The following is a 129212-nucleotide window of genomic DNA, read 5'->3' as shown; positions in this document are numbered from 1 at the left end:
CTGAAGGTGTGCACTTAAAACACAATCATAGCCTGGCCAATTGTAACTTGCATCTCACAGTCAGGGTTGCACGTTGCACTAAGACGTAGTCTGTTTAATGATGATTATTTTGAATAGATAACGGCCGGAGGATACATCTTTTGCACTGTGGTGTTAACCATGTGTCAGAAATCTCAATTGCCTGAGTTCACAAAGCACACTATGATGAAAACAAGCAAACCCATCAGTGTTTAACATACTGTAGGAAGGTTGTAAAATTAAATTATGTACAGTATAGTGTATAGAATATAGCGTATAGCGTATAGGGAGAGAGCCAGCTTGGCTTGTGGTTAAGGCCCTGGGCTAGAAACCAGGAGACTGAGTTCTCGTCTTGCCTTAGGCATGAAGCCATCTGGGGGACCTCGGGCTGGTCCCTCTCTCAGCCCCAGGAAGGAGACAATGGCAGACCACCTCTAAAATTCTTGCCAAGGACTCATCCATGTAGTTGCTAGAAGTCAACATTGACTCAAAGGCACACACACACACACACAGTATAAACATATATAAAGTACGATAATCTGGCCCACTTATAATATAACAGGAGCCAGGTCACCAAGAAGGACAGAACTAATTCTTGCACCACTCTCAGAGGGTTAGGGTCCCTTTTCCAAAGATGCACAGTTTAAGCCAAGACTTTAAAACACAACCAACTTCAAGTAGCCAATCAGTCCCCAGGTGAGAAAGATAAGCAGAATTTGTTTCTAGGTCTTGGATGAGTTAAGATTGTCAGCTGCAGGGATGAAAATACCTTGGCAGAATTATTTCGGCCCCAGAGGAACAGTCTGAATGAGCAAAATTGAAAAACCCCCAAGTCCTTCCACTTGGGTGTTCCCAGTATCACCTCTGTGGTCCCTGCGCAGGATTTCTTGTTTTTGCTAAATTAGGAATGCATATTCGTTTCCCAGATGCCCTTTATGGGTGACTGAGAAAGATGTAGTTACTTTTCATGGCAGAAAAATCAATTCCTCCCAAAGTCACTTTGAAAGACAGCTAAACCCAATGCCAGTCTCTCCCTCTGGCATCCACATTCTGCTTATGACTGCACGCTGACAAAACTAAGAGAAAATCTTGTTGTGTTACAGTGAGCTGAAGAGTAGATTTAGCTATTTAACTATATAAGGCTGCCACCAAGGCACATGGTAAGTTGATTCATCATCTGCCTTTTCATCAAGTACACACCATAACTTAAATAGATGGCTATAAGTCGCAACTCAGTTGAACGAAAAAGTTGCAGTAGAGTTTCAGGATGTAGTATGTTAAGTATACTTTAACAATGGAACAGGAATTCAGATTATTTTTTTAAAAATAGTGCAGATGAAGAATACATTCTTATATCTGATAATGTCCTCTTTTCAGAAGCCTCTCCCTCTGAAGCATTATTTTCTTCAACAGCCCTACGAAGAATTCTGAATGGTTCAAACAATGTACTTACAGTTGAACCTTCCCAGGAAATGCTCTGGACTATATTCAGTAGACTGGTCAGCATCTGGCCAGCTGCAGGATTGGGATCCCACTGAGTCCTAGGCAGCTGTACAAGTGAGAAAGAGGCCAGTGGCGCTACGGATGCTGGGGTGGTATCGACCCCCGAGTGCTGCTGCAGCTTCTCAGTTGAAGCGTACGTGACACGATATGGGTTGACCCCTTCAGAGCTGCAAGGGACCGTATCATGTGACACAGATGACTCCATGCAGAATATGTTCACACAAATTCTGACCCATTTAAACACAACCAACTTCAAGTAGCCAATCAGTCCCCAGGTGAGAAAGATAAGCAGAATTTGTTTCTAGGTCTTGGACGAGTTAAGACTGCTGGTTGCAGGGATGAAAATACCTTGGCAGAACTATTTCGGCCCCAGAGGAATGGTCTGCATGAGCAAAACTGAACGCCTCCCAGGTCCTTCCGCTTGAGTGTTCCCAGTATCACTAGTCTGAAAACATGCTGGGGGAGATGGCTCCAACTTGGATGGAATGACTTATTCTTATTTGAAATGGTAATGCTATGTGTAGAGTTCTCAGGTCAATTCTTTTCCATACATTTTTTAATTACAGTCTTTCAGCTTGCCTAGAAAATTCATGGCGGAAGCAAAATTTGAGCGTCATTGAACCATTTAGATACCCTCTCCTAAAAAAGAAAGAGAAACAAGTGACAAGTGTTGAGGAGGACGTAGGGCAAAGCCAGGTAAGGTGACTAGCCAAAATCCTGGTTTAAGATGGGCTTAGCTGTCCCTTGGTGGTTCTCTCCACCAACTTCCAGTGGCCTTTAGGCACCTCTGTCCTCAGGCAAGGGAAGAATCTTTTTTCACAATTACTTTTAAGAAGAAGTAAAAAGGCCATTAAGGTTTTAGAGGGTTCCTAGTGCTTTGAAAACCTGCAGAACCTGCTTGACAAAAAAATTGCTAGAACCTATCAATATCAGAACCTATTTGTGTACATTTTTTTAAAGAAGCACAGTGCAAGAGAAGATTATTCGGTACTTTCTAGGTAAATGAAAAGTAAGAATAGTCAGGCTCCCCTGCAAAGATTGATACTGACAATATGAATCAGAGAGTTTTTATCTATAACATGCAAAGTGACTCCAACTATGAGGGGCCCCATTTTCTTTGGATTTTCATGTTGCGCGTCTGTGACCTGACTGGCTTCAGTCAGTTGGCAGAACGGTCCTTTCTTCCCTCTCTAAGAGGCTGCTCCTTTAGAAGTGCCCAACTACAGCCCCAAAGGGTTGAGAGGACCAATGGCTCGCGGAGCTCTCTCAGCAGCCAGTCCAGCCAGCAGGTCCTTTTCTCCATGACTCCCTCCGGCCAGCCTGACCTCTGAGACACGACAGAGATCCCAACCGTTGGTTTCTGGGTGCTGCTCCAGATCCTCTCTTAACACCCCAGACCAGGTTGCGCCTCCACAGCACTGCCGCACAGTAGCTAGAGCCCAGCAGAGAAAGGAGAATGGCTTCAGCTGAGCACCTTCATTAGCCAAGAAACACTGATCTAGTGGGAAAGTCCTCCAGCTGCCCAAATGGTACTTCTGTCACTGAAGTTGATGTGAAGGTGGCCTTTGCCTCAACAGCTACAGAAAGGCTGTGGGGAGCCCTGGCAGATGCAACTATCTGTTGCATGATTCGTGATATTGCATGACTACAACCACACGTGAGTCAACTTGTATCACCTCTGGACGTCTTTTCAGCTCTATTCCCATTTCAAAAGGAGGTAAAGAGGGTGCATCCTTCTATGCTGGTGTCAACTCGGTCACAAAAGTTCTGCCCCAAACTGAGTTTTACTCTCTGATGTTGGCCAACAAACTTGTTTTGAGTGTTGCAGTCAACACTCTGACTGTGTTGCAGTCAGAAGTCAGCCTTCAGCAGAGCCTGCAAGCCCTGGCAGCATTTTGGAATGCAAAAAATTGGACTTAAATTATTCAAAAGAAAAGGGTTCCTGTTCACCAACGGGATGTTAACTGCCTTCACAGTCAGAAAATAAATGGCATCCACACCCCCAAGTCAAGGACAATATCAAGGATTTCCCCCCAGTCATCTGCTGCTTGGAAAAACAACATGAAAGAAATCCCAGTGGAGGAAGAGGCACTCCCAGCATCACAATTTGATTTGCTGGCCATGCGGGCAATGATTTCGTCCCAGCTGCTGTTAGGTTATTCAGGGTGAAGGTGCTGAGTTTTCTGCTTTATAGACCTCAGCAACGTGCTTCTAAATATAAGGAAGCCTCGGGGGCCAGAGAGGCTAAGTGCTTATGAGTTAGACCCGATGCTCCTCTGTGTGTGCCTCGTGGTCTTCTACAGTCGGAACTTGCTCTTGCCTCTGTACAGGCTTGTGTGAGATCCCACTGACTAACATATTGGCTCAGATTAGCTTCCTCCGGCCCAGTTAATCTTTCCTTATGGTCATCTTGGAAGAAAAGTATTGCTGCAGAGCTAAATTACTGTAGGCTTTCAGCCCAATTTCTGATGATGTCAGGGTCTAAGAGGGCCATCCTAGAGAATAAAGAGCGAGTCTGATATAGACTTAGAGAGTTTCATGTGCACTACTGAGGCATTTTCTTCCATCAATTCATGGCACTGAATTATTGGTGCCCCTATTAACCTCCTACTTGATTGGTCTGATGAGAAGGGCCCTCTATGTTTCTTAGCACGTGACTATAAAGGTGTCAAGGACAGGAAAGCCTGGCGTGATATGGTTCATGGGGTCACGAAGAGTCGGACACGACTTAACGACTGAACAACAACAACAACAATAAAGGTGTCCAGGATGGCCCTGTTCAATTATGGTTGCTGTAAGAAGGCTCGAGGTTAGGGGGGTTGTCAAGCTCCTGGCACTTCCAGTGCATCTTTGCCAAGATCCGACTAAATTGTCTGGCTGGTTGGGATGTGAATTTCTCTCTGACTCTAAGGAGGAAAGAAGAAAAGAAAAGAGAAAAGAAAAGAAAAGAAAAGAAAAGAAAGAAGGAAGGAAGGAAAAAAGGAAGAGGAAGGAAGGAAGGAAGGAAGGAAGGAAGGAAGGAAGGAAGGAAGGAAGGAAGGAAGGAAGGAAGGAAGGAAGGAAGGAAGGAAGGAAGAGGAAGAGGAAAAGAGGCTACTAAAACTCTACTCAGGCAGGGCATCTGCAGGATGCAGTAAAAAATAGCGGGATGGTGCAAAGTTCTGCCTGCTTTTATGTGCATCACATATTGCCCACACCCTGTGGACATCCCTATCTGGGCCTCGCCTGCAAGAAGCCCCAACACCCCCTGGAGACAGGTGCCAAGGTGGGAGCCACTGCCTTGGTCATCTGGCCAGGCAGGCCTTCAGGGATGACAAAGAACGCCTGCTGTACCTTTCATTTTTGGGTGGCTTCAAGTCAGTCTTGGCTGCCTGAGGAGGTCCCTGCAGTTTTCTGGCAAGATTTCTGAAGCGGTTTGCCCTTGCCTGCTTCCTAGGGCTGAGAGGGTATGACTGGCCCAGGGCCACCCAGCTGGCTTCGTGTCTAAGGCAGGGCTGGAATTCACAGTCTCCTGGTTTCTAACCCAGTGCCTTAACCACTACACCAAACTTAAATACTTAAAAAAGGAGTATTTGTAGCCAATTTGACAACTCTGATGCGCAATTTAACCCTATCATATTAGATGAAGTCCATTTTCCTGTAAATATTAATAAAATGAAATATTCATCCACGGTCACACATCAAGGTCACTGCAGCCAGGATTTCAAGTACGGGTGAGCTTTTGGAGCAAAATGCTCATGTTCTGAAATCGGGGATCATTCTTCATCCTCACAGTCCTTGCAAGGAAGGTCCTCCAGGTCAGGGGTGTCCAAAGGGTGCAGCTTCCAGGAGGTTGATGTTCCATCAAGACACAATTAGTTTGCTTTCCGTTAAGAACAGGCACATCTCCAGCCTTCTATAGACTCTAAGACAGAAGGCAAAGTGCATATTCACCATTTCACCTTTTGGCCTTGGGAGAAGGGCCTCTGCTCCTGCTCTGCAGTGAATCTAGTCGTGGCCATGATTGGCAAACACCCTGTTTAAAGAAGAAGATCCTGATTCATTTTTCTACATAAAGATCTTTCCTAGTAGGCAATTATTTACTAACTGCATGTATTACTAAAAGATAGGAGCAAAGAGAAACTCCTTATGTGTCTAAGTTCTTACTTTCTAAAACAGAGAACGTCCGTAAGCATTTTTTAAAGAAACATCCTGCTGATACAAGTGGTTAAGCCAACTCATTTGTTTCTATTGCTTTCCAAAAAGTGGGTTTGGACTGAGTGACCGAGTCCTGCGGTGCCCATTTTGTTTAGAAGTGGGGCAAAGTGAGAGGGTAATGGGACAGCTGTCCAGCGTCATCGTGCTCTCGGCCGTTATTCCTTCTTGTTGGCCTGGACCTTCTTGTTCCAGAATGGCTGGACATTCTGATTTCGGGTTTTGTTTGCTTTGGGCTTAACACCATGGGTGAATGCAGTCATTAGGGCTTTTAAGCCACAGCTTATGGCTTAGCTTGATGTAGGAACCAAGCCATTACAGCTTGTTTAGCACAGCATGCAAAAACAGATATTTCCTCCAGGTTTTGCCTGCAATAGTAGAAAAACATTTTTGGCTCTCAGCAACCCCAGGAGGGCTATTGAGACATCCGCCAACTTCCTCCAGCCTCTTGTGGCATCCTCACTGGGGTTGGAGGCAGCTCGGCTCTGGATTCCTGTCCCTCGTTCGTGCAGAAGCACTTCCTGGGCGAGGGCTTTCTTGCCACCAGACCCTGCCGGCCCCGTGAGTCAGGGACCTGAGAGTCCCACGCCGGGCCAGCTGCCTCGGACTGCGTGGCCCGGCTGAACAAAATCGAAAGGTCGCAAGCAAGTCTTGCTCGCGTCTGTGAAATGTATTTTCTCTCTGGGACCACGAGGGGGTGCTACACCCCCACAATCGGGTTCCTCTGGTCCCCCGGGAGAAGCCTCCCTCTCTCCGCTCTCGCGGCCTTGGAGGCTGCATTTCAGGGAAGAAAAATGAGCAGGGCCCTGTCAAACCAGCACCTGCACAGCTGCCGCCGGGCATCCTCCCAGGCATGGGCAGCGACGGCGGCTGGGCAATGCAGGGGAGGAGCCCTGGAGGAGAGCGACGGGCTGCCCGGAGTGCAGGAGAAAGAGCTCCCTCCTTCCCCAGCTGGGGACAGGAATTCCCACGGGTCGGACTGCAACCCTCTCAGCACTGATGCCAGGATGCCCCCGGGCTGACTGCAGCCTGCTTCCGTGGGCCTTTTGCCCACCGCCTCTGGCCCGGCTGCCCGTAACACGCGCCGTGGCAGGTGGCAGGACGTGGTGGGGCACTTGGGTGAACTGCAAGACCAGCCAGCCTTTCCTGGCTGCGGGGTCGGAGGTTCAGTCTTAGCAGTGGGTTTGCCAAAGGAAAATAAGTGGAACAAGTGAGGAGGCGCAGCATTTCCGTGCACCCCCCAGGCAAGGGAGGGACGGAAGCAGAACAAGGAGGCCAGGAGGCAGTTGAGAGGTGCCAGTTGCCACCTCTTGGGGCTGGTTGTCTGAGGGACCGTCTGTCTCCAGTGGTTTCTGCGATAAAGCAAGGCCATCTTGCAGGACTAGGAGGCTGGCCTTCTCTGCCGTGAAACCTATCTCTGGAGCAGCATTTGCGAGGCCCCGCCATGCCGGCCTTTAAGAAAGCATTAAACGCATGGCGCTTCCCCTGGGCCTTGGGTTTTATTGCTGCTGGTGGGGGCCAGAGCTGGCGGTGGTTGCCTCTGGATGAGGTTATCTTTTGGGACTGCTTGTATGTGTTAAGTCACATGGGGTTGGGCGGCCTAGAAAGTTGATTGTTAAACAACCAGTCAATCCAAGGTATGTAAAGAGATAGTTGGGGAACATCTGGCTATCAGGAACAAAGGTAAGTCTCCAGGACCAGATCAGTTACATCCCAGAGACTTGAAGGAGCTTGGAAACAGCATATTTGGGAAATCATGGAGGATGACCATGCTATCCTAAAAGACTGGAGAAGGGCAACTGTTGGGAGGAAAAGGAGGACTTGGACAAAACTCTGGAAAAGTCTATGAAGTAGTTGGTTCATGAGCATCTGTCAAGAACAGGGGAGACCAAGCAGCCTGATCTTTTTTTGACAGACTGACCAATTTGATTGACCAGGGAATGTGGTGGACTTAGTGTACCTTGACTTTTGTAAAGTATTTGACAAAGTCTCCAATGTCCACCTACTAGAGATGATGGCAAAATGTGGGCTGGACTGCCTCACCACCTCATAGATTCAGTGTTGCTTGAAGAGTGGGAGTACCTCAGTGACTCTGCATTAAGCTGGGAGAAGAACTGAGTTGGGCTTTGCATTGTAGGTCTTGTGCTGTTCAACCTATTCATAACTGATTCAGAATATTAAGTTTGTGGACATAAAGAGAGAAAGCAATAGCAAACTTGCTAGATGACAGTATCGGGATTCAAGAGGCTCCTGACAGCTGAAATAATAGATTTCTGCGTTGGACAGGTGGTTGGACTAGTTCCCCATGGTCACTTTCAAAGCAGACATTGTATAATTCTATGAAATGGTTTTGTTCATTTATGGCTGCTTTAATTGAGCACTGCAGTTGCACATTTATAGTTATTTCCTACCGATAGATGTTCAGTGATTTATTAACTTATTGTATTAATTTGATGACATTAATGACTGCTTATGCTATTTCAATATATTGTTGCAGGAAATGGACCAAGCCTTGGAAAGGCTGTGTTCAGGCAGCCCCCCAAATTCTGCCAAGGGAAAGGTTAACTGGCCTGTTTCCCAGGGTGTGGCTGTTCCTGTTCCTGCTGGGAGGGGGGCATGGAGTTGTTTCTGATCACTGCCTGTTTATGGAGTCCACCAGCACCTTGGCAGCGAGGAGGGCTTAGAACCTCAGCCAGGAGCCAGACACCCTAACCCTAACCTGGCTGGTTGAAGGCTGAGAGTGCCACAGGCTGACTTCTCACCCCCATGCTTAGGCCACCCTACCCATGATATGGCGGTTTGGGAGACTAGCATACAGAAAACCCAGCCTTCATTAGTCACCTTCAGTGGTTGTTGCCAACCCATGGACTAATTTGGAGGTCTGATGATGAATATTTCATGAACTTTTCCAACCAACATTCTATAATTATTTTTCTGAGGACAACATGACTCAGTGATGGTTTCATGGATCTGTTTTCTCTCCTTTTTCATTTTTTTGGCAGTTACTTCTTCTTTCGATAGTTGTGTGGAATATTGTTCCAGTCTAATAGATAACATAGTTCCAATTCCAAGTCCTTTCTCACATTTCCCATTCAGATGTCCGTTTTGACCCATAAAGCCATAAATGGCTGCGGGTCATGATATCTGAAAGGTTACCTCCTCCCACACTGTATTACTTCATTCTTCAGCAGAGACTCTATTTAATGTGGCTGCATTGAGTTACACAAGACAAGGCCTTTCTGTAGTAATGCCTTAAGTATGAAACTACTTCCCAAGGAGGCCAATCAGCTCTCTTCTAAATTTTAGACATTCAGGAAAATGTGAAGATGGTTTCCTTAGGACTTTGACATACTTTTTTTTTTTTTTTATGCCTCCAAGTCAGTGTGGACTCCTAGCAACTGCCTGGACAAGTCCCTGCAGTTTTCTTTGCAAGGTTTTTCAGAAGTGTTTGCCCTGGCCTTCTTCTTCCTGGGGCTTCCTGGCCCAAGGTCACCCCACTGGCTTCATGCCGAAGGCAGGACTAGAACTCAGAGTTTCCTGGTTTCTAACCTGGTGCCTTTAACCACACCACCAATCTGATTCCTTGTTTGGTGCCTTCAAGTCAGTCTTGACTCCTTGACTACATGGACAAGTCCATGAAGTTTTCTTGGCAACATTTTTTGCCCTGGCCTCCTTCTTCCTGAGAGAGAGGGACTGGACCCAGGTCCCCCAGCTGGTTTTCATGCTTTAGGTGGGACTGGAACTCACTTGCCTGGTGCTTTAACCATTAAACCAAACTGGCTCTCTTGGTAAACATGGGACTATTTTCCATGTGTATGATGACATGAACCATGATCTGTAAGGATATATATATCATAATAAATGGATAAGTCTTTGTTGATACGAAAGAGGCTCTTTTTGCTGCTAAAGATTAACACAACTCTAATCCATATTCAACCATTTATTTATTTAATCAATCAATTGATCAGTCAACCGATCAATCACAGCCACTACCTCCCAGGCACCCAGGGTGATCTGTATACAAATTGGGACTTAGAAAAATCATGAAAAGTAGGAGCAGAAAATATACAGCAAACTTCAAAAGCAGCATGACTAAAAAGGAACAAGATTTTACAAGCATTTCTGTACCTCCTCAACAAAGGTCCTTTTTTCAAAACATGAGAAAATGCCTTCTGCATGGCCCATTTCCTAAGGCAGATGTTCATTTAACACCCTGTGTTGCTGTGAAATTTCCACCAATACGGAATGTGCTTCTTTTTCGGGTACTGTGGTCACCTTGGTGAAGGAAACACACTTTGTCCTCCAGTACCAGTTCAGTGTGGATGCACAGAATACAGCCTTTACTTGTCCACAACAGTGTCACAAAGCTGCAGCTGATTGGCAATCTAGTGCTACAACATCATGTTCCATTTATGTAGCCCAGGAACTACTGCTACATGAGAATACTTAAGGAGAGAGCCAAAATAAAAGTTAATTTTCAAAAATGGCAAAAAATGTGGGGATTCCCACATCTGTAAAATTGTTCTTCCCTTGTATTTTGCAATATTTCAGATGAGAACATCATCATTATTATTATTATTATTATTATTTTATTTTGGAGATCCATATGTGCCATTACCTATCATGGTCTCAACGGGCATAGTGTTGCCAACATTGCTTTTCATGGTGATCCTTAGAATCTTTTGATGGTGATATTGTAGTCTGTGAAATGGAAAGGATTGGAAAAAGCTGCACTACACAATTCTTGACTGGCTGGGTTTTGTAGTGAAGAAACTGCATTAAAGTTGTCAAGAGACTTTCTTTGGAAATCAAAGCACTGACTAAATTTGAAATAAATGGGTGTAAAAACATTGGGCCATCTACTAGGTAATATGTAGGTGAACGCAGGGACAATATTTTAACAATCTGAGGTACAAAATACAGAGTTCATATTCTTTCTCCTACTAAAGTTCTAAAATTTAAATAAAAAGCCTCTACATTTTAGGGTTTTAAAAATAAAAAAATAAAAAAAGATTATTAAAAATTCAGAATCCCAAAACTGGAAAAATTTTACTTGAATTTTAAACATCAAGCTAGTATACAAAAACAACTTGTGAGTGGTAGTGTGCACTTCGGAAGATAAAGCACCCACAGATCTCCTTGCTTAGCAGAATACAGTTCTCCCTACAGGCTGGCGCTGGGCAGTCTCTCTGAAATGGGCACCTTCGGCAACTCAATGGCTTCACACTTTGCTTTGGCCAATGGCAGCCTCAACCTCGTTCTCCTCTTCTTTGTCATGGACTGGGATGTAACCACCTTCTCGAGGCAAGCACCAGCACCAGCCAGCCCCCGTGAGGTCCAGAGCGGCAAAATTGAAGTTACTCCACTCGAGTTGCTTGAAATCCACAGTGTCCATCTGGGAATGAATCTCGTTGAGCTTCTGCCAATGTAGCCAGGCCATCACCAAGCCTATGACCTGCAAGAAGAAAGGGGAGTCATGTAAGTGATCTTAGACATCTTAGAATGCGGCTGTCTTGCCTACAGGCTGGCTGCATTTTCCTTGTCTTGGCCAAACTTGTGGGGAAACCAACTGCAACACCTCCACCACTGCCAGGTTTACCTCCGTGGTGCAGCAGAACGGAAGGCAATCTGGTGCTCAGTGGCTCCATTTTTGGGCGTACTTAGAAGCTGATTTTCCTAGTCTCAGTGGGTAATAAAGATCTAACATTCCCGTTGCGCAAATGACTCTTTGTCATTTCAAGTCATGGTGACACCACAGAAACGGAGGTCCTGCCCATATTTGAGAATTGCATCCCCTGGTAATTAAGGCCATACCTTGGGGTCCTTTCTCTCTTGTGGCTCTTTTTTTTTTTTTAATAATAACTTTATAGTTATTATAAAACTTTATAAAAGAAACACAGTAAAAACTAACAAGAACTAATATTGAAAGAGAAAATAAGAGAAAGAAAAAAGAAAACTAGAAAAAAGAGATGGTAGAGATTGAAAGTGCAGAAAGCAAAGAAAGAAAAAGAAAAAAGAAAAGAAAAAGAACTGACTTCTGACCCTTCTTGCAACAGATACGTAACAATATACATAACTCTTGTTCTAAATTCACAAATCACTTCCATTATTTCTATTAATCCATATTATTTCTAATCATCAATTCCATACAACACAGTTTCATTTTTGCCTGTTTCCTGCAAGGTCCAAAAAAGGTTATAAAAACCTTACAGTTGTTAGTATAAGAACAAACAACAAATATATTTTAACTGTAATCAAAAATAGATCCATGTTATGATCCAACTTATTTTCTCTAAAAAAAAAAAAAAGCCCATTATACACAAATCGTTAAAACCCCATCATTCAATCCCGGTCACAAGAAAATGCCATTAATAGCTACCAAAAGCCTCAACATATATATTAACCATAGTCAAATAAGTTTACTTTTTAAACTTTTTTTTTTACTTGGAAAAAGCTAGATCTTTAATCATTTCCAATAATATCCCCCGAACTGATGTCTGATCACTTTCTGTTTGTCTCTCAAATACAGATTTCCCGATGTCACACCTTCCCTTTGAAAATCCAGGATAAACAGTCTGGATTTCCACGCTCCTGTTTCATTATTTTTATGTCCCCTTGCATCATTATATCATCAGCTGGTTTTAGTCGTGTCCCTTTTGGCTTCTTTTTCCATGTCAAGCTTCTTGTGTCTCAGCTCCGGCAAGGCCACATTTTCTAACCCTTTCTCCAGTTCAGGGTCTCTGCTCTCTGCTTTGCTCTCCACCACTTCCACGCCTTCAGTGACCTGCTTCCCTTCTCCAGCTATTTGCGTCACATCCTGTCTGCTCTTTCTTCCATTTTCCCCCAAAGTTGCAAATCTGGCCCCTAATTCATCAAACCTTTGTTTAAGCAAATTTAAAGTGACCATTTCGTTTAGTGTTTTCCACATGCCGTACTCTCTTTATTTTTTCTTCCCCTTTACATCAAATATATTAAACGTACGTGAAAGTAAGCAGGCAGTTCGCGCTAGAATTGCAGGCAAACATCGAGGGAAGCGCAGAGGGAGCGGGTTACGGCCTTCCCTTTTAAAAACCCAGCCAATCCAAAACATCATCTAAAAAACAGAAGACTTTCTTGTGGAAAAATCAAATGGATTTCTGTACAAAATCTTTCTTACAAATGGAACTTTGTATAGAAAAGAAAAAAAAGCAAATAAATCTTCTCTGTGCACTGTAAATCTTTCAAAATCCAACTTTCATCCAGCTTTTTGCGAACTGTTCAAAGTCAAATAAAACTCAGCCTCTACTTTTAAAAATATAGCCCCAAAAATAAGGATAAACCCCAAGAGATCCACTTATCTGTGGCAAAGGAAGGTCTCAGACTGAAAAATAATCAGAGTCCAAAGCGTTCAGAAAGGGGGTTGGGCGGCTCTAGTGCCCATAAGACGGCCGCGCTGCAGCTCCGGGCGAGGATGGACCCGCCGCCTGCCGGCTGCTTACCCGGAAAGCGACCGGCTTTTGAGGAGCGGCCGTCGCTCTCGCGGCTCTCTCGGCTACAGCTCCGGGCCCGCTTTTAATGCCACGATACATGCGGGTCTGCTTTCCCCATTGTTTGGGGTTTGCGCAATTACATCAAGGTACACAATGGGAGAGAACAGTGGCAGAGGCAGGAAGGAGCCAGAGAGAGAAGGGAAAACGTGGACAGGTGACCTTCCTCCCCGCCCCCCCCAGGCGATCCTCAGACAATGCACATAAAGCTTCTCATAGATATTGTGTGAGACTGGGACCAGACAGTGCAGTGAGCTTCATGAACGTGCTCCAAAGCCAGGCCGCTCCTCCACTGGTTATGCATTTATTTGACGTCTTTTTCTCCAAGAGTTTTAGTAGGTTTGCAGCGGGATCTCCCTTCTTGTTATCCCCCTTCATCACAAAGTATAAACAATTTTAGTAACTGATCACCTCCTCTTAAGATACAACAAATAATCTCTTCTTTCCATATCCCATCTCTTATCTATAAGCAAATCCTTAAAGCCTCATCATTTCAGTCCTGGTGCCAGCAAAAGTTCATTAAGGGTTACCAGAGATAACAACATATCTATTTTAATCTTAATCAAATAAACCAACTTTATATTCCTTCCTTTTACTTCTAATAATCTTGATCTTTAATCCCTTCAAATAATGTCCTAGCACTTGATTTCTTTTCAGTTTTTCTTTTTCTCTTCTTGCAAAATTCTTCAAAACAGGTCGCTTTTGTAAATCCAATATAGGAAAGTTATCCAGGTTGCTGTTTTGGTTTATTTGAATATCAGCTGGTTTGTATATCCAATGTAGCATCTTTTTCCATATCATTCTTGTAGCCTGACATTTTTAAATCCACTTTCAAGTCAGTTGTGTCCTGTATAACTTGTTCCTCTTCTATAACATCTTTTAAATACAGTCTTATATATAGAGAGAGAGACAGTCTTAAAATTAACTTCTGGGTCCATTGTTCACAAATACTTATTTATGCAATTTCTATAGCCACCCAACTCAATCCAAGTGACAATCCATTGGACAAATACGTCTAATGTTAAAGTATTTTGCTTCATTCTGTATTAGTAAGTCAAATTTAGGTATTATTCCCCTTGAAATGTAATCTTTAGTTCCTTCTGGTTCCCTCTAGTGTCCAACCTTCAAAGTCCCATCCTATCATGTTTTTTTTTAAAGAATTCAAAACAACAACATTTTCCCATGGGAAGGTTTCTTATAACTAATTTCAAAATCTTATATCAAATACATCTGGACTCTTAGTCTTTTACACTTTTCAAAATCAGCAGCTCCTGTGCAGTGGAACACCTGGACCAAAGTTAGCAGAAGCTCTGGAAGCTGCACTCATGATTGTCCTGCAAGTGTCCTATGACACAAAATTCTGCAATGCCCAACTAGAACACTGAGCCATAAATGACGCATTTGCACGAGGGATGGGGCTGGAAGACCAACCAACAACTTGCCCTAATTTGGAGCCATCCAGATGCAGAGGGACTGTGAGTTGTAGAGTTTCAAGGCAGATGGTAGTGTAGCCACACACACACACATACCCCAGGCTAGGCAAAGCAAGACTTCTGCTGCCCTCTCCAGGGATGGTGGCTTTGGGTGATGGACAGGAGAAGAAAACTTCCTGGGACCAGTTTAATATCTATGGACTGAGAAAGATAAGCAAACCAATTGCAGGAGAGAACTTACTGGTTGGAAGGAGTGTATTGATTTTCATCAAACCTGAATTGAAGATGCATGGCTCAGAGAAACAGAAAGGGATAATTACAGAGAGTCTCCATTCCAGCTGAAGACTCCATCTGGAACCCTCTCATGCTGCACATAAGTGAAAGCCCCATTCCTTGCCATGAGCCTTTCAATGGAGGGAGGGAGGGTGGCCCACCAGAGAGTCTGGAAGGAGTCCTGGAGTGAACCACATTATGCACAGGAGGATTTTGAGCATGGCAAGCCATGGACTAGGAAGTTAAGGCTACTAATTTGGTCTACAAAACTCTGGATGACCCTTAGGAAGCAGCCAAGAAATAGACAACTCTAACCCATTTCTGCAATCTACTGATTTGCAATTTGTTCTGGCAAACCCACCAGAAAAGACCAAGGTTTGATTGACAGAGATCTTTCTCACTATGACATGACTGATTAAATGTACAGAAATTGATATATGAATGATTTCATCTATGAATGAATGAAAGAAAACTTAACTCATATTTCATCCCTTTCAGAGGATGCACTGAAGAGGTGACATTCAGAGAAAGGCATCTCCTTCCTTCAGCAGGAAAGAAGGAACTGTCAGCTGCTGTTTTTGGAAGCACTTGCATGGAAAGCGTTTAGAAATTGTTTTCTAGTTAATGAGACCAACCTTTTTATTCCAGTCAAAAACTTTTAATTCAATTAATCTAATGGGCAGAAGTCAGATGGGGTATCTTCTGTTCTAGCACAGAATCTGTGTTCTCCAGGTTCTTTGGCTGATCCTGGGAAGCATCCAGTGAGTCAGGGCCCTCCTCTCCCGGGCAGTTGCTAGGGCATAGGCAGGGTGGCAATTATTGGGCACTGATTGTAAGGGGAGTCTTGGAAGAAGACAAAATATTTACTGCCAGTCTGGGAGGGGAGTGATGTCTAAGGCCATTTCCACACTAGTAGCTTAGAGCATCTTCACAGCATCATTTGGCCATCATTGAAGTGATATAAAACCTGTCCTTGTTATTGTTAGAAGACAATCTAGAAGACGCCAGACGTTGCTGGTGGGCAAAGGGCCAAAGTCTGTTCCTCTCCTTCATACCAGCTACAGCATTTGGAAAGATCCCACCCCAGGGATCTAAACTGTCAAAACAGTCATGTTTATTTTTTAAAGGATGACGTTATTCAGTCTTTTCATACATAGCCAGAAGAACCCAGGAGACCAACGTAGGCTGGAATCCCAAGGCTTCCTACGCCTTCCAGATCTTGCTCAAGCACAGCCCCCCTGCCCCCCATGCCCCGTAAGACCAACCTCCCGCATTGACTGTGCCAGTGGCCTCCCTTTGTTAGGACTGATCTCCTCCCCCCACTTACAATAGGGTGGTTGGTGACAGAGGCTGCCTCTCCTCTTCTTTAATTTGGGCCACGCTGGGATGAAGATTATGGACATGCTAAAGAAGTCCAGTGCTTCCTGTTAGAGCATTTTGCTCAGTTTTCTGCTGTGGGCTATTACACTACGTGCCTGGTTCTTGTAACTAAAAGTGACGTGAAAAGATCAAAATGTATTTTTATCTTTATGTAACGGTAATCAAGCATCAGAAACACACTTTTCTGTAAAGCTAGAAGAGATCCTGGCCAATGTAACAGAGTTATTACTGCGATCTGTGGACCACGTATTTAGCAGATATACAGTAACATTCGGAAAAGGAAATTTCAAGTCTGTGTGTCCTGGCAAAACATGCTCTCTTTTTATACAGTGTGAATAATATGTTTATGTTTATCAAAGGGCAGTTTTCAGATTTATGAGGTCTCTAAGGCATCCTTTAAAAACACTTTGTTCTTGTAAATGAACTGTGAACTAAGCATTTTCCTGTCACTTAGCAATTTTCACAGCTGTCAGAAAGTCTTCTATAAAAGTAAATGTCAATCACAGAAGCCTCCCAGACACACTGATGAGAGTTCAAAACTGAGAAAACAGCTGTTCACCAGGTAAGGAGAGAAGGCCCAGGACAGGCATCACAGATCCCTGTACCACGTGCAGCGAAGGGACAAGTTTTTGCCCTCCGGGAGCTGTTTCTCTCCTCAGCCCCACAGCAGAGTCAAAAGGAAGGTGGAACAGCCCCACAATTCTCATCATCTGGAAAAACTGGACATTTCTTTAAGCAGCTAACAGGGAACATCTGCTCCTTTTGACTGAAATATTGGGCGTGTGTATAGCTTTTTCCTGACATACAACACTTCAGTTACCATTGCACTAAAAACTGGTTATCAATGGAGCTCCTCTTTTTTAAAGTAAAGCTCTGAATGTGTGAGGTTGGAGGGATTTGGGAAGGAAGCAGATGGGGTTGGCTTACTGTCCTAAACCCAAAGCTGATAGTCCCAATCTGATTTGGGTCCCTCTGTACCGTTTAGAGTTAACAGATGGCATGTATTAAGTATGATGGTTGCTTATTATAACCACTGACTTTGCTCTTCTAATGTCCTGTCAGTTTCCTCCTTTCTTAACATTAGACCTAATGAAGCATTGTCCAGAAGTTGCTCACTCTTTAATGACATTCTGGTTGAGCTTACTGCAGATATATGAACCCAGTCCTTCCTTACACTCAAAACTCCTTCAAGTGACCTGCAATGTGGTAGTTTTGAAGTAAGACCATTGAGGAAGCAGGTCCGGGGCCATGTGCCACCTCCCGGATGGATGAACACAACTGAAGAGTATGGTGTTGCCTTTATGGGCTTCCTAGAGATGTGTTTGATGGTGATGGCAAAGAAGAAGCTGCTTTCAGTGGGCTTCAGGCTGAATCAGCTCCACAGTTCAATTGGGCTTTCTTCAGACACAGCTTGTAATGCCTTCCCTCTTTACAGTAGTTATGTGCTCCAAAATGGAGAATGGCATTTTTGCCATGAAAAAGAAGCCATGGGGCTGGGCATGTCTTAAATGCCTAAAAACGCCACAACAACCAGTCCTTAAATTAGAAATAACCAATTAAAAGAGCTGGCAGTAACTATTCCAGATGTTCTACAGACAACCAGGAGAGTCCCAAAAGTGAAGAGGGGACAACTGCACAAAGCCCTGCCCGTTTTTGTAACCATCTTGTGCATAAAAAGGGGCAGGGCTGTGATCAAATGTTGTGGCCTCTATCTTGACTTTTTTGACTCCCCCCCTCCCCCCCATGGATGCCCATGAACCTTCTTCATTCATTATTAATCTTCCTTATATAAGCTCATGAGTTTGAGAAGCCTTGGGGTTTAAGATGGAAAGGTGGGTTGTGGTATTTCTGACCAAGGTGTGTTTTGGTCTACAAACATTGGTACCAGAGTCATTTCAACTTAATTCCAGAAGGTTGAAGAGGCCCAAGGAACGACAAGCCATTGTTCATCTGAGGCTGCCTTCTGCCATGGCCTCCTCTGGTCTTGCATACTGTGGTGGGAGGGAGGAACCCCACATCTCTCATCAGTTAATACAATCCACACACAAACAAGAAGCAAAATGTCTTAGACCTTAACCTTTTTTCTGTCTCTAGAATGACAGAGAAAGAAAGACAAGCCTCACAGTGCTACCAGCTTGTTTCGATAAAAAGTCTTCCACAGGGCACTTTCATTACAAATAAATTTTATTTATGCTGTTCTTTGATGGCTTTGAGCCAAACTTTCCAGAGGAAAGAGGAACTGCTAGATATAAAGATATCAAAATAGCTTGTTCCCAAGGATAAGCAAGACATTGGGCTTTTAATCTTCTTCAGGCTCCTTTCCTCATAGCATTTTTTATGTTCTTGCATTTCTCATCCTTCTGATTTGGGGGGCAAGGGGGGATGCAAGAGAGCATTTAGCCCAGTATCACTTGCAAACGGGACAGCAGGACATGAAGCAGCAAGCAAGGGAAGCAATGCTCCTGATAGAGCTATTTTGGTGGGAAAATAATGAATGCTGAGAAAGAAAGAATAAAAATAAGCCATGTTGGTACAGGAAGCAGGCTTAAACCTGGCCAGCAAAACAGGAAAAAGATGGAGTCATGAGAAAGTTTGCAGGAAGCCTGCCAGCGTAAGAGGAAGTGGGAACAATTAAACTCCGGAGGCCAGTGGGACTGAAGGAAGGCCATTTCTGAATGCCAGTTGCCAAGCCTTCTAAGGCCTAATTTTGCAGACCGCCAGTAAAATGTCCAAGATAAACTGATGGGAACATCTGTATTTCAACAGAAGAGTAAAGTGGAACAAAGCTTTCAACAGAGACTTTTAAAACATATTTGCTTCTATCACTTCATCACGAAGGAGCTTAACCTGAAAGGTCACACTCACCCCAGTCCCAGTAACTGTCTTTCTCTGAAAAGTCCTTAGTGTCCTCTTCGGATGACAGAAGAGATGCTGGCTCCTGTGATGTGGTCAGCAAGGACCCCCAGATCCTTTTCCCATATGTTCCTACCAAGCTAGATTTCCCCATCCTAGACTTGTACCTTTAATTTTTCTTACTCTGAAAAGTTTTACATTCTATGTTTCTCCCTGTTCAGTTCCTTCCATTTCTGACCATTGCTCAAGCCTGCCTGGAACTTTTTGAATGTCCTCTTCCTCTTCTGAAGTATTAGCCGCTCTTCGTCATTTTGTGTCACCTGCAAAGCTGATAACCATTCCTCAACCCCTTCATCCAGCTCATTAATAAAAACGTTGTGGCACTCCACTCAATACTTCCTCCAAGCTGATATGGAGCCATTTTAGAAGAGATTAAAAAGAAATGTAAGCATATCCCTTCACCCATGCCCCACTGTGGTAATGAAATGTCCCATGCTTGATAAATGGGTACTCAGGACAGGACTGTGCAAAAGCAAGACCATTATGCACCACAGGATGCCTCAAGGCCCACCAGGTTGCCTACCCCAGCTGACTTTCATTTACATTTCATTCTGTATTTTAGGAGAAGCTAGAGTGCCACAGAGCAAAGCTAGAGTGCCACAGAGCAAAGCTTCTAGCATCCTCATCTGTGTTTACAACAAGGACATCTGAGCTCACATTGTCTGTTTAGCCTTCCCAAAAAGGAAAATGCAGAGCAGGAGCCCTTCCAATTATGATCCCCATCCAGGTAATAAACAAAGCTCTGCTGGGATGGCTGGATGGGAACTTTCTAGGCTGCAGAAGGGAATAACTGGCCATTTGGCTGGAACACCAAGGAGATACACACACATGCCCATCATGCTCTTCCCATTGTTCACAATGCAGGAAGGGAGTAAGAAATTGGAAGTCAAAGAAGTTAAAGACATGCATTAAAAAAAAGGAAAAGGAAACCTAGTTAACTCATTTATATCAACACTAATCACTACATGTCTCGGTATCTTTCTGTCCTTGCAAATCACCCTTATTTCCATACCTCTTCGTACACTGCCTTCTGTTCCTCAAAGTTCTCACTTCCATTCTTCAGAGGATCTTCAAACTCCATCCAACCATAACTTTCTCACTTTCCCACTTTCTTTCAGCTCTTTCACTCTTCCCTCATATATTTGTTTCAGGATTCATTCCTCATAAATATTTTCTGCATGACCAAACCACCTCCATGCATTTTTTCCCATATTGTCACTGTTTCTTGCACCCAGTCCATCTTCAGTCCTGATCCCATCTCTGCTTACTTTACTCCACACACAAGTAGTCTAATCTCACTGCATTCAACTTCGCTTTGTTTCTCCTGACATACTCCTGTCTTCCATACAACCCAGTGGGCAGAAGCAACTTTTATTCATTCGGTAAACCCTCATTCTGTGCTGTTGAGGCTCAGTCACATGTGTCACCTTTCTCATTGGACCAACCAGGTCCCCAGAAAGCCAGCCCTAGAAAGTCAGATCTGGGCTGAAAAAGTACAAAGGACCACAAGATGGCAGCAACGAGTTGAGAGTTTCCTGGATCCTAGATCTGCTATTGAGGATATGGACTGGATTTAGGGGCAAGGGTTCCTCGTCCCCCAATTCAGAAAGCTAAGGTGCAGACCCAGAAGCTGCCTATCAAGCATGACTGATGGTGGGAGCTAATGCTTTGCAGGACTGGAGTGTAGCAAAATAAGCAGAGTTCCATACTGCACCTGAATGGGCCTATAGGGGACTCCTCTGGAGGCCACCACTTCCTGGAACGGCTTTCTTCAACTGTCTTAGCGGTTTGCTGTGTTTTGTCATTCCTTCCAGACCAGACCATGCTCCATGCCTCACCTCTTGCAACCCTGTGTGTTGCTTCTGTCTTGCCTTTGCAGCACCAGCGAAGGTGTATGGACTGTTTTATGGCTTTATAACTTAGCTCAGTGACAATTTAATGTTATATGGCTGTCCTGCTCAATTCCTTGCCAATGTCCTGCAAGACTATAAAACAGCCATATGCATTTCTATAGGCATTTGCATTTCTTATGGTTTTTCCACCTTAAATACATACTGTATTCTGTCAAGGTACATAAATTGTTCTAAATGTTCTAATTTGGTCATTTCTGTATAGTGTACAATCAAGATTTTTCCTTGTAAAATAAAAACTAACATTGTCTTTCTGACATTAATTTTCAAATCCATGTTCTTCATTGTATCATAGTTTTTTTCAGTCTTGGTAACTTTAAGATGTGTGGACCACAACTCCCAGAAATCCCCAGCCAGCCAAACACTGATATAACCTATCCAACATTTGTTGCAAATCATTTGGATTCTCAGCCAACATGGCATTGTCTGCACACAAAAGTAAATCTGCATCCACATGCCTGCCTAAAACCCCTCTGATGCTACCGCCAGCATGCCTTCTAGAAAGAGCCCATAAATATATTCAGCTACCAAGGGATATAACCCATTCTTGTTTTATTCCTGGCTCTACATTGAACCATTCAGTAACTTTCTCTTCATTCTCCTACATGTTTCCTTCTATCATATTCTGCTCTTCCTGCATCCTGAAAGCAGCCTTCAATTCCACATGATCCCAGATGGTAGAAGGAAGGTCCATGCCACATGCTCCAATCAAGGCAGCCCCTTAAGTGACCTGCTGAGTGACCAGGAGGGCAGAAGAACTCCATATGGACAGAGGAGTATGGGCAGTGAGCCTCCTATGGTGAACTGTTGGTGCCCCAGATGGCGGAAGGGCTATGCAGATGGAGATTAAAGCTCTCTTGCCAGTATAGTGAACAGGACCTTGGTCCTTGACCTAGACAATGAAAAGATCAAGGAGCATGATGTGCCCCCAACCAAGTCAATCTGAGCCAAGAGATATGGGGAGAGACCCCTTTACAGGTGGACCATGGGTGGCTGTGCAACTGAAGATGGTGAGGTGAAAATCCTTCTACTCTTCCAACTCTTCCATGCTGAACCCAGGTGCAGGAGGGTTCATCTGTACCCGGGGAAGGGGTGGGCGTAAGTGCAGCTACTGGAGGCATGGGATTCAGGTTGTAAACTGTATGCTCAGTTCCTTGTCCTTCTTTCTCCTCTTCCGTGCTGGGAAACTGTGGGGCTTTGCTGGTCTGAAGACTGATGCTTGGTGGCAGCGGCAGCGACAGCAGACTTGCTCCGGGGTTGACTATGCTGCAGGCCAATAGCCACAGGAGTGTTCAAGCTACGGGTGGCGCGTTCAGACCCCGCAAGTCTGAGGCTTGCAGGGGCACTGCTGGCACTTGCAGAAAGGAACCCGAGGGCAACCGAGAGAAGAGGGAACCATGATGAAACGCCAGCTCTGGATACTCTAAAAATGCAGCTACTGAAAGAGAACGCTGGGGAATGGCAGAACTTGGCTTTTGCAGGGATGCTGAGGCCAGCCTGTTTCTTCCAATCGTCCCAGCAGCTCCCTCTGCAGGGACAGCAACCAGGCTGGGATGCCCAGGGACCCTGATTCACAGGGAAGATGGCAATTGTAGAGGAAACACTAATTATCCTGGCTAACTTGGCAATGGCCCAACAAAGACAGTAACTGGATGTTTTATGGATCCTGGTTCTTTTTCATTAGGACCTGCGGGGGCTCGTGGGGTGGTCAGAACGTCAAGGCTGGCACCACCATCAGATGGTTGCCACCACCATTTCTACTATTTTGATCTTTCCCCCAGCAGATGTCCCCGAGTACACACTGATCTGCTGCCTCTGGAATAAAGTTTCCCTATGTGCCAGTTAAACAAAGATTCTGCTTCTGTGCTGCCCTTTCATGGGCAAAATGCATACACCCCCAAATAACATCAGAGAACAAAAGTGGTTTTTACCTGAGGAAGGAGCAAAGAGCAAACAATCCCAAAAGTGGCTTCAAAATGGTCTTTGAACCAAAAGCTCACTGCGTGGATGCAGCCGCGCACGTGAATTGTGTTCACCAGCTCCAGTCGCTACAAAAAGAACAAATCTCGAATCAGTGACATGATTCTGCCTCCTCCCGTCACAGGTCACAGGCGCCTAGAACTCCAGGATCTGCTACTACGTTTGACTGACGGAAACGTTAAAGAAATACTGAGATCCAGCAGGTACCCCAAAATTTACCCAACATGCTGGTTTGCACACCACCAAAAACGCTAATCAAGTTAGCATGGTGGACAAACAAATCTTTATCAGATATGACTGAGTTGCGCAAACCTGGCCGGTTAGCTTACACTCTGCTAAGGGGCTAACTCAGTAATCAGATTAAGTGTGTTAAGTGAATCCTCCAGTTGTGGAGGCTTTTTCCCAGGGGAGTTCCCCTGGGTCTCTGGCTTGGCTGGCTATTCACACAACTCTCAGAGCAATTTTGAGGAGGGTGGCTCGAAAATCATGACCGCAGCTCCCCACCCCCCCTTTGGGGTACAGTGACCGAGACCGTGCAGGAGATTCCTGCGGCTCCAGCAAAGATTGCGATTGAGACCCAGATACGCTGGCATTCTCATCTTCAGTCCTGCTCCCAGAGGTCTTCACCTGGAATTGGCAGATCTTCCCAAATGGTCTAATCCTTTTTATTCTTTCCAACTCAGGAGAATGATGGAAAGAAATAAAGCAAAGGGGACCAGGGTAATTGATCGCCAGGATAACTCTAAAAAAGCTGACCAGAACAGGATCAAATTTCATAGGCTGGCTGGGAATTCTGGGAGTTGAAGCCGACACATCTTAAAGTTGCTGAGGTTGAGAAATACTATTCTAAGGCATCCTGGGGGAGGGGCAGCTAGGCAGCAGCTCGGAATGTTGGAGGTTGCTCCATTCTAAGCCCCACCCTCTGGTCACACGACCCAAAGCAGACTGTATACTGGTAGTCCTCGCTTACCAACCGCCTTGTTTAGTGACCATTTGAAGTTACTACTGTGCTGAAAAAGTAACTTTACAACTCGTCCTTGCATTTATAACCATTGTAGCATCCCGCTGTCATGTGATCGCCATTTGTGTGCTTCGCAACTGGCTTACAACAAGCTGAGTCAATGGAGAAGGCAGCACTAAAATCAGAAGTTGTGGTCATGTGATGTCTCACTTAACAACCGTGGGTGATTCACTTAATGACTCAATGGGAAGTGAGATTGTAAGCCGTTGCAGTCACATGATGTTTTGCTTAGCACCCGTGGTGCTTAGCAATGGAATTGCTGGTCCCAATTGTGGTTGCTAAGCGAGGACTATCGGTACTGTATGGTCCCCGCTTCCTGGCACATGCACGCACACCATCACACATACTATAGGTGCCTCACAAGGTGGAGAGCAGAAACACACACCCACTTTTTGTTACACAGAAGAAAATACAGGTGCCTTCCATAGAAAGGGGCCAGAAAGAATTCCAAAGCTGAGTTCTGCTGTGTTCTTATATATGGAAATGTTGCAAGGGTTTGTGGCAAGGCTAATTTCAAACCCAAACAGTTTCTTACACTTAGTCCCTTTAACATCACTGAAATGCCTTCTCTTGTGGCTTTCCTTGCGAAGTTTAATGGCAGAAGAATGTCTGAAAGACCAATCCCAGATTTAGCAAGACATTTTATTTCTTTCTGCGAACATGGGTTTGGCATCTCACACTGCTTATATCCAGTATTTGAAATACTGCACTTGCTCAATAGAAGGGGAATGACATTTTGGCTCTGAATTTGACATTAACTCTTTAATTATTTCTGAATAAACATGGGGGGGGTGTTAAATGAAAAATAAAGCAGGTTCTCTTTCTAAACAGTGCCAAGGAACATGGGATGAGACTTTCATTGGCAGGTTTTGAAGTTCCAACTTTTATTCCCTTCTCCAAAAGAAAGGAGGACAAAACCCACCCCGCCATTAAAGGGCAGATGAGACTAGCTCTACAGGCAGTGCCTGTTCAGAAGGCTTGGCACAGGGCCCGGCCTTGCCCAGGGCCTGCCATCTCTGGGCGCACCCTCGGACTTTCAGATCTTCATCCGCAGCGTCCGCAGTGACCAAGGCGGTCTGACCTCAGAAGCTGCCCCAAGCCAGGGTCGGTTCTCCTCTGCGGAGGAGATCAGCAGCAACACTCCCCAAAGCACTGGTTCCCCCCTGCCTGCCCACGCGGTTTGGCATCCAACAGCCTGGTGAACTGGAGTTTGCTACCTGTTGATTTAGAGTCCGGTATCCACAGAGTGTGTTGATGACTTCTCCCGGGGCCTATGAAGACAAAAGAAAGAGTGGTTCCAAACTTAATAACAGCACACAGAGAAAAGTGTGAGTGATTTTTCTTAAGCCACCGGGAAGACAAAAAGTAAAACTGTCTAGCTCATTTCTTGGATTTTTCATCAGCCACAAATCAAGTCGTAAAGCTGTGATGACCCACTGTGGCTTTTGGCTCGCTTCTGAGTCAGGATGAAGGAGATGGCTGCCTCGAGAACAGCGCCTGTAAGTTTCAAAGAAGACTTGAGGATGGCTGGACGCAGCCCATCTCTCTGCAGCCCTTCAGATTTAATTTCTTTTGCCTTCTTCTTGTAACAGCGCTGTTATAAGAAGTGGATTCAGTTCGCAGCCAACGTTTTCTGGACAGATGGTTCCCCACTGATACCCTACTGAGAAGGAGTCGCACCAACTTGCCCCACTAATACAGAAACATCTGGCAGCTGAAAGCAGATCGCCAGGTAATCCACCAAATTGAAATAGTAGATTTAACATATTAGAGAGTCTTACTTTTTCAAAGAAATTAAAATAAAAAAAACAAGAGTGTGGGACCACCCTTGTTCCCAGGGATGTCTGGGGGAGGGATCAAGAACCCCAGATGACGGCTGTAACCGTGTGATCAAACCCCTGCCCCTGTTTTTGTGTGCCACAGATGTGACTCCTCTAAAAGAGGGGCAGGCTTTGACGGCAGCCCATCATCTTGACTGTTTTGACCACCCCCTGCTGACACTGTTTCTGGCTCCCCATCATCCTGTTGGCATGAAAATCATTGTTAAACAGCACAACTGTCATATAAAATATTTTTAACAACACTGACTTATGATTTGTTTACATTCCTTTTGACACACAAAACACAATCACTTTCTGCTGAAAATTCAATTTATTTAAAAGGAAACAAGGGGAAACTTTATTTCCCTTCCTCAAGTACCTTATTTACAGTGGAGCCAAAGGGAACAGAAACATCATTGCTCCTGGCAGCATTTTGAAATGGAGGCATTTTGAAAACCGACAATCCCAACTGATCCTCGTGAAGCATGACTGAGCCGCCTTGGGAGGAATAAGGAAATGTGAAGTGACTGTCCGCAGTGCGTTGTGTAAGGTCACAGGTGTTGCAATGTTGTCATGCCAATGACAAAATTACTGGCACTGTGATGTCATGGTGCAATTCACATCATTTTTGCAATAATGTCATGATGCACAGAACATCATTCTGACATCATCATGGCTTCTACTTGTTTCCTGTGCTCCAGCACAGATGCCACACTGAATTTTCTAATCAAATTTGGCTTGAAGATAAGTTGGTTCCAGTTCTTAGAAGTGTACTGCTGGATGGGGCCAATGAGCACCCCCAAGCCCCACCTCTTGCTCCAAACGAAAGCCTGCCCCAGAGATGGCCGCTCACTCCAATTTCTGCTTAGGTGCATCCAAGGAAGAGAAGTCACCATCTCCCTGGGCCGCTGGTTCCATAACTGAACTGCTCTTACCAGTAGGGAATGTCCCCTCAGGGAAACTTCCAGCTACAGTGCAAGCAGGACATTAGCTGGAGTAACTGAAATGCAGCAGTACTTACACAGCTCATAATTTATAGGAAGGATCAGAGGTGACAATCTTTTCATTAAAGAGATAACTGTCCATAACAAATATATAATCTCACTGTACAACTGACTTACGTGAGCAACCAGTAAGGGAGGTCCAGTGCATCTCCAGAAGCGCTGAGATGCTGCCATTCCAACCAAGGGGGTGTTTGCAGTCAGTGGGAACCCGGTTAGGGTTCAGCTGGCAGAGGAGCGGTACAGCTGGGCAGAAGCCCGGGCCTACATGAAACTGCCACAGGCACAGGCCAGTAGTTTCCAATAAAATATGGGGGAAGCGGCACTTCTCTGCCAAGTTTAATATGATTTATTCATTTAAAATAATTATCAACCACCCAAAACATCTAATGGTGAGTTACAAACCACAGAAACAAGGTAAAATTATAAAAAAACAAATAAAATAATTTAATCTGAAACACGCAGTAATGAACAAATGACACTAGCAAAGAAGCAATTATGGACTGAGGGCTTGCTCGGGCAAAAATAAGCATGCCTACCGTCAAATCCTGGGGTTTCTTAGCAGCATTTCAGAAGTAATTTGCCACTCCCTCCTTCTGGAATGTTTTCCGAAGTCCAGACCTGGAATTCCCTCATAGTCCCCCATCCAAGAACTAACCAGATCTGACCCTGCTTAGCTTTATGAGATTGATGCCAGAAGCTATTGACTTTACAGATTACAGGTGTTGGGAGGGAAAAGCCACCTTGTCTCCTGGCTCCGAAAGCCACCAGCCGGCATCCAACGAGATGCATTCCCATGTCAAGTGCCCAACAGAAAAGCCTTTCTGTTGATTCAGCTTGATCCAGTGTAAGGGAGATAAGGATAAGGGTTACGGGGTTTACTCCTGCCTCAGCTCCATGTGAGACGTAGCTTTCGTACCAAGCTGAATCGCCCCTATCAGCTGAGTAAATTATTTGAAGAAGTGTCAAATTGTGTTGCATGTTTGTGTGAATAGTTTTCAGGATTCAAAATGCAGCATTTTTTAATTACTACAGCATTGTTTAATTACCACTGCCCATCTTTCATGACACAAAACCTTCAGAGGAAGTTTACAAGAAATACCAGCAGTCATTAAAAAATATTTTTTAAATGGGCTGTACGCTCTCTAATGTATCCGAAGGGAGAGGGGCCAGTCAAACTGGAGCAAGTTGTGACGTGGCCTTTAACTTTCTGCCTCCCTTGCTTTTCTCAATAAATCATCTGCTTCTTCATTTCAGGCCTTGGCCAGATCAGAACTACAGAACCCAGAAACCTTCCAGCCCTCATATTGGATTGCCTGCGCCTGTCTTTGAATTACAACAGAGATGGCTGCTAACTTTCTTTTTAAGGTAACATGTAATTTACACTTCAGGGCACCATTCATTGAAAAGATGGAAGGCAAATGTTCCAAAACTGGAAAAAAGGCAAAATGCCGCTAAGGAAGGGCTCCAAGGCATCTTCCTGCGGGGACCCAGAGAAAGGATCCACCCGGCGCCTCTGTTCAATAAGGGTCTCTTTCAAGAAACCGACTGCTGACAATCATGCTGCCACAGCCAGGTGGCTTCAGCTAACAATATTTTTTCCTCACCAAAGCAGATACAGACATAGCTCATAAAAACCTTTCAAGCTGTGAGCGGAGGAGAGCCTGGTGGATAAAGCAGGGTTTTTGGCATCAATTCTGATGGGTTTCTCTTGAAAGGCAACGTATTGGCAAGTTGAAAATCATGGGCCTCCATGTACAGGAATTCCTGGCTACTTCTATGCTCGGGCCTGTACTTTAGCCCATTCCAGTGACCACTTGGCATCCCTTATGTCTTCATTAAAAGGAGCAATCCCCATCCTCAGAAGGACACCTGTTGGGTGTGCAAACGTTCTCCGTAGGTTAAGGGAGAAGTCTCTGTCATGAAGCAATTCCATTTTGCATCAGATCAGCCCTCAGTTCACATTCACGGCACAGCAGAGCCTTGTGTTGCTTTGATCAGATTTCTCTGCCCCCAAGTCACTTCAGACTGCTTAAAATAAGACCCTACGGTCCTAACGCATCATGCTGGGAAGGCCGGGTGTCCCTCACCTCAAGTCCTCTGTTGCCTCGTGGGCTGGCTAAGGCTTAGGGGACTTGAGATCGTCTGCCCTGTTGTCTCCTGATGGCCTGGAGAACCTTTTCTGTGCTTCCAGGTACAAATCTCAATGGCCAGTCCTAACTTCTGGAATGAAACACTTCAGAACGGAAACTCTGCTTATTACAAATCTTTGTCCACCTACAGTTACCCAATCAGAGTTTCTTACTGATCCAATTCAGAGCCTCAAGAATATGTGATTTGCTCCACAGAAATGCCATTTCCAAGTCTATTTTACAAAATGAAACCTGTTTTTTAAAATATTTTCATGGAAATGTTAACCTTTATGTTGTCACATAGCATACACTGCTATTAATAACTGAATTAACAATGTACTCATTTTCAAAATAGACCTATTAAGCAAAATAGGTGCAGATGTCACTTTGCTCAAAATGCAACCAAAGCTGTACAGCTTAGCATTTCCAATTTGACAAAATATGCATTTTAGGAACTTGCTTTGGTGTGTTTTGAATATGCTGCTCATTTTGCTGACAATTCCCTTGCAAGTATTATGGGGTGCCTGAGGGCTCACTCTTCTCCCCAGTTATATCTATGTGAACCACCCAAAGGGGTCATCTGCAGGGCCAGGATGAGATATCATCTGTATGCAGATTACCCAGTTAGACATCTCTATCCTGGGTGAAATGAGGGCCGTCTTCACATTTAGAGGCTGCCAGGGTCTAGATGGGGAGGGACACATAACAGAAGCTAGACAGTGGCAATTCATTCAGAAAATTTCCAATGGGTTGGAAACTCCAGAACACAGAGTGAAGATATCTGGATGCACACTTTTGTAAATAAAAGGTACCGCATTCATGCTTTTTCCTCCAGACAGATTCTCCCTTGCCTTCCCTGCTTGAGGTAATCCTCTGGACTGATTAATGTCCTCCCGCTCCATTTTCTCATAGTATCAAAGAGTTGGAAGAGACCTCACCAATTTGCAGCAGCATTTCAGACACATGGCTATCCAGCCTGTTTGAAGATCTTCAGAGAAAAGGAACATGTTCTTTATGGGCAGCCTGTTCCACTGGTTGACAGCTTTTGCCTTCAAGCAAAATATGTCTCCGCATAACTAGCCTGAATCTACTTCCCTGATGTCAACCCACTGATTCCAGTCTTGAAACAGAGTACAGAGAGCAAGTCAACTCCTCGTCTGAGCAAGACAAACTCCTATGGCAGCTCTTCTGCTCTTTATCCCCAACAAATCCTCTTACTGTTGCTCACAGGGCATCCTTGGAATCATTCCAGGATCAACTTGGGAGATCTACACATAGGGCTGCTTCACAAGAGCAGCTTTCTCCCTCCGCTTTAGGGGTGGGGGAAGAAACACCCTAGTTGATGGTCTAAAAGTGATTTTGTGAACAAAGAAGCAAGTAAAAATGCTGCATTAATTAATTGCTTTTCCAGTGCGATTTCAACCTCTGGCCTTTAGGATGCAGTTTTAGAAAGGGAGCAGGAAAGGGGAAGATAAGAGATGGTTTGAGAGATTGGCTCAGGTGTCTAAGAGCTGTGTGCAAAAGTAGACATGGGTCTTCTGAGCAAAGATAATTTCCTCCAGTCCGGAGCTGGTAAATGGTATCTGCTCCTAGAGAGCAAGTTTTCTATTAAACGTGTTTGAAGTATTCCACAAATTCTCCTGCAGCTAAAGCTAGCGATCATCATCTTTTTTCTGTTTCTCTCCTGTGATGATTTATTAATGCTTTCAGATGTTTTAAGCACAGTGAGCAGCATTTGAAGGAGGCAATGGGACTTGAGATCCCCAGAGCAGCAAAACAGCCTTTCTCTTTGCCAAGACTTAATCTGTATCCAAGCTGGGTCTCAGACCATGGGGGAATCTTTCAAAACTGAACGTTTCTTTTTGTTGGTTTGCTCCACAAGTAAACAAGCACAAAATGATGGTACCTCAGGGAAAAGGGCGCAGTAGACCCCTTCTCCTTAACACATTTGATTTCTTTTTTGCGCGTGCATGTGTAGAGGAGGGCTGGAAGAAAAAGCATTCAATCATTAGACCATCTACCTGCACTTCAGGCACAGCCGGATCAGGGAGTGAGGGAAAATTAAGACAGACGGTCAGATAAAGGACAAGCCTACCCCAGACAAGCATTCAAACGCTCTCACAAAATAGCTGTTTTTTAACCTCCATGGCAACCTCTATGCTAGCCCTAGAACACGGACATCTATGGGAGTGGTGGTAATGTCCCATATATATCATGGCACCACTGAATAAACTGTATGATTTACTAATTACTTGTGATGTCATAACGGTTTGTATCAGACGCAGACAGCCCTAGAGCGGGTACAGTTTGTCCAACACAAATTGCTTGTTTGGCTAGAGAGAATCTTGAAGTCCACCATCTGGACTTGGGGGTAAAAGAATTCGGAGTGCAGAAGTTGCCAGAGCTAAGTAGTCCCTGCCCCAAATTGCTCCATTTCACCATTTTATTCAAGTGGTTCACACGACATGCTAACCCATAATCTGGCATGTTGGGTGCACCCAGCAGTAGGGTTTGAAAAACAGAGTGTATGGCTTAATTGTCTTCTATTATATGTCCAATTATATCGTTCATTTAAGTGTGATGAAGCAAACCATGTCTTGGGAAGTCATCTCAGTCACTGTGTTGCTATACCTGTTGGACAACTGGGAACCATTAAGTTTTGCAAGTGGCTATGAGTCATTCAGAGGTCTATCAGTGGTTCCTCATTAATATTAGTCCTTTCCTTGCTCTGTTGTTCTTGAGGCAACTTATTTTCAATTGTTCTGTTAACAAAGAGGTTGGCCATTATTAGAGCTATCCAGGCTTTCTTGGTTAACTTAAGGTCTAAAACAGGATTGTGTGGTTTTAGGGCTGAACTCAGTGGAAGCACATACAGTACTTTGTACCTGAGCAAGGTCAGGTATAATCCCTCACTCCTCCACATTAGTCTAAAATTGTTCCTAGCTCCTAGATTAGAGCTAGGATTTAGTACTCTGACTAAGAATGAGATGGGTTTTGATATTCCAGTTTGGAAAGGATGGGTGGGCTCCCCTCAGCTTCATTTGGCATTGGAGTAGGTGATTCACCTTTCAGAAGAGAAGAAACCGTTCTCCCTTTCTCTCTCCTCTCTCTTTCTCTTGAGGGTTCTAAAAAGATGTAGCCATAAAATAATAGCAAGCAGTAATTTCTGACTGTTCTTGAAGAACAATGGGAGAGAGCCTCCTCTTCCTCAGTCTGCTTTGATAATATGGCAAACAATTTCCTTAAGGTTAGTAACTGTCCTTTATCCCTTAAGAACAGGGATCCAGAGCAAGTACCCCAGCCTCGCTCTTTGGACCTAACACAGAAGCACAGGATGGAACCAGGGTGAACAGATTTGGTCAGCGCCATCGGCCATCCAACAGTACCCAAAACAGCCCCTGCTGAGATGAAGGGATTACAGACGGTGCCCTGCATGCTTTCTCCGAGGATCATCTTCCTGTGAAAACTGCCTCAGCTCCACAACCTTCAGGGATGTCCTTGCGGGAACCCCTGCTAAGGGGTGTGTAAGCTCTGTGCGGTGTCCCTAGTTTGTCCTGAGAATCTCCATTCCTCCTCAGCAATTGGTCCAGCTGAGGCAGGACTGAGTCTTCTCCGGGACTTCCTGAAGGGGTCCCTCTCCCTTCCCATCTTCTTCTCTCTCCTTGCCATCCCACTTGCAGGGTGGAAAGGATTCTCCAGTCCCTGGCCAGGTTTAGTTCTCAGAGTTCCCTTTTCACATTGCCAGCATTGCTCTTTCTAGTTTCTCCATGCTCTTTTGGGAACAGCCAGCCAGACGTTCAAACACTGCTTAGACAGAGCTACAGCAGAGTGTCCTTTTCAGGTCCCTCATTTACCTTCTTTTTTGTGGCACCATTTACACGGAGGTCCTCCCTGTGGCCCCAGAGCAGAGCTGCCCCTGTAGGCCCCATCAAAGAGTGCAAGGTGCATAGGACTGGCTGTCCCCTTAGGCAACCGCAGCCCAGGTGCAAGGAAGGAGCTCTTCTTATTCATTAACCATCAAGCCTCTACAATGTTTAGAAGTCCACAGAAATGACACACTTCTCTTTCTTTCTGCTGGACAGACCATCAAGCACAGGGTGCTGGCACAAATTATCTTTAAGACCTCGTTGTTTTCCGTTCTTAGCCTGATCTGAAGCAGCCGTCCCTGCATGGCCCACAAAAAAAACCAGCAGGACTCTCCATGCCGCTGGTACAAACGGTGCAGTTTTAGTGCTGATTCGAACAAGGTTTTTCTGGATCAAATGGGCTAGAGGATGCTACTGCTAGAGAGGCTCCCAGTTGGCTGAATGACCACCCCAAACAATGCCGGTCAGGGGGCCAAAGCAAAGAGGGGGTGAAGGAGCTGGGTATGTTTTGATGATCCAGGGAAATATGAGAGGCCTCTTCAAATATATAGAAGGATGTCGTATACGAGGCTAAGACCCGCTCTTAGCAGCTGCAGAGTGCTGGGCGTGGAATACTGAGTTTAAGTTCCAAGAAAGCAGAATCCAACTGAATGTTAGAAAGCCTAAGCGCCGTTTGACAGAGAGCCCCTGGCCGGACTCCCCTTCGCTGGAGGTGTTCAGCTAAAGGCATCTCTTGGGATGCTTGAATTTGGATTCTTGCACTGAACAGCAGGTGGGATTTGAAAGGTTTAACTGGCCTCTTCCTATTCTAAGATATTCAGGATTGCATTATTATTTCCCTTACACTAATTTAGTCCATTTTAAAAAAGATACTCTGTATTTCTTGCGTAACTCAAATGCTCATTATGGTGAGAAAGTAGAAGCTGCAATAATACTTTACAGATGTTGCAATCTGACAGAAATACTGGCTTGGTTATTTCAGAGATATCAAGCTGATCATCCTGAGCAAACAAGCTTCCACACTTTTGCAATAAAAATTCAGAGAGAAGGCCATCTGCTGAGCACTCTGTTAAAAATCATGGTTTTTTCCTGCTCTGACAAACAGCCAGTTTTGAAGGTTCATCCGTAAAAATGGCTGCTCATGTTTCAGAAACATTCTCTCAGACCATCTGTGGAAGGACGTTACACTGTTATTCGTATCTGCTCAGAAAGGAATCTCAACAAGTTCGGTGGGGCTCCCACATCTGTGGTCCTGGTGCAGCTGGTTTGACGGCTGCCATTTCAAGACAGCCTGGCCAAGTCTAGCTCATTGCAGGAGCTGCCTTATGAATTTGGCAAATTGTGTTTTGATGGTCTCTCTCATTGCTGTTACAAATGCCAACATGCTCAACCATCCCTGCTGAGCTGGAGAAGAAGGCACAAGGAAACTGCGAAGCACCAAGCTCCTCATTCTCCTTCTTGACAATTTGAAAACTGAGTGGAATGAAAAGCTGAAATGCAATTCACTGCCTTATCGAATGCTGCGATTTGCTACCATCAGCGGTGGGTCAACAATTTTGATGGCTTTTAAAGGGAATGGGACAAATCTAGGAAGGCTCCGAGGGACTAATCATTCTGAAAGCCATTTACTGCCTCTGGAATCATAAGCAACGTGCTTTAAATGCCAGCTGCTGTGGAGCAACAGTCACTGCTATCCATGTTTGTAAGCCTCCTGAAGGCACTTGGTTGGCATAAAACGGGTTGTTGATCTAATCCAGCCAGGTTTGTCTTATATCAGCAATGTAAGTCCCCAGCCTCCGTAGCCCAGGTTTCCTTGGATGGAGAAACCTCTCAGAATCTAAGGTTCTCCTCCTTCCCTGATTTCCTTGCATTTTACCCTGTCATACTCCATACCACTTAGTGGACACGGCAACCTCAATGAACTGCACACAATAATTGCGAACCAAGGATCCCAGGCACCTACCAAGTTGCACATGGAGTGCATGGACAACAATATTTCAGACCTCATCAGCACCTCCCCACAGGAGCTTTTCAGGCACCAACCTGACCCCCCACAGCCCTTCCAATGTTAGAAACAAAGACCCCAAGCAGTTTAAAGGCAGCAGCGGAGCTCTGCAGTTCCCACACAGAGGTGACAAACTGCACCTTTTGAAAAGCTTGATTGTGAAAGTTCTTGCCACTGCAAATCTCCTCCTCAGGACTCGATCTTAAGCATGAGCCTGTGGCGTTTCCATTCTATGCCAAAATGCCACCAAGGCAATTCTTGGGAGCACAGCATGCAACGGATTTGAAGATCATTCTGACAAGGTCACAAGGAATGTCAGACAGAGGCAGGGCCACATCCATTTATCATTCGGATGCACAAGATGAATACTGGTGAGAAAAGACTGATATTTGCAGCCACATGCAACTGCTAACAAACGAAGTGAATTTTGAGCAGATAGTTTGAGCTATAAAAGAGAAGAAAAATGCAGAGGATGGGGAAGTATTCCCATGTCTTCAGGGACACCTCAGACCCAGGGCATACGAGGTTAGCAGTAAAAAGCTAGTTCCTTTTTTGGAAAAATTATTTCTACTTTATTGAGGCATTGTCTATATGGAAGCTGTAAAAGAGGACCAATTCACATGCTTTAAGTTGCATTCATATTAAAAAGCTTTTAATATGGCACTCAGTTTTTTAAAATAATGCTGTTCCTATAATGTTACTATATGATATACCTTACATTGATATCAGTCATATCAGTTAACCTAAACAACAATTAAACTTTAGACTTTGGATGAAACTTTTTGGATGAAACAAAAGAATTTTGTATTTATCCTAAATCTTTCCTCAGTGAAGAGTGCCTTGCATCTCAAAAGCCGTTTCCTTTTCATAAAAAAACAGCTATGCTCTGTCTGATGGGAGAGGATTTGAACAGAGGCCATGGGAATGGGCTGATTTGGTGACAAAAGCATACAGATTGGATTAAATTAAATTACAGACTGAGATTAAATAAAATTAGCTTTCACTGAATTCAGTGGCACAAATTGAGTCCCATCAGTTTGAATGTGAGCAGAGTTCAGTTAGTTTGGAACAAACTCTACCAGTTGCCTCTTGCATTAGACAGACTGATTTTCCAAGAGTACCTGCCAAAGGAATTTGCAGGTTTTCTTGGACAAATGAATTTTAACATTTATGCCAACATCAGCCATCAGAAAAAGCAGTCTAGCTTTGACTTTGCACTAGCAAATGGGCTGAAAAATGTGAATAAAAATAGCTCTCATGGTGTAAGAAGGTAGGTTCACTCAATAAAACAAAATGTGGGAATTTCAGCCTGAAAAAAGAACGTGCTTCTTTACACAACACAGTTAAAACTGTGGCTCACTGCCACCATATGTAGTGATGACATCTAACTTAGACAGATTTAAAAGGAGATGGGGCAAATTAATGGAAGACAGTCGTTAGTCTTGATGGCTGTTTGCTACCTCAGGAAGCAGAACCTGCTGAAATATCAGTATGGAGAGCAATAGTGGAAAGGGACAATGCTCTTAAATTTCTCAGATGCACCAGGCTGGCCCTTGTGTGACCCAGATGGCTGGCCCAGAGGAACCATCCAGCAAGGCTGCTATGTTTTTACTATGACATGCTGTAAATTCCAGATGTTGTGCAGAGATATTAACCACACTGACCAAAGAAGACATACCTGAAAGTTTATGAGTCACGGAGAAGCAAAAGGACAGTTAATTAATCTGCTTGTGTGTATTTCATTGTCTCTCCAGATAAGTTCAGAACTAAGAATTAAAAAAAAAACAACCTAGAGTCATGTTACTATTTGTTCCACTACAGACAGTAGAAAGAATCAACTTCTAATGGGATGCTTCTCCAACAGTTGAAAAATTCCACTGTAGAGTATATTGGCTATGGCAAAATGTTAAGATCGCTTGGTGGCAGTCGCTCAGAGAAGGCTCATTGGCACAAGTAAAGCAGCAACAAATGAACCATCTTGCCAAGCCTGAAGACATGTTGCACTAAAACATGTCTTCTTCAGAATGCTGTGCTTTATGTTGCAATATTTGGACTCAGCCCAGAAAGCTTGCCCTGGTGAGTCAACTAACCCTGCCAGATTTTACACTGAAAGGACTCTTAATGTCCAGAGTGGACCGTCTCTCTTCTGAGACTCAGAATAGGGAGAGCGCCTTTTGTTTCTGCAAAGCAACATCAGCAGCGTGTAACTAAAGACTTTGAACCTTAACATTTCCCAGGAGCATGCTGTGTGGCCTTCCCTCTTGCAAGCAGAGGCTTCTCTCAATTAATTTTTAAGACTGCTGAACATGCTGTCTGAGATGATGTGAATCCTAATTAAGACACCAATGGATACTCCATTTTAATCATGCCTGCTCTAATCGTCAATGGTACTAAGGCTTAGCCTGGGGTTGGCAACATGGATGGTGCCCCTTTTCTCTCTCTAAATTAGAAAACTATTTAAATATGTGTAAGTAGCCTTGTATGAGATCTTTCAAGGTTTTAGCATATTCACATATATCCAAATACAAATGGTCAGTTGGTATGAATTGAGCCTGACTCTTGATGACCACATAGATTTATCCATATTGGCAACAATATGAAAGAGGTTTCCTGTTTTTTCACCTTCTCAGTCTAGGAAAGAGATTTCCTGGGGATTTCCCATTCATGTACTAACCAGGGCTGACCCTGCTTAGCTTTTAGATCAGTGATGTCAGCTATGGGCCAAATATAACATCTGTGCAATTGCGCCTACTCTCTGAAAAATTACAGCTGAAACCCTGCTGAAGACCATCGATGAAAGATAAATGTAAACTGGATCTGGATGAATATTAAGGGGGGGAAAAAAAAGCAATAATGAGATTTTTGTGGTGTGTACCTTAGACCACTCTACCAAGCAGAAGGTATAGATGAAATCTTCACAAATCAGCCAAGGTATCTAGGAAACACACCATTGTGGTAATAGAGGATTTCAACTACTCCAAAATCAACTGGAATCAAATCAAACTCTGTGGAAAATAAGAGATCCAACAGGCTCTTGACATGTCGTGCAGACAATTTCATTATCCAAAAAGTGAAGGAGGGGACTAAAGAATTGGCTATATTGGACTTGGTACTTTCTAACAGGGAAGAAATAGTTGAGGAAGGAACCTTGGGAGAGAGTGACTATGTCATCCTAGAATTCACCATACTGCATAGTGAAGATAGCCAGACAATTAAGGCCCAAGCACAAACAATACCAACAATACACAATTTGGTGGTGAGATGTGTAAGCTTCTGCAGTTAGGAAAGAAAAAACAGATCCACAGGTACAAGATAGGTGGTACTTAGCTTGGCAGCAGTACTTGTTAGAAGGACCTGGATGCCCTGGTAGACCACAAATTAAACATGAGCCAGCAGTGTGCTGCAGCTGCTAAAAGAACCAATGCAGTTTTGGGCTGCATCAACAGAAGTAGACACCAGTCAAGATCATAGGAAGTTATAGTACTGCTCTACACTGTACTGATCAGATGGCATGTGGAATACCGTGTCCAGTTCTGGTTGCCACAATGCAGTGCAAGAAGAATGGAAAGAGTGCAGAGAAGAGCAGCGAAGATGGCAAGGGGCCTGGAGGCTGAGTCCTATGGAGAACAGTCAGAAGAACTGGGCGTTTTCTTAGCCAAAGGGAAAGAAGGCTGCGGGGAGTCATGGTCACAGTCTTCCAATACTCAAAGGACTGTCACAGGGAAGATGGTTGGATTTATTCTCCATAGTTCCTGAGGATAGGACAAGAACCAATGGATGGAAGCTTTGCAGAGGGAGATCCAAACTTGAAATAAGGAGGAATTTCCTGACTGTGAGAGCTGTTCAACAAGGGCTGCCCACTGGAGCCATGGGGGCTCCATCTCTGGAGGTATTCAAGCAAGTTTGGATGGCCATTTTTCTGCGATGGTAGGAGGGTTCCTGCCTGGGGAAGGAAGTTGGACCAGAAGACCCCAAGGTTCCTTCCAACCCAGGATCCTATGATTTCATGATTCTATGAAATTTCTGGCTTTTAGATTACACCCCTAAATGCCTTATTTTTTACCTGTCTTATAGGAACAAGCAAGACTTTAGAGATTATCGTATTTAAATACCGATGATCTTTGCTATATACGTTTCCATTTAAATCTAATCACACTTACCAGTGATAAGAGTCCTGAACTAAGAATATAAACTAATAGGGGGAGAGGAGGGAAGAGGAGGCACTTTAACAGCAATGAAGAACTTTAGATTTTACGTGTATCAGGTGAAGTTCATGTTAGTTGGCTTAATGGGTGTAATTCTTGTCTCCAGTGCTAATCGGTGGTGGCAGGTAAATCCACATCCAGTCAGTACACTGGACCTGTTCTGACAAAGGTACAGCATATCACAGTGTTAGGAGGCTTATTCTTCAGACAGTGAAGGAAGTGTGACAGTTTATTCTTCTAACAGTGAGAGCAGTTTGACAGTGAGACCAATGGCCCAGAGAGATGACGGGCTCCCCTTTGCTGGAGGTGTTCAAGGAGAAGTCTGAACATCTGCCTGGAATGCTTGAATTTGGGTTCCTTCACCCACCAGAGAGCTGGATCTGATGGCTTCAACAGGCTCTTCCATCTCTAGGGTTCTATGGATGTTCCTATCAGGTGAATTCTCAAGAGCTTTTATAGGGGATGTACACTTTCTGGGAAAAGTGTGGGGATCTGGTCCTCTCCTGCACCACGGCAAATGTGCTGTTTTTTTTGCAGGATTTTAAATTCAGCCTTCTCTGACCTGGACACCTTACAGATCTATGTCCTTCAACTCCCTAAACTGTTTCGTTAGAAGCTGAACTCCGTACATGTGGAAGGTGCACTAGGTGAGGAAGGCTGTAGCAACTGAACCTGAGTTGGGACCTGAAGAGAAGCACATCACAAAACCACATGCCATTTGAACAGAAGGAGACTGTGATCCCTGCCAAGGAGCAATCCAAAGGGATACCAATGCAAGGAGCATCGAGCCACCCTCCCTCCTTCTGGAAGATACCTGTTCAAACCTCTCCCCTCACCTTCCTGACACAGCACGTGTAGGGTACTCCGCAGGCCAGAGGGCCACTGCCGTTGCATGAATGATATGGGTTCACATGCCAGTCTCTGAATTCATCTCCTCCACAGCAGGAAAACTACAAAACAGAGAGAAGAGCTTAATTCATAGCTTCGTCTTTCAATCCTTAAAAGGTAAAATTACATGGTCATTCCAGGAAGTTCCAGAACAGAGGTCTCTAACTCTTTCAAGAGACTGCAACTGCTCTAAGCATGCAAGGCTATGTATTTATTTGAAGAGACCCATGGCCACTTTGTAAAGCCGAGGGAGAACGTGTGCTACAGCAGTGGTGGTTTTGCCCGGGGAAAGGAGGAACCCTAGCCATCTCTGCCTAACAGACAGTGCTTCCTTCTGTTCTGCAAATGTCTCTGTTGCTCCCTTGGGTTCTTCTATGGGACCGAGGGCTAGTGAGTGCAACAGGATGTCACAATGGCTGAATCTTTTTCATTTTCCTGCTGAAATATCAAGCGACAGAAATGGAAGCCCACTTTTAGCAGAATCATCAAGAGATTGGAATGAATTAGTTTTGGGCAAAACTTTGTCTGAGGTCAGAGCAGTATAGCTGGGATTTTAGCAAGACCACCAAAGGTCACCTCCCTCCGAGAGTGGGGCAAGATGCCAAAGTGACAGTATATCCTGTAAGGGCTCCAGCAATTCCTTCAGATAGTTCTATTGAACTCACTGCAGAAGATAAACAGTGGGTTATCTGTTTGTTAATTACTGTTCAAATCCAAACTTCCCTGCCAGCGGCTGTCAGACGGGGAACAGCTCTAACAACAGATTTCCCCAAAAAACCAATAACAGATAAAAAGAAGGCAGATACATCAACATCCCAAAACCAAAACTCTCTGGACTAAGAAAGATCACTGATCCTAATCAAACTTACAGCTGAGAAATTTCTACCCATCAGTGCTTCTGTAGGTAAATCAAATCCTTATGTTTTGCCATCCATCACCTTGTTAGATTGGGAACATGAGGAACAGACTCCGTGAGGAAAGAGGGCAATTTGAGACCAGGGAGGAAAAATGATCTGAACCCCTCCACTGAAACTGATGTGGAACTGCTAGCTAAGAGCTGCTTCTTAACAGCTCAGACTGTAATCTCAGTCTATGACCAGCTGCTGACAGCTAACAACAAATAAGCTAAAACGTCTCCTGGACTAGTATATCTTGGGCCAGAGAAGTTGGTCACGTAAAGACTGGCCATCTGATAGCACTAAGATCCCGCTATATAAAGATGTTCGGGGGAGCAGAAAAGCAGGGCTGCTGTGGATGAATCCTCTGACATTAAGACTTCCACTTCTACCAGCTCAAGCAACCTATGTTCCTTACAACGGCACAGACTCATGCTTTTGATTTTGATTGCTAATAACCAATTTAATTCCGGCATGTAGTGGATGAAGAGACCTGTAACACCTTCTCTCTCAGATTCTTCGCTGACCGGTGCGCCATTGTGACTTACTGGATTTGGACTGGCTCCCCTCTCCAGCCAAATATATTAAATTGGTGTTTACCTTTAATTCTATATCGTTTCATGTTAATCAGAATGAAGGACTTTCTGAACAAATTTGAAATAATCCCAATTAGAGTTTTTAAAGATGCCTTTATTCTTCCACTATTAGAGCTCAAGATTCAGCCTCCATCCGGGGGAGTTGGTAAAAATGCCAACTCACAACACTTCAACGCTGACTCTCTGCAACTGTTAAGGAGGACTGATCAGCCAGAATCAAAGCCAGCTGCAATCAGGCACTCTTCTCTGACTCAGAAGACAGATGAGTTACTCCCTTCCTCCATATCCAAGAATGGACTTGTTTCCAGCTTAAATGAAGTCCAAAACTCTTTGACATTTGCCATATCCTCACAAGGGACACTTAAAACTTTTGCCGTGGTCTCTGGCAGAGAGACTCAACCGACTGTGCCTCAGTCTCACATAAACAAAGTTTCAGCTGTCCCTAGTAGAAAAAAGAGGAGGTGTAAACAGCCCACTAGTAACGTTTGATGTTACTGATGAATCTGACCCTGCTACGTCCTATGCTGTGGCTCACTCTGTTCCTTCATTCGTGGAAGTGAAGAGACACTCCTCTTTTCTCATTGACTTGACACCCCAAGAGCCAGACACAGGCAGGAAGTCTCAGTCTTCTAAGTCAGACCTTCCTGCTCCATTCAACAGTTGTTTACCATCAGACTCTTGCCCCACAGACCATACGCCAAAGTCTCAGCAGATACCCATTTGGGGCTCTCTGCTAAAACTAGCCCCCCTTGTACTGTGCCCCATTTAAATGTCAACAACACCCTGATTTGGCATGAACTTACATATCTTCAGATTGCTGATTCACAGGATGACACAGTAAGCTCTTATGACCCAAAGCACCCATATTCTGCCTCTCAGCCGGAAATGAATGCTGGCTGTCCCTCTATTGCTCCAGGAACAACCCTAGCATGTGATCCCCACTTTTTTGATTTCACTGAACTATGCGCACCTGGCTGTACGGACAAACTACTAAAGTGCAAGGCCCCAGAAGAATTCGATGCCTCTTCAAGGACAGATTCCACTGATGATGACAAAATAGCTGCCCTCCGCCCCAAGGTCAGACACAAACTTTGTGTCCCTGTCTTCCCCTGAAAGATCCAGCGGACTTAGAATTCTACCAGGATCTCTGTTGTTGCTTTCCTGGAACATTGCTGGATGGGAAGTTAGACTGGAGGCCCTGCTTTCACAAGCTATATGTCCCAACTCAACACTATTTTGCTTCAAGAGATTTGGTCAGCCACCAATTTGTTTATTGAGGGATACAAATCCCTGTCCCTCCCAGCAACCCCTGGTTTTGGATGAGGGAGTCATTGAGCTGGCTTGAGCATTCATATTTCAATTGCCCTCAATACTAAGACCATTTCATTAGATTCATTTGAGAACTTTGCACAAGCAGCCGTTCTTAACTTTTCTCATGAGAAATTGCTCCTCATTAATTTTTATATACTGCCCAACATCACTCAACTCTGCATTGCAGAAATCTTGTCAAAGCAGAACTTTACATTATCAATCTTCAGCTGTGCTTTCCGACTGCCCATATTGTCATAGCGGGGGATTTTAATGCTAGATTAGGTCTAAATGATAATTAGCCTTTATACCAAGTACCAGCAAATTCTACCTACCTAGCAGACTGTCCTCCCCCTTTTAACTAGAGAATCTAAGAACCATGTTGGAGACTTTAGGGGTCTACATATGTTGCAGACATTTTACAAGTTAGATCTCCAGATCATGGATGAACCACCATCACCGACTATCCAGTAGAATGTTCACACTGACACTGCCATTTCAAGAAACCTATCTTCTTCACTTCTTAGATTTTGTATTGACAATCATCCCAAAGGTGAACTGTCCCAATATGCTGTATTGAAACCTCTTGGTGCTCCTTTCCTGGAAACAAAGCCTATTCCATCTGAAGACATCCTCAGGGGCCCAATATGCATGAAATGGACAGTCCATGTGAAGGATTTGTTGTTGTTGTTGTTTAGTCGTTAAGTCGTGTCCAACTCTTCGTGACCCCATGAACCATATTGCGCCAGGCCTTCCTGCCCTTCACTGCCTCCCGGAGTTTGCTCAGTTTCATGCTCATTGCTTCAGTGATGCTATCTAACCATCTCATCCTCTGCCGTCCTCTTCTCCTTTTGCCTTCAATCTTTCCCAGCATCAGGGTCTTCTCCAAAGAGATCTCTCTTCGCATTAGGTGACCAAAATATCTGAGCTTGAGCTTCATTATCGATCCTTCCAATGAGCAATCAGGGTTGATTTCCTTTAAGATTGACTGGTTTGACCTCCTAGCAGTCCAGGGGACTCTCAAGAGTCTTCTTCAGCACCACAGTTCAAAGGCATCAATTCTTCGGCGCTCGGCCTTTTTTATGGTCCAGCTCTCACAGCCATACATTACTACTGGAAAAACCATAGCTTTGACTATGCGGATCTTTGTCGGCAAGGTGACGTCTCTGCTTTTTAATATGCTATCTAGGCTTGCCATAGCTTTCCTCCCAAGGAGCAAGCGTCTTTTAATTTCATGGCTGCAGTCTCCGTCTGCAGTGATCTTGGAGCCCAAATAAATGAAGTCTGTTACTGCTTCCATTTCTACCCCTTCTATTTGCCAGGAATTGATGGGTCCAGATGCCATGATCTTAGTTTTTTTAATGTTGAGTTTCAAGCCAGCTTTCGCACTCTCCTCCTTCACCCTCATCAAGAGGCCCTTTAGTTCTTCTTCACTTTCTGCCATGAGGGTGGTATCGTCTGCATATCTGAGGTTATTGATGATCCTCCCTGGAATCTTAATTCCGGCTTGTGATTCTTCCAACCTGGCATTTCTCATGATGTACTCTGCATATAGGTTAAATAAGCAGGGTGACAGTATACAGCCTTGTCGTACTCCTTTCCCTATTTTGAACCAATCGGTTGTTCCGTGACCGGTTCTAACTGTTGCTTCTTGGCCCGCATACAGATTTCTCAGGAGACAAGTAAGGTGGTCTGGTATTCCCATCTCTTTAAGAATTTGCCACAGTTTGTTGTGATCCACACAATCAAAGGCTTTTGCATAGTCAATGAAGCAGAAGTAGATATTTTTCTGGAACTCTCGTGCTTTCTCCATGATCCAGCGAATGTTGGCAATTTGATCTCTAGTTCCTCTGCCTCTTCGAAACCCAGCTTGTACATCTGGTAGTTCTCGGTTCATGTATTGCTGAAGCCTAGCTTGTAAGATTTTGAGCATAACCTTGCTAGCATGTGAAATGAGTGCAATTGTGCGATAGTTTGAGCATTCTTTGGCGTTGCCCTTCTTTGGAATTGGAACATAAACTGACCTTTTCCAATCCCGTGGCCACTGTTGCGTTTTCCAAACTTGCTGGCATATTGAGTGCAGCACTTTAACACCATCGTCTTTTAGTATTTTAAATAACTCAGCTGGAATACTGTCATCTCCACTAGCTTTGTTGTTAGCAATGCTTCCTAAGGCCCACTTGACTTCACTCTCTAGGATGTCTGGCTCAAAGTCAGTGATCACACCAGGGTGGACATCAGGGACATTAAGATCTTTCTTGTATAGTTCTTCTGTGTATTCTTGCCACCTCTTCTTAATCTCTTCTGCTTCTGTTAGGTCCCTGCCTTTTTTGTCCTTTATCATGCCCATCTTTGCACTAAACGTTCCTTTCATATCTCCAATTTTCTTGAAGAGATCTCTAGTCTTCCCTATTCTATTGCTTTCCTCGATTTCTTTGCATTGTTCATTTAAGAAGGCCTTCTTATCTCTCCTTGCTATTCTCTGGAAATCTGCATTCAGTTGCTTATATCTTTCCCTTTCACCCTTGCTTTTCGCATTCCTTCTTTCCACAGCTATTTGTAAAGCCTCATCAGACAGCCATTTTGCTTTCTTGCATTTCTTTTTCTTTGGGATGGTTTTAGTTGCTGCCTCCTGTACATGTGAAGGATAAACTAACCCAAATGCTCTCCACCGAAGAGGCACTTCAACTATGCACAGACATACTAGACGCAAGGTCTTCTGACCCAATTTTGTCATCTTACACCCAGCTAATTCAGCTCCTCCAGCCAATTTTATTTATCCATCTGGTGTTAACGGGAACCAGTTCTCCTTTAACTAACCTTGGTTTGACAATGAATGCCATGCAGCCAAGAAACAACTGATCATCTGCTTTAACGAATACAAAAATAATCCCCTTTCCCATTCAGCTCAAGATTTGTTGCTTCTCAAGAATCAGTACAAACAGCTATTACAGTTAAAGAAGAGGCAGGCCTTGATAAAGTCATGGAACTGTCTCTTGCTCCAAGAATTCAGCTTTATTTTGGAAACTTGTAACTCCTCAACCAGCTTCCTCCTGTCTTCAAATCCCATCTCTTATTCCTGCTTCAGCCTGGGAAGACCACTCTGGATTGGTGTACACACCTGAGGAGCCATCCCACCCAGAGAGGGGATTAGGCTATGAAGAACACTTGCTCCCCTCCTGGCTCCCCCGTGTCAGGCTCTGAGATTACTAAACTAATCAAGCAACTGAAATTGACCAAAGCTCCAGGCTATGACTTCATCTCAGCAGAGATTTTCCACGGTAATCTAGATTGGTAGGTACCTGTTCTGGCTTTTCTATTCATCTTTATAGATAACAGTGCTAAGATCCTCAATGATTGAGGTCTAGCCTTGGTGATTCCAATCTACCAAAAAAGATGTAGAGATTGACCTGCCAAGTACCATCCCATCAGCCTTCTCAGCATGGTCAGTAAATTATATGCTAGACACCTGTATAATAAGCTTCTGGACTGGATCATAACCGAGAACATCCTGGCTGATGAGCAGGCAGGCGTCAGAGAAGGCTGCCCACTCCTTGGCCACGCTTTAACTCTTCAACATCTAGTTGAGAAACATTCCTCCACTCAGCATTCTATGACCTTAGACGTGCCTCCAGTTTCATCTCCAGATCTAACTTATGGGAGAAACTGTACTCTTCCTCAATGGATAGGAGTATTTGGGCTCATCTACAAACTCCATGAAAATTCTTGGATGATGTGATCTAACACGCATGGACATTGCACCAAGGAAATCCCAGTCAAAAGAGGTGTGAGCCAAGGGTCCATTCCAGCTCCCCTCCTTTTTAATCTATTCATCAACCCCTCGTAGACAAAACGAACAGTCCATAGCTCTATCTACCAAAATTGGGAAACTGACACATCTCTATTGTTCTAGACACCAATGATGCTCTGCTGCTCTCCCAGACGCAGATTGGCCTGAAACTTACACACTTGCTGAGTGCTGTCACCTCCCTCCTACTCCCACTAATTTGCTCAGGGCATCAGTTTCTGGGAAATTCTCCCAAACCGCTTTTACTAAAAGAACAGGAGTTGATAGAGAATTTTTTGTTTGGCTTCCCCTTGACCCATGGGATTTACACTTGGCCAGTTTTTTTTTTTTAATTATTAAAAGGGTAAATTATAAGACACAAAGCCAGCTGGGTGACCTTGGGCTCTCTCTCAGCCCTAGGAAGAGGGAAATGGCAAGCCACTTCCAAAAGTCTTGCCAAGGTAACTGCAGGGACTTGCCCAGGTAGTTGCCAGGAGTCAACACTGACTTGAAGGTACACACAAAAAAAATAAGATGAGGGAGGGAGGGAGGGACAGGTGTATTGCCTGCCAATTCCAAAGTAATGGCTTTTATAGATCCCCAAACTCCATAGTCATCAGATAGATGACATATACCAGTGTTGTCCAAACTTGGCCACTTTAAGATGAGTGGATTTCAACTCCCAGAATTCCCCAGCCAGCCCTAACACTGACATATACTGTAGGAGGATTATCACTTCTCAGCACTGGGTGATCTTCATTAATGTAAATTTTAATTCTTTTGATTAAAATGTTCTTGGGGCAAAGTGATTGCTTTAGTTATCACTTTTCTTTTGATTAGCACTAGTTATATAGGTTGGGGTAGCCCTGCTTCTCAATACCTGACTGAGGTGGTGCATTAAAGGTCCCCTGCTATTTCATGTGACTCAGCCAGTTGCAAGCTTTGGGGAGGACCTCAGGGTGCAGGCTGGGCTCCAGCAGGGTCTAGTAGGGTCCTGATCTAGCAGGGTCCCTCAGTGGTGGATGGGGAGTGACGAAGCGAGCAAGCAGGGAAGGCTGGTGCATGGCAGACAAGGCCCACAGCCAGGGAGGTCTCAAGAATGCGTCACCCAGATTGCTTCCCTCCAATCCTATGTCACGACTTGACCTTCCAGTTGATTTGGCACCCAGCGACCTTGATTGTCTTGCTGCAGCAGAAAAAAGGTGAAGGACAGGCTCACAACTTGTGTCCTGATCCAGACTCAGCTCTCAGCATGACAGTCTTATCAGCCACAGGAAAGGACCCATTTACTTTTCATCTCACTCCACAGCCTGGCAGTGAATACATGCAGGCAATTGTCATGCAAAATGCTTCACACTATACCGACTCTCCAATTTACAGGACTCTAATTCACCCTGCTTCATTTGCTTTAAGAATATATTATTTCTGCAGGTAATCAAGGCATTTCAGTCCTGGTTACAGGGATGTGGCCCCTCCGGCCCAGCACTTAGAGAGGGATAAACTCTCCTCTGGGCTGCATTTACACTTCAGCAACTGGATTTTATAGAGTTCATGGCTGCTGAGGAAGAACACTAATCAACTCCATTGGGCCACAAGGACACACAAAGGAAGTGAGCAGATGCTCACACACTCAGTCCGTGGTGGGCAATTTGCCTCCTCCAGAACTCCCACCATCCCTTGCCAGTGGTCACGCTGCACAGGGCCGCTGTGAAGGTGGTTCAGCAACCTCAGGAAGCACATATTGTGATCTGGCATTCCTTGTGCGCTGCATCCAGTTGTCGGTCGATTCACAAAACCCAGTATCGCTACAGCAGGCCTCATCTGTAATACCCTCTCCACACACCTATGAAGAAGGCGACTTATTTTGTGGGGGGAACTGATGAAGTCCTCCCTCCCAGTTCACACACCCCTTGTTATTTCAGTGGACATGATTCAGAGTGAAATGGCTCAGGAGAGAAGCCCACTCGGACTGGCACTGGGGGAGAGCCATCCTTTTTCTTCCCTCCCTCCTCCATAGGACACCAGGGCATCCCAGAAGGCTTCTTAACACCTTTCTGAATGAATGAATCGGGAAAGGTTGGTTTAAAGAGTTCACCATGCCCTACATTCCCCATTTTCCTGCGGCAGCTTCTTCTCATTGTGGATATGCTTGCAAGTGCACCCTCAACCCTCCCAAGGACACTGAGTCTCATGTTCTTCCTTGAGTGATGGGATCTCTCAATGGCTGTGCCACAGAATAACTTTTCTGGAGAGCTGCCCTCTCTCCCCATCCCTGTTCTCTCTCTTACCTTTTCAGAACGGTAATTGTACTACCGTAAACCACCTTGAAGGATGGAAAACCCTTTTCATTAACTAGGGGAGGCTCATGTTGGATACCAGGGGTTTGTTCTTAACTGCAGAATACAACTAAGGGTTCTTGGTCTCACAGGACATCCTTCACTCTGCTTCTGAGAGACGCCTCTGAACTGCAGAGCATGGATGAGCAAAGCATCTCAAGAAGGATTATCGGGGTGATAAGAGAGATGAGTATGCTGACATTCGCTGAGAAGGCGAGCCATTTGAAATTTAGCTGCTGGTCCCCCCTGTGAGGCCTGCTTGATATGCAAATAATAGAGCAGCCATTAAGTGAGAACTCTCCCAGAAATGCAGTCATTAAGCTGTTTGAATAAAAATAAGCAGAAATCAAGAAGATATATGGATGCAGGACAACGTTCTCACTTTGGATCATAATTTGTACTATAAATTGCTTGGCAATCAGGCTTCTTCTGCCTTTTTTTTTTTTTTAAAAACAAACCATTTAAGATTTTTGGTGAAGTAAGGATGTGAAGCTAGAAGTGTTAGCTGCAATGATTTGCAAGATTTAGCAGCTTACAAATTAAATAGCCCCTATTTACTTTTCTCATAGAATTACGTGTAAGAACATTTAGTCCAATCCCCTGCCCAGGGTCGCCACTTAGCTTCTATTTAAAAACCTCCAGTGAAGGAGACTTCACCACCTCCCAAGAAAGTCTGTTCTCTTGGTGAACAGCAGAAGTTCTTTCTGATGTCCAACTGATGTCTGCTTCCTTGGGATATAATCCCATTTTTCCTTGTCCTGCATTCTGGAACAACTCTGAACAATTCAGCTGTGTTTTCTACGCCACAGCCTTTCAGATGCTTAAAGACAGCTATATTTCCCCCTACAATCTTCTCTTTTCCAGGCTAAACATGCCCCCAACATTTCCAACCATCCATTCCAGGCCCCTTATTATTTTGGTTGCTCTCCCCTGGACATATTTCAGTTTGCCAATATCCTTCCTAAAATACAGTACACAAAACCAGTTGCAGTTTTAGGTGAAAAAACCAACAAGAATAATTTCAACAGGGACAAATGCAGAGTCCTTCATTTGGGTAAGAAAACTCAAAAGGCATGACTAGAATTGGGGAGGCCAGACTGGGCAAGCAGGATGCGTGAAAAGGATCTGGCTGTTCTGCTGAAACAAAAGCCAGATATGAACCAACGAAGTGATGCAGCTTCAAAACAGCAAATCCGACCTTAGGCAGCATCAGCTGAAGCAGAGCATCAAGATCAAGAAAAGTCATTGCTCCTCACTATTCTGACACCTAAAATATTGTACTTTGTGCCAAAGCATGTCTGAAGGTGCCATGATTTTCTCTGGTGAGTTCAGATCTGAAGAAGAAGAAAAAAAGGAGAGCATCACACGGACTCTTGCAAATAAGGGAGAGAAGCAGCAGCTGCAATCTTGCTGGGGCTCCCTTAGATTTAAGGAAGTGCCCAGGAATGGTGGTAGGGCAGATGTTCTCAAACTCTGGCTTGCTGTCACATTTGAAGTTGGGAGGGGGGCTACTCATTCCCATTCTGCCCTTCCCATTCTAGAAAGGGGATGTTCAGCAAACTGCTGGGGTTGACCCAGGCCAGGCACAGGACCAGGCACCAGGGTTCTCCTTTGCTTGCAGTGACAGCTCCAACCGACTCCTGAAATGCTGCCCAAGACCAGGGTCGAGGTATCCAGGTCTAGCCTCACTTCTTCAAGGGTGTCTCTTCCTGGGTTGCTTCTCGGAGGGGGTCCTGGGGCTGGGCCTGCAGGTACATTCCAGGAAGCCCCAGTACGACGTCTCTCACAGGAGGTCTCATGGCAGGAGGTCTCATGTTCCAGCTTTTCCTTTCTTTTTTCCCCAGACTTTCCAGATCTTTCTGGAACACATCCTGGGCTGCTTTCGAGGTATGGCGGCAGTGCTACCCCTGGCAGCTGTTTCTCACTGAAGGGGTACATCTGCCTCCAAGGGTGCCCATCAGATGGGTTTCTTCCTTCATGACCTGGGCACTTAGTTTTTCAAAAGGTTTTTACTTTTAGTTTTCAGGTAGTCTTCCAAGGGATTCAAGCCAAGCTACCCATCGGGCCCTAATTGTGTCTCCTGCTTCAGGATTGCCATATATCCTAAGAATCCCAACCTTCTCCCCTCTCATGAAGGGATTTAAACTTAATTTAAACGTTTACATCATTACTTTGTGTACTGGAAAGCTTGTAGGCTTGCATTGTATATAATCTGGTATAGGTTAGGAAGATTAAAAGCTTCCAACAAATCCCCTTATTTTTGCACATTCTCTGAATTTGAATGAGAAACTCCACTTTGTCCCTGGATTTCTACATTGCTCCTTTTATTCTCTCGCATGTGGTAGCAAAACTGATCTGGCGCCCTATCATTAATTCCTAATGTTCCCTCCACTTCTGTAGTTCCAATCAGAAATCCTAGGTATCCAGTAGCCCACAAGACTTCCTAATTGCAATTAACCCAATATATAACTTGCATAAATTTCAACAGCAAGGGTTCTGCCTGCTGCTGCAGGACACTACATTTCTCCTTTCTGGAAGAGAAGGAAGAGATTGGGAAGGTCTATCTGCAGATTTCCTCCTGGTAAGAAGAGCTGCTACTTAGAGGGGAGATTCTGGGCAGGGAAGCCCAATGCCAAAGGTACAGACTTCCTTAACGTGGTTCTCAGTCTCCCCAGTAGGCTGCTTTGGCCAGCTGAATCCCTCACTCATGTGCAGACTCTCCAAATCACGTAGCTCAGAGCTTCCTGAACCAGAGCACATGTGAGGCTTTCACATGAAGGACATATGAATTGCCTGGACACCACTGCGTCCTTAGCTGCCCAGCCTTCTTCAGTGGGAAGCCTTGAATGTGCTGCTTGAGTAGCTAATCTTGGCTCTTTTCTTGTGTTTACGAGGTTTTTCAGGGAGAGATCCCAGAGAGAGGATACAGTGGAGGACACAGCAGGACCCCTGAGCAGAAGAAGCTGCCTTATCAAGACGAGGCCCACATCAGTTGGCATTACCCGCAGGAGCTGGGAGAAGTTCTCCGAGTTCCAGGCGAGCCTCTCCCAATGTGAGTTGCAGATGCCGGGAACACAGCTGGGCTACCTGCATCTAAACCAGCATTCCAACATTGGGCTCCCAATTAATTCAGACATGGCTATACAGAAGAGGGTGTTTGTTCTGGGCAGCCCAGGTTGCACAGGGGCGAGAGATGCAGCGGCTGCCACAATCTCTTCCACAAGCAGACTTCACAAGGAACAGCCCAGCTTTCCCTTTTGCACCCAGTCAGCTGTGCCCATTAATCCAAATCTCTCCCAAATCTGCAAGGTATTTTTCATTGGCATCTAAGAGACATATTTGTCAAGAACATCCTTATGAGGAATAAAGAAAGAAAAGAAAATCTTGTAACGTACTTAATGATACACACATGAGCATAACTATGTGTGATGCTTGCTTATCATCAGAAGCTGGTTTTGTACACACTGGCAATTAGCAGTTGCAAAAATGCCAGCAAAGGTAATTTGGATGATTTCCAAAAAATAAAATAAAAAAAAAAGCAATTGATTGGCTGAGCAATTTCTGAAAGAGAGCTGAGCAGATGCTGGAGTGTATATTCCCCAAACCACTTCCACTTCCCCTCCCCCAGAAGAACTGATTCGGCTTGTTATTGTTTTAGCCATATTGTAATTTACTTTATTTTTTAAATCTATTATCCTGTTCTTTTTGTAACACATAATACAACTTCATTAAAATTACTAACATTTAAAAACCAATCATGAGCAAGAGGCTGCTTTAAAAACAATGCAGTTCCAAGTATATGAGGATCTAAAAGCCAGATGGCGTGGGGGGCAGCAGAACAGACCTGGTGAAAAGGGTCTCACGCTCACAAGAATGCAGACTTCCCTCTTCTTTTGGGGGGACAGATTTCCTGTTGTTTGATCATTTGTACAGGCTCCATCCTTAAAAATTCTTGGAGATCTTTCATTTACTAAATATTACAGAAATGGTTAAATTATCCGGATTGCCCCGTGTTAGTTGGAGAAGGTTTTAGTTTCAGCTCCCTCATTGAAATTGACTAAAAGTCTTTGTGGATCTGGAAATGTTAAATGGAAGTTGGAGACAAGCACTATTTGAAGGGCTCTTCAGCTCAAGTCTAGGTTAAAGGTTGTCTTCAGAGGACAGAAGAGCTAAAGCCTCTGATTAGGCACACACATCATTTTGCCTTCCTCACACTAGTGATATGTTTTAAAAATATTGTATAAATTGTTTCTAATTTTTCATGTATATGAATCTACACATATATGTTTCATGCAGACTTCCCTCTTCTTTTGGGGGGGGGGGATAGATTTCCTGTTGTTTGATAATCTGTACAGGCTCCATCCTTAAAAATTCCTGGAGATCTTTCATTTGCTAAATATTACAGAAATTGTTAAATTGTCCAGATTGCCCCCCGTTAGTTGGGGCATAACCAATTTCCAAAGGGAATTGACCTGTGGATTTTGGATGCAACATGATTTTGGACGCAGCCAGACGCAGCCTTGCATCAGCCTAGAGAAGTCTCCAGAACATCTAAGGCCAACCTAAGCTGTCATAAAACTTTTGGGTCATGTTTGTCTACTTCAATTTTACTGAGTCTCTAAAAGTCAGAAGGAGTCTGGCAGCAGCTTTTCAGACCAACAAACGTTATTAAAGGCATAACCGTTTGTGAAGGACAGCTCACTTCATCAGATGCATCATGCCTCACAAAAGCGTATGCTTTTTAATAAAACTTGTTAGTCTAAAAAAGTGCTACTAGACTCCTCTACCATAGACCAACATGGCTCTCCTGCAGTGTCTACTATGAGAGGCACAGGAGAGCCTGTGAAGTCCTGGGGATATTCCTCGCTTCAGATGATGTTCTCCAGGAATTCTGTTTTGTCCATGATGTTTGATGTTACCACTTTGTGGCTGGGCTGGAGATTCCCTTGTTTGCAAAGAGGCCATTCGGAACCCAAAACGAATGGGAGAATCAATCCTAGATTGCACACACATTTATTAGCAGAACAAGACATTCTAGATTAAAGTCTAGCCGTCTAAATTTTCTCCAATAATATTTGCCGTCCTTATAGCAAAATTACAATTTCCCCAAAACTACAGTGTTACCTTTTGCTGAACATAGTCCAAAATATTTTTGAAATCCAGGTCATCGTAATAGTGCCTTATCCCATCCTGAATGGTGGAATGGAACACGGCATTCATCTGCAAGAAAAAAGGGTCCCACGCATGAGAGGAGTTTCCTCAAACCCTCAGAAGAGGCCATCCAGGTTGGGGGCCATCTGCAACGCCAGGACCTTTCACCTCTGTGGCAGCCACTAATGTCAAAACAGCATATGCTAAATAACAGAAGACACTATTTGCTTTAGAAGAAAGATATTTTGAGACAGTCATGGTCCATTTCCTTTGGAATCCTAGCATCAAAGATTGACAGTAATTAGCATTACAGTAAATGTATCTGGGACCTCTAATCTGCTTGCTTCTTTTGCAGATGGCCACATGGTGACATGAGTCCACCGAGAGGGCCAGGTCCTTCCTGCCCCGGATTGGCTTTGAGTCTGTGCGGTGTGGAGCAAGGTAGGAAGGGAGCCCAAGTGGGGCGGGAAGCAATGAAAGCCAAGTGTTTAGATGAGAATGAAAAGATCAGGGCTAAGGTGGTTGGGTGGCGCTCTGCTGCACCCAACTCGAGCACACTGGGTGGTTCAGCAAGAAGGGAGAGAGTAGTTGGGAGAAATACAGGTTTAGTGTGCAAATTTGGCCAAAAAGTGGGAGAGAATGGGCGTGAGATACCTCCTGTGGAAGGAGCCCTGCAGCGCTCAACACCAGCCCTCCCTGCCCCTTTTGGGATTTCAAGGCACCTGGATTAGTGGACCACACCTGTGTTCCTGCTAAAAAAGGAGACTGCCTTCTGCATGTGTGTGTGTGAGTGTGTGTATGTTGAAGGAGAAATTGATTTGTGTGTGGGAGAGCAGGAAAAAAAGAAGGTGGCAAGGGAGAGAGGAGGAAAACAGGAAACCCCAAAACAAAATTGGCTTGCGGTGTGCAGTGGGAAATTGGCAGCACAGAAAAAGCTGAGCAGTGCAGCAGACCCCGGCCACCACAACATCTCCAGAAGCTGGGGGTGATGGCTGGGCAACGGCTGATAACAGTCTCATCCCCTCCAGCCAAAGACTGAGATGCTAAATTCTCTGCAGCTACTCAGGAGAAAGGCAACCACCTCTTGGCTGGAAAGCTGAAAAAGACCAGCCAGCTGCAAAGCCAGCCCAAGCTAGGATGGTTAAAGGAAGGTTAAAGGATGGCTAGATCTCAGGCTAAGGAGTTCCCCACAGTCCATAGCTGGAGACCAGCCAAGGACAGGGAGAGGCAACTCAAACCTGCCTACCAGAAAAATGGGGAAAAAGGAAAAGGAGTTTATCAAAACTCAGAAACCGTTAATAAGAAATGTCGAAGACTTAGATGCAGAACACCTATAGAAATTCATAGAATCTACAAGTATAGGCACTCTGAACCAGTTATAGTGATAAGATTTAGAGAAAAAGGGTTAATTTTGTTTAAAGAGTGTTATTTTTGTATAATCGTTTCTCCCCTGCAACAAAAGGAGAAGAAACCTCCACTTTGTACCCTCCCCCAAAGGACTTCAGATGGTGCTTCAAACCTTCTGGCTCCTTCAGCTGAGACCTGGTCCAGGAGCGGTGAAACTGCCTTTCTTCTCAGAGCAGAGGGGCCCACTGGACACTGAACATGACATTTCTCCTCAGCAGGAGAGTGCTAGGAAGAGCCAGTTTGGTGTCGTGGTTGAAGGTGCTGGGCTGGAAACAGGACACTGAGTTCTTGCCCCGCTATAGGCACAGAGCCAACTGGGTGACTCTGGGCCAGTCCCTCTCTCTCAGCCCTAGGAAGGAGGCAGTGGCAAACTACTTCCGAAATCTTGCCAGAAAAACTGCAGGGATTTGTCCAGGCAGTCTCTAGGAGTCAACACTAACTTGAAGGCGTGCACACACACAAAGGAAAGCATTAAATAAGCAAAACCACCAGTATCCTGAGCCCATGCAAAGTACTCATGGGAAGGTCACTTACTCCCCACTTTTTAAAAATGGCACTTTTTACATAGGGATAGCTCCTTTTTCAGGACTGGTGGCTGAAATCTTACAAAGTCACCAAATATTTCAGCATGTGATCTTGATATGTCAAGAAATCTAGTGGAAGAAGGAGATTCTGATCCATTTTAAAATTACTGAGTTTGAGAGCAATACTAGGCACCATGTGGGGATATAAAGTCCTGCCTTGCCAACTATCTTAGACGTAAAGAAAGAATAAAGGTACTGAGCAAGGAGCTAATCCTAATTTACTGCCAATCAAAAACATCTGCTTGTTTACACATCTAGGAAGACTTTGTGTGAAACCAAGCATGGAAAAATAAATAATCAAAGAGAGACACACATGGAGAATCAGAGCTTTTGGAAAAATGTGCCACTCTGGGTGGAACATTACTGTCAGCAGTTTCCCATTTTTACAAAGCTTCTGTGATAATTTAATTATGCACGTAATTATATTGACAGAGAAAGGCAGAGTGGGAGGAGATGAAACTTCCTGCTATGGCTAGGTATGTTGGCCCTCCAGACACTTAACATGAAGCAGCAACTGAATCCAAAATGGGTTTTATGGATGCTTCTGAAACTCCTTGCCTCTGCCTTTCAGAAGCATCCATAAAACCCATTTTGGATTCAGCTGCTGCTTCATGTTAAGCGTCTGAAACTAATCGTGGATGAGAGGGGCTCACGCAAAGAACCTGGATGGGTGACTCTTGGGAGACCCAATGAAAGAAACGATCAGGTTTGGGGCTTGAGCCTAGGCAAACAGATTCATTCTGATGCAAAAATTAGGGAGGCTTAGTTATTAGGAGAAGAGGAATGAATAAAATGGCAGACTCTTAAGGGATAATGGACTTTCAAATCGGAAAGCATCTCATCAGAATTACTCAATACATGATTACCGCAGCAAGACTTTTGTATGCACAATTTTGGAAAACCCAGACACTACCAACAATACGAGAATGGTTGCTAAAACTGATGGAAATGGCAGAAAATGATAAACTGACTTGTTTATTAAAAGAAAAATCAAATAATTATTACCTTAAGGAATGGGAACCATTGATGGACTATTTGCAAAATGCAGGCGGGGCGAAGCTTACATGGGGATTTGAAGATTAGATTATAAATTAATGGGATATGTTTTGACAAAGAATTATTCCTATTTAATGCATTAAAAACTAGCACCTATGACATTCTTACTATTCTCAAGACCAGAGATAGATTGGAAGCTATCTATTTTTCATGCCTTTCTTCTTTTCCTTTACTTTATCTCACGTTTTCTTTTCCTTTTTCTTATAATTTGTATTTTTCATTTTCTTTTTCATTTCTGACTTTTAACCTTGTAATTTTAAAATTTCAATAAAATATTGTTATAAAAAAAAAAAAGAAACAAAGGGAGGCCCCAAGGAGGTATGGGTCCACTGTGAAGAGACAGTGGCGAACCAGTAACGGGTGATGGCAGGGGTGCATGCAGGCTATGGTCAAAAAGGTCAAGATCGAAGTTCCACCTTTTTGTAATGTGTGTCACATGCAGTACACCCAAGAAACTGGCAGAAGTCTGCATTGTTGTGGCTGATATCTTGACTTCTTTGACCACACTCTTTGGCCGTCTTTGACCATCCACCCGAGTGATGATGGGAAGGCAGAACTGCCTCTTACCCCCAGTTCTGCGTCTGCCTTCTCTCTGAAGGAACATGGTGTCGGCTGGTCATTATCTCCCTGGGGAAGGAGGCAGCTGCACTTCAGAACAGGCAAGGAAAGGAGGAGGGAGAATGTAGGAAACCGAAAGAAAGTCGGCTCTTCAGGGCCAGAGGGACTGTATTCCAAGGGACCGCAGAGACCAGCACAGGTGCCTCCTGGTAGCTTCTGAGAATTTGTGGAGGACTGATGAGTTCCCTACGCCTGGAGGAGAGCAGATGTCATCCCCCCTTCAGAAAGGAGGAGAAAGAAGACCAGGGACACTACAGACCTGTCAGCTTGAAGCGTATACTGGGCAAGATCTTCAAAGGGTTATCAAGAAGCAACTTTGGAGCTTTACAGGTAACAGGAGCTTGTTATGGGATTGTTGCAAATAAATTGTGCCAGAGTAATTTTTTTTTTACAGTACAAGCAACTGACCAAACCCAACTTCTGCTTCAGCAAACAAGTGCACCAAGCAGGAATCTGGAGATGATTCAGTCTTTTTGCCTCCCCTGGGCTGACAACTATTGGTGGTGCGCCCCCCACCCCCAGCCACCTCCAGGCACAGGAGTGACTGACCCAGGGGGCTTACCTGCTTCTCGAAGATGATTTCAACCAGCAGCAGCAGCAACTCAGTGACGAAGATGGCCAGGAGGACCCAGAAGAACTAGACAGGAGAGAGAAAGGTGGGAGGGGAACACGTGCCTTAGCAACGGATCACTTATTCTTTAGCATTGCTGAGGCATTAGAGCAATGCTGGTCACCTTCCTGAAATACAAACGAGATGCAGAAAGAACTTTTTTCCTCATCCAATGAGCGGGAGGTGCTACAGAAGCAAAGTAGGGCAAAGCCAGATCCTTTCAGTTTGTTTAAGAGCACCAGACTCTGGGTCCAGAGGATTTCTTCCTTTTCCCCTTGGACAAGTGGGCTCCATAAGCTTTTGGACAAACAATCTTGAGACGGAACAGCATGTATTGAAAGAGAAACCAAGTTCCCCCCACCCCCAAAAGCACGTGGAGCTAGAGCTTTAGTCTCCTAGCCCACCACAATGAATTATCCTTAACAAAGTATAACAGTAAGTGCAATAGAGTATATCAAGTGCTTTAATATTATATACTTCCTATTTCCCTGAGTGGAATAACCTATTTCTATTTGGTGGTGGTTGTTTAACTGTTAGGAGCTGTCCAGAGTCACTTAGGTGAGATGGGTGGCTATACAAGTAACAAACAAACAAACAAACGGGTTTCAATTATTGTGGCTTTGGTGGAAAAGTTATTGGAGATTGCTGCATTTTGCAATATTTGAATTTATACATTATGGCATCAAAGCAAAAGCTAAAGACTTTAACCAGCAGGACCTCTGCTGGTGGAAATTGTAAGGAGACCTGGAATCTGCAGGACGTCCTGAAGCCAGAAAGAGGTCAGTATCCAGGACCCCCTGAAATGATGTCCATCAAAGTGAGACCGCTAAGTCTAACAACATTTTGCCATGTAAATTGTTTATTTTGGGTATGCCTGAAATAATCATGCAAGATCCTGCAGTGGCGCCTGCTGTCTCAAAACCCCGCCTGTAGGTCTTGAGGAAGAGAAAAGTTCTGGGCAGCTAAGCCCCCAGCACAGAGTGGCTCCTGAGGAGCGCACCTTGGCACAGGACCCAGCATGGGAGGGAGACCATCTCAGGATGTTACAAACAGAACCCCAGAAGTATCTTCGGGTCTTTCTTGTCAGACAGCTTCTAGAGCATCCTCATAGCTGTTCTCTGGAGTCTCTGAATCCTTCTGAAAGGTGGGGCTCAGCATTAGACGTTGGACTTAAGATGGGCCCGTTCAACGCAAAATACTTTCCCTGACTGGAAACTGTCAATGCAGCCCAACATTCTCCTTACACTTTTTACAGCCACTTTGCACTGTGAACTTGGCTACAGAAGTCGGACTCCTGCACAGTTTTACCTACTTATCAAAAGAAGCTACTTTGCTTTATGTTAAAACTTTCACTCTTAGGTAAGCGTTAGCACTGGTTCATCTGTTCATCTCCTTTACCCAACCAGACTGTGAACTAGCAACTGCCACCTGGCTGTTTCAGGACTGTATCCCCAAATGTTGTATCTATCCTGTGATCTCCATAAGCAGTTCTATCGTTTTTGCTTTTTCATTTGTCTTATTCCTGAGACCATCAACATGGGGTGCAGTTTCTTTTTGTCTTTTAACGTTTTCACAAAATGCATCTTCCTTCTTCCAATATTCTCAAGAGTAATGAAGGGCAGTTATTACATTTACAACGTTTCCTGGGCTGGATCTTTGCTACCCTAAAGAAATGTACTCACTCTGAAGCCTGAACTGAACCTGGGGCAAAATCCTTCTGCAAAGAGACTTGGCAGACTTCACTGCACCCAAAAAAGGCCTGAGGTGAGTTTTCAGATTTCTAGTTTTCCTTTAAACTACCCCATCTGAATTCTCCCACTTTCTTTAATGTTACATACTTTGGGCAAGCATTTTTATTCTCTGCTTTACTCCCTTTCTTTGTACAAATGGCTTCAGCTAATTTCTTTATTTATTACATAAGCTATTTATTTCCCCAGAAATTGGTGAATTTTCAAAAAATACTTTAACTCTGTTGTAAATGTCTTTCTCCCTATTATTTTTCAAGTTCTCTGTTTTTCAACAAAATATTGCTTCCTTGTTTTACTTCTGGAAACTACAATCCTTCATCATTTTTTTTACTGTTTCTCTTCTTTTACTTATCTACAGAAAGTTCAAAGCTTTCATTAAAGATACAGTACTGTGCAAAAGTTTTAGGCAGGTGTGAAAAAATGCTATAAAGTAAGAATGCTTTTAAAAATATATATTGTAATTGTTTATGTTTATCAATTTACAAAATGCAAAGTGAGCAAACAGAAGAGAAATCTAAAATCAATATTTGGTGTGACCACCCTTTGCCTTCAAAACAGCATCAATTCTTACACTTGCACACTTTGTACACTTGCACAAAGTCAGGGATCTTGTAGGATTAGAGTCAGATGTATGATTAACCAATTATACCAAGCAGGTGCTAATGATCATCAACTTCATATGTAGGTTGAAACAGCCATTAACTGAAACAGAAACAGCTGTGTAGGAGGCTTAAAACTGGGTGAGGAACAGCCAAACTCTGCTACTAAGGTGAGGTTGTGGAGGACAGTTTCATGTCACAGGTCATGCACCATGGCAAGACTGAGCACAGCAACAAGACACAAGGTGTCTTACTGCATCAGCAAGGTCTTCCCAGGCAAAAATTTCAAAGCAGACTGGGGTTTCAAGATGTGCTGTTCAAGCTCTTTTGAAGAAGCACAAAGAAACGGGCAAGGTTGAGGACCACAGATGCGGTGGTCGGCCAAGGAAACTTAATACAGCAGATGGAAGACATGTCATGCTTACTTCCCTTTGACATCAGAAGATGTCCAGCAGTGCCACCAGCACAGAACTGGCAGTGCACCCAGGTGCACCCATCTACTATCTGGAGACATCTGGCCAGAAGTGGTCTTCATGGAAGAATTGCAGCCAAAAAGCCATACCTTTGATGTGGAAACAAGGCTAAGTGACTCAACTGTGCATGAAAACATAGGAACTGGGGTGCAGAAAAATGGCAGCAGGTGCTCTGGACTGGTGAGTCAAAATCTGAAATATTTGGCTGTAGCAGGAGGCAGTTGGTTTGCCGAAGGGCTGGAGAGTGGTACAATAATGAGTGTCTGCAGGCAACAGTGAAGCATGGTGGAGGTTCCTTGCAAGTTTGGGGGTGCATTTCTGCTAGTGGAGTTGGAGATTTGGTCAGGATCAATGGAGTCCTCAATGCTGAGAAATACGAGCAGATACATATCCATCATGCCATACCATCAGGGAGGCGTGTGATTGGCCCCACATTTTTTCTGCAGCAGGAAAATGACCCCAAACATACAGCCAATGTCATTAAGAACTATCTTCAGTATAAAGAAGAACAAGGAGTTCTGGAAGTGATGGTTTGGCCCCCACAGAGCCCTGATCTCAACATCATCGAGTCTGTCTGGGATTATGTGAAGAGACAGAAGGATTTGAGGCAGCCTACATCCACAGGAGATCTGTGGTTAGTTGTCCAAGATGTTCAGAACAGCCTACCTGCCATGTTCCTTCAAAAACTGTGTGCAAGTGTACCTAGAAGAATTGATGCTGTTTTGAAGGCAAAGGGTGGTCACACCAAATATTGATTTGATTTGGGTTTTTCTTCTGTTTGCTTACTTTGCATTTTGTAAATTGTTAAACATAAACAAATACAATACATATTTTTGAAAGCATTCTTACTTTACAGCACTTTTTCACACCTGCCTAAAACTTTTGCACTGAACACTTCACTTCCATCTTGCATTCACTATACTGACTTTCCGCTTTCTCTCTGTTCCGCTACGAGTAGAGATCGACAGGACCACCATTGCTTTACCCAAGGCAAATGGCAAAAGAGAAGGAAGCATGCCACCACCCTCTGCGCCTGCTTTGCTTTACTCCCTGTGCAAAAGACCTTCCTTGCAGGAGCAGGCCTTAGACACAGAAACCCTTTGCCCAGGATTCCAGTAGCTGCCTTGGGCTTGAAAGGAGAGTTGAAGTAGCCCCTGGCAGGCTTGCCATGAAGAGGCAACTCGCAAAAAAAAGGACTCTTAGACCTTCACTCTTGGGGAACCTCACTTTTATTTCCTACATGGATGTGGGTTGTTTAGGGTTAAGAACTGCTGTTAAGAGATGCATCAGAGAAGTAGGGAAGGGGAGATAGGATGAGAGGCTGCACCTAAGGAAAAGAAAGGGTACAACTGGTGGGTGGCCTCCCACCAAGAGAGTCAAGCTGGCAGCAATGGTGGTGGCCCTTTCAAACCTCAAATGCCCTGTTCTTCCATGACCCCTTGGAAGCTGGTAACACTTCTATGAAGCAGAATGAAAGTGCTGGCCTGGTATTTATCACAGAGACCTGAGTGGCAGCAATGGAGGACTTCATCTATCCCAGCTTTGTTCCCCAGGATGCTCTGTAGTAGAGCAGAGTAGGACCAGAGGGAGGGGAGGTAGGATAGCCATAGCTTACACAGATTCCATCTCACTGACCAGAGGCCTGCAACATCCACAAAGCCTCCCCAGTCAGGAGTGGCATGGGACTTCATGTCCTCAATGATGACTGTGGATCTGTGACCCAGCTGATATCTGGCTGTACCCTGGTTGTATTTGGTTTTCCCCTTGTTGGTGATCTGAAAGTAGAGGAGCTCTTTGTGACTTTATGGTCATGAACAGATCATTCCCTGGTTTGTTTGGGAATGACAGCCAGCATGAACCTCTGAATGGGTGGAAGACTGGTTAAAATAATCAGTATTATTGTTTCAGATAGATCCTGAAGAGTGCCAGGAAAATTCCCCATGGAGGGGACTTCTGGGGGAGGTATGGTGAACCAAAGACAGCTCTGTGAAAGCGGAGCCAACAACCATGGCAAAGACCACGGAACCGCTGAGTAGACCGGTTCCATGGAACCTCTCTGGCTAAGGAGAGGACAGGAGATTGCCCAGGTGTGGTCTGGACAGCTGCTATTTGTGAGGAGACTGCAGGACAGTGGTTTTCCATGGGTTTGAGCACTGGGAGACAACAGGATCAACCATCTTGCTTGCAACCGTGGTGGAGCATTTTAATGGACAAACCACACTTTCTAGTCACTTTCGGAAATTGCCTATTAACCATCTTAAAGCTATTAGAGACCTTTGGAATGACAAGTTGGAAAAGTCTTCATCTCGTGAGCTTTGAACATTCCGCTTTGAACAAAAGAAAAATTTATTATAAGCTTAAGAACTTAACGAATTTGAAATAAACAGCCAAAAGCTAAATAAGATTTTGATCTAAGAAAGTTATAACTAGATTAAATCAGATAAATTTGGAATATTGACTTTTACTATAAGATTTTGGAATTAACTATAAAAAATAAACAGCTTCTTGTGGGAAGCAGACTTATTTTGACTTTCCTGGCGTTGCAAGTCATAACAAAGATAAGTGATGACTTTAGAAATTGGACACAAAAGGACACCAAAGATTCTAAGCAGAAGAAAAAAAAATACAAGGCTGTTCTTCTTGTCACTTAATACAGGGACATAAAAAATGACACAAAATGTTATAACATTGGAAATATTAAAGGAGATCTTTGAAGAATAGAGCCAGAAATTAGTAACTACAATATCAACACTGTCAGTAATGATGTCTGCTTCTATGGATAGACTATGTCCAAAAAATGTTAATGAAGGAATGACAGCTGTGGAACAAATTTTCTCTGACAAGATAGAGAAAGTAGAACTATAAATGACAGACCAAGTGGAACTATAAATGACAGACCAAGAAAATGATTTGGAAAAGGATGCTTTACTGGATATACAAAACAAAGTGGCTCAAGTTTTAAAAATTAAAAGGGAAATACAAATGATAAACCAAGAGAATGACCTGGAAAATATTTTCTTATTGGATCTACAAAAGAGGCTTTTTAAAGCCTTGAAGAAATCTGTGCGATGGGATAAAGAATTGAATAGAAATCAAATCCAACAACAATATTTGATTGAATTAAAGATTAAGACTTTTAAAAGCGAAAGGAAGGAATATAAAGTTGGTTTATTTGATCAAGGTTAAAATAAGACTTTTTTTCCCCCATGTTCTGGTAACCCTTTATGGCTTTTTGCTGACACCAGGATTGAAAAGTTGATGTTTTATGGATTCGCTTGTAGATAAAGGATGGGATATGGGATGAAGAGATATCTGTTTAACCTTATAGGGAGGCAAAGTTACTAAATTTGTTTATATGTTGTGATGAAGGTTGAAAGTTACTTTTTTGTATATTTCTTTTCTTATTATATTCTTTCTTTTCTTTTTCCTTTCTTTTTCTTTTTTCCTGCACTTTTCTTTCTTTCCATTCTCTTCTCTTTTTCTAAGTTTAGTTTGTATTAGTTTTTACTATTGTAATTAAAATTGTTAATAAAAATTATATTCAAGAAAATTCCCCATGGATAAAATCTTAGTTTCCTCTCCTGCTTTCTTCATGTTATTCACTTGCCAAGTCCTTACATATGTTCTCAATTAAATTCATCAGTTTTTTCAGTAATTCTTTGCCTTTACTCTCTGCCCTCTGTGTTTGGGTAAACTTTAAAAGGTAGTATCCATCTTGACTCACTACTAGCCTACTATATGCACATCATTTCCCTGATTTACCAGGCTAGTGGCAGAGTTACTACTCTGGGTGATCAGAGAAATGCCATGGATATAGTACATCTTGATTTCAACAAGACTTATCAACAAAATAGTCGGGTATGGCTTTGACAACTCAACCATTAGGTGGATCCACAATTGCTCAAGGATTGTCCTCAAAGAGTAATTTATAAATGGTGTTAAATCTACCTGGAGAGATAAGTGGGGGCTGTAGGGCTCTGTCCTGGACCAGGTGCTGTTCAACGTTTTTATAAATGATATGGATGAGGGAGTTGAGGGAATGCTTACCAAATATGCAGATGACACAAAGCTAGGAGGAGTGGCTATTACTTGGGAGGAGAGGGGAAAAATTCAAAAAGACTTAGGCTAGAAGAGTGGGTGGAAACAAACAGAGAAAAATTTAACAGGAAGAAATGTAAAGTCATGCTTCTAGGTAAGAAAAATGAAAAACATGTACAAGATGGAGAAAATCTGGCTCAAGAGCAGCACATGTGAGAAGGACTTGGGTGTACTAGTGGATCAGAAGCTCAAAATGTCCCAGCAGTGTAATGCAGCTGCAAAAAAGACCAAGATATCTTGAGGAGCATCAAATCCAGATTGTGGGAAGTCATTTCCCTGCTCTACTTTGCCTCAGTTGGAGTATCATGTTCAATTCTGCACACCCCAGTTCAAAAAGGACATCGATCCACTGGAGCAAGTCCAGAGAAGGGCTACCAAGATGGGGAAAAGACTGGAAACCAAGATATGCAAGGAACGGTTAAAAGACCTAGATATGTTTAACTTGCAAAGAGAAGGTTGAGTGGGAACATGATAGCTGTCTTCAGATATCTGAAGGGCTGTCACATTGTAGAGAGTTTATTCCCACTTGCTCCAGAGGGCAAGCCTAGAACTCATGGGATGAAGCTTCAAGGATGTAGATACAGATGAGACATTAGGAGGAACTTCTTGACAGTAAGAGCTGTCTATCCGTGGAACAGGTTACCGCGTGGAGGGGTTTCTTCCCCTTCTCTGGAGGTTTTCAAGGAGAGGCTGGACAGTCCTCTATCAGGGACGGTGTAGTGAATCCTGCAGGGTGCAGGGTCCCTTGCTTGACTTGCTTCAGGTCCCTTCCCACTCTACAATTCTTGTTCTCACATAGCTGCTGGAAACTTCAGGAAATCTCCTCCCCTTCCCCTCTTCCTTTAAAGTGACATAGCCTGCTTCCCTCAAAGCAGCTCAGAAACCATGGGCTGCAGCATCCTAGAGGCTCACAGGGCCCCACCTTCTAGGCTTGAACCAAGGGATGCAACTTGGAAAAGTATCAATGATTCTTGGCATGGAAACAGATTAAATGAATTTCACTGTCACCTGGAAGGAATTTACTTGCTCTCTTGCTGTTGTTCTCTCCCCCACTCCCAATTTCTGTTATTCCTGTATGGCACCCTGAAGAATTTTCCAGAAGTTTGGGGAAGGTGTGAGGTTCTGCTGATCAGCCAAGGAAAGAGCCCGGTGGTAGAGACGGGTGGCTCCCAAAGAAAGCAAGCAGCGAGAAGCACAGGGGCTGCAGAACCCCAGCGAGAGAAATCAGAGATTTTCCTGGTATTCGTCTGCATCAGTTGGGAGAAGGCTATACAGCCCTCTGGAGAGGACGCAACTGCCACACCAGCCCAGCCAGCTAGCAGCATCCCCACATTTTCTATGTTGAGTTCCAGAGTTTCAGGCTACAAAGGTCCTCTGTGCAGAAAATCAGACATATTATTCATAATTAACAATGGATAGTAATCCTAACAGTACCTCAAAGAATAAAACAATAAATAATAAAATAGAATAAAAGGAGAGTGCTCTCTTCACATAAAACTATGAAATGCCGGCTGAGCCATTGCATCCTGCACTGCCTTCCTTTGGCCCTAGTGCTAAGCATTATTGTGGTAAATCAGAGAGGGGTAAAAGAATTCCTGTGCATGGGAGGTCACACTTTCCAACAGCCCCCTCAAGCCGCGCCACTGGACACCTCCTTCCCTGCAAATCAGATCTTGCAACCCCTCCCCTGCCCGCCCGAGAATCAAGTAAGTCCCTTCACACCTGCAAGGATAGAACCCTGGGTTCCCTTGTGCAGAAGCCGTAACTCCAAGTGAGTGTACAAACAATGCTTCTGAAGGGTCTGACAGCTTGCACTAACACAAAGGGTTGCCATGTGACCCACAGTTTGGACAGCTTGCTGTTCAGGGACTGGCTTCAAATGCACCCACCGTGCTTAGCCCAAGGGCCCTGCACTAGAACAAAGTCTCCTTGGACATGGGGTCTCATCCTACTATGAATCAAGGGATCCAACTGAGCAGAGTCTTTTGCTGGATTGATTTAGCACGAATACCGACAATTACATCACCTTGTAGGCAAGGAAATAAAGATGGTTCAAGATCAAAGTAGATAAGACAGCTAATGAAAAGTTTCAGTTACCCATTTATCATGTTCTCCAGATGACAGGAACAACAGGAGCAAACCCTTCACCCCGATTAAATTAAATGACATGACAGGAGCAAACTCCATCAGCCACCCTTAAGAAGTTCATCAAAAAGCAGGGAAACATACTGTACTGTTCCAAATCCAAGGTCAAAGTTAATAACTTCACAGTGGCCCAAAGAGAATTCAGCTACGTGTCTTTGATTTCACTGAACCTGTACGGGCTTAATCACAGTGACAACGAGCTGGCCAAGTGCTCCCAAATAAATTTGTTTTTAAAATTTTATGGGATGCAAATGTTGTATGCTCTATGTTGAGAGAAATTATAGTTTGCCAGGGTAAAGTTTCAGAGGGAAGATACATAATATGCTTGTTGCTTTCACAGTGTCCCTGAAGAAAAGACAACAATTCAGTACGTGACAGGGCCCATCTCACATTTCTTTCCTGCACTTTGGAAGCCCTATCCCCTCCCCGTTTCTACCTTTTGATTCATCCTCCTGTTGTGCAAATTACAAGTGGCCTCAAAAAAATGTGTGAGAGCAAATGAACAATTCACCCTCTTGGAGACGACAAATTGTGCGTTGAGGAGAAAAGGCACGCCCAACAGGGCAGAAACATTGCTTGGCATTCCACGGCTCACTCAGGAAATGGGGCTTCCAATATCCATGTTTTGCTCTGCAGGAGACTGAAAAGAGGGAGGTGTTTTTCATCCCCAAGCAATCTCACAAAAGGTTATTAATTTTAAAAAGGAAAAAGTATCTGACATTTCTAATTCGTAGGGGAGATGAATTCCTGATATACAGATGAAAAATAGCGTCAGGCAGGAACAAATTGTGATATTTATTTAACAAAAGTAGCCTCCATTTGTGAAGCAAACATGAAGGCAAATAAAATCTCACTTGTGGGAGAGGTTCTTGTAAAAAGTTGATTATTTGGAACTCTAGTTAATTTTCTCTCTTTGCTGCAGTTCCTCAAGCTTCTTCTGGTGCACAGTAAAGCAGTGGGAACTCTGTGGACCTTCTGAGGTTGCTGAACTCAACCCCGGTCTCGCTCTGCGCAGGGCCAGGGCTGGTGGGACAGTGGACGGACATACGTTCCTAACCTCTGCTGGACACAGAGGTCAGCAGAGCAAAAATGCAGCAGCGAAGGGGGCAGCTCTAAGAGAGTTTCTAGTTTAGCCAATTCTATCACAGACCCTGGTGGTTCTCTTCTAGCAGACTATCTTGCATTTCCCTTCTTGGCTACACATTTTACTTCTGAGGGGGACTCTGGCCCACAGAAGGGGTCAGCTGTACTTTCTCCTCCTCGCTGAGGAGGTCAAGAACATCCCAATTCTACATTCCTTTATCGCAAAGCCAAGTCAGCAGAGATCTGAACAGGACATGGGCAATTGGAAAGGAGGACAAATGGAGGGGGAGGGGAAAGGAGGACACACTAACGGTTTAATTTTCTTGGCCTCCGCAGCAAAAATTACAGCAAAAAGCTGCAAAAGAGGAAAAAAGTACTTAGGTTACATGTAATGCATATAAATGAAACCCGTGCCAGTCAGCTTCTGCACATCTGTGTGAGTCGCCCAGTGTTCCCCCATTGGGGGGAGATGGGCGGGGGAGAAATTTAATAAAATAAATAAATAAATAAATAAATAAATTTGTCTTACACCCCCCCCCCCCACCCCAGAATTGTGACACAGCCCCAGTGCTGCTGTTCTTCTCTGGACCTTTAGTGCAGAAGTAGGTAACTCAGCACGATCCCCCACCAGGAAGGTGGGTTTTTAAACCCAGTGATCTAAAAACCTGACTAGGGGACCAACTGCAACTTGGGTTTTATGCCACGCCACTGCTAGCAAACAGGGCCTGCGGGGAGATTTTCGCGATGCCCCAGTAGCTGCTGCCGCCAGCTGGGGCAAAATCTTTCCACTGCACTATGGATTTGCTCCAGGGGGCTCACGGAAGACATCTGCACAAGAGAGGAGCCAACTGCTGGGCATCTGACGGTAGGGTTTTCCACCCGGGAAGGCTGAAGACAGCTTCTCCTTCATTCTGTGTTTACTGTCTGAGTTTCACAAATCTCATGTGCAAAAATACAACTGGTGTGACAACCATGCGAAGTAGCTTTAATTGATCAACGAAACACCAGGGAAGCTACAGGAGAAGCCAAAACATTTCTATACAAGACACAAAATCCCACTCTTTCGCAAGTATCAGCTTTCAGGGGTTTAATTTTTTCCCCGTTTTTACTGTTTTCTGCTTGGTATGATATTGTTTTTATATTATGGTTCTGAGCCATCCTGAGTTCTGGTTTTAAGTTGGGTGGCCTTACAACTATAATAAATAACTCAATCTCTATAAATAAATGAATATTTTTTAATTTTAAAAAATCGGATGTCTGTGTTTTTCAGGTTTCAGTTATTTTGATGGGAGAGGTTTGTTGACTTGAAAGGTTGCCAACATTACTAGAGCTGGAAAAGATACTGGAAACTGTAGGATTTAGTGGGTTAACAATGGGTTAAAATACACAGTTTGAGAGAAAGCGGATAGAAAGAATCTTACTTGCTTCTTCTTGCAGGAAAGATCAACCAAAGAAACTGAGTGGCAATACAGGTGAGACAGTAAAGGAAATCCTCCAGACCAAAAGAAATATTGGCCAAGATTGGGGGGGGGGGGGCGGGGGAGACAAAGATTTCTATGACTTTAAAGGGAGATTAGTTGTGAGCCACCCAGAGTCAAGCACTGAGATGGGCGGCTATATAAATTTAATAAATAAATATGTTGTCGATGTCTGTTAGTCATGGCAGCTAAATAGAACTTCTATGTTCCGAGGCAGTGTACTTTGAAAATGTCAGCTGCTGGGAAAAGCTGTGGCCTCAAACGAAAGAGGCGCCTGCCCCACTGCATTCAGCATGACTTCGTGCGCAGCCATCTCCCCTCTCGCAGCCATCCCACCCTCATTCTCCAGCACTTGGTCAACTGGGTGCAGATCTCTGCAGGGCTTGGCCATCCCGGGGACCTCTGCTGGAAGATGTGATGGCCAGGCATTCGCAGAGAGGCTGAAAATCACAGTCTTTTCTGTCCCTTCCCTTCCCTCCCCTCCCTCCCCGCGTCCTGCCGTCTCCCTGGTCCTCCTCGTTCTCAGCCCCCAGCATGTGTTTCGGACGGGTCTTCGTTTCTCTTTCTACTCTATGTGCCTCTAGCTTCCCCTTGCTATAAAACAATAAACCTGTAAGAAAACACCAGGGTAATAAGCTGCTTATTAAAAATCTATATATTTCCACTCAAATCTATATATTTCCACTCAAGAGAAGAGACAGAGCCATCTGCCAGCAGGGCTCAAAAAAGTCAAGATGGTGTCCACAACTGCACGATCAAAGCCCTGCCCAAATATAAATTGATGTGCGTTAGTTCGGGCTGCCTGTTGATTTAGTATCTTTAGCTGTTTTTAATGTCTATTTTAGTTTTGTGTGCCGCCCAGAGTCCGCTGGAGTTAGGCGACCAATAAATTTAAATAAATAAAAATAAATAGATAGGTAAATAAACAAACATACAAATACACAAATGTAGTTGCAGATGCCATCTTGAGTTTTTTGACGACCCGCCCCGATGCCCCCGAGAACAGACTGGCCCCCCGTGCAGAGAGTGCTCCCGATCCGTTGAAACAGCACGACATCTCCCTGGGTGAGGGGTTCCAAGAGGAAGGGGCTCCAACGGCCATCAGTCCAAAGACTTCCTGCAGCTCCTCTGCCTTTCCCTTGAAATGGCCTTTTTTTCTGGTAAAGGAAAACAGCAGCAGAACAAAAGAGTGCCACGGTCAGCCCCTCTTGGCTGCCAGGTCAGGAAAGAGACTCGGCGGGCACTGCTGGCCTCTGCTTTATTGTTGCAGGGATAATAACAGAATCGTGAAAGCCAGCCACCGCTTCTCTCTGCAGGACTATTCTGAGTTTCTTTCTAACACCTGTCCTTTTCTCAAGACTGAATTGTTGTTTATTTTGCCTTAACAGCTCCTGCAGAGCTTTGTCAAGGTGCTCCGTGTTCCTCTACAGCCACAGCCACAGACAAAGCTCACGGGAACATTACAACGGGGAGGCACCAATGCCGATTACCTGGAGGACGGAAGGACCAAAGCAGGTTTCTTTGGCAGCTGTCAAGCCACGAGGAGTCATCTTACTCTAAATGGCCTTCCAGCCTGGGATGGGACCAGGACTCCCACACATGACGGGAAAAAGTTGCTGCCAACTGACAGTCCTTGGCTAGAGCCATCAGCTTCCTGTCCCGTGGGGAAGGCATGTTTTCCTTTGACACCTCCTTAAAAAGCTCCATCGTTTTCTTATTGGGAACCTATTGAGTGCAAAGTAAAGATCCAACTTCTAGCATGATCCTGATTTCCCGGGATGCCTTTGGGCTCCTCTGTTGCCTTCTGATGTATTACTGCATTTAACTAACTGAGAGATATTTTAACGGAAGAAAAACACGATTATCAAGCAAGCACGCCAGGGCAAGACTGCCTAACCACTAATAAGGTAAACTTAGGTTCTAAAGCAGTGTTGTCCAAACTTGGCCACTTTAAGATGAGTGGACTTCAACTCCCAGAATTCCCCAGCCAGCATGTCCACTCATCTTAAAGTGGCCAAGTTTGGACAACACTGTTCTAAAGCCTGCGAGCAGCTAAGTAACTGAAGCGATTCCACTGACAACCATTTCCAAACCGCCACAAACATGCCTGGCTCCCCCTTAGCTGCCAAGCTGTGTCGTGTCAGAGACGTGGGAACAAAACCCAGCTTGGAAATCTTGGTTCTGTCAACGCAACGAAAACAACACAACTCTGCAGAGGCTGATTTTGGTGGTACAGGATTTGAATGGAACGAAACCCTTGCAAAAGGATGAATATTTTTAGGCAAAAATGTCACTATCTAAAAAAGAAAATGTAGGAATCGCAAAGCTAGGGGAAAATAGATGAACCAAAGCAACCCTTTTTCAGGATTATAAACTTTGTAAGAATATCCCTAATTCAAGATGGATTTAAGACCCAAATATTTCTTAAAGGAATTGCAATGATCTGATTTAAATCAGCGCTAATTAAAAATGACTCTAGCTGGAATAAGTGAAACCTTTTACTCTGTCTAAAAGGGCAAAGGCAAATAAGGTCAAGCTGAAGCCCTGGGGAATAATGTTCAGGTTGGGAGCGATGCCCCTTTCCTGGGTTTGATGCCCACCAAGGAGCAAGAACGGCAGCAGACTGGAGAAGACACACTGCTTGGGAAAGTTCCAGGTCCTACGAGACAGCTATGGGTGAAACACCTTCCATTGTTCTAAAAATGAAAGGATCTCTGCATTTTGAGGAACGTACAGTAAATCTGCATTATATCAAGATTCCACCTGACTCGAAAATTTTAATTTACTGAATTCTTCTAAGATTGAAATCAAATTCATCTTGTCACATCCCTCTGGTTTATTGCACAATTTAGCATAAATCACGGAGGAGAAAGGCATAACCACATAAAGAAAGCAAGCATACAGGTTTCACACAGCACTGCCCACCATACCCTACCAAGAGCAAACTGCTGGATCAGCTTAAGTTTGCGTGCCTTTGTCTTTCTGTAGATGCTTTGCCACAGGCCGGAGCCAGCCACTTTATTTGAGCTTTGGAAAAACTGCTGTGCCTAGAAAGATCACACGGGGGAAGAAAACGCAGCCAAGCATCTCCTTGGGGGGAAAAGTCTACTGTTTCCTGCAAAGGATGATCTAAGTTCTTTTGAAGACCACAATCTGACTTGTAGAGACCTTGCAGGAGAGCTGTGTTGGTCTATGTTTGCAAAAAAAGGCAGGAGTACCTTTTCTGGCTAACAAATTTTATTAAAGGGTATTGTTTTTTGTATGCACTTTAATAAAATTTCTTAGCTGGAAAAGAAATTTCCTTCTGATTCATTGTAGAGATAAAATCTCAGGATTGGAATAGGACTTGGTACATCTGCAGAAACCTCCCTGACAGCTGGCCGATCTGTCTTTTGTTGTATCGGGGGGAAGGGGGATAATTTTATTTAGAAAAAAAACAGTAAGCTTTTTTTATCTAGCAGCCACTCTTCCACGTCTAACCTGGTGCTCACCATAAGCTAAGGCTGTCTCCTTCAAAACTGTCAAGGACACCCTCTCCATGATGCAAGTTGGCATTTGTGATCTGAGACCCCTCCTCTTACAGAAGGGCAAAAGCAGCATGCCATCCAGATACATGGCCTCTGCTGAGTAAAAGACCATGGAAGATGGGAATGAGAAAAAGAAAAGCCAGCCACCTTGGATAACATCATCCACCTACAAGAGTTTGCAGCAAGAAAGAGGGGCCTGCTTACCTCCCTCCATTCTCAGAATGAAGATCCGTAGGTGGCTTATGTCTTGAGTCATTCTTGCTCCAACAACCCCACTCCAGGGAGTAAAAGCTGTGAGAGCGCTTGGTTTTTCTGGTGCGTTTTCAGCTGAGAAAATAGTGGGCAGCTGACCGCTCACACTATACTTGTACCTCAGTAGGGTCTGAAACAAAGGACAAGCTCAGCTCCTGGGCCTGAGTCTCACTCCGGATTAAGAAAGAAGAGGCGCCTTTGTTCCCATACAGAACAGCCCTGGGGGCTTAGTCCTGTCGGAAATGTCAACTCGGGCCCCTTGCTTTTTTATTTTTTTACCAGGCACTCCTGAAGGACAACAAAAGGATCCAGGAATTCTGGGCTGTCCTTGGTAAAAGGGAACAAGTGGAGCCCTCCCCACCTTCCATGCCCCCCACCCCCGGGCTTGCTTTTAGGGTGATGCCTGCAGACTGAGGGACAGAGCAGAATACAAAAGAGGTCTTCAGCACAAGACGTGGGATTGCTCTGCCAAACCACTTATATTTTCTGGGTTATTGTAATAAACTGACATTTGCACTTCTCAAGAACTTATTAAAAATAATGTTCCTTTTTATTTTAACATAACAGACATAACAGTGCTGTGGAAAATTCAGCTAGGGAGTTCAGTTTCAGAATGTCAGAGGAGATCTTGCAAAGCTGAATAGAATGAAAGCAACTCCAGCAAAATCACAGTTCAGCATTTCATTTTGAGCTTTGAGCTAAAAGTGATTTCAGTCACACTGTCTTCTTGGGAAAATGACATCAATAACTTCACTCATTACAGTACTCCCGAACAGTTCAAAGAGACACCTCCTGGTAGCGAGGAGGCCTTTACGTGAGGATAGGACGGGAGGCAGACCTTGCCACAGACCACTCTTCCAGGGAACCCTCTTGCTCACAATTGTCCCTCTGAGAGGTCTTACTTATTTGGTTTGCACTGCGCCTTTCCTTCAGGAAATCAGCGTTGTGAGATAATCTTATCTCATTTTTTGTGTGAATAACTTCCTTAATGGACTGTGGGAAAGTGGCTGAGCTATCTTGTTTCAGCAAAGTCGAAGAGTGTCGTTTTTAAGCCTGTGCTACCTTTCTAATCATATTTTTTGGCAAAAATACATCCCGTGATTAGAAAGATAGCTTAGGCTTAAAAACGATACTCTTTCTGAATCACTGCATTGGTAGCGCCACCAGGATCACCTCCAATCTCTCTTCAATAATTGTGGTGGTCTCGCTCACCGCCAGCTTTGCCACCAGCTTATTGTGGCAATGGAGAATGGCACGGAATGCCCTCCCATCAGCTTCCTTCACCAGGTTATTCAGCTGGCACGTTAGCTACACTAGTAGTATATAAAACACTCACCGGGCAAACAAAATGTTCATTAAAAATCCAACTTGTTTCCATTTTAAAAGAAAAGCAGCTTTTAAAAAAACTTTAATAAAACAACAAAGGAAAATGAAACAGCAGTGAAAGAAAAAAAGGAAGGGAAAAAGAGACAGCAATACACAGACATGCCTGAGAAGCAGAGAGAGGGAAATGGACTGACAGACAGATGTGGTAAATCAGCTGCCAGAGGCTGCAATTAGACGTGGAGGAGCGAAGGGGACGGGAAGCACAGCTTCTGGGCACCGAAGAGCTCCAAAACCACCTTGCTGCCCTTTGGCTCCAAATGCAACTTCTGAAGCTGCTTCTCATTGGGAAGAAAGTCTGCCCGGGCCCTTTCCTTAAACCGATGGGCATTTCTGCCTGAAGACGATGCGGAGGGGAGGGCGGGGGGCGCATCAAGCGGCAAAGGGGCCTCACGGAGATGCCACAGAACTGCCCTCTTTCAGAGGAGGCTGCTCTGGCTGGGAGTTACCGGACCAGGAGAGGCACTTTCATTCTACCACGCAGGTAGCAGCGTTAAAACCTTTTGCAGCAATTTGCAGACTCACAGAAAAGGCGAGTGGGGGGCTTCTTCTCCACTAACCTTCTCTGCCACAAAAGCGAAGCACGCTTGGGGTGGGGCAAGCTGCCTCGGCCTTTCCCCTGGGCCAACGGAGGAGCGCGCACAGTAGCCAAAGCGTTGCAGCGGCTCCCTGAAAGCGGGCCGCGCAGCTGCGCCTCCTCCTCCTCCTCCCGGAGGGCCTCTTGGCTCGCCGGGGCTCCTTCGCGCACTCTGCCGTGTTCCTCCGCACAAAGCGGACGAGCCCCAGGAGACGGCCAGGTGCTCGGGCTGCCTGAACGCGGAACAGACAAAGGGCCCTGATGGGCGCGGGGGGGGGAGCAGGGGCTCTCTTCCAGCCGCCGCCGCCGCCGCCTTTTGTCTGCCCTCTAATTCAGAGAGCGGCAGGGAGAACAATGCGGGGGGAGCGTTCATTTCGTGGCAGCGCTGTTTGCTGGCTGCCAAATCGGGGGGATTTCAGTTTCCTTCTCAGGAAAGCCAGGCGCAATGGGGCTGTTTTGGGCGGGGGGCGGCGGCGGCGGCGCTGGCTGGTTCTCCCAAACGCCCGGGCTGGGCCAGCAGCTGCAATCTGACATGACGGAGACCCATTCCAATAGGAGTTATGGGGAGGAATTGTGCAGTCTGCCCCACTGCCAGTTCCATGTTGCTGCAAAGGATGGGCTGGAAGAGGATAAACGTGACCGCGCAGGCAGACTGGCGCTAAGTTCCTCGCAGCAGCTGCAGGGCCACGCACACGTGGGAACTTGCTGACGTCTCCCGTATGTCGATACACACACATGGACACACGGAGAGGTGTCATCTTCACAGTTAAACCTAAAACTAAAATGTGCTATGGAAACATGCTTTAGCCTCCTGCGTAAGTGGTACGTTCTGGCCACATGTTCTGCCCGTGCTTATTTATTCTTCATGAGTCACTCTGCTGGATCCCAGCTCCTCTGCCCGGCGGGTGCTCCGTTAGGCAGTCCACAGGTTTTGTAAGGGTATTCCCTGGTAGCTGGCACAGAAGAAGGCTTCGTGGCCTGATAAATAAGTCCCAGCTGATTTTCCACACCAGGGAAACTCTCCCTGCACAGGACAAATCAGAGGGGGGCACAAAATAGCGGTCATGCAACTGGAAGGACTGGAAGGAGGGCACAGAGCCCTCTCTGTCTGTGCAACAGCGTGCGTCGTTCTCCTCTGTCACCTGTTGCGCACCCCCCTTCCCCCTGCCCCTCCAGGCTGAGCGCCAGGCCCGAGGTCAGAGAGGCGGGAGCGGCCCACGGGAGGGGCAGAGCCTCCCCGTCATTTGGCAATCGCATCCCCAGCTTGGCTTCTCCGCTGTGGAACGAAATTTAGGGACAGACGCTTGCCAGAAGCACCCCTTCCCAGCCTTCTGCCAGCTGTTAAAAACTGGAGGTATGACTGATTATTGTGGGAGTATTTGTTTTTATAGTCTTTTACTCTGGATGTTATATTCCATTTCTCCTGATGTACTTAAACCAAGTCTTTTTGATTATAGTAGAGTTCAAATCTGATTAGTACATGAATAATAAAGAAGAGCGAAGAAAAGTGGGAGACCCAAATCCAGTCTGCCAACTGCGAAGGACCACTTCTTACAGTTGCACTGAACTACAATTTTCATGGGACCAAAGGGGAGAAAATTAACCTATATTTAATGAATTTTAGACAACACTGAATTTAGTTTTCTTTCTGGTATCACCATTTTTTTTCTCCTGGCATTGCCTACCTTTTGAAGCATAGTTCCTGTCCCCCAACTCAAAGACCACCTGTACCCCAGGCCCCCCAAAAAACTCAGACATGGCCTCCGGGGTGTCCGGACATGGTCAAAAACAGTGAACGTGTGACTCAAAGGAAAAATGGGGAGAGGATGACCCGCCACATTCATTTTGTCGTCTGCCTCCCCCCCTGTAGAATCCCCTTCTGGGCCTTACTGGGAAGGCAGCACTGCTGCCCAGGTGAGCCAACGCCAGCCTGCTTCTTGTCCATCTCAGGGGATCCCACTAACTTACCCTAGAGAAACTTCACCAGGAGAGGTAGCAGAATCAGGGCATGGCCCAAAATGGCTTGTGACGACGAGACTCTAGCCCCATTTTGAAGCAAATACAGACAGGTAAACCTTTCTTGTGGATACACCATTCCAATAAATGGTAATGTTTATGATTGGAATTTGTGTGTTTTAAAATGCTGGTTTTGAATTTTACCAGAGTTTCTCAGTGGGATTCTACGTGAAATTCAAGATAATGACCGCAGGAGCTGTTCTGAATGCTTATCAGCTCCAGCACATTTATCCAGACGTTCTGTATGGAAGATTTAGATTCTAGGACATGGAATCACCAAATTCCAGACACATCTGTTGAGAAACGGCTAAAATAGTGCAGGTCAACCTTGTGGTTGGTTGTTTTCTATTGACAGCAGAGTTTCTGCTCCCAAATGTTCTCCCAAATGGTGCATCACTTCACCAACAAAGGCCTTCTGGCATTTTCAAGACTCCTACCCTTGCTGTTTTTTGAAGTTCAGGGATGGGCAAGTATCTACACAAAGTACCTAGCGCCCCCGTGTCAACCTGCCTAGCTTGGCCCTGTGCTCATTGGTGGTCGCAAAATGGAATTAGCAAGCACTGGAGGCCTGCATTGTGTTTCCCAGTGTGCTCAGCTGTGCACTATGAATGCCGTTTAAAAACTGGAGGGGGGAGGGGAGGCAGAAGAACAGCTGCAGAGAATAATGGAGGGCCTGGAGTAACGGAGAACGATGGGCTGATGGGAGGCAGTGGTGGGGCTGGGGGAGTATGAGGCAGAGCCAGTGAGGGGGCTGCTGGGGAGCAAGGTGGGGGGTGTAGGGGATGAGTGGAGAGATGCTGCTCGAACCGTGGAAAGAGCGTTGGGCACCTGCTTGCTAGAAAGAGATGGGATGGATTGGATGGTCTTGGATGATCCACCGAGATGGGGGTGGGGGGTGAACGTAGGTGGCAGCTTAGGAGAGAAGGGGGTCAGGAGGAGCTGGCTTTGGAGAAATTAATGGGGTGAAACGGACGCTCTACTATGAGGTCAAATAACAGGGTTTTTACTCTGAGGCTCAGATTTAACCTCCAACCCGGGCAAATTCCTTCTCTTAGATAACACTAGTTCCATACTGGTGGAAACAATACTGCCTTGGCTATGTCCGCCACAGTCTCTCACATTTCCAAAGGAACCTCCGTAAGAGATTTTTCAAGATTCAGAGGGAAGGGGAGCCCAGCGGGTAGCAGAGTGGCATCATAATGGTAAGAGGAGGGGCTGAATCTTCTTATTTTGTCCTGCCTCCCTCCTCCAGTTGGCTCTGATCCCCCTGAGCTGGAAATGATTTCAAACAGACAGAGGAAAAATATGTCAGCTCCCAGACATGGCTTCTTTTCAGACGCTCTTTCATTTAGCGTTCTGCCAAACCCTACAGTCCTGATTTTGACAAATGCTTGTTATATTAAGAGGATATTCTCTGTCCTTCTCGAATAAAAGCAATTCCAGAGATTGTTCCAAAGATCAAAACTTGTAGGAAAAAGCAAAGGGAGGCCTTTCTGCAAGGAGGGCAGCTGAGAAACTTTTAGAGCATTTCTCTTGTGGGCAATTTAACTGCGTGTTTTGGGCTCTACCAGCACACACACACCCAGCCCACTGATCACATCAGGCGGACTATAAGCCTTGGTTCCTGCAAAGGACCCCACTTGCACTCCCTGATCATAACAAGCCAACTGCCTGCGCACAGTTTATCCAACAACAACGTATTGCGGAAGTGACCAGGACACGCAGCCATGGCTTTGATCTCCAGCTTGTTCTGATTAGGACTCACTCGAGCCTGACAATCTTCCAAACCCTAAATTTGCCACACTGCTGGGGTGGGGGCCTATACATGGGGCCAGCAGGGTTCACACTGACCAAGTCTTATGATTTGGTGGGCAGAGATGGGCAAACTTTTGGTCACTAGGGCCACACATTCTTTTTTTGAGGGCCTGTGACCACAACAGACAGGCAATGGTGCAAAATAGGGAGGATCACGCTACATGTGTGGTCAGGGTTGACATATTTGGGGTTTCCCTCTTTTTTTAAGGAAAAAACAAAGTTCAAGGTTTTTATTAAAAAAATGTTTTACATCTACTCGCCTTGGGACTTATCTCCCAGCTTTCAAATGTTTCTTGTCTGGAAATGGCAGGAAGCTCTGATGCAGATTTTCAGCAGTTGTGTGGAAAAACTCAGAGGGGTCTAAGGAGTTACCCATACCTGGTTTAAGATGGATCCCTGACTTCCCTTGCAGGGAAGAAGACACGGTGATGCCCAAAATTAGGGAACTTCTCCATTATTTCCAACAAGTTTTGATCTGTGGAACAAGCTTTGGAACTGGACCAGGATCTTTCACCACAGAGGAGTTCCTAAAGGGCTACAGGTGCAGATGTTATTGAGGAGAACCGAGGAGCAAAAGGCACATCTTCAGGCTTCAAAGGGACTACCTCCAGTTCCTGGCCATCAGCAGAAATCAATAAGAGCAGCTGTTCTAGGAAGCCTTACAGGTCCTAGAACCATAGGCAGGATGGGAGAATTCCACTGGTGCTCCAGGCTGGGCCCCAAAACAGACCCCAGCCGAAAGTGTAAATGAGATTATAAGTCACTCACATAAGAGCACTTTTAAAGCTTTTTGCTCTAATTACCTGCAACCTCAGCATCACATAAGCAAAGCTAAAAGCTGGAAGCCCCATAGATTCTGTAAAGACGACAAGTGTGGGAGGGTTTAGCTAACAGTGGGAAGGAAAACCCTGCAGGGCGCCGAAGAGCCCCAGAAACCTTATGTGCCTCAGCATTTGGAAGTGTGATTGTACTTAGAGCTTTCAAGCAGTCTTTGCAGCTGTGAAGACAAACATTATAAGGTGAATTTAATTGGGAACTGTTTTCCAAACCATGGTTGTTTTTTCAAAATTGTGTCCTAGTTCTACAGTTCATGTGTTTTTGAGCAGGTATGTGGTGTTTCAAGAAATAGAGACCTACTAGGATTGCAGTGCCCAATGAGGAGGCTTTGGGGGGCATGTGATGGGTGGCATCTCAGCACCTGAGAATTCGTGCTCAGGTAGCTCTACGAAAAGGGGTAGCGGTCCTCTTCCAGTGCCTCAAAACTCTGGGGTTTCTGGGAAGGAGAGGGGAAGCCATGACTGTCAGACTACTCTCAATCAGGTATCATTTATGGCAAAGTGGAGGTGCAGGAAGGAGGCAAGGGGCATAAAAAGAACCAAATGTTGCAGAAAAGAGCCTTACGGTTTTCAGCAGCGTCCGGTTGTCTCGGAGGGAGCCCACCATGCCAATAAAAGAAACGGCAAAGATCGTGATGCCCAGGAGGATGAGAATGACAGCTGGGGCAAGGAAAAGCCCTTCCAGCGTCCGGTGCTTCTGTCTTTCCACTTCAGCATAAATGCCCACACAGAAGATTACGAGGCCTATAATCTGCAGAGAAGGGCAACAGAGAAAAGCAACTTAGACCCAGCCAAGCGCCCATTTCCAAGCCAAGTGGAGACTGTACAGCATCGGGCACTTTTGCTCTGCCTGCCATCCAGGCCACCTCTCCAGGAACCAACCCAGAGGGGCTGCTGGGGAGGGAGATGACAAGGAAGGGGGTGCAGAGGTGACCGATCAAGCTTTCCTGCCCCAGATTTTGCATCAGGGGCTCCAGAAGAATACTTTCAATATACAAGCAGCACTCACAATGTTATTTCACAACTTAAAATCAATACATGAATATCAGACAAAGCAAGGGCTATAGCTTTGTGTGTGTGTATTTTACAATGTCTTCCACAATTTTTATGATGAGATGTAGGTGGCTGATTGCTGTTTTCATTATTAAAGTATTTTATAAAGCCATACGATACAGTAAAAGTACTCTTCTTCCTTTTCTTTAAGTGGTTTCAATTTACATGTTCATTTTTCCATTAAGGCAACAGACCATACTTTGTCACACCAGTTTTTCTTAGATGTTCCCAATATTTTACTAATCTAGCAGCCATTAATTAAATATCCAATAGAGGTATTGCTTTTCAAATTTACATTCTTACCAGAAAATAATGACGAAATGTGAAATTTTTAATATGCTTTGATCAGAAATTAATGCAATTTCCTGAAATACCCTGTCCCAAATAACTAGCTTTGGGCATAACCACTAAATATAGGTAAAAAAGTAATTTAGTTCTGGCAACTCCTCCAGCATCAAATTCTGCTTGCTTTAATTATAAATTAAATTTTATCTGGGGTATGCTGCTAATACTATAAAATCTTTCAGCATGATTCCTGCAAATTTGTGGAGGAGAAGTTAGGAACATGTTTTCCCATACTCCACTTACAATCTACTTGCCATAACTTCTTCAAAAGTTTCGTATCTTCATTTTCTGATTTCTGATTGTATTAACAATTTATACATTTTTGAAAAAATCCACTTGCATTTTATATTTCTCTTTAAGTATATCTACATCTATATAACTTACATGTTTCAATTCTGTAAATAGTCTGTTGGCGTGAATAAAAATCTCCTGATTTTTCAAGAAAGTTTCTGGATTAAGAGCTAAATTTTAAAAAATCCAACCTTATATTTTTTCCATAGACCTCCTGATATCCAAACATTGTTTTCTATATCAATAGAAATATCCACTAATAGAAATATCCACATATAGAAGCTTTCATTACTGAGGTATACAGATAACAAAGAGCATTAATAAACCTTGTCAAAAGTAGTCATCCCTTCAGAAAACAATGGTCCAAAGCATGACCAGATGGCCTCAACTCAACTGAATTGCTTTGGGTTAAGCATGCAGCTATTAAAGTGTCTGCCTTTCTAAAGCTGCTATTTTTATTTCAAATCCTTCTCTTTAATTTATTTGATAAACAATTAAAACCTTGGCAACACAACACTGAATGTTCTGTTTTGGTTCAAAATGGCCTTGAATAAAAAGAAGTTTGCTCTATTTACATCTTAATAAAGAAGGATGGGATGTTCCACATTTGAAACTGTGTGTCAGATCGTAAAGCTTTCTAATGCTGAGAGTCAGGAATGGGAAGTGGAAAGTTTGCTCTGCTGGAGAGCTAGAGCGAAGGGGGTCCCTTTCCCCAAAGCCACCAGACTCAGGTGCCGGAAGGCCCTTGGAGGGAATGCTGCAGGGCAGGGTTCCTCAACCTCAGCAACCTTAAGATTTTTTTCACTGTGCTTTGATAAGAATAAAAATTATTTGTAAATCACATTGAAAAAGGACCACCTGTAAAATGGCAAGGCATGTTGTCATTTGTGTAGTAGCTGATTGTCCCCGGCAGAGCGACCACAGCCGGAGGTTGTGGCTCCAATTGCCCGCACTGCTGGTTTGGACGTCACTCAGCCTGGGGTCATGTTGGGGAGAGTTTCGTCAGCACCTTCATTTTGGATGCGCCCTCTTAGATGAAGGAAACCCCTCATTCAATGCAGGCCAGAGGAGGGGGCTCTGGGCAACCCCTCCCGTCATGCCCCTCTGAGCCCTTGTGGAGTTTACGTGGGAAATCTGACATGTGTTCAAGCTGGCTTTGTAAGTGAATGGACTGTTCCATCTGCAACTGTGGAAGAATTTAAGCAGTTTGAATATTAATACATGTTTTTGCATGGAGCTCCTGAGCATAGTAAGAGTTTAAATTGCAGCAGCAAATATTTAGCAAGCACCAGAAGCAAGCAGGTACCTGAGAATAGTTTCCACTATATGTGTGGTTCAAGAGGAAGTTGGTCAGAGCAATAGTACTAGCTGAAGCTGGGGTTTGACATTTAGCAGGTACAGCTTAGCAGCCGGAGTCTATTTTAAAACTTTGTCTTTTTATAATTAATTTGTAAGCAATCACATTTATAATCTTGCACGTCCTCCTTCTTTAAATACACCCTGTTTCCTGCATATTGGGGTCCGTCCCATGGAACGGAAGATGTCCACGGGTGCTTGGCCTGGCTTTGCCATAGTGTTTTGAGACTCTTGGGTCCTGCTTGAGTAGACAAAACGAGGCTCATCTTGAGAAGGGAGAGAAAACTGGTGAGTTGAGGCTCTTTCTTAACAGATTTCCTCCAACACTATCGAGCCAGCACAAGCAGAATCTGCCTCGCTTGCAGCAACATTGGGGGGCCAAGAGGACTGGTGGATTTACACAGAGACAGTGACAGTTGAGCTGTCCTTCTTCCGTACACATAGATGCCTTATTCTGGCTGAACTTCAGAGCAGGGGCTGCTGTGAGAAATGTTCATTAACAAGAAACCCCAAGTAAGATCTTTCAGAAGTTCAAATGGCTGAGTTAAAAGCTGCTGGGATCACACACGTCATGCTGTTCTTTGAGAAACTCTCTTTTTGTTATCAGAATTACCCTCAAAGCAGTGGCTGTGGTGCAATAACAGAACATGGTTGATTAAAAAAAAAAGACATGGGATTTATTAAAATCTGACAGGCTGGTTTCATATTTACCACGTCTATTTAATACACCACAACTTCAAGTGTCAAATGTAGGTGCTGAATTGAATCTATCAGACTCCAGTGAAGCTGAAAAAACTTCAAGAGAAGAAACCAGCCCCAAGTGAATTTCCAAGTCATCAGGTTACAGAAACCAGAGCCAGACCAAGACCGGATAGGTTGAGGCATACGGTGGAGAGCAGACAACCCCCATTGCTAACTAATAGCATAAAGGTGGTATAAAGATGCTTTGGCACTGAAAAACACCACCACGTTAATGATCCAGTGAATTGGAAGGCTTTCAATGACACTCCAACTGAGGTGCCTCTCTACCGAAAGGAAGGACTGGCCCTGGCTTAGCCTAACTGGCACTTAAAGACAACGTGATGCCCTGCGCTGCCATTGGCAAGGCTCTCCTTGGCCGAGAGGCAGCCACCAGAAATGCATTCTGCAGACAAGCTCAGGATGCAAGCCAGTCCCTGCCTGGCTATAGGGAGGCTATTCTCTGAGATAATTAATCCGGAGAAGGCAACCCTCCTGTTAACGGGAAAGCTGATCCAATCCAGCCACTGGCACATTTCTGGGCTGACTGCTGTCTTGGAGAGCATGAACGGTGCCACGGGGCATGGGTATCTTTAACAGCCAAGGCTGACATACCAGCTACAACCAACCTATTCTGGCTTTGGTTGCCCATGAGTTATTTCCAAGCTAAGGCTGCTTTTCAACATTGAACAGTTTGAACATTCAGTTAGTGCAAAATGCAACCACCAGATGTGGGGTGGTGGCGGTGGTGGCGATGGTAGCAGAACATTAAGAAAAACAAAAAACAAAAACCCAACCCTGGAAGTGATGCTTCATGACGGGGGCTCAGCTAAAAAGTTCGGTTTGGAAGCAGAGAGTCTGGGGTTAGGTTATTCTTCCCACATATGATCCTTTTTGTAATCTGAGCCCCATCTTCTTCACAAGTTCAATCACGCCCACCGAGGGGTCAAATAAACCAAGGGGCCAAATTCCCCTAGATTCAGTTTCCCAGTTTGGCTGAGAAAAGATAGTGAAGGAGCAGGAGGATCTGCCAAGGGGGAGGCTCCAAGATTCCCTGTGTTGGGGAAAGGGGCACCAAAACCACCTTAAAGATGGTTAAAGATGGTTACTTGCTTGTTCTACTCTTGACAACTCAGCTGTCTGGGATCCAATGCTTAGAAATAAACTGATCTTCTATGAGGAAGACTTGGAAGTACAGAATTGTACTTGGCCACAGTCTTATTGCTGGGATTCAAAACTGTCTTCTACCCTTTCTACCTCAACTCTGCCTCCCTTTTGAGGAATGCAACCTGAAATTTACCTTAAATGCTTTGTTTTCACACCAGCATATCTTGGCAGAGAAAAACCAGCTCAGAACTACTGGACCACAAAATAGTTGTTTTCAGCCCAACCGAGGGTTTCAACGGGTCTCTGAAGCATTTATGCAAATATTTTCATTTCAGATTGGACTTGTGCAAACTGTTAAATGAGGTATTTGATATTAAATCCTTTAACGCATCTCAGTCCAATGGAGTGTTGCTTCGGGGACCTTCTCCATTTTGATAGAGGATGAAACTCAACCCCAAGGGAGCCCGGAAGGGCGGAACTATCTGAAGCCTTTTTCCCTGCCCAGCCCTCTGTCTTGACTGAGCTGGGCTGGGTGACAAAGGGAGAGACTCTCTCTCACAAGCCACCTTTTTTATGCCAGAAGAAAAAGGTTCTCTAACTTACCTGAGAGGGCCTAAAAACAGATGGCTGCGTCTTCACTGCTATTTTGGCCCCTAATAAATGACCACCACTTTCTGCAAACGTCTGTCCCTGCCCTGTCCCTGCTTGTCAACCTCTTCCACACACACGCAGAAGGGGAGATAACCCGAAAGCCCCAGCGCAGCTCCTCCCTGGCCAAGGCCTCTTTTGAGTTTCTCCTAGACTCACCCGGGTGCTTTTCTTGGCACAATCTCAGTCTGCCCCTGCTGACTTCTGGACGCTCCTTCTGACTTTCCAGGGCAGCCCACCTCCCTGGGACTCTCCAGTCCAGCCCTGCGCAGCTTTCTGAACTCAGCCGAGTTGGAGCAGCAACTTCTCCCCTGTTGTCATTGAAAAGCTAACAGAGCTCATGTAGAAACGGCCATTTTTCACACACTTGTTAGTACAATCAAGGCGCATTTCTTCCCACAGTATCTCCGTGTGGGTGGGAAATAGAATACGTGCCGCTGCCCTTACACTGCTTTCCTCTCTGATATGTTCTGTCTACTCTCCAGGCAGCTGTTATGTCAGCTCTGGTAGCTTCTGGAGCAAAATTAGACCGCCTACGGTGTGTCCACCCCTCACAATTCATTCAAGCTACTTTACCCAAGTTTGAAAGATAAAAGTAAAAAATATATACTTCAAGTCCAACCACTGAGATGAAGTGCAATGCTGTCTGAACACAAGAGCAATACTTTCATTACTCAGGAGATTTTAAAGGGCATTGTTATTAAGTTCAGCCTTCATGTCAGTTGCAGGCAAAAGTTTAGGGTCCCCCCATCAAATTTTATGTTTCAGTGAATCTGTAAATGAACAGAAGAAAACACAATCTCTGCATGAGACAAAGGTAAACACAACATCTTTCTGCAAGCGCAAAGGCTTTCTTACTAGCTGGACACGGCTCTCGACAATTTCAGAATAAGAAGGTGATGAATATGGCAGGTGCAGCTGTTTGGCCACCTTTTCAGTATCTCCTCTGGCAGGAATAATCGTTTCCAAACATTTCCTATTTCAACTAAGAGTTTTGTGGACTTTTTCCCAGTCTTTCATGTGGAACTCTTCTAGACCAGAAATATTCCTAGGTCTCACTGCAGGCCCCGCGTGCTTGTTTGCTCTTGTTTTATTTTATAAAAGCAGCACTGAATCAACAGGAAGGTGTCCAAATTTGGTACCATGTAGAGGTGACATCAGCTTCTGTTCATCTAGGGATTCACAGAAACATACAGTCTGACCCAGCTCTGCCTGCAACTGTACCTACACGCACACATATCCATCATGTTATTCCCCTTCTGGGAAAGCAGTATTCGGCAAGGCTCAGGAAAGGAGTGGGAAGCCACCAGCTGGGCCCCTAGAAATCAAACTGGGAGGAAGCCGAGAGCAGGTGAACCAGCACGGCCAGTCGGACGGAGGAAGAGAGGGTTTATTAGGACCAGTGGGAGCGAGCTGAGCAGCAGTGGCCAAACAGAAGAGCTTCCAGCAGCAATAGCAGCAATAGCAGCAGCATTCCATGCTGGATCACATCACATCTGGCTCCAGAAAAGGAAAACAAAGGCACGGGGAGAGCAAGGAAAAGGGCTTGCCTCCACTCACTTCTGCAGGATGGGATGGGCCAAACGCGCATGAGTGAACCCAATTCTCCCATGACCACAACGTGTCTTTGCTCGCAGCCAGAAGCTTCTGGACAAGGTGGCAATGGAAGCATTCACCCGTGTGCATGAAAATGAGCTGCGCTCTTATCCCCAGCAACAGCAACAACTAACACTCCCTAACCCCCAAAGAAACCATCTGCCAACATGAATGTGATGCTGGTTTAATACTGGTACCTTCAAATCCAGCATTCAGCACGTACATTGGGCAAACCAGTATTGGAAAGAGAAGCTTCCTCCCTTCTTAGTTTAGGAAGGGCTTCAAACATTTCTCTTCACAGACCTTTGAGGCTGTGCCTATCAGGGAGTGGGCAGGATGTACACTTATAAACAAATATTACCCACTCCCCGCCTTCTAATCCAAAACAGCAAGGCCACCATAGCTATCCATTCTTCACACAACAGATCACAGGAAATGACAGCAATTTAATTCCGTTTTAAAGGTCAGTTATTTCAAACCAAGCAGCAGCAAATGCCTTATTAAAAACAGCACCAGAGACCCTGTAAATGCCATCCATCTCTCACCAGCTTTGCTCTGACAAAAGCAGCCTGGGGGTTGCATTCCCTCAGCCCCATCAGCCCACACCAAAGACAGCGGTTCCAGGGGCTGCTGCTATATTAGTCCTCCTCCTTTTCCTCCTCCTCCTCACAGCAGCTTTCAACCACATATTAAATGTTGTAAGACTTTCAAACAGAATAACAATCATACAACTCAGAACAAAAGCAACACCTAATAAATAATAATATCAAAGTAAGAACAGCAGCTAACCTCTCCCAGAAAAGTTCACTCTTCAAGAGTCTCACTTCTGGGGAAGGCTGTGCCACAACATCAGTGCTATGGTAGGAAAGTGCTGCTTTCTAGCACACACACACACACACCATACCTCACAACAGTGAGGGCTCCCAAGAGGACCACAGGCCGGTTGACTCTGGTAGGAGTAGATGGTCCTGCAAGTATCTAGACACCAAGCTTTATTAGGCTTTTATAAGCCAAACCTAGCATTTAATTGCACCTGGTAGCCAGTGCAGGATAAGAGCATCATGACTTGCCATTCAGTGAGAGGCCTGTGCCCAAGTGGTCTTCAGAGGCAGCCCTACGTAGAGCCACTCCTGGAGCTCTGAGCTGCACAGATGACACCGAGGTGGTGAACCAGGACAGATGCCAAAGAGGCAGTTCTGAACTTAAATAAGCAGGATAAAATACACCCCTTTAAAGCAGCACATTCCATAACAGAACCTAGCTTTCCACCTGCATGTTCCATTCAGTCACCCACCTCCTTTCCCGCTGTATGCCAGACTGGTCTGGAGACATCTAAGAATTATCACAGAGGACACTCCGGTTTCCAGAGCATTCCCATCCTGCAAAGGTAGGGAGGAGCAGGCTTGTGCTACAGGGCACATACTTTGCAGGATACAGTTCAAACTCTCATTAAGGGAATCTCTGCAGCTGATATTCAGAAGAGACACCAGGAGCCTTGGTAGAGCAACTGTAAGGCTTTGTGCAAGGGAGTTCCATAACATTTCCAGAGTGGTTCTGTAGCCTCCTCCTTGCATGCACACCGTGGACTGGGTTGCTCTTAGTGAAATAAGGAGACAGCTTTGGTAAAACAAAATCAACTCTACATTTCGGCTTATGTTCTACTCCCATGGAACCACCTTCCAATTCCAAGGAAGCAGTGCAGCCAAGTCCGAGCTGGAAAAAAGCAAATAGGTGTATGACTTAAAAAAGATCTGAAGCTTTACCCAGCTGAGGTTCTGATGATTTTGAAGAACGTGTTCTTCCAATGACAGCTGAGGAGCCAGGGGCTGCTCCAGGACCAGGCTCTGCTCTTAGATGCCACCAGAATGCCGACTTTTGCCAGCATTTCTGGAGTACGCCTGGCATGGACCATTCCTGCTTTCATCACTTCCAGATAGGATTATAGCGGGGTGCTGTACATTAGGGCTGTGCGAATATTCAGTTTGGAGATTGAACCCAATTCCCACTCAGATTGGGTTTTTGAATCAAAGCAGCAATTTGATTTGAACCATCGAATCAAACCAGTCACCTCCGGGTTGATTTGGAGATCTTTTTTGTTTGCACACATGTATTTTTAGCAACCAAATTGGTCTGAATTGGATTGGCCTGCCAACTGGAATCAAACTGAATCAGACAGGACCCAGCTTGAACAAGCCTGCTGCCACGTATGCACGGCTGCCCAGCTCAGATAGTTCATATACAGCCCTGACTGGAACTTAACCTGGCAGAGTGAATTGTGCCATTTTTTACACTCAGCTGTGGCTGGATATGATGGTAATCAAAACGTTGGGTTTTGCCCTTCAAGCTCAAAGCAGGCTGGGGCCAGATAGTCCCAGGAACGGCTTCTCCTCACAGGCGCATGCTGAAAAGCACTATCTTTCCAGTTTCTCGTGGTTCCTGCCCCTCCCGAAAGGTTCTCCCAGGCTTGGAAGTCCTGCGTCTATTCTGGAGCACTTCTGACAAGCAGCTATACTGGTTTTCAGAACATTCTTGGGAGCACAGAGCTGAAAGAGACCCCAAACCTCATCTAGTCCAGCCTTCTGCAATGTGTAGGAAAGCCTACCCTTGAGAAGTGGCCGCCCAGTCTCTTCTCAAAAACCTCCAGAGATGGAGAGCCCACAGCCTCCACCGGTAGACAGCTCCACTACAGGACGGACCTTACCGTCACGATGTTTTTCCTTATATTCGAACAAAAAGGCAACCCCCCTTTTAAATATAAAACCATGTTAATTATTTTAGAAATGTTAATAGTAGATTGGACTATTGAAAAAAAATCACCTTATGTACTGCAAACAGAGTATGTAGCCACTTTGCTAAGAGCCAAACACGTAATGTCAGCCTGGAGCAAAGTAACAATTCTTCCTGTAAAAATTTCCTTCCACAGAATATGAATCAGTGTTGAATAGCTCAGAAAGGCATTTTCTCGAGCCTGTAGCAGCAAAGCTTCATAAAGGCTTGAGGAGGCTGTCCTGTGTCTGACCGCCTCATTTGCCTCTTTGTTTCCTCCCTTTCCCCCTTCACAGAATTTCCCCTTTGCAGAGGGGAGATTGCTTAAACAAGCCCTCCCTTCTTGGTTGCGCAGCGCTTCTCTACAGAGCACCAGCCGCAGGTTAATTAGCCTCCCCAGCCGGCTTGCGCCGCTACTGAAGTTGGCAAAGGCCTGACTCAGCTGCACCCTGAAGGCTTTCTTGCGGACCGCAGCTGCCAGGGCGCCAAGGCGTTCCTTTCAATGGGTATTCCCCATGGTGTGCGTGCTTACTCTTGTGTAATCTTTTCCTTTTCAATGAATGCAAATGCAGACATTAACTTCCCCTGCTAATTGTCCCAGAACAAGAGGTGAGAATTCCAAGGGGTGGGAGAGCCGGGAAAAGGGCCTGCAAGATTTACCCTCTTTTCCCAGCCTCCTCATGAGTCGAGTTCCAGAACGTAACCTTTCCCATGCCGTTAGAGCTCACCCGCCTGTTTTGGGGTCCTCCTGACGCTGTGAGTATTCAGGGGCGATTTCTTAATAAACCTTTTTCAAGATTTATTAACGTCCTGGGGTCACCCATAGTTTTCTCGTTCTTTGTTATCATCAGCCCTGCAAATTCTAAATTAAGCGTTGACACGCAGATCAATGGAAACAGAGGCAAACAGCAGGTCTGCCCAAGTTTTAATTGCCCCACCTCCACCCTCTCTTGGAGTGCCAAGATAAGCCTGAATATTGCTTAGGTCCTCGAGACAAAACTGAACTCTATTTACAGTATCTAACAAGCGAACAGTTGGGATGGACAGGGAGAACAGCAGAAGGAACCCAGCAGTGACTTTTATTTTTTCCATCAGGGTTCTCTGGGTCTTCAGCTGCTCAGTTCTTAGTTGAACCTTTGCTGAAAAGTGTGGGGAACACGGGCACTTGCTCTGGGCACACCGAGGACCAGAAACAACACTGGAAAGGAAGAGGTGGCAATCCCAGAGGGCAGCTAGCAGCGTGTCCTCTACTTCTATCAGCAGCCCAATATCATTCATTGCTCATGCAATGAATTGCATTCCATTAACAGAGAGAAATTAACTGGCGAAGGATCCACAATGTTGCAGCACACACTTTCCATTTATTTTCTCGTGGCTGACTTTCTCTCAGAGCTTCTTTATTCTTACTGGATAAAAATACAGTAAGTGGATAATCACTGACTTTGTTCATAAATGACACTAAGCCATGATATTTTTAGTCATGGTTTATTAAAACCACAAATGGCAAAGTTTATGCACACACTAAGCCAGGGCCCTTGTTTGACAAATCTCAATTGCTGGGTTCAGATAACAAGTTTACTTGGCATTAAATAAGTTGGCACTTCCATTATTATGAAGATGGTCAATGAACCACATAAAAACACATAAACCAAAAGCAGGTGACAATTTAGGACAATATTTAAACCAAGACTTCCACTTAGTGAACCGGCATTAAATTAAAGCAATGAAGGAGAAACAAAGCTCCCAACTCAATATAAAATTCTTGCGCAAAGCAGAAGAGAGACACTGACTCAGGAGTATCCCAAGAACAAAGCAGGAGATGCTGCAGGCTGGACCTACAAAATTGCACCCTCAACCAGTTCCGCACTTTCACAAGCCAAAGACCCAGATCAAAGCCGTGAGACCCAAGCGATTAAAGAAAACCTAAGGATGTCTTCTCCAAGCAGATGTGACCGATCCTGTTCAAATAGTCTTCCAGCCTCCTGCCAGCCCTTCACGGCAGATCAGGTCAGGAACGGGTACCACAAAGAAGCCTAGAGCTTAATTCTACTGATAGAGGCTAAGCAGCAGAATCTTGAAAGCCTGACAGTGTTTCCCCTTCTCTCCTTCTGAAGCCAAAGAGAGTCAAGACAGGGAAGTCTCTTTCCCACACTGCCTTGTGTCCCTGGAATGAGCTCTGGTCTCACTGAGAGTCTCTACAGGCCTTCTCCAAGGCCACTCTGGGCTCTCCCACACCCCCTTTGAACTGCTGGGCCTTCACAAGGAAAGGATACTTCTGTGTCTGGCAAGTCCCTTGGACAGGAACGTTTGCAGTGATTTGGTCTGATTCAGCAGTATACGAGTACAATAAACAATTAAATAAATAAAAGTACATCACAATTCTCTGGTGATATCTTTTTATTCTGCCTGGAGGAAAAGCCATTAACCGAAGCAAACAACGAGCTCCATCCTGAATTGTATATAAACTGACCTTCTTAATCTACGCTGTTCCTCTTTCATAGTTTTCATACTTTTAATTTGGAACTAGAATATGATGCTGTATCTGATGTCCCCTGGATTTGCTCTCTCTCTCAAAAGCCATACTTACAGGAGGAGCGACTTAAATGGAAAAATTAGGAATCGAGGAAATAGCAGAACCCATCACATTCTAGCCAAAATGGACTACCGCAAAATGGTTCTCAGCTCCTTGGGAGATACTTCCTGAGTCTCTACTGAACTTCTCCCGTTGTGGTCATATTTGGTCATGGTGGTGATCACAGGAGGTGGGAACACTCTGGGCTGCTGGACATTGTCGTGGGACCCTGACAGGGAACCGTCAGAGGCTCTTTCACGTTTTGGTAAAGAAAGCCTGCAGTTCAAAGCACAGGATCCATCCCGGTTTGGCAAGAAGCAAAGTTACGCAAGAGCTTCTGCAAGCGTCCAGCTCCCCAGGGGACGCCCCTAACGCTCCCCCCTGTAAAACGGCAGGCTTCGCTTAAAGGCAAGAACAGTCACCACTAAGCTCTACAGGCCTTTGAGCCCCAAGGGAGGAAAGGCTGTGACAACCTTAAAATGTTGGATACTCTCTCACGTTTGTGTCATGATCACTTCATCCAGGCACCTTCCTGACAGATTTCCCTAATCCCGACATGAGAATTTGATTTTGAGTCTTCTGATGTCTAAATCCCCCAAGGAAAGGATAAAATGGCCCTCGGGCATTCAGCAAATCACAGGAGGCCACGGCCACCACTCCTTCTCTGTCCTTTTGATTGCTTTTCTGTATGCAACAGAAGCGAAACACTTTCCAGTATACCCAAATCAGCACACAAGTAACTCCTTCTCTTTTCCTTTTCCTAAAGGATCCAGCAAATAAGTAACCCCCTCCCGCTTCTTTGTCTCAAACTTGCCTTATTCCCTTGCTTTTCTTATTTTTGCTACAGCTGATGGCACTGACCATGGTGGTCTTCAAATTAACTGCTGAAAAGGTAGATGAATCCTAGAATCCCTTCCCAGGGACCCTGAAGGTCTTCCGGCCCAACCCTGCCCAGGGCAGGAATCCTCCGACCATCCCGGACAAGCAGCCGCCCAGCCTTTGTCCGGAGACCGCTAGCGATGGAGCCCCCGTGACTTCAGGAGGCAGGACGTTCCCCTGCTGAGCAGGTCTCACGGTCAGGAAATTATTTCAGGCCCGGATCTCCCTCTGCAAAGCTTCCCCCCGCTGGTTCTTTCCTACCCTCGGGAGCTGCGGAGAAGGAATCCACCCGTCTTCCCTGTGACAGTCCTTTGAGTATTGGAAGACTGTGACCATGACTCCCTGCAGCCTCCTTTCCCCTGGGCCAAGAAAACGCCAGTTCCTTTGACCGATCTCCATGGGATTCAGCCTCCGAGCCCCTCGCCATCTTCGCTGCTCTTCGCCCTCCTTCCAGATCCTCAACGTCCTTCCTGCATTGTGGCGACCAGAACTGGACCCTGAATTCCAGGCATGGTCTGACCAGGGCAGTGTAGAGCAGAACTATCGCTTCCTGGGATCTGGACATTATACCTCTGTCAACGCAGCCCAGGATTGCACTGGTTTTTGTTAACAATTTTAACCCTCACTCCTTACTTGCTTGGCAAAAATCTTCATATTAACTCGCTCTTCTTTCCCTTATTTAATTGAATGTATTCAATTCCCCACAGACTGAACTCAATAATAGGCTGTAGATTATTAATGGAAACTATTGAACACTGAGTGATTATTTGTTGCCCTGTAAGCTATTAGCCTCAAATATTATTTAATAAATTGCACTTAGTGGTTATTATAGTTTCATTTCTGGAGTTCTAGAATTCACAGGCCTGTTTAATCACCCACAGGGTTCATGGCCCCACAGAACTGGTGCTGTAGCATTCCTGACGTGCTACAGCATGAAGGCCTGTTTGGCAGCAAATGGCACGTACTTTGCACGGAGCCTAGTCAACTAAGAATAGCCTAAAACAGTGTGCCTACAAGCATGTGCAGAGTACACTTTTGTCTTGTATCTGCAACAAGGTTTTCCTTCAGATTCCCAAAAAGTTCCAGGAAAAAAAGGGCTCCAGAGATGCAGGGCTAGACCAGAGATCTCTAGAAATTTTGAAATGAAAAGTCCACATTTTTTTCCAGGATATTGTTGTTGGGTTAAAAAAAAAATGGAATGGGGGGAACCGATACATGCAGTGCCCAATTTTTAACATTCCTTACAGATGTTAGGATGTCTGTAAAATACTTTACTGTTTTATAGAATGCATTTTATAGCATGCCTTGGCTATCTTATCCAATATACATGTGCTATATAATACCAAAAAGTATTTTTTATTCAAATGATTGAAAGTAAATTCAGTCAACATATTTATAATATTTTTAATTTTGGTTGTAAATGGAACTAAATGTAAAGCATAGCACCTCTTCATTTTGGTCTGTTCAGAAGAAGACAGGCAACCCCAGTCCACCCAAAAAATCCAAAAATCAAAGAAAATCATACACACGTATGCATGCGCACACATTACAGATATAAAAGAGTACTAATTTTCAGAAAGAAACTGAGAAAAAGAACTGAAAAAGTCACGGAATCTACAATTTGCCACACAAAACTTTCCCCAAACCCGAATTTCCGAATCTGTATTAATACCAGCAACTTCTACTCTTTCGCTGCTCCTGTATTTGTTATTTTCATGGCTTTATGAAAACGAAATTTGCCTGCAAACCACTTTGAGATTGAACCATTTCAAATGTATAAATGCCCTGATTTGAAATGGCCTGTTCTGATTATTTTGAAGTTTTTCAAGCAGGAAACAGAGGTTTTTGAGCTCAAAACAGTTATTTTTTGCTCAAAGCACTTCAACCTAATCAAAACTTGGCTTGAACATAAAACAGGACATTTCAAATGTGCAATCTTTCAAATTTGAAGCATTTTGCACACTGCTATTTGCCTGGGCTGAGACACGCCTCTCTATCTTGTTCAGAATGTGTCTACTTCACCACTTGCTATGCGTAATTGGAAACATAGATCAATTTCTTTGACATCTTAACCTTTCTGTGTATCATTTCAAAATAAAGGATCAGGAAACATCCCCCAGCCTTTCCACTACTGGCTCCAGCCCTTCCCACAGCCACCTGTGACTCCCCTCCAGCCTGTCCAGTGTGGCCCAGCTGGACCCAAGGGGAGCCCCACTACAATAGGGTACCACCCCTTAAGGCCACCTTAAAAGTCCCACTGTTGGGACTGCTGTTAGCAAAAGCCAAGGCTGAAGAGCGCTATGCTGACGGAGGAGGGAGAGGAGAGTCCAGGGAGGCGTCTGGTAGCCCCCTTTCCAACTAACAAATTGCATTAAGTTTTAATAAATGTTATTAAAAGGCATGTGGACTGCAGCGCATGTCATCAGATGCACGGAATGGCTAAATTGATGTAGGAGTTTAGCCACTCCATGCATCCAGGGAAGCAAAGCTGCCGCTCACAAAACTTACGTATTTTAATAAAATGTGTGGCTTGGAAAAGGGGTTATCAGGCTCCTTTTGACTTTTGGCACTGGCAAAGAGATGGGTGTGGCAGCTTCCTAATCCTTTGCTCTTCCGTTCGATGAATCTGGCTGCACGCTCTCTTGCACACACAGCGTGCTCTCCAGCAACCTCAAGGATTTCAGTGCCTTTCCTCTCCCACTCTGGGACTCTTGGAGGCAGCTGTAATCCACGCAAGGGGCAGGCCTCAGCCCCAGACACTTGCACATGCTGTGGGAGATGCTGGGCCACTGCCAGGAACCTCCTCCTGCTACAACAGGGGTGGGGAGCCTGTAGCCCTCCAGAGAGACTGACGGATGTGTCTCCAGGCTGGGAAGAATCAGTTGGGCCAAAAACTCTCCACTCCATGCTACAGCCTTGAACCAAAGCAAGTTCCTCAGTAGAGGCACTCTTGAATATCCCCTCCTACCATCATACTGCAAACTCCTATGATGCGTAACCCAATCTGGTTCCCTCCAAATGTGTTCGACTGCAAAACGCAGGGTGGGAATTAGAGGAAATGCAGTCTAGTTTATCCAGAAGCTACCAGGTTAGAGAAGATCAGTGCATCCTTTCATCCTCATTTGCCACTTCCAAACACTGGACTTCTGAGCTACAAGGAATGAGTTTCCACAGTCCAGCCAATGCTCTGGAAATACCAGAGTTGCTTCTTCAGCCCCACCCCCAATGTCCAAGTGCTGCACAGAAGAGTGGTCACAACCAGTCTCTTCTGGCTTTCTACCAGGTGAGTAGAAGAAAAACAATATGCTCTTCTTATATATTGATCCAAAATAACCTTATGACATTGTGTATTTAAAATGCTGACAACATGACTGCAATAAGACAATGGTGGTTGAAAACAAAGTTCCTGAATTCTAACAGCTGTTCTATGAAGATCCCACTCATGGTGAAAACAGATGCCCACAGGTGTGTAGGGCAGCAAGCAAACCACGCGGAGGTAACGGCTCCTGACGACTTTCATCTCCATCTCTCCCACAATACTGGTTCTCTTTGATGATGTCTTATCAGTGGGCAGATGCACACATTGCAGAAATGTTGATGCCCCCACACTGATGTGACACTGAAAATAAACTACTGGTCTGATCCAATGGGCACGTGGGCTTATTGCACACCAATACAAAGAAAATATCAGTGCACTGTTTTACTCCGTTTGGAGTAAAGAAGAATAAGAATCTGAACACAGAGCACGTGTCCCAAATTCAACATCAGTTTCAGGAATGCTTCTAGCTAATCTGGAAATCTGCAGAAGAGGACTATGTTTCAAGCACAGGAAGAAAGTGCAGAAACCCACATTAAAGCTTCCCTGGCCGGTGGCTGCAGAGCTTCTGCTTGTACGGTACATGCTTGGCAAAGAAGAGGAAGTCTCTCTGGGGAATTGTCCTCACTGTCTGGAGGCTTGCAACGCAGTTCCAAGCTGCATAGTGGCACTTGCTGATGTTTATTCCTAGTTAGCTTCTTTCTTTTCTTTTCTTTTCCTTCCCAACCCAGAAATTCAAGTCGCAAGGCATTTCTACTTTTGCTGTAGCACTAATTTGGGGGATGTCAGAAAGAAACACCAAGATGGATTGACAAGACCTAACAACTCTCACGTCTTTCAGTCCCAGAAGACGCAACCAAGCAGCAGCAACAGTGGTATCTGGTGATGACAAACCGAGCCATCTGTGACATTTCTGCCAGTCAGAAAGATCTGTCAAATTCAGTAGATAGCAACGTTTTCACCCAAAATTAAAATTAAATGTGGCTCTATTTAGTACAATTGGCATGAAAAGAGGGTGTCCCCCATTTTACGACCCCCACCAAAGAAGGGATGATAAGGCCTGCTTTCTATTTATTTGCCGTGATCCCATCCATATGACTGGGGGGAGGAAGTTTCCCAAATGCTAACACAGAGGGAGGGCCAGTGTTTGGTGTTCAGGAAGCCAGGTGCTCGGGCACCGCTGAAGCAGGGATACGGACAGCGTCCCTCCTCCTGGGGTTCCGGAAAGCTCTTCAGATCTGGCTTTGGTCCCAGGCCTGGGGATACCGTATTAATGTATTTCTGGGGGCCCTGTTGCAATTTGCGTTGCTTTTAAGATTGTTTTAGTCTGGGCTGTCAGTGTGGTTTTATGTTTTCATTGCTTTTATGGGGGGGGGGGTTGTTTTGTACGCTGCCCAGAGTCTGTGCAGCTATAACAAATTTGAATGAATGAATGAATGAATGAATGAATGCATGCATGCATGCATGCAAGCAGCAGGAAGCCACCCCCAGCCTTTTCTCACTTGAAGCCCACCAGACAGGTTGGACCTTGGCAGGGTTCTTCAAACCGTGTTCGGTGAGAACATGATGGGGTTCCGTGGAACGCCAAGGGCACAAAGGCAAATGTTTACTCAAACCTAGCCAACTTTCTACCACTAGAGCTTTGCCTCCTGTTCAGGGGTTTTGGGTTTTTTTTTTTTCAACTAATAGGTTCCAAGAGCCTGAAAAAGCTTGAAAACCTCTGGCAACACCCACATCTGGAGGGCCCAAGGGTGACTGGTTGAGGCTTATGGGTGTGGTAGTCCACCACATGTAGCGGGTGCCCAGCTAGATGGTCATCGGCTGACCTCAAAAAACCGAGCAGGGTGGAGCCTGGGTAGTGCCTGGGTGGGTGATCAGCTAGGCCAGACGGGGAAGTTAAAAGGGCACCTGGGAAGAAAGCAAGTCGAGCCCTTTTGCACGGCGGCCAAGAAAACTGCCCTCGGAGCCCCTCTGGAGATCGAAGCAAATGAATGACGTCGCCAGGGCTCGAGGTGCCCCGGGGGGGTCTCGGGGCTGGGAAGGTCGCCGGGTCTGGAAACCCCCTGCCAGGACCCTTCCCTTGGTCGGCCAGCCCGGGCCGAGCCCTCGCACGCGCCGGGGCTCGCTCCACCGGCACAGGCGCCGCGCGAAGCTCACCCGGCTACAAAGCAGCGCTGCGAGGCGCAGGAGCAGGCCGCCGGCGCCCGGCAACGGCGCGCGGGCACTCAGCGCGGAGGCGGCCCTGCCGCGGAGAGCGCCTGGCGAGCGCGCGCGCGCGAGGGCAAGGCCGGCCGCGCCGCTCCGCTCCGCTCCGCTTGCCGCCGGCTCGCGCGTGTGGAGGGGTCGCCTACCGAGAAGAGGGTGGAGGACGCCGAGAGCGCGAACTTGACGCAGTAGTAGTAGGGCAGCGAGTCCCGCCAGGCCGGCCCCTCGCCCCCGCCGCCCATGGCTCCGGAGGGCCGGGCCGGGCCAGGGCGTCGCTCTCCCACGCCGCCGGGGGGCCGGGCCGGGCACCTGCGCGGGGAGGCGTCGCCGTCGCCGGCTGTGCCCGCTGGGCGCGGCGCGTTCTCTCTCCGCCGCGCTCGCCGTGGGCTTCGTCCACTTCCGCCCCGGGAAGCGAAAGCATTTAAAGGGGCGGCCGGTGGGGAGGGTCGCCCCCCGGAGCGGGGCGCCGGCGGAGAAGCCCGGCCGAGGCCGCCGGTTTGGCGGAGCGGCGTTGATCGCTGTCCTCCGGAGCCGGGAGGGCGGTGCGCGGGGGCGCCTCGCTTGGCCCACCGCGGCCGCGTGAGGGAGTGACCGGCACGGGACCCCCCGAATTGGGGGGCGCCGAGCCCGAGCGGAACCCCCCTCCCGGCCTCCGGTGGGGCAGCGGGTGGGCCGCTCCCCTGTGTCCTGGGGTCTGCTGGGGCGGGGAGGGCCAACATCTCAAGAGGGCAGGTGGGCACCACGGCCGCCACACAGACCAGAGCGGCCGAGGCTCCGTCGCCGTCACCGTCACCGTCCGGCAGATGTTGACACTGCCCCCGCCCCAAAGACGCCCATGCTCACACGGCCCTCGCAGAACGTCCTGCCAAGGACCCTTCAGGATGTAAGCAGGGAAGTAAGTAAATAACGCAGCCTTGGTCCCTGAGGCAGCGACCCTCGCCCAACGGTAGGGCCGAGCTTCTTGGCCAACCTCTGGGATCAAAACAAGATCTAGGCCACAGAAGCGGTGCTGGAATGGGCCCTGCGGCTTTGGTCGCAACTCCCCACTTGTCGGGAACCCATTCACGCCTCCCTAAAAGATGTGGGTCCAGCCTCTGGTTGAACAAACCTTCATAATTCGTTCCACTTCAACAGCTCTTTCCATTGCAAAGCTTTTGTTAATATTCTACCTTCCTGCAATTTAGGACTTTATTCTGTGTTCTACAATCGGGGACAATACAGGAGATGGGCTGGCCCTTCGCTGGCCCCCTTCTCTCTAAAGCCCAGCACGGTCTCCTCTGTTTGTGGGGTTTGGTTTCAAGTCTCCTGAACTGAACTCCTCTCCTCTTGTTCCCAATTTACTAAATCTTTCTTAAAAGATGGCATTTAAATCTGGATGCAGAACAGGTAGTGGGAATCTGACCGGTGGAGAACAGAATTGAACAATTTCTTCCTCTGATTTGGAAACTGAATCTCTCGGTGCTGCTGAAAATTGCCTTATTAGCAGTCATGTTGCTCAGCTAGTGATTAACTTCAGTTTCTGGGTCTTTTTCACATTCCTTATTGCCAGCCTTCTCTCCCAAGAGAAGGACTTTGCATCTGTCTCTGCTAAATTTCACTCGGTGCTCCACGCATTAGGCTGGTCTGTGGCTCTGAGCTTGTGGCATAGCGTGGTGGTGGTGGGGAGACAACAGCTCTGCCCCGTCACAGATGGATCTCTTCCTGGTCAGGGTCACTAATCTCTGCCAGGAGGTTCGGCCTATTCTGACGGACCAGTCCAGCAGGTTTCCACAGAGCCCATGGGGAGTTCCCCAGCACCCTGGGGGCAGGCAGGAGTCTTGCCAACGCCTGGAGTGCAGAGGCCTATAACGTGACCCTGACGGAAGAAAAGAGCGCACCTGGCTAGCTGTGGGTACCAGCCAAGTTCAGTAAGGGAGGTGAAGCATAATCCCTCCTTGGAACTTACTGCACACACTCCCCCCCCCCCCCCGTGCCTCCTGCAGCCCTTTTTAAAATGACCCCCTCCTTTTAGGTCCTTTTAGGGAGGAATGGGCTAGAAGGATTGGGCACAGGTTGCAGGGGTATCTTGGCAGAGCACTTTGCAAATAAAATCTCTTGCTTGCACTCCGAGATAGAAGCCAGTTAGCCGGAAGAGGCACCAAGGACTCCGTTTCACGATATCATCTGAGAAGGAAGACTTTGATCCTGCTGATTCTGAGGAGTTGAACAGAGTCCCTCGTGAGATGAGCCCTGCCTACTCACTGTGGACTAGACCTGCCCATCTGGCTGTAGACGTGTTGCGTCCAGCCATGGCTCTTTATCCTTCAACCTCTGACTTTGCTTTGCTTTCACATGCAGAATCACAGAACCCGAGAGTTGGAAGGGACCACCAAGACCGTTGAGCCTAACCCTGCCATGCCCAGGGCCAGAATCCAAGTGCAACATGGCAAATTGACAGTTGTCTTACTTGTGGCCCAGCAACGTCGCATCCTCCTAATTTGCTTGGGGTTTTACTGCAAAGGCCCCTTGGGGTCTGCCTCAGGAAGCTGCTTGATGGGATTCAGCCAGGCTTCCACACCGCGGTCTCCCTCCGCTTGTCCCAAACCCAATAGTTGCCACAGCAGCTATGACGTTTGGCTGCACAGTCGCCTCATTTTGTGTGCTGGGGGTGGGGGTACGTGGAGCTACCAAACTGCGGTTTAATCCTCAACCTCTTGCCGAGCCCTCTTAATTTTGGGAATCCAGTGTTTTTCATTGATGAAAGGAGGGCTGTTCCTTGCAATGAAAACCTGAGGATTTCTGGCATTATCTAAAGCAAATTAACATAGAAAGGAATTGGCTGGGAAGTTATCAGCTGGAGTGTGTGCAGTTACTTCCAAACCCCTTTTCCCCATCTTTTTCTGTTGCTGCTAGGTAGAGATGGGGAAGCAGTCCAGGTTGTACTGCTGAAATTGGGCATCAAACCCGCCAATTTTTAGCAGCACCATTTTGTCCTTGCACCCTCCACATGCCTAAAAAGGTGAAAACATTCAGCTCACCTCCTGTTTGGTGATGTGTGTGTTGCCAAATAGCCCCCCTTTGGCCCTCAGAGGCCTTGGCATGGTTTCAGAAAGAGTGAGCCCTGATGGAAAGCAGTTGCCTGGCCTCGCCATTAAGCCTATGCTGCAATTTTGTTAAGAACTAGCGATTGAAGGAAAATAACATAAAAACAGGCACTTTGAGAAGCAGACCAGCTCCAGAGGCGAGAGAAACACTTCTGAGGGCAGGGCTTGAGGCTGGCTTAGAAACGTTGCTCCAGTCCTGGACTGCTCTCCAGGGAACATTTCTATGCTCTGCCCTCCTCACAGACATAGGCTAACTAGGGAAAAACAGGGACTTACTCCTGAGTATACCTCTTTCTCCTGAAGAGCCATTCCGTTTAGAAGCTTCAGGGTTGTTCTCTTGGGCCCTGGTGCTGATAAGGGGGGTCCCCCTGCCTGCCCTGAGGGTCCAGATCATTTTCAGAGGACCCTTCCAGCTCACAACAGCTTTTTCTCCCTAATAATCCCCCCCCCCATTTCTTGATAGGCCAACTGTGTATACATGGGGGGGTGGAATAATAATGACCATGTGATACATCATGATGGAAGTACACAATTGCATCATCCGCGTGATGATGTCATGGCACATATCACCATTTTGACTTCAGGGTGGCTTGTTATGAACACTGATGCCATAGGCTCTTTATTCCTTCTCCAGCTGATGGCTGTGTGAGAGCTAGTCGTGAAATGAGACTAATGGAGGGCCATAACAAGTGACAGTTTTGAAACCTTTCCTCTTATTCAGATACCAGAAGCCTTGACCTTGCTGTACAGTGTGGGTGAGAGGAAAAGGCACAAGCGACTGAGCCCTGAATTCACTATAAATAGGGCTTGCATTTTATACTTGGCACTCATTGGAATCCTTTCCAGTTCTTGCAATTCACTTAGTTATCAGAAATCTGTGTCCTTGAATACGCAGCCTGTGCAGCTTCCAGTTCTAGAGAACCTGGCCAAGCCCATTCGTCTTGTGCACCTTGAGACCTTTGCCCCTCACCCTCTGGGTAGCCCTGGGAGTTATCAAGCTCCCTCACCCCTGAGCCGCACTCGTCTGTTTCCTCTAGGGCAAACTGATATCCTTTGGAGCTGCTGTGGCAAAGGGCAGAGTCACCATTGGCACAGACTCAGTACAGACTTCTTCCACCCATCCTCCCACAAATGCCACAAGGACGTAAAGCTGTGAACTCTGAGAAAAAGACAAGACTCGGCAACCTTGCTGAGAAGCCCATCTTAACAGGAGGAATTGCACTGAGTTTCTCTCTTCTGCATGCAGGAACTCAGCAGGGAGGGGTCTTCTCCCAGGCTCAGTGCAGGAGGCATCTCTTCGCTAGAATGTGGTTCCTCAAGTCTTGTTTTCACTAGGGTCCAATATAGTCTCTGAGGGCTTCATTTTCCCCCCTGATCATACAGCAGTAGGTAGGGTGGTTTTTTTCTTTTTACTTCCTTAGTGTTTAAATATTTTATTTATTTATTTCTTGGATTTCAAGGCTGTCCAACTCCTCCTCCTAGTCTACAGAAAACAGGAAAGAATTATAATTTCCGAGGTACTTTGAAGTAGTTTTCCCTTTCCCACATTTATGCCTTTGCACTTCAGCTTGCAGAAGTAGGCACTAGTTTTGTGGTACCTAAGTTTGGTAAAGAGATCTTGCACTCGTAGTTTTAAAAGATAATAGGCATAGCGATTAAATATTAGCAAAGCTTTAGCACTATGGATGGCACATTTTGGTTGACACCACATGGAATTTTGGAATTCAGAATCTGGATTGGAACCCCGTTGGAAGACTATTTTATTGTTTTAAATCGGGAGACAGTAACAGTCCTCTGAATTGAACGGCATGTATTGAGGTCTTGAAACTCTCTAGTGGACAGACAGCAGATTTTCCCAGGAGTAGGAAAATGGTCTTTTGAAAACCTTGCCATTTGTGGCCAGAGGGATGGGAGGAAAGACTATTCACCACATTTATTTGGGGGGAGGGGGAGAGAAATTCAGAAGGCAGTCCTTGGGGTCCATTTCAACATTAACTGTGGTAGTGTGAGACTAGGCTGAAGCTGCCATAACCTAAAGATGAAGCAGACAGGTAAGCAGAGGACAAAAAGCTAGGAATCTTGTCTAGGAGGTCCCTTCAGGGAGGTAGATAAGAAGGAAGCAAATCATTAAGGAAACAAAGGACCTGAACCAGACAAAAGAAGTTGGGCCTGAGCACATGGAAACCCTCAGCCCAATTCCATCCACTTGTAAATCAACCCAGCAAGGACTTTTGGGGATAAAAGGGGTCCCAAAGCCCGCCCACTCTGAATCGTCTGAGTCACCTTTGGATCCAGACCTGGCGGCTTTGTCCCTCTAGCTAGTGCCTGGCAGTCTAGTTGGGAAGGACATGGGTAAGTGTGTGTGTGTGTATGAGGAAGAGCAAATGTACCTTGCAACCAGTAAAGTTTTGCTGTTACTTTAAATTCACTGGGTCTCCATGTATTACAAAGAACCTCTTGTGCCTCAGAGTTTGGTTGGAAGTGATTTGTATGTGTCCCTAATTATTTCCCAGCTGTTGACCATGGCTGTGTGTCTGTCTGCTCCAGCCGCACCTATCTGGAAACCCAGGTAGAAAGCAAGGGGGGCTGGCTGACAAGATCCGCGTGCCTCAACAGGCTGTGAGTGTGTGAGTGAGTGATCATAAGCTGAACCTGGGAGTAGCGTGTGTAACATTTTTATCGGTGTCAGCAGCGGGATACATGGTTTGGACCCTTTGAATTTATTATTTGCGTGATTAGTTATGCCTTTGTGGAAATTTGGAGACGCCCAACAAAAGGGTGCTTTGTCACCGCCTGCCTGCCAGGCGACAGGTCCCCTGGAGAATCCTGCAGAGGGGGAAGCGGGTTTGGTATATGGTGAAGTGATGGAGAAACTCGTTAAGAAGTTGGGTTTGCCTCTTGGTGACTTGCAGGAGAAAATGAAATCGGTGTCTTCAGGGAGGGACGTTAGGATAGAATTTGGAAGGCTGTACAAATTAAGAGGAGGGAAGAAACAGAAAGATTTACCTGGAGTGTTGGCAGTGATATTGGGAGTTGGCTTGTCCCCGATGGACCAGCTCCTCACACAGTTGCAGTCAGAGAACTGCTCTTTAGAAGGAGACTTGGAACAACTCAAAAATACCCACCATGTTTTGCAGGCTGATTACCAGCTGCAAAAGAGCCAAACGGTGGAACTAAGAGAGATCTTGGCTCAGCTGAAGGATAGTGTAGAAAGGGAAGAGGAATGGCAACAAAAGCAGGCTGCGCAAGAACTAAAAATGGAAGCGTTAAGGGACCTTGTGCAGACCTCTCCTAAGAATAAGCGCAGAGTATGTGGAGAATGTAGTAAGGCAGAGGAACTACGCAGACAAGTTAGGCAACGGTCTTGCCAAATTGCCTGCTTAACAGGCTCAGACCTCAATGAAACCCCGGACTTTCCCTTCGATGGGAAGGAGCCTTTTGAGGAGCTAAGCCACAACCTCCCTGGGGCTTCAATAGCGGTCATGGAAACCCGAGCACAAATGAGGGGCAGAAATGCCCAAAACCAGCAATGGGAAGAGTCCCTCATACCCCTTTATCGGGAGGAGAGCTGACACAGATTGTTACAGATCTGGGGGCCTCGAGCCCTGACCCCCTCAAATGGACCTGGAGGCTCCATCAACTCAGCGTCCAGTACAATTTGTCTGACCAAGAGATTGAGCGGGTCATATTAACCTACCCTGAAGTTTGCACCAAGTGGCACACGTACTGGCGACATCCTAATCCCCGCAGCCCCATTACCTAGGATTCACGCACCTTACCGGCCCAGAACAAAAGTGCACTCCATGCGGGAAGGCCCGTGCGGCTGCTGTGTGGGCACTGCAAACCTTTGAGTCTTTTACAGGCACACCGCCTATAATTTTGCAGGGGTGCCATTCTCCTCTTCAAAGCATCTTGCAAGCAAGCCGTAGGCCCACAGCATCCACCAAAAACTTGCTCAATGGACAGGTCACTTAACAAAGAGGGGTATCTCCAGGGGAAGTATCCAAGCCCGATTTGCTTTCTGCCTCCGCTCCGGAACAAAGCACGCAGCAGGACTGCTTGCTCAGAGACTGGGCTGACCCAAACCCTGTGCCCCCTTTAGCCTCTCTCACTCCAGACCGGGGAATCCGGTTTACTGATGGGGCTTCATGGCGGGAGGAAGGGACCAGATATACCTCTTGGGCAGCCATTTCTACCACAGGCTGAAAATTAGGGGCTCTTTTACCAAATTCTTACAGTGCACAAGAGGCAGAACTAGTGGCTGTTCAACAGGTACTGCAAAACGTGATAGATAAAGTGGGGGAAAGCGTCTGCATAGTCACAGATAGTCTGTTATGAAAGAGATTACCCACTACGTGCAATACTGGGCAAGGGATCAATGGGTGTCAGCTTCTGGCAAATTGCTAAAACACGCAGAGATATGGCAAGATATATATCATATATCTATATAATATATCTATAATAATAACAATAATGGCAGCGTCTGAATGGCTCCATATATTGGATTAAGGCTCACACTAGCTTAGACACTTGGTTCTTCTCCAAAAATGCAGAAGCAGATGCCTATACGAAAGAGGTTGCCCAACAAGTGCGTGCCTTGGCAGTGATAAGTAAGTTGGGGGAAAAGGAACAGGTGATTTTGGACTTGCACAGCACGGCCCATGAGGGAGTAGAGAGAACCCTGGCAAAGGTACGTCAAGTTGCAACATGGCCCAATTGGCGACAAACGGTTCAGCACATCGTCGCTAATTGCCTGGAATGCCAAGTCCAGAAACAGGACTACTGTTGGTTGCAACTCCCCCTTTATGGTCAGAGACAGATTGGTCCATGGCACACAATTTTCCTGGACCACACTGAGGGATTACCAAGAACTGGGGATGGTTGTACACATCTCTTAGTAGTAGTAGATGGATTTTCTGGCTGGGTGGAAGCCTTCCCCCCACGCAACAATACTGCAGACGCCACTGCAAGGCTGTTGTACCAACAGGTCTTTTGTCGCTGGGGCCTGCCATTCCAGATTTCGACAGATGGGGCGCATCTTTTGTTAGTCAACTCTTCGAAGCCTTCGCCTCACAGTTAGGAATCCAGCGGAAACTACGCGTGGCTTGCCGGCCCCAGAGCAGTGGGAAATGTGGACGCAGGAATGGGACCATTAAGACTGCATTAGGGAAACTCTGTCTCCAACACCCACAGGTACGGGCAGACTTTCTGCCAACTGTTCTGGCAGCCATCGGAAGCTCCACCTCCAGCTCAGCTGGATCCAGCCCCCCTGAAATCCTGTTTGGCTTCTCCATGCACCTTGGGGTATGTGGATTGGAATCCCAAATGGCCTAAAAGCCTAGCAGAAGTAAGAACAGGCATGGCTGAAGCCTCAGAACAAGCTGATGCTGCTTCCAGAGAACCCAAAATTATCCCAAGTGACATTAAACCAGGGGATCAAGTTATGGTGAAGAAAGGAAAACCAGGAGGAGCCCTGGGGCCACACACAGTCCATTTCACCCCGTCTAGTGTACCTGGACACAAACAGGTGGTGGCACCACTCCCAAGTTAAGCCTGTGTAGCCTGTGTAAATAGGCTAGGTTACTTTTGTCTTCCACTCCCTCTTTTGTCCCCCCCCCCACTCCTTTTGATTTTCTCCACAGGATCCAGGCATGAAGACCTACATCCAAATTCTCCTCCGGGACAATGCCTAGAAGCCCTGCAGCACAGTCCTAACAACTGTTTTTTGTAGAACTGGCACAAACAGCTATGAACAGTCTCATTTCTTTTCTTTTTCCTGGATGACTTATTTGCTGCAGTTTCATGCTAGCAACCAGGATATCGGTTGCACCCTCCTTTTAAGCTCAGCCCAGCTATCCTTCTAGGAAAAGTCTGATTGCTGCCACAGTGACCTAAAGGATATTGAGAGAAAATGCTGCAAAATGTCTTTCATTGCATATGTTTGCAGGCGCGTGTAAAAAGCATTCTTTTTTAAGTCTCCTGAGACATTTTGGCCCAGGTGTCCTGGATCCTTGGAGACAAAAGGTGAGGTGAACCAGGCAGGTGTTTTGGAGCTGGTTGGGAATGTTGCTGGATCTGACCCTCCAATTAACAGGAGTGTTGAGCTGAAATCTTTTGTGCTTCTAGGTGTGATCACAGAGTATTGATGAGCAGGAAATCACAGATTACACTTTACACAGAAAAATGCGGCTGGATGAAACAGGTTCCACTGAAAGAGAGGGAGCAACTGTGGAGGGTCAGCGGTTAACCTCCCCCTCAGTCAGACCCCGAGTCAGCACAGACCGTGGTAATGTGGCAGATCTGAAGGCAGTCGTGATGTGACTGCAGGCCCCGGAGGGCTTGTGAGGGTCTTCTGCATCCTGCCAGGTACAAAAGGAAGGAGAAGACGGTGCGCGCGGGCAGAGTGTAGCAGGGTTGGTTCCATGCCGAGCTCATTGCGCTGCCAGCTTGGAGCCCTGGTCTGATCTCAGAAGCAATTAGCAGCTGAGCACAAAACATGAACGTAGTTTAGAAAAGCCATTGCTCCGTAGCCTTTCTGGAAATGGTGCATTGCTCCGAAAATTGGTGATAGCATAAGGGGCAGCCCAGACGTGCTGCTCACTGAGAGTGGAGAAATTTGGAGCCTGACGTCCAGTGGCCGTGGGGGTCAAGCTATACCCAAGTATCAATCCAGTCACTCTTTGGCTGGATTTACCCAACTGGCTTTGTTTGATTGCTGAATTTATCTTTCTGTTTGATTACTGAATCATCATCTTGTACAATACCCTGAGCTATAAAGATATCACATATCTATAGATATTATATATCTATATCTATAAGATATACCAGGCTTATACAACACCTAAGCCGGAAAAAACAACTGAAGCCCTGAAAAGTCACCAGGGGATGATACGAGTGACACCAGCTTCTTTTTGAAATAATTTTTTCAGACCTGTCTAAGAACAGGAAAGGGGGGGCCCGTCGGGGTGACCCAGAGAATGCCTCCCTGGGGCAACACGGAAGAGTCCCTGGAACACGCTAATGCCTGACGAACGGGCAGGCGGCAGCAGAGCCCCTGAAGGCGCGGCTGCCGAAGGACCACTGGCCTCATGGCCCTCAGCTCCAGGTGCGCCAAGGAGCTGGTCTGTTGCTGTTGCGAGGGAGAGACAGCGCAGGCTCGGTACGGTCGGTTGCCCAGGTCAGCGCCATATCCTGTAGAGCAGCGTTTCTCAACCCTGGCAACCTTAAGATGTGTGACTCCAACTCCCAGAATTCCCAGCCACCCTGGGCATTTGTTCGCAGTGCTGCTGGGGGGCGGGATTTGTACCATATTCTAAACTCTTTGGACAAGCTCAAATGTCAAAATATTCAGAATAGCTATTCTTACATTTTTACAGTATATTCAGATTCCCATGGTGACTGTTACTGTGCTTTTATTTTGGGTTTAGCTGCGTTTTCTTTGCTTAAATGTTGTCAGCCTGAAGAACCTTCAGGAGTCACCGTGCAAAGCGCTCTCAGCGTTCATGCTGGCCAATCACCTTTTCTGGCAGAGGGGTTTCTGGGCCCTGCTCACACAGCATATTTACCATAGCAACCTCAAGCATGGACTATTCAATTAACCCTGTTTCCTCGGTCTGCAGGATTCCCTGAATCGTAAAATAACCACAGGGCTCGGTTCACATTGCCTGCAAAAATAAAAGCGGGCTGGCTAGTGTGCGACTCGGTGTTCCTTTGCACACAACCTGGGTGAAGGTGTTGAAATCAAAGCTGGGGCTACCGTGGTTTGCTATCCTCATTATAGCAATATATTGTAAAATTAAACATTTTTAGTATGATTTAGTATAATGTTCATTTTGCAGTGACCAGCTGTACCTTCATTTCGTCTTCTAGCTTGTAAGGAATAGAAATTACCTTTTAACAAAACTTCCTGGTGTTCAACACTTAACAAAGCTTTCTTAAACTTAATGTTTAAAGTGATTAGGTTTGGAATTTGGATGTGCTTACAAAAAGGAAGGGGCCATACCAAGGTGAGACATGGGAATGAAAGATAATGAAACAAGTGTTGCCTTTTGTTAGTGAGAATGTGTGAATCAGGGAAGGAAGGAAGATAACAACACAAAGGGCAGTGATGTAGTGGAGACAGGATGGCCCTGGGCCTTGACACTTATCTCAAGAAAATTATAAACTGTGAATAAGAAAAGGGGGTTTGGGAATCGTTGTATAAAAGAAATAATGTATTTGTTTTAGGTGTCTCGGATAGGTTGTGAACTCGGATTTGCCCCCCAGGCAAAAACGAGGCAGGACCAACGCTTGAAGGGGTGCATAAAAACCTTGCTGAAATCTGTAATGACACGCTTCCTGCAGCCTGCGAGCTGAGTAGCATCAGCCTTTGCAAACGCTTGGGAATAAACTTTGCCTTTCCAAATCCAAAAAGGATTACAGTAATACCTCGGTTCACGAACGCTTCTGTTCACGAACAATTCGGTTCACGACCAGCAGCATTCGCAAATTTTTGCTTCCGTTCACGAACTCCGCATCGGGTGATGAACACGACCCGTGGCCATCTTCCCTGCTCTGACACGTGGTCGTGGCTTCCTCTAGGCGAGACCACGGTCGCAGACAGACACTTGCTGTGAAGCTTTTTGGTGTCACCTCAAGCAAGGTTAGTGTTCTCTCTCTTCCTACTGTACTGTACTTTGTTTCATATTTTTGTGGTTAAAAAAAAATACATATGGGTCAGAACGGATTAACCTTCTTTACATGGAACCTTTTGGGGAAATTTGATTCGGTTGGCGACCAATTCAGTTGGCGACCAGAATTGTGGAACAAATTAAGTTCGTGAACCGAGGTACCACTGTATTTGTGCAGCTTTGTTTCTCACAAGTTCTTCTTATGCTCCAGACAATGTTGGGAAAGAGAACAGCGTCTTTGCTTTTAGTCACTGTCATGGCAAAATGAAAGAGCACAACAGGGCCTCACAGCTATTCAGCCTAAAATGTGGGCAAAAAATACTGTATAGTATTTTATTTTGAGCAAAGCACAGGCAACCCACACTTCTGGAAGGAAGCCCCAGCTGATCAGAGGCAGATTTTAGGAAAGCAAGCCACTGGCAGTTCTGTGGGCCATCAAATGATTGATCCGCTTCAGGACAGAGACCAAGAGATCTCTCTGCAGGAAGGGACCACGTTCCCTCCTGGCTCCTGGGACAAGCAGCCTGGGCCTATTTAGCCCCACCCTGAGCTTTTGTACGCATCTGCCAGCTAATCCCACTCCCCTCCAACCCCCCCCCCCCCCAGTTTGGTGTCAGAGGCTGCCTGCAGGCATTGGCAGCAATTCTTTCTCCGGAGGATCCGGTTTCTCATGGAAGGCAAGGGCTTGGCTTGAGTAGCTAAGATACTTGTTTACAGATCCAGACAAGTTAGAATGAACAGCAGCTTTTCACAGAAGCTAAGAATCTGGTTGTATGTATTGGCTTGCCCCAAGGTGTACATGCCCAGCCTCTTTCTTCCACCCTTTCATAGCAGACTGTTTGTTGTCCATTTCTCACCTTTCCTGGCTTCGCAAAACAGCCCCGTCTGGTGCCAAGGCCCTCATTTCCAACCTTGGTGGCTCCTGCCCTCTCACTTGGAGCTGTGGCTTCTTCCCACAGATTGTTTGCACCCAAAACAAGCCCTTGTGGGTCCAAGGGCAGAGGCTCAGTCCTGTGAAGTAATGAGGAGGAGGGAATTGTCCAGGGCCAGATCAAGGCCACCGATGCCCAAAGCACAGCCCAAGAATGGTGCCCCTCGGCCGCTCCATTGCTCAATGAGCAATGAGAAGACATTAAGACTCAAACTTTTAAACTTTAGTCACTCACTATGCCAAAGATAGCATCTGGGCCAAGAGAGACCTCTCAGAATAGGAAAGATGGCTTCCTTCCTCATTCCAAGTCAGAGCTGGAATGAGACCCTCCAGGAGCAGCCTCCCTGCCCTGGAAAGCTCCAGCATTATGAGAAGAGACTTGGCAGTGCACCAAAACCGTTAGGAGATGAAAATGAGCACAACTTGTATTTAGCGCTACCTTATTCTTACCAGCAAGGTTTCCAGCAGCAACAAAGCAAAAGTGCTTATAGACAATCTTGGCCTAAATAACACTCATGGAGGTGGGAAGAAGTTCAGATAACATTATCATTTCTATCCTTTTCATGTTCTCCTAACACTTCTGAGATTTTTATGCTTACATATTGTCTGTTAATGAGGCTAGGACAGAATAACGACATCAGAGGCCTTATCAGAAAGCTCTTCTGATACCAATCAGGACTTGGAATAGACCATTCAAAGACAACTGCTATTCATAAAGCACTATTGAAATAGGTGACCTTGAAGTTGAACCTGAAACAGATGGTGGTTTACTACTAGTATCTTGGACGTAACCTGCAGTTCTGAAGAGTTTTAATTGTTGTAAATCTATTTGGAAATTATCTTTTCTCAAGTATTTCTGTAACTGAATCAGAAGTTTAGAAACAGATGGAGCTCTCCTACAACCGGGTTTACCAGGTTAAAAGTCTTTGGTCTTCCATATGTTGCTAAGCCACAGCTCCCAAAATTCTGAGTCTGATCAATATTTTCAAAGGGATTGAAAATAAAACTGCCCACATTGTAGTGCTCTTATGCCCTATAGTATGTCCACTTCTGGAATATCGTGTACAAAATTTGAAAAAGGACATAACAGCGTTGGAAAAAGTACAGAAGAGAGCAGCTGAAATGATGGGGGGTCTTGAACACTTTTCCTCTGAAAGAGCTAGAAAGTCTGGGGTTCTTCAGCTTGGACAAAAGGTGGCTGGAGGGGAGGGGATTGAGGTGAAAGAGCATCCTAAGCAAATCATGGTGGAAAAATGGTGCCGTGCACATGAGGTGTCTGAGTCAGGCACACAAGTCGTGTGAACAGTAGTGGGAGGGAAGTGGGTTGTCCCAGCTTTCACCCATACAATATCGCTGGGGAAACCGTGGCTTCGACAATAGGGACCTTTGTTGTCAGCTTGATGCTTCTGCACTTTTGTACTTTGTCTAGATTTGTCATAGTGTTTCTCCGAAGAAATTTATGTTCACAGATGATCAAATAGTTCATTTCATCCGTTATCAGAGTGCATGTATTCCTTGGCTGCACATGTGTTTGGGCTAGGCTATTTTAGGTGAAGCTGGCAATGATGATGAAGCTCCTTCTCAGCGCTGAGGATGAACCAGACATTTTTCTTTAGCAGGAAAGGAGGGCAACATGTGGGCAGGGCAGCAGTGTGCTGGGTGCCCCCTTCTTGCTCCAGCATCCTCTCCTTTCCTTGTTCGACTCTAGAGCAAAGGCATTCAGCACATGATCTCTGGCTACATGTGGCACCCCATGCCCTTTCATGCCCCCCAGTGTCTTTTGGGGGGGGCAAGCCCTTCATTTTCTACTGTTTTATTTAAGGCATTTAGAGGGATTGACACTAGCAAAATGGGAGCTTTAAGCCTTGCTTTAAGACTCTCACCCCTTGAATTCCCCCATTGGGGCAGCTGATGAGAGAAAATGGGTCCCTTTGCTCTGCCCCAACCTGAATCCTGCTCTCTATTTTTTAAGGCATCCCAAAAAGGACTGAAATTTGTGGTTCACTCACTGATTTTTCCCTGCCCCCTTTTTCCATTGAAAACCATCCCAATCCTTCATGTCTCCACCGCTCCTGGAGATACGGCTGCAACCTCTGCTGTGCTCTTGAGGGGGTACATGGGACTTACTTGGAACAGATGCCCCTCTACGAGGGCCATTGCTTGACACACCGAGGTCCCTTCATGCCATCTGGTGGAGAGTCCTGGAGGGCAGAGAAGGCTGGAGCAGGGCCCACGTCCAATCTGTCTTTGGACCTTTACGCTCTTTGAGAAGGTGTTTGTCAGCCAGGCGTGCAATGGGAAGAACAAGTTCTCTTGGCCAGGCAGAGGGAGAAACCCCTTCCCAGTCCACCAGAGTACTTCCGCTGTCTTCTGGGGGCAAGGGTTGGTGTCCTCACAACTTGCCTCTCCCCTTCGCCTAATGTGGCGGGGATCCAAAGCCAGACCACCCCACCCAACTCAAGGCAGGTGCTAAAGATGAGAGGCCTTTCTTTGTGGACGTCTGGATAAAAATGGGCTCAGCAGACCATTCCTATCTCACCCATTCATGGCCATCAGCCCATGTGCATTGTCATAACTGTAAAGGAGAATTCACAAGGGCGTAGTGGGGCTGGTGAGGTGAGTTTTTTCATCAGCTGTGCCTGGGACCTGGAAGTCAGTCTGCGGGATTAAGGACTCATCTTACCACATGGGCGTTAAAAGATGAAGTGACTTGCTACTGCACTCACCAGGAGCTAGATGTCTAAGGCAAGGGATCCACAGCTGCTCAGCCGAAGCCCTGCTCCCCCTTTTAACACGGGTTGCAGCATACATAAAAAGGGGCAGAGCTTGGGTTGCTCAATCACAGCCACCACCCTGGCTTTTTTTATCCCTCTGGCAGCCAATCTGCACAGTATTCCAGGCAACATGTAAAACTGGATGTTCGATATATTAAAAGGTTATCTGAGTGTAATTAACTATTTGTGATCTCCAACAAGCAGAAGTGGTGAATTTATGCCCCTTTTCAAGTAGATCCAAAAATGCTCCCTGGCATTTCAAAAGTGCAGCTTTTTGTTCCAAGATCCCAGGATGGATTCCAGATCAGTTTGCCCGAGGGAAATGTTGGCTTGGTTTTCCTCTGGTTAGTGGGTCGGGGGCCCCCATCCCACATACTGTCCCTTCAAATGGTGTGACGAAAAAGGATTTGCTACCACAAACTCAAATATGTTGAAGTCCTTCCACGCACCTGCCCGCTCTGATCCCGAGAGACGGTCCGGATCTGTGGAAGCGCTGCAGCTCCAGCACGTATGAGCACGACCGCATTTGGGGGCGAGGAGAGGGAGGGGACCCGTCACAGAGCACAAGGGGAGGAATTCAATTATGGCTGCTATTTTGGGTGGAAATTTGATTTCAAATTGATCTGCCCTTTACCCTCAGGGCATATGGAACAAGGCCAAGCATTTCTGACACCCACCACATTCTTCCAGTTTTCTCTTCAAAAATACAGGAGCGCTGCAGAGGTTCCTAAGCACTCATTTTGCCCAGTCAGACTCATACCTATTGGATTTTCAAGCAGAGACTTTTTGGAATACAGCCTCTACATAAAATTTAAAAAGTGACAAATGATGAAGAGATAAATATCATCTATCAGATGTAACCCAATGGCAATATTTACAGCTACAACATTTATGAACAACATTGTTTGGATCAGCAGCATTTTCAGCTTCCAAGGCACCTGAGATACTAGAACAACTTGTTAAACCCTTTAGAACTACAAAACGCCTACTATTAGCTTTTATAGATATTTGTTATCAATAAATCAATTTGGTATGCAGATGTTAAGGGGTGAGTGGAATAAAGAATTAGAGGTTTCTATATTGCCTAGACAATGGGAGAGTGTCTTAACTTCTATAACAAGAGTGTCAATGGACCTCAAACTACGACTTATACAACAAAAATAGTATTTAGAATTTATTATGTTTGAATAGAAAAGGAGTGTCAAAAACAGCATTTTGCTGGAGATGTAATAAGGACAATGCCTCTTTAAAGCGTATGTTTCTACCACGTCCTGTACTTACCAAGTTTTGGGAGAAAGTAGTGGACTATGTAAACGTGATTGCACAACAAAAGCTAAAATTTTCAGAGGATAATATTCTTTTGAACTATATACCTAGTACGTGTAACTTGACAACCGGACAACGTAAATGGATTCTGCGTGCCCTTACTACGGCCGAAAGGCTGATATTGCGACACTGGAAAGATAAACGTACGGCCCCATTTGTTCAATGGACTGAAGACCTAATTGCGCTTGCCGCCTATGAGCGGATTGCCTATAGGCGTAGACTTGGTATGGACCAATATAATGAAATATGGGACTCATTTATACAAAATACAGTAGGTTAAAAAAATGATAGTTATATAACTCGATTAGAAATATATATGTACTTGAATAATAGTTGTATTAAACAAATATATATAGATTTGTAACTATTTACTGTTATAATGGTATACTACACTAAGGGTTTTTTTTGTTGCATTTCTGTCACATTTTTGTAATAGCACCTTTTAATGTTTTCTTTCTTCTTCTTGTGCATTATTATTTTTGTGCTTTTTTCTTTTTTGTGGTTAATTAAAAAGCAATAAAAATTTATTTTAAAAAGTGACAAATGAAGAAAAGCCCACCAGCGGGCAGGTGCAGCAGGGTGCCTCTGTGAACCCAATATTCTGCCTGATCTTCTCCCGTGAACACTTTTTTATCACCTTTCTTCCATGAAGGGGAAATAAGGCAGAAATAAGCTGATGTTGTTTAACAGAAAGGACCTAGTTATAAAAATCAAGAATCCCCTCTCCCAGATAATTTTCTGGGAAGATTTGGGCCAGTTTGATGTAACAGTAATGCCAGTTCTGTTTTTTTCCTCTTCCAACTAGATAGTCATTTCTAATTGATCCTGGCTAATCTAGGAAGCTAAGTGGGCTTAGTCTTGGTTAGTTTTTGGAAGGAGACCATCCAGGAAGTCCAGAACCATAGGATAAAGTGGAAAGTTGGAAAATACTGTGGAAGAAGGCACTGGCAAACCATTTCTGTGTTGCTGCTAACGGAGAAGGAGGACAGCCATGAGTTTTGTTTCTTTTTATTAATGATACCATGATAAGATTGCATGAGATTCTTGTATTTACTTATTATATTTATTTAAGCAATTTATATGGCTGCCCAACTCACTCACGGTGACTCTGGGCAGCTTACAAAAATAAAAGTATATACCCAGAACTGTGAGATCGGAGTGGTATTATCTCAGTCCAGGTAAGTCACTAGGTGACTTTTCACCTACAGACATAGCCCTTTAAATTCTAAATGTTTAATTCTATATATCAGATAACTAATCTCTTGCAATGCTTATATCATGGATCATGCTGCAGATAATCTTTTTATACAAGTTAGCAAAAAAGTAAAAGCCATCAAATAATTATTGATTTTTTTTTTAAATAGCAGCATTCAAAACTTGCTCTGTTTATACATTCTAAAGATGCAATTAACTGATTGTAAACAGAGAAGGCTCACAAAAATGAGTATAAAAAATGGATATTTATCCAGTTGGACCTTCTATTCCTGCACACTCAATCCTCAGGAATCAAGACATTGGTAATATTGCAGCTGTGTGGTTAAAAATACAAGATGTGAACAGTTTGTCATCTCAGGAAAACATGCAAATCTTACTGTAACTCATTTTGGTTACATGAACTTTTCAGAGATGTGTATTTAAAGAAAGATCTTACAACTTTCCTGTCAAAGTTTTTAATGAAGCCAATTCATTCTCATGTGCTCCTCCTTTTGTCTTAGCAGGTGAAACTAATCAGAAAACACATCTAGGCTTCAAATTTCTTGCCACCCAAGCAGGCCATGATTTGTAAGGGGGAGACCAAAGTGGGACTGTCCAATTAGCAGGCACCGGGATGCGGATGTTCATAATAAACTGGAACTAACCAGGCAACCGAGTTCATCGTGAACATGGCCTGTGTGCTGGGTATTCTCATCTGCAAGATCAGCTTCCCCACCTATAATGAGACAGTGAATTTCTGCTTGTGTAAAGGTGATTGCAGAGTCAAGTACCAGCCAGTGAATAATATGAGAGATGGGAGAGTTTGCTCTTAGAGGAAAATGACCTGATATCAGATCTGGCTTTCATCAGAACAAGAGGCAGATAGAAATTGGAACTTGTACCCAAGAGAAAGGGCTGTCTAGCCTGTTGTGTAGTGTCAGGTTCGGTCAGCACGAGGCTTCAGGGAAGCACGGGGCTGCAGGGAAGCTCGCAACCAGACCACGCGGAATCCACCGGCGGTAGCTAGCGGGGAAAAGAGGAACCGAAAGCGCCGCTAATTAACGAGCCACCTGCGGCCAGCTAAACAGGAAAACCGCAGCGGAAGCTTTTAATTACGAACTGATAACGGCGCGAGCAAGCAAGGAACAGGGCCGCAGGCAGCGAAACAAGATCGCAACGCAGCACAGAACCTGCGGTCTGCACGTAGCAGGGAGGGGCCAACCCAGCCGGAGGGGGACTGGCAATCAAGGACAATGGACTCTGACCGACCCTGCCATCATGAACGATCAGGGGGGACATTGGGGGGCCTAATAGCCCACAGCCGCAACGCGATCACGAGGCGGGAAAAAGCGCGGGAAGGGGGAATATAACAAGTGATGCAATTGTACCAAGCCAGTCCTGGCTTTGCTTGTGACTACTACGTTACGCATGAGTAAACCTTCTTTGTGAACCACACGTGTCACGAGAGTTTCTCTGTCGAACGGGGCAAATCTCACATAAAGCCAGGACTCACCGTCAGCGCTACCCGGTACCACCGAGGAGCGTTTTCTTTCTCAATACAGGCATGACCAGCGACGAGGAATCCGTGGGTCAGCTGGAGCGCGAGGGATCCAGGCTCGCGGAAGGGCGGTCGGAGCCGCCCGGGAGCGACGGGGCAGCGGCCAGGGCCGGGCGCACTCCATCCGAGCGGTGGTCGATGGGCGTGAATCAAGGACCAGACGATTCGGGCGTTACGATGACCCGGGGTTCGGGGTTCCGGAACCGTGAGTGGAGCGAGAAATTCGCCCGACTAGAGGAGAGAGTCGAGCGACGCCTAGACGCCGTGGAGGCGATGCTCCAGACCCTACTACAGAGAGTGGGGCCACCGGCGGTGAACGAGGAGGCGAGCGACAGGGGGGCGGTCCGACACCCCCGCCGGCACCACCCACGGCGCCCCGGTCGGAGGACCAACGGGCGGCAGACGCCCTGAGACTTCGAGGTATCACTGGGAAGTTCTCAGGGGACCCCGAACAGCTGCCGCACTTTCTGACGCACGTCAGGGGGTTCATGCAGAGGGGTGGTCACCTATTCGCTAGAGACGAGGACAGGGTATCCTACGTGGCCGAGCTGCTAGATGGCCAAGCCGCCAGCTGGGTGATCGGGCTGTACGATGCCAACGCGGCGGAACTACGGAGTTTCCCGGACTTCATGCAGGCGCTCCGGGACAGATTCGAGGACACATTGAGCGCCAAGCGGGCGGAGGACGACATCCTACAATTCAGGCAGCGGGGCAAATCGGTATCGGAATATGCCCTGGAGTTCCGGAGGTTGGCCGAGAAGCTCGCGGACTGGCCGGAGTCCCTGAAGGTGAAGTATTTTAAGAGGGGACTCAACCCAGAGATCCTGGAACGGGCACTGGGGCGGGACGACCCGGCCACAGTGAAGGATTGGATCTGGCTGGCCGGAACGGCGGAATCGGCGTGGCGGCAGATCCAACAGAGCACAAGACGACGGGACCAGACGAGGGACCGGCCGAGGGAGAGGACCCCCGAGGAGAGACGGAGCGGTCGACGGCAGTCCACCGGGAGGCGAGAGGCGACCAGAGCCCCGAATCTGTGCTTCCGATGCGGAGGCAGAGGCCACCGAGCGGCGCAGTGCCCGACGGAGCGGGAAGGCGCCCCACCACGGCCCGAAGTCAAAACCCCGCGTGCGAACGGGAAAAGGACCGGTGACCGACCGCGGAAGGGGGCAGTGGCGGCGGTGACCGAGAAAGGACGCGGGGGGTGGTCGACCCCGGAGACAGCATCCTCCGGAGAGGACTCGGAGCCGGCGGGAAACGAGGCGCGCTCGCACTGAACGGCGTCCCAGTGCGAGCAGGGGAGTCGAGGCGCGCGGACCCAATAGGAGACGAGGACTGCCCACCGTTCCGGGTGAGGATACACGTCCGGGGGGTGAGATCCGGAGGGGAGGCGCAGCTACGGGCGCTACTGGACTCGGGCTGCACCCACTGCTTGATGCACCCAGCGGTGGTCTCGGGGCTCGGGCTACAGCTGAGGCGCCTCCGGGAGCCCATTTCATTCAGCCAGTTAGATGGCACGCTGGCAGGGGGGGGGCCAGCTCAGTATTACACCGAGCCGGTCCAGATGACGATCGGGAGTCACCGGGAAGAACTGAGGTTCGTGGTGGTCCCGGTGGCCGACTACGCGGTGGTACTCGGCTTGGCGTGGCTGCGGCGGCGGAACCCACGAGTCGACTGGACGGCGGAGGCAGTGCGGTTCGGGGTCGACAGACCGGCGAGGGGCGAGAGCAGAGGGGACCGAGCCGTGGAGACGGAGGCAGCCGCAACCACCGGCGGACAAGCGGAGGGTCCGGGACACCGGGAGACGGGGCGAGAGCAGATGGGGCCCGAGACCCGGGCGGCAACAGCAACAGCAGCAGCAGCAGCGCCGGGACCCCGGAGACCCGCCACGATCCCGAGGCGAGGGGAGGCAGCGGCGACTGGCGAGGCAACCGCAAAGCGAGGGGCCGGACCCGGGGAACCCCCGACGGGCGGCGGAATCCCGAGGCAGTATCGAGACCTGGCGGCAGCGTTCGGGGAGAAGGAGTCTGACCAGCTCCCACCACACCGGCCCAGTGATTGCGCCATCGAGCTAGAGCCAGGAGCGACCCTGCCTAAGCCAAAAATGTACTCCCTGTCGAGGAGGGAGATGGGAGCCCTGCGCGAGTTCATAGACAAGAACCTAGCACGGGGATTCATCCAACCCGCGAAGTCACCATTAGCGGCCCCGGTGTTATTCCGGGAGAAGAAGGACGGCTCGCTCCGTATGTGCGTAGACTACCGGGGGCTGAACGCAATCAGCACGGAGTACAAATACCCCTCCCCCTGATGAAGGACTTGATGTCGCATCTGTCGAAGGGGAGGGTGTTCACAAAACTGGACTTGCGCGAAGCCTACTTCAGAGTTAGGATCCGTGCAAAAGATGAGTGGAAGACGGCGTTCAACACCCCGCTCGGAAGCTACCAGTTTTCCGTGATGCCGTTCGGATTAAAAGGGGCCCGGGGGTATTTATGCAGCTAATTAATGAGGTACTGCACGACCTACTCTACCGGGGCGTCCTGGTCTACCTGGACGACATCCTCATCTACACCGAGACCCTGGCGGAGCACGTGAGCCTGGTGCGCACGGTGCTCCAGAGACTGCTGAAGGCACAGCTGTACGCAAAGCTCTCGAAATGCGAGTTCCACCGAGAGCAACTAGACTACCTCGGCTACCGAATATCCAGCCGGGGAATTGAGATGGACCCGGCGAAAGTAAGGGATGTCCTGGGCTGGGAAGCGCCGCGAACCCGGAGGCAACTCCAAAGCTTCCTAGGGTTTGCGAACTTCTATCGTCAGTTCATCCCGAACTTCGCCCAAATCGCCCTTCCCCTAACCGACCTGCTAAAAACCAAGGGCACTGGGAAACCCCCAAGCCCAGCATGGCACTCGCGTGGACTGCAGAATGCCAGGGGGCGTTTGAGGAACTAAAACAGCGGTTCACCGCGGAGCCGATCCTGCGCCATCCCGACCCAGACCGGCGGTTTATAATCCAAGTGGATGCATCAGACGTGGCAACGGGAGCAGTCCTGCTCCAACCCAGCCCGGAGTGGTCCATCCACCCGTGCGCCTACGCCTCCCGCAAATTCACCGAGACGGAGAGGAGGTGGATGGTGTGGGAGAAAGAGGCGTACGCGGTCAAGTGGGCGCTGGCCACGTGGAGGCATCTACTGGAGGGGGCAACTGAACCGTTCGAGGTGTGGACGGACCATAAGAACCTCGAGGCCCTGAAGACCCCGCGTAAGCTATCCCCCAAACAGGCACGGTGGTCCCAATACTTCGGGAGGTTCAGGTTCACACTGAAACACATCCCCGGGAAGCGCAACTTCTTAGCGGATGGACTGTCTCGCATGCCCCAGCACGCCAGCCTACGGGAGGAGATCGTGGACTCCGTCATCCCCGCCAGCAGGCTGGCTGCAAAGGCGGTGACCCGAAGCCAGACCAAGGGGGAGCGACGGGACGCGGCGTCTGAAGTAAGGCAAGGGTTCGCGGAGGCAGCGGAGCGGGACGGTTGGCTCAAGCAGAACCGAGAGGCACTAACCGGCCAAGAGGGGTTGTGGTGGCACGAAGGAAAGCTGTACGTGCCCGAGGGTTGCCGACGGGAGGTCATGGAGAGAGCCCACGACAGCCGGAGCGCGGGGCATTACGGCTTCGTAAAGACACTCCACTTAATCCGGCGGCAGTTTTGGTGGCCCACGCTCCGGAAGGACGTGGAGGCGTACTCGGGGGTTGCCCGGTGTGCGCAACAGCGAAAGGAGCCAAAGGCAAACCTAGAGGCCTACTCCAGCCGGTAGCGGAACCCGACGGCCCTTGGCAAGAGGTCGCCATGGACTTCATAGTGGAGCTCCCGGAGAGTAAGGGGAAGACCGCCATTTGGGTGGTCACGGACTTATTCTCCAAACAAGCGCACTTTGTAGCGTGCCGGCGAGTCCCCACGGCCGAGGGGCTGGCGAAACTGTTCGTGCAACATGTCTACCGACTCCACGGCGCACCTCGACGTATCGTCAGCGATCGGGGCGGCAACTTCATCGCGCGGTTCTGGCGGGAGTTCCTGAAGCGGGTGGGGACGAAACAAGCCCTATCCTCCGCGGCGCACCCGCAGACGGACGGAGCCACGGAACGCCTGAACGGGGGCTCGAACAGTACCTGCGCTGCTACGTGGGGCACCAACAGGACGATTGGGCGGAGCTACTACCATTCGCGGAGGTGGCATACAACAACGCCGTCCACAAGAGCACCGGGTTCTCTCCGTTCAAAGTAGCCACCGGGAGAGAATTCGTCCCCATGCCGGAGCTGCCTCAGCCGGAATCCCAGATCAACTCCCTGGACGCCTGGTTCGCCCAAATCGACGAGACCCGGCGAGCGGCGCACGCGGCATTGCAAAGAGCCAAAGCCGACTACAAGAAGCACGCGGACCGCAAGAGGCTCCCCGAGGAAAAGTGGAAAGTGGGGGACCAGGTGTATCTGTCAACCAAAAACCTAAAGACGCACCAGGCATCGAATAAACTCAGCCCGAGGTTTGTGGGGCCGTTCCCCATTTCGGAGATCATCAATCCGGTGACCGTCAGGCTGACGCTCCCGAAAAGCCTCGGGAAGATCCACCCGGTGTTCCATTGCAGCCTGCTAAAGTTGCACCAGCCGGGGAATGCCTGGCACAAGGCGGAGGGAGTACCACCACCCATCATGGTCGGGGGGGAGCAGCATTTCGAAATCAACCGGATACTGGACGCCCGGAGGCACAAGGGGCAGACCCAGCTCCTAGTGCAATGGAAACATTTCCCCAAGTCCCACAGCGAATGGGTGAGTAAAACCCACATAAGGGCGCCGGACCTAGTGCGGGACTTTTACAGTAAATACCCCGGGAAGCCGAAATAGGACCGAGGGGGGGAGTTGTCGTCAGGGGGGCGGCATGTCAGGTTCGGTCAGCACGAGGTTTCAGGGAAGCACGGGGCTGCAGGGAAGCTCGCAACCAGACCACGCGGAATCCACCGGCGGTAGCTAGCGGGGAAAAGAGGAACCGAAAGCGCCGCTAATTAACGAGCCACCTGCGGCCAGCTAAACAGGAAAACCGCAGCGGAAGCTTTTAATTACGAACTGATAACGGCGCGAGCAAGCAAGGAACGGGGCCGCAGGGCAGCGAAACAAGATCGCAACGCAGCACAGAACCTGCGGTCTGCACGTAGCAGGGAGGGGCCAACCCAGCCGGAGGGGGACTGGCAATCAAGGACAATGGACTCTGACCGACCCTGCCATCATGAACGATCAGGGGGGACATTGGGGGGCCTAATAGCCCACAGCCGCAACGCGATCACGAGGCGGGAAAAAGCGCGGGAAGGGGGGAATATAACAAGTGATGCAATTGTACCAAGCCAGTCCTGGCTTTGCTTGTGACTACTACGTTACGCATGAGTAAACCTTCTTTGTGAACCACACGTGTCACGAGAGTTTCTCTGTCGAACGGGGCAAATCTCACAGTGTAGCACAGGCAGGAGAAGGAGATGCACAACAAACAATTCTGTGATAGACTCCTTATCAGAAACTACTGGATTCTTGTGTGTCTATTTATCTGGTTCCAGTCTAGTCTGCCAGGCAGAAGCTGGACAGGAGAAATCCATGCGTTGCTCTTACATATTTAGGACGTCTTGGTAAACCTGAGTGAAAGTGTCCCACCATCTGCATCATAATTTCAAAAATGCATGTACCAGCATCTCTGGGGAAAGGGCAATTTCTTTATTTTCTCTAGAAAATAATGAATCCACAGATATTCTTGTTGGGATGAAGCTGTCAAGATCAGGCGCTAAATAAAACAAGACCCCATAGGAGGAAAGCCTTCTCTGGAGCAATGCCTTGCTTTTCATCTTGTCCTCGTTATCTCTTCTATCCTCTACCTTCTCCTGCCCCACCGATTCCAGGTCATCTGCAAGGATTACCTAGAGGCCCCAGTGGTTGCCCATCTCCTGCCTTCAACTCTGTGGCCATGAAGGTGCATACCTGTCTGTGGGCTCTCCAACAAGACATTTGCCCAGTGGTGACTTTAAAGTGGACAAATCAAGCAATTGCTGAGAACTGAGCACTTGAGGATGCCCCCTACCCCCCCATTTTGGCACAAATTCAGGGAAAGAAAAAGGAAACCTAGGATAAACAGTTTTCTGGTCTCCTCCCCTTAGTCACGGAGCCAGCATGACTAGCCATATATTGATACGATGACATTGGATATAGCCTCTTTTTAGTTAGTACGTCCTCAATCATTTTTTTCAGAATACCCAGATAGCATCACATGATTATCAATTCTGAGCAAGCAAGAAGAACGCAAGGGAAGAAGAGAATCAGAGGCAAACAGTAAGGTGCCTTAGAAGTATTTATTAATACCACTGGCACTCAAAAGGAGAACAACAAGAATCCAAAGTTGCAGGTGCAAGAACTCCTTCTGAACTTGCTTAACACAAGTGTAGCCTTAAACATGAGAATGATACAACGCTGCTACACCAACCCAACGCAAGTTCACCTCAGATGGAATCTATTAAGACCGCATTAACTTCTGACCCAGAAACTGTCCCAGCTGGAGAGGGATCAGTTGGTCCACAGAGGAAAAAGGATTTATGAAGAAGATGAAGAAATGTATCCAGTAACAAATGGTGGGAGGTTTATGTCAGCTATTTTCTTCAGAATTATCAGGAAAGGTGAAAAGGTTGAGCACAAATGGCTTTTGTATTCAAATATTAATGATTCTGTTTCTCCTGTCAGTAATTGTTTAGTCAAAGATTGAGTCAGCTTTCTTTGATGTGCAGAATGATTGAAAGGATTTAGGTGTAGTCTTAAAACTGAAGAGTCATCAACAATTCACAGTATACATTAGAGCAATCTCCACTGTAGTGAGAAACTGAGTACTGGACAAAAATACTTCTTTGCCTGTTATCAATCATTCAGTTCTTAGCTGAGAAATATTTAGCCTTGTGTGGAACTGCAGGCAGCTTGGAGACATCTTAAAAGGTTACTTTCTGGAAAAAATTGAGCTTATGGCTAAATATGACCCAGACCTCAGGCATATCAAAGCTAAAGAAATTCATGATGATTGTCTAGAAAAAACATTCAAAAGTAAGGTACTTAATTGATCCTAAGACATATATTGAAGAAAATCTCAAGCATCGCTAGAACAGTTAAATACTAATTCCATCATCCTCGATTATACCCCAGACTAAAGCACAAAGGATGGGTGCCGCTTATTCTCAGGATAGTCAACGTACGGAGAATGAACCTGCGGCTGAAAAGCTTTGTAGGATGCATAAAGGTCAAAGGTTTTCCTTCTCTTGATCCGAAGATCTGAATTTGTTATTGGTTAATGGTAAGTGTTAAGGATACAAAGCTGGTTCAAATGTGAAAGGAAAGCACACTGGTGTGCAAGAGAAACTCTTATATACAAACTTTACATTCCGTGTGGATGTCATAGTATAAACTCGGTTTTATGCTTCATGGTTAAATCTTGCAGAACACATTAATGTAGTTTGGAAGTCTACAGAGTTTATCTTTTCTTTGCATCTTCAATTTAAAGATGGAAAATACTGATTTCATTTGTGAAACAAGCAGTAAAAACGCCACTGGAATCTCAATAGGATCTCCAACCTTATCAGTGTAATTTGTTTTGAGGCCTACAATCTCTTGACTGTGCTATAATTATTTGTTTATATGTTTATCAGCTTGTTGCCTCGAACACTGGAGTAACTGTTGAGGGCTTACATCTTATGGTAAAAAAAAAAAAGTGGAAAAAAAAATAAAAGGAAATAAAAGCCAAAGAAACAATAATATACAGTATATTATCTCTTATACTACCCCCCTCTGCAGGGAGGTGGGACCCATTTGATTGGTCCACCCCCAGTGACTGATGGACCCAGTGGGGTTCCAAAGGGAGCTGGGGGCTATACCTGAGGACCTGCTGCACGGTCCAGCAGAGGCCCTGGCCACCACCTGGAATAGGAAGATGGCCAAGGCCATGGACAAGATTGTGCCTGTGCAACCTCTCTTGGCCCATCAAGCCCAACACTCCCCGTGGTTTACACAGGAGTTGAGGGTTCTGAAAAGGATTAAGAGACGTCTAGAGTGCCACTGCAGCAAAACAAGGACCAAATCCAACCGAACGCAGGCTAGAGCCACTATTAAAGCCTACCTTGTGGCGTTAAGAGTGGTGAAACGTCGACACTTCTCCGCTCTTATTGCATCCGCAGAATGCCACCCAGCAGCCCTGTTTAAGATCACCCGATCTCTTTTGGGAAAGGTGGGCCCAGTGACCCACCTACAGGGCTGCGCAGAGGAGTTTTCTGGGCATCTGGAGGATAAAATCGCTCAGATACATTCCCAGTTGGATACCAAGCATGTGGCACGGCCTGTGGAGATGCCTGGGGAATGTACTTACCTGTTATCTGTGAGCAGTTTGATCCTGTTGGTCCTGAGGAATTGGACAGGGTCCTCTGGGCTGTAAATGCCACCACCTGTCAATTAGATCCATGCCCCTCCTGGCTGGTTAAGGCAGCTCAGGAGGTGACGTGTGGGTGGGTCCAGGTGATGGAGAATTCGTCCTTGAGGGAGGGAGTGTTTCCAGCGGCCTTTAAAGGAGCCCCGATGCACCCCTTCCTTAAGAAATCATAGCTGGATCCCACCGTACTGGATAATTTTCACCCAGTCTCCCACCTCCCCTTTTTTGGGAAGGTGGCTGAGAAAGTGGTGGCGTTGCAGCTCCAGAAGATCCTGGATGAAACGGATTATCTGGACCTTTTTCAGTCGTGTTTCAGGCCCAGATATGGGACAGAAACAGCATTGGTCGCACTTCTGGATGATCTCTGGTGGGAGCAGGATGAGGGTAGTGCATCCACCCTTGCTCTTCTTTACCTCTCAGCAGCTTTCGATACCATCAACCATGGTAACCTTTTGAGTCGGCTCAGGGAGTTGGGGTGGGTGGCACAGTTTTGTTCTGGTTCTCCTCCTTCCTCCAGGGCCGGTCCCAATCGGTGTTGATAGGGACCGAGAGGTCCAGCCCGCAGCCCCTCCTTTGTGGGGTGCCACAGGGTTTGGTACTTTCTTTTCTCCTTTTTAAACATCTACATGAAACCACTGGGTGAGATCATCTGCCACCATGGGATGAGGTATCATCAATATGCAGATGATACCCAGTTATACATCTCCATCCCGGGTGATCTGAGTGATGCTGTGACTACCCTTTTGCGGTGCTTGGAGGCTGTGGGGGTCTGGATGGGGAGCAACAGGCTTCAGCTGAACCCTGGTAAGACAGAGTGGCTATGGGTTGAGGGCTCCTCTGTATCCGGAAGTTTACCATCTTTGGTTCTGGATGGGGTGGCACTACCCCAGACAGACCTGGTGCATAATCTGGGGGTCCTCTTGGATTCACGACTCCTACTCGAAGAGCAGGTGGCAGTTGTAGCCAGGAGGGCCTTTGTTCAATTACATGTTGTGTACTAGTTATGCCCTTTCCTGGATCAGGAGGCCCTCCAGTCAGTCACTCGTGCCATAGTCATCTCCTGTATAGACTATTGCAATGCTCTCTCCATGGGGCTACCCTTGAAGAGTAACCAGAAGCTACAGCTGGTTCAAAATGCAACTGCATGGGCAATTTTGGGTGCCCCAAAGATGGCACATGTTAAGCCTTTGCTGTGGGAGCTGCATTGGGTGCCAGTTTGCTTCTGGGTCCAATTCAAGGTGTTGGTTATCACCTTTAAAGCCCTACATGGCATGGGACCAGGTTACCTGAGGGACAATTTTGCCCCCATTATATCGACCTGTCCCACCTGGTCAAGCAGAGAAGGTATGCTGCGGACCCCGTTGATGAAAGAATGTCAACTGATGGGGCCCAGAAGGAGAGCCTTCTCTGCCATGGCTCCCGCTGTATGGAATACCCTCCCTCCAGAGGTGAGGCAGGCCCCTACTCTCTCGACCTTCCAGAAAGCATCTAAGACCTGGCTCTGCCAACTTGCATGGGGTGAGAAAAGGGGCAACCAACCCTGGGGTGGCTAGCACCTTGAAGATGCTCCTGCATGTTAATATCCTTTCTACCAGCAGCACCTTGGAAGATATTATTTATGTACGTACGTGTTTGGTTTTTACTGTATTTTTACTGTATTTTTATACTATTTTTATTGTCTTTTAATTAATATTTATTTGTTGTTTTTATTGTAGTCACTTCCTCATGAGATGGGTAGTGACCAAATCTGAGATATAAGTAAGTAAATAAATAAATAATATGTACGGCCCATGGGGAGAGCATAGCCAGCTCAGTCACAACCACAAAATACACGCTCAGGGAAGGTTACGTTCCTTCGTGGTGCAATTGTCTGA

At 46.1% G+C, this 129212-nt stretch overlaps 1 protein-coding gene across 3 annotated transcripts; it reads right to left on the bottom strand.

Annotated features, from left to right (window-relative positions):
* Positions 1–9646: 9646 nt before the first annotated feature.
* LOC103051504 (tetraspanin-15-like) lies at positions 9647–99692 on the bottom strand. 3 transcript variants are annotated; one of them, XM_088152103.1, is made up of 9 exons: positions 99466–99692; positions 81013–81198; positions 58370–58444; positions 54116–54211; positions 40017–40130; positions 25369–25422; positions 23082–23198; positions 12697–12808; positions 9647–11170 (listed from the first exon to the last, which is right to left on the bottom strand). In XM_088152103.1, exons 1-9 carry the CDS (start codon positions 99559–99561, stop codon positions 11073–11075), a joined length of 948 nt encoding a protein of 315 aa, XP_088008229.1. In that variant the 5' UTR covers positions 99562–99692; the 3' UTR covers positions 9647–11072. The 3 variants fall into 3 exon arrangements, with proteins under 3 accessions (XP_088008229.1, XP_088008228.1, XP_088008230.1); XM_088152102.1 differs by lacking the exon at positions 12697–12808; XM_088152104.1 differs by lacking the exons at positions 12697–12808; positions 40017–40130.
* Between the last annotated feature and the right edge of the window lie 29520 nt (positions 99693–129212).

This window comes from Python bivittatus, unplaced genomic scaffold (assembly GCF_059951505.1).
Source record: "Python bivittatus isolate LINGU-HERP-01145 unplaced genomic scaffold, Pbiv_v1 ctg000680_np1212, whole genome shotgun sequence".
NCBI classification, from domain to species: domain Eukaryota; kingdom Metazoa; phylum Chordata; class Lepidosauria; order Squamata; family Pythonidae; genus Python; species Python bivittatus.
This window is presented reverse-complemented; position numbering and strand designations above follow the sequence as displayed.

What these genes read in the sequence shown, in the direction of transcription:
- LOC103051504 (XM_088152102.1), bottom strand. Translation starts at nt 99,561, where the DNA reads ATGGGCGGCGGGGGCGAGGGGCCGGCCTGGCGGGACTCGCTGCCCTAC. An exon ending in TGGACTATGTTCAGCAAAAG is followed by an intron (nt 40,131 to 54,115) that starts GTAACACTGTAG and finishes TCTGTTTTGTAG; the next exon opens with TTTTCCTGCTGTGGAGGAGA. An exon ending in GCTCTTTGCTCCTTCCTCAG is followed by an intron (nt 11,171 to 23,081) that starts GTAAAAACCACT and finishes TTCTTCTTGCAG; the next exon opens with GTCATAGGCTTGGTGATGGC.